A 144,179-nucleotide genomic window follows, 5' to 3' on the forward strand; every position below is an offset into this window, starting at 1 on the left:
CGTTGGGCCAGGCCCGAGCAGCTCAGGGATGATGCAGCCCGAGGGGCGCCCCCAACAAGGTAAGTAAAGAGCATAAGCAAAACAGATACATGCCGCATGGACGGACCCACGCGACCTGGGAATGATGCGGCCCTGTGGGCGCTCCCAGCTAAAAATGGAACTTAGAAAGATGTCACCTGGTGCGGTTGAAGATGAACTGATGTTGAAGAAGCGGGCGATGCGCGATGAAGACGTCGACCCTCACGAGCCCCCAGGCCCAGGAGCCTCGGGAGGCTCCGGGGGCACAGGTGGGTTTCCGAGGGCCATCTCCATCTCCGCCAGGACCACACAATGCCTGACCTCCTGAGCCTCCAGAATGCTCGTCGGCAGGTGCTGATGAGCGGCGACCCCGTTCGGCAGGCCGAAAGGCATGTGAACGTGGCTGTGAGGTGGAACCTCGCAACGCCCCACGCGTGAAGGCCAGAGGCGCTCCTGAGACGCGGCTCGGTTGAGCCCTGGCATGTCGATGCAGACACGCAGCCCACCATTCTCTCCTGGATGTGGGGCCACGGTGGGCAAGCGACGGCTGCCACGCATGACTCTCGACTCCTGTAGCTCCTGGGTGTTTCTTGCGATGAACTCCTAAGGGTTTGGTCTTCCTTGCCTCGTACCTTCCTGAGGGAAACTTGCCTGGAAGCACCCCTCCAAGTGGTGCCCGAGCGCCTCCCTCGCGACCTTGGCAAAGTCGGTGGCTCTCCAAGAAAGAGCCCCGAGCCCTGCCTGAGGAGGGCGCCGGGCGCGCCTTCCTATGCGAGAGAGGATGGCGCCCACTGATTGGGCGCAGATCCTGACGCAACACCTCCAGAGGCGCTTGCCTCCTTATGGCTTGGGCCAGGAAAAACCTTCTTCTTCTTAAGGGTCGCCTCGGGAAGTCTTCCGTTTCTGTGGTCCGGGTCTTCGATTGCTGCGGCTTGGAACATGCGCTCAAGTGAACACACTGCATCCCTTTCTTCACAAGGTACGGTGATGACTCCACTGCTTCCTGGCATCTTGAGGACATTGTATCCATGGTGAGTCACTGCCATGAACTTCGCCTGGGCTGGGTACCCGAGGATGGCGTTGTATGGCAGACGGATGTGGGCGACGTCAAAGTCGATGAGCTCGGTGCGGTAGTTGTTGCGCTGCCCGAAAGTGACTGGAAGGCGAACCTGCCCTATTGGAATAGTGGAACCATCAGTGACTCCAGAGAAGGGCTTGGTCGGCTGAAGCTGATCGTACGGCACTTGGAGATTGTCGAACGTCTCGACGGACAGGATGTTGAGTCCTGCTCTGTCGTCAATGAGGGTCCTGGTGACCTGCATGTTGCCGATGACTGGGGAGCAAAGCATCGGGAGGACTCCGGCCGTTGCCGCGCACTTGAGCTGATCCGCTGAGCTGAACGTGATAGCGCACACAGACCACCTGAGAGGGCGCGTGGCCTCAAGCTTGGGGAGGATTGCATTCACCTCGTGAGCAAACTGCTTGAAGATGCGCTGTGAGGCTGGGGCCTGCGTGCCACCCAAGATGCAAGCGATTGCGCGCGGCTCCTGGAAGCCCCCAGCCTCCTCGTCTTGATGCTGGCTTTCGTTCCTCCTTGGTAGCGGCAGCAGAGGAGGAAGGCCTGTGTTGCCGTGCGGGCGATCCTCACGAGGCTGATCTCTCCAGCCTCCCTCGTGAGGCTGGTCCTGCCAGCGATCCTCGCGAGGTCGGTCACGCCTTCCTTGGCGAGGGCCACGGTCTTCCCATCGTCCGCCACCTCTTCCTCCTCCTCGGCCATAGCCCCTGTCGTTGCGCTCGGGGCGTCGGCCGACACGTCCATCTCTCACGGCCCTGAGCTCTTGACATTCGTTGGTGTTGTGGGTGTGGAGGTCATGGTACATGCAGTACCGGCTGCCCTTGGATGACTCAGGTTGATCCCTGCCTCTCTTGGTGTCTGGTTCCGCTGCTAGCACGGCAGCCCCCTTGTGCTTCACGTCCTTGGCCTTGAGCTTCTTTTCTTCCGGGTCGGCAGCCGGGAGCTCGAGGAGGGAGAGACGCCCTTCCTCAGCCCTGGCGCACTTGGTCGCCAAGTTGAACAGCTCCAGGGATGTGCACAGGTCTTCATGGATTGCTAGATCTTCCTTCATCTTGACGTCGCGCATGCCATCGGAGAAGGCTGAGATGATAGCTTCTTCAGTTACCTTGGGGATCTTGAGGCAAGCGTAGTTGAAGCGCTGGATGTACTTCTGCAGGGTTTCTCCTGGCTGTTGCTTGATGCCGCGCAGGTCGCTCACGGCTGGGGGCAGGTCGCGAGTGCCTTGGAAGTTGGCGATGAAGCGGGTGCGCATCTCGCTCCAGGAGGAGATCGTGCCGGGAGCCAGGTTTAGGAGCCAGGTGCTGGCGCCGTCCTTGAGCGCCATGGGGAACCAATTCGCCATGACCTTTTCGTCTCCGTTGGCGGCTACGATGCCCAGCTCATAGAGCTATAGGAACTCCGCGGGGTCCGCTGTGCCATCGTAGCGGGGAGGGAGGTCAAGCTTGAACTTGCCTGGCCATGTGACGCCATGCAGCTCGGGGGTGAAGGCGAGGCAGCCCGCTGTGGTCACCAGCGCCCTTTGCTGGTGTTGGACTTGTTCTCACGGGTCACCACACGCTGCCACTGGGAGCAGCGCGGGGTCTTGTCGTGGAGGCGCCGGGCGCGATCTTGGCGCGCCGGCGCTGGGAGCACGCGAGCACCTTCCCGGGGACGTGGGATCTCTTGGCAGCTCCCTTCTTGCTGCCAAGGCGCCGGACGTGGAGGGTCCCGCCCTGGGGCTGTGCGCCTTGGAGCCAAGGCACCTTCTTGGGGAGGAGGCAGCGGAGGCGCCTCCTGATCCTCGCCCCCTGCACGGGACGGAGGGCGAGGCAGCGAGAGGGACCGCAAGGGGGAGCCCCTGGCGGCACTAACGAGCTCGATGATGCGGGCGAGCCAGTCCTCATAGAGGTCATCGACGGGGCGATAGTGCAGGAGCTCCCGCGCCAAGAGCAGTGAGGCGTGCACATCCATGGGTGCGCGACGGGCGTGGGACGACGAGCCAGCTGGAGTCAGCGATGGGGTGGCGGTGCGGCCATCCCGCCGCCCCGAAGGATGCTGGGACAAGGCCTGCTGCTCGTTCCCTGCCGGGCCGGTGGCGGCGTTGGCGGCGGGCAACAGGGAACGACGAGGGGGGCCGCTGACGGGGGCCGTCTGGGCGACACGAGTGGCGCGAGCAGTCCGGCGCTCGGCGCGAGCCCGACGAGCATCAGCCATGGACACGACGGAAGGTCACACGCGAACAACGGAAGAAAGGTTCCGGCGCACCCCTACCCAGCGTGCCAAATGTCGGATTTCAGGTTCCGGCAGACCCTTGAGGTTCGAACACTGGGGTGCGCGCGGAGATCTCCCCCCTACTGATCTGCGTCTAATCCTCTCATGTGAACTAAGATGAAAATAATGAACAACACAAGAGACACGGGGTTTATACTAGTTCGGGCACCGTTGTGGTGTAATACCCTACTCCAGTGTGTGGTGTGGTGGATTGCCACTGGGGGTGATGATGAACAGTACAAGGGAAGAACAGCCTCGCGAGGGGTGTTCTTGAGCTGGTGCGGTGTGTTCTACTTAGTCTCTACTGGGTTCTCTCCTCTCCCTTTTTTCTCTCCTTTGTGGAGACTAGCTCTATTTATAGAGGCCCTGGGCCTCTCCCCAAATAATGAGCGGGAAGGGCGCCAACACTTGGCCATGTTAAAGGGGAACATATGGTACAAGTTATCCTGACCAAAGGTGGTCTTCGGCTGCCAAAAGCACTGGTGATGACGCCATCTTGGGCTCCACGGTGACCTCCGTCTGGCCGTCCGGCTGGTCTTGGTCTCGTTGCACCGGAATGGCAACCTTTGCCTGATAACTTGGCCTATGCTTGCTCCCTTTGCACCAAAGGGGAAACAAGGACTCTGCACAGGCTGGCGCCCGCCTGGTCTCGATCGTCATGGCTTGCGTCAAGGGATCCTCGCGAGGTACCCCTGCATTGATCTCTCTGCCTCCTCACGAGCCTGCCTGATGAGGCTGCCTCTGAGGAAGCTTCCTGTCGTCCGCCCCGCGAGGCTTGGCCCCTCGTGAGGGTCTTGAGCTTGGGCTGATGAAGATGGGCCGCGCTGGGCCCCTGCCTGAGCCACGCCGCAGGCCACAGGCAGGCAAGTCTGGGGACCCCTGTTCCCAGAATGCCAACAGAGGTGGAGAGATCAAGGCAGGGGTACCTCGCGAGGAGCCCATGACGCAAGCCATGACGATCGAGGCCAGGCGAGCGCCAGGCGGGCGCCGGCCTGCATAGTGTCCTTGTTTCCCGTTTGGTGCAAAGAGGGAAAGCACATGCCAAGGCATCGGGCAAAGGTTGCCATTCCATTGCAACAAGACCAAGACCAGCAGAGCGGCAGGACGGAGGTCACCGTGGAGACCAAGACGGCATCATCACCAATACTTTTGGCAACCGAAGACCACCTTTCGTCAGGATAACTTGTACTAGATGTTCCCCTTCAAAATGGCCAATTGTTGGCGCCCTTCCCGCTCATTATTTGGAGAGAGGCCCAGGGCCTCTATAAATAGAGCTAGCCACCACAGAGGAAGGGAGACACCCAAGAGCGGAGACATCGAGACGGAGGGAGATCGACACACCTAGACATCTAGAGATCTGATAGAGCCCTAGCAGAGAGAGAGAGAGCGGCGACTGAACTCACCCAAGAAGTTCATCGCACCAGCTCAAGAACACCTCTCGCGAGGCTGTTCTTCCCTTGTACTATTCATCATCAGCCCCCGAGGCAATCCACCACACCACACACTGGAGTAGGGTATTACACCACAACGATGGCCCGAACCAGTATAAACCTCGTGTCCCTTGTGTTGTTCGTTGTTTCCAGCTTAGATCACGCGAGGGGATTGGACGTAGATCAGTAGGGGAGAGATCTCCGCGCGCACCCCAGTGTTCGAACCTCAAGGGTCTGCCGGAACCCGAAATCTGACAGAAGTGTAGATCGGGGCCTTCTCAACCACACCCGAGAAAATCAACAAGTTTGATTGGCTAGGGAGTGAGATCGGGCGAAAATGGAGTTTGGAGCAACAATGGAGCTTAAGGTTAGAAGAGGTAGTCAACTAGAGGAAGAAGACACCCATTTTATAGCTTAGGACAAAAATCCAACCATTATCCACCTACCAGCCCGCGACCAGCAGTACTACCGCCCAAGACCAGTGGTACTACCGCTGGGCCACGTGGTACTTCCGCTTGCTGACAAGCGGTACTACCGCAAGGCCACGCGGTACTACCATGCGGACCCGCGGTACTACAAGGGCTGAGGGCGGTACTGCCGCGGGCGCGGTACTACTGCTCCCCCTTGCGGTACTACCGCAAGGCAGGAAACTCCTAGCCTGGGAAAAGCGCGGATAAAGAAACATCCGTGCCTACTTCCGCTGGTAAACAGAAGAAGCAAAAATCTGACACAGTACTACCGCAGAGGAGCGGTACTACCGCTAGGCAACTGAGCTAGGCCGCGCACGGTACTACCGCGCAAGGGATGCGGTACTACCGCAGTGGCGCGGATGTAAAAAATTACATCCGCCCCTACTACGGCGAAGGAGCGGTACTTGACCTGGGGGCCCACATTACTGCGGCTCCAGAGGAGCGGTACTACCGTGGGCACCTGCGATACTACCGCGCCGAGGTGCGGTACTACCGCGGGTGCCTGCGGTACTACCGCTCGACGAGGAGCACTACTACCGCAAGTCCACCAACAGCAGCCAGGACAAGGAAAAGAGGATCAACGGAGGATGCTCCAAAGTGCAGGGGAAAGGAGGGGACAAGGAAGAAAACGTGTACGTGATGATTCCACCCAAACCTTTCTGACGCGGACCCCCTCTTGATAGTACGGCTTTCCTATGACTCAAATCCAGCAAAAAGAAACATAGAAAAGACGCCGTCTTCAACAATCTTCGAGGGGCACCAAAACGTCTTGTGCCTAGCGATGAAACGTGTGGGAAACTCAAGGCACACGATTAGTCCGCAAGAGCATTGTCATCAATCACCAAAACATCTTAGGGATAAATATGCCCTTACACTCTTGTAAACACCTTTCTCTATAATTCCCTTCAATAAGCTATTTTCTTGCTCAAGTCTAACTTGGCTAAGAGAATCATTAGTGGAATCAAGAGAACTACTAGAAGCAACAACATTGGATTTAGCATGATTGTTGTTACTACTAGAGGAAGAATCTTTCTTGTTCTTGTTGCTAGATTTAACTTGTGGCATGTAAGTAGACAAGAGTAAACGCTTGGCAATGTAAGAAGAACTTTTCTTGCGAAGATCATCATTGATTGCTTTTAAGAACTCATGCTGTTGCTCAAGGTTGAGCTTTTCAAAGCGTAGCTTCTCATGAGTGTTTAAAAGTTCTCGATGATCTTCCAAGGTAGTTTCATGAGCTAACTTAAGAGTGTTTAGTTCTTTAGTTAGACGCCCAATCTCCTTCTTATCATCGTCATTCATTTTATATTGATTATCATGATTAATAGCAAGTTCATCATAGTTTTCATAACTAGAGTTGTCAGCAAGTAAATCATCATCTCCTAGCAAATCATCTTCATCACAATTAAAATCAACATACTCGGGGTGTGTTACCTTTGGACCTTTAGCCATGAAGCATCTTCCAATTCCTTCTTTTGGTGAGTCAAATATGTCGTAGGAGTTGGTTGACACAAGTGCTAGATCGGCAACACCTTCATCTTGAGTATATTTGGAGTCGGAGTGATAACTTCTTTCGGAGTGATTGTCGGAGTCGGAGCCGGATACCCATTCACAAACATGAGCTTGATGTCTTCTTTTTGTGTAGCTCTTTGATGACTTGTCCTTCCTTTTCGAATCCTTGCTTCTCCGTGATGTTCTTCGTCCATAATGGTCATCTCTACTCCTTCTCTCTCTTGGTGGTGATTCTTCTCTTCTACTTCTTATTTTGGGAGAATCTTCTCTTCTCTTGTAGGGAGTCATACACTCATTGAAATAGTGTCCGGGTCTTCCACAATTGTAGCAACTGCGCTCACGACTAGAAGTTCTTTTGTCATTGCAGGACCTTGACTTGGAACTTCTTTCCTTGCTTCTACTCTTGTAAAACTTGTTGAAGTTCTTCACCATTAGGCTCAATTCTTCGTTGAAGGTTTGTTTCTCACTTGATGATGCGGGAGCATCACATGAGGCTATGTAAGAACCACTTGACTTGTTGTGAAGCTCTTCCTTATCCTTGAGTGACATCTCACGAGCAACAATTCTTCCAATGACTTCCGTTGGCTTGAGATCTTTGTAATTGGGCATCATTTGGATCAATGTGCACACAGTATCATATTTTCCATCCAAGGCTCTTAGGATCTTCTTGATGATGAATCTATCGGTCATCTCTTCACTTCCTAAGCTGGCAATCTCATTTGTGACGAGAGCAATCCTAGAGTACATTTTAGCGACACCTTCACCATCCTTCATTTTGAACTTGTCAAGTTGACTTTGAAGCATATCCAATTTGGATTCCTTGACGGAGTCGATACCTTCGTGCATATCAATCAAAGTATCCCAAATTTCCTTTGCATTCTCAAGACGGCTGATTTTGTTGAATTCTTCGGGGCACAATCCGTTGAAGTGAAAATCACAAGCTTGAGCATTGTATTGCAGCATCTTCAACTCTTCCGCGGTAGCTTCACGGTTCCGTTCTCTCCCATCAAAGAATTCACCTTGCAAGCCAATACACATAATAGCCCAAACGGCGGGGTTATGTCCAAGAATATGCATTTTCATCTTATGCTTCCAACTAGCAAAATTAGTACCATCAAAGAAAGGACCTCTACGGAGGTAAGTTCCCTCACTAGACGCATACTCTCCTAGGTTGTGAAACCAAGGCTATGATCACCAAAAGCTATGGAAATCAAAGCAAATGGAGACCAAAGCTCTGATACCACTTGTAGGATCGAAAGTATGTCTAGAGGGGGGTGATTAGACTACTTGACCAAATAAAAATCTAGCCTTTTCCCAATTTTAAGTCTTGGCAGATTTTAGCAACCTAGCACAATTCAAGTAATCAACCTACACATGCAATTCTAAGAGTATAGCAGCGGAATGTAAAACAATTGCATATGAAGGTAAAGGGAGGAGTTTGGAGGGAGCAAACGCAATGTAGAAACGGAGATTTTTGCCGTGGTTCCGATAGGTGGTGCTATCATACATCCACGTTGATAGAGACTTCAACCCACGAAGGGTAACAGTTGCGCGAGTCCACAGAGGGCTCCACCCATGAAGAGTCCACGAAGAAGCAATCTTGTCTATCCCACCATGGCCATCGCCCATGAAGGACTTGCCTCTCTAGGGTAGATCTTCATGAAGTAGGCGATCTCCTTGCCCGTACAAACTCCTTGGTTCAACTCCACAATCTTGACGGAGGCTCCCAAGTGACACCTAGCCAATCTAGGAGACACCACTCTTCAAAAGGTAATAGATGGTGTGTTGATGATGAACTCCTTGCCCTTGTGCTTCAAATGATAGTCTCCCCAACACTCAACTCTCTCTCATAGGATTGGATTTGGTAGAAAGATGATTTGAGTGGAAAGCAACTTTGGGAAGGCTAGAGATCAAGATTTATGTGGTTGGAATGGAATATCTTGACCTCAACACAAGTGTAGGTGGTTCTCTCTCAGAAAATGTATGTTGGAAGTGTAGGCATGTTCTGATGGCTCTCTCCACAAATGAAGAATGGGTGGAGGGGTATATATAGCCTCCACACAAAATCTAACTGTTACACACAAATCGCCAAACTCGGTGGGACCGAATTATAAAACTCGGTCAGACCGATTTAGTTCAAAATGTGAATGTTAGGATTTTTGGTGGGACCGACATGTCAACTCAGTGGGACCGATTCCATTAGGGTTAGGGCATAACATAATCTTGGTGAGACCGATTACACAAACTCGGTGGGACCGATTTTGGTAATAGACAAATAGAGAGTTGGTCAGGCAAACTCGGTGGGACCGATTTGCTCATCTTGGTTAGGCCGAAACGTTACGAAGGGGAAACAAAGAGTTTGCATTGCAATCTCGGTGGGACCAATCGCTCATCTCGGTTGGACTGAAACGTTACGAAGGGAAATAGAGAGGTTGCAATCCCATCTTGGTGAGACCGAGATCCCTATCGGTGAAACCAAAGTGACTAGGGTTTGTGGCAGTGTCTATGTCAAGTGAACTCGATGGCGTCGGATAGAAGATTTCGATGGGGCCGAGTTTGACTTTTGGTTTGGGACATATGTGGATATGAGAAAGTAGTTGAGGGTTTTTGGAGCATATCACTAAGCATTTTAAGCAAGTAACTCATTAAGCAACACCTCACCCCCTTTTAATAGTATTGGCTTTTCCTATGGACTCAATGTGATCTTGGATCACTAAAAGTAAAATGTAGAATCTTGTGCTTTGAGCTTGAGCCAATCTTTTGTCCTTAGCACTTTGAGGGGTCCACTTTCTAATCCATGCCATGCCAATCATTGAGCTTTCCTAAAATATTTATCTTAAAATAGCATTAGCTCAATGAGCTATATGTTGTTAGGAATTACCAAAACCACCCAGGGATAGTTGCACTTTCACATGTACATGATAGTTACATTGGTTGTTTGAAGAAACATCACTGTAAATTTGGCATGCACAATTGAAAATTTTTATTTAGATAGAAAAAATGTGATATGTGAGTGTCCAATCTTTATAGCATTGAATCGATATTGTACCTTTGGCCACGATACGAAGTAGATATTGATTTATGTTCAAGCGATGCATGTCCACGATCGCTAGATAGTGATACGTGAATGAATTGTATAATCTCTCTCACACGCATACATATCTCATTTCCCCGTGGGCATCGGAATCACACACGCGCACTTTGTGTATTTCTCTCCCTCCGTCAATGTTATAATTCATCTTTCTACCCTGTCCTACAAGTCTCTCACACAGAAACACACACGCTCTCTCTATCGAACAAGCCCACCCCTTTAATTCCGCCCACCCACAGCCACTAATGTCTCAAAGGATAATTATGTCTCTCACACATATGCCTAAGGTTAACTCGAGTTCTGGAACCATATGAATACATACAATGGGATTCCAGCTGAGCACCTTTTGTTTTGACATTTCTCTCTCTCTCTCTCTCACACACACACGCGCGCGCGCGTAGACATTGTTTATCGCTTCATTTTTTCTGGCACTCGCACACATCCTATCTACCTATCCCTTAATATAGATATGTGTCACACAAACTCCTTCTCCCTACTAGCAAGATGCCAAGCATTGCACAGAACATCAAGATGCATTTGTATGAGTAGTTTATCTTGTGGGAGAAAAGGATGAACGAGGGAATGCCTTATTTGCAAATGTGGAGAGGGGTGTGGGTATATTTTTGCAAAATTGCCATAGTTTCCTTCCTATCCGTCAGATATAAATCGGATGGCCTATATTGCAGGATGGCAGGAACACCATCATCACCAACTCTGTTTTTTTTATAAGAGTAGAGATATGTAAGTGTCACTGCCCCCCCCACGCCGCCCACCCACACACACACTTCCCGACACCAAATGAGTAGGGTGACACCTCGATCTTGATGCTAATCCATCGACTGGCTTCTCTCTCAAACACACACACACACACTACCCGACACCGAAGGAGTAGGGTGGCACCTCGATCTTGATAGTAATCTATCTACTCCTCTTTCAAACACACATAGACACACACACACTCGCTAGTTGTGCCTCTGTGCATACCACGCACACTCTCGATACGTCTTTCTCTCCCTTCCCCTCTCCCTCCCCACCCCAACCCCAACAATGACAGCAGAAGGGTGACAACTCGATCTGATCTTAATTTGTCAATTGGTTTCTCTCTCAAACATTGTGTCTCTATGCCTCGCTCAGACACACTCGATATGTCTTTTTCTCCGTAACGCCCTTGATATGTAGACTTCCCACGCACGCACAGCTGTAGTGACGATGACGTTGTACCCAATGTGCTTTGTTTTTAACGGCCTCATGTGATAGTTTTCACCCTGTTTTCTGTTAATTAACAAGACAACCTTTTCTTTGTTACTACTAGTGAATCTGAAATCATTCAGGGAAGACATAAAATATATCACTTCAACCCAATTATCACAGTAACTATTTTAAAAGAAACTAGCTAGATGCTCGTGCGTTGCACGGAACATCAAGATGCATTTGCATGAGTAGTTTATCTTGTGAGAGGCTAGCAAGATGCCCATGCATTGCACGGAACATCAAGATGCATTTATATGAGTAGTTTATCTTGTGAGAGAAAAGGATGAATGAGGGAAGGCCTTATTTGCAAATGTGGAGAGGGGAGTGGGTATCTTTTTGCAAAATTGCCATAGTTTCCTTCCTATCCGTCAAATATAAATTGGACGGCCTATATTGCAGGATGGCAGGCACACCATCATCACCAACTCTGTTTTTTATCTCTACTCCTATAAAAGACTTAGTTGGTGATGATGGTGTGTCTACCATCCGTCATTTCTGACCATCAGATTTGCATCTAACGACTATGATGTAAGTCGTGGCTTTTTGCATCAAGACCCCACTTCCCTGCTCCAATTTGCAGAAACCCCTTAGTATATTGAAACCAACCACATCCCTCCCCCACCTCATCAAAACAGCCACAAGGAATATATTTTGAGTGAAACCTAATACGAGTATATTTTTAGTGATATATACACCAAAGTAGAGTGTTTTTCTTTCAAGTTTGTGAACATGTATTATTATATTTTGGATCTGTTGCAACGCACGGGCACATTGCTAGTAAGAGTAGATAAAAGGATGAACGAGGGAAGGCCTTATTTGCAAATGTGGAGAGGGGTGTGTGTATCTTTTTGCAAAATTGCCATAGTTTCCTTCCTATTCGTTAGATATAAATCCGACGACCAATATTACAGGATGGCAGGCACACTATCATCACCAAATCTGTTTTCTACTCCCTCTGTTCCTAAATATTTGTCTTTTTAGAGATTTCAACCAGTGACTATGTACAGAGCAAAATGAGTGAATCTACACTCTAAAATATGTATACATAGACATCCGTATGTGGTAGTCCATTTGAAATCTGAAAAACACAAATATTTAGGAATGGATGGAGTATAAGAGTACACATGGACATATATCTCCAGCATGGTCTACAACAAAAATGTGCCGGACTGGTTAGCACCGGATGCTCGCAACGTGATGACCTGAGTTTGAATTTTGTCTTTAACTTTAGATTTTTTATATTATATATATATTACTTATTTAATATATATACTCCTTTCGCTACTGTACTGACAGAGGAACCCACTGAGTACTTAGAATACAAGATTTAGGATGGACTTTATCTTTTTAACTTTCTGTACGAAGCTGTAGCCACCCTGCAAGTCACGTGTACACTATACATGCAATTAACTTTTTATAGAGGGAGAATCATACACGCAATTAACTCAAATGAATTGGATGTGACTCTATTATTTCCAGCATAAGAGACTTGTTTCTTTTTAACTTTCTGTACGAAGTTGTAGCCACCCTGCAAGTCACGTGTACACTGTACATGCAATTAACTTTTTATAGAGGGATAATCATACACGCAATTAACTCAAATGGATTGGATGTGACTCTATTCTTTCCAGCTTAAGAGCATCTCCAACGTCAGCCGGCAAATTTCCTCCCGCTTCCTTCTGGAGGACGACATCAAACGCCAGCGGCATACATTTTCACAACTCTAACCACCTAGATGAAATTCGTGCAAACACAGACTGTTTTCATATAAGCATGCAAGATTTCGTATAAAAAGCCGGATCTTCATATAAACATGATGGATTTCATTACATTTACATGAACTAGGTAGTGCTAATCCGGCTCTCTTGGTATAAATAATAGTCCCTCCGTCCGGAAATACTTTTCCTAAAAATGGATGTATCTAGACTTATTTTAGTTATCGATACATCCAATTTATCTATTCTTAGAACAAATATTTCCCGCCAGTCAAAGAGGGAGTACCTAATCTAAATGGCCGCCCGCGGATCCCTTTGTCTTCCTCATGTCCGGCAAACACTTGCGGGGTCGACGAAGGTCCTCGGAAGATACGAAGCCGCAAAGAAACCACCTGAATGCACAGTCATCGCCTCGGCAGTAGCCTTCATGGGACCCAAGTGGCGGCGGCCTCCCGTGTTCTACTTCTCCTCGATGATGGCGGCAGACACGGAGAAGCTGGCCACCGACTTGTCACTCTCCATGCACCCGGCTTCTATCTCTGCCTGCATGGCGTTGCTGCACGCACAGGAGGCGCGCCCACAGACACGGGAGGCACAACCACCGTAGATATTGGTGGCGCGGTACGACACGGCAGCCACGACGCCCGTACCGGGGTGCTTGCCGCGATACCAGCGTGGAGCAACTCGCCACTCCTCATCGAGCTGAACTGGAGCGGCAAGTTGCTGAAACACGCGTCGGATTGGGGCGACAACTGGCTCCATCAGGCCAAGCGAGGTTGATGAAGCACCGAGCGACCTCGCTCGTATCCGGATGGATCGGCGGGCCACCCAGCCGGGTAATATGCTGGAGAATGGCTCCTCGGAAGCCATCGGAAGAGTTGAGAAAATGGTGAAGGAGGAGAAGGGGGAGCGGCGGAGGGGTGCGATTCTTGCCCGCTGTCTATCTGACCTCGTTTAAATAGAGGGCGGACGGTAGGAGCTTGGCCGGCGCCTGGCCTCGTTTAAACTGAGGGCAGATGGGAGGAGCTCGGCCGTTATTGCGTTTAATTCCGGCCCGCTCATGAACGGACGTGTGGCCGGAGTAGGTTTCTCGGTTTGCATGCGGGTTTAACGGAGGGGTTTGATGGAGGCGAGGAGGCGTGTTCAGCCGGGCGGCACAGTACTATTCGATTTGACAGCGGGCGGCACAGTTCCTGATATGGCTTTAATGCAGACGAGGGAGGGTTATCGGTTCCCGAAATGTTGAACGGCCAATGATGCATCCTCCTTCAATTAGCATCGTGCATGCATGAGGGAAGTAATGGGAGGAGGACCGGCAAAAGAGGCTGCACGATGTGAATTCAACGCAGTTTGTACTCATATAAAGGCGCCTCTCCATTCCAATGCATCTACCACATGGTACGCACCTAAGCATTTGCCTAAGCACCTACACTAAGCGCAAAAGTGCTTAGTCCAAACCCATGGCTGCGATGCGCGTGAGCGGGAAGTGGTTGTGCCAGATGGTCCATGACGCCGGCCTGCGGCATGGCGCTGAGGATTGTCCCCAGATGGTGTTCGCGACCGGCTGGTGGATGGCCACCGTCGACGCCAACTACGACTCTCAGTTGGACTAGATGATCATTGCCACCACCAACAAGTTCACCATCCTCAAGAAGCTCGGGGACGACATCGCCGTACTCCTCCAGCCCATGCGCCTGGGCTCCTCATTGTCTGCCACCCTAATCGGCCTCCATGGCCGAAACCTCTTTCAAGCACTGGTGGCCCTGCGACTGCCTGCCGACGCCACGAAGAATGTCCACCTGGAGGTCGCGCTCGCCGCGAGGCGCCTCACCCTGTAAGAATTCGTCGACCTACACATCCACATGTATGAGAAAATCGTGTACATGGGTATCTACAAGGCCATTGAGGATGCTACGACATTGGCCTTCCTCAACCGGCTAGAAGCCTTGGATGCCTTTGCTGAGAAGCACCTTGACCTCGCCACAAAAGCCGCCGCTCCTTAGCCGCCGGTCAGTGGCCCGGCGCACTAAGTTGAGGAGGAGGAGGTCGTACGTTGATGGATGCATCTTTCTTCTTGCCTCCTGTAACCACCACTGCGATCGCATCATGGTGGCCTTAATTTTTATTGTGCTATTACATTCTCATTCCAGTCAATACCGACATGTGTGATCCCTTTGCTTAATTTTATGCATCACTATAACTACTACTCCATCCTACAATTTATAAGTTGTGCATACCTTTTCCATCAACTTACTGCGATGCACGGGCATCTTGCTAGAAACACTAGAACATGTCAGACGACATGTGACCAAACCGACGATGCGCCAACCTAGCTACTACTTAGGACCCGTCGCAATGCACGAGCACATTGCCAGTAAAAGGAAAAGGACTGCCACGTTCGCGTCACACCCCATACACCCAGGAATCGGGAGTACTCCACGGCCCGTCCGACATGCCACATAGCTAGGGAAGGCGTGTTGCCTGGCATTTTCACTTTCATGTGGGACCGCCGTTGAGCAAACCGACTATTGGCAAACCGCACCCCACCCGTTGCCGGGTTGGAAAATAGAAACGAGGGGAAGATCTAGCTGTAGCACGGAAGCCAAGAAATTTGGTGTTTGATGGGGCTCGTTGATAGAGTGTTACGTATTTATTCATAACTAGCAAGATGCCCATGTGTTGCACGGAAAATCAAGATGCATTTGTATGGGTATTTTATGTTGTGGGAGAAAAGGATGAACAAGAGAAGGCCTTATTTGCAAATATGGAGAGGGGTGTGGGTATCTTTTTGCAAAATTGCCATAGTTTCCATCCTATCTGTCAGATATAAATTGGATGGCCTATATTGTAGGATGGCAGGCACACCATCATCACCAACTCTATTTTTTATAAGAGTAGTATAAGAGTATATATATATATTTATAGAGAGAGAGAGAGATAGTAGAGATTTGGGTGCAATGCACGTGTACCTTACTAGTTGGTTACCAAATCTCATCCGGGTTTGGCACGAGCTAGTACTGTGGGAGCACCACAAGGCCTGCCGTAGGAGTTACATTTCCCTTTCGGGGCCCACGGGAGCGAGCTTTAGTGGCTTAGTGCATACCGTATGAGTCAATGACATGCGGACCTTAAATGTGGCTGGCCTACCTGTCATTCTCATGGTGGTGGCGTGGTTCGCGACTCACTCGTTCGAGATGAACCGGCCGGTGGTGGCATGGCCATGGATGGCCACACCAGCGGGTACTACCTGTATTACAGAAGTAGTACTCTACCTGAGGATTGATGCCCGAGACGAAATGTGTCACAGCCGCTGGATGAAAATTCGATGGTGCGGGAGTACGGATCAGAGCACAGGTGTAGAGCAGGCAAACCGCGTCCACTCGGGTGTGGCTGTGGTAGAAACTTGATGCTCGCCGCATTTCAGTTGGCCCACATGTCATGCACACAAAGGCAGAGGGGCCGTGCGACCGAGAGGGGTGAGGCGCACGTCGGGGGACGTCGTGCCGTGGGTTCACTACAAAAAAAAGACACATCCGTGACATTTTGGGCCGAACGAATTTTTTTATCATACATATGACACTTCTATGACGATAATTGTGACAAAACCCGGTATCATCATAGATGTCGTGGGCTCCTACTTCTATGACAAAAAATCATGACAGAAAATGGGCTTTTTGTCCTGGGTGGGCCGGAGACGCAGCTGCATGACATTCTTTGGGCCGTCCATGATGGAAAAAACCATGGTAGAAGCGAGGGGGAGGAAAATTTCGGGGAGTTCCCGGTTACGGTGGGAGGTCGGGGGCCGAGCGATGCGTGTTTCTCTCGTACACGTACGCGCGTGTGTGCGAGGCATTGGCTCGAACTGAACCCGAGCGAGGCGTTGGGCTCTAACTGAACCCGAGCGATTGCACTACAGGCTACGCGTTACTGAACCCGAGCGATTGATTGATGGCTGTTAATTGAACCCGATCGAGCGATTCCTTCGCTACTGCTGCTAACTAAAGCCGATCGATATGATGAACAGTGAGCGTTGCAGGGGGGGTTGGATGGACAGTGAGCGGTGGCGTTGCCTCTGGATGAACAGGACCCCGTGGAGGGATGGTGGAGGGCTGGATGAACAGTAGACGGTGGAGGGGTGCCCGTGGAGGGGTGGTTGAACAGGACCCCGTGGTGTGGAGGGCTGGATGAACAGTAGACGGTGGAGGGGTGCCCGTGGAGGGGTGGTTGAACAGTAGCCGTTGGAGTAGCGCGCGGTGGAGGCTGGATGAACAGGAGCCCGTGGAGGCTGGAGGAGGTCGACGGTAGCCCGTGGAGGCTGGAGGAGGTCGACGGTGGAGATGAACAGTATCCCGTGGAGTCCCGTTTTGCGGTACGCCACACCCCTCCCGATGAACAGGACCCCCATTTCAACCGTAGGAGGTCCGTTTCGTCTGTTTTGTGATATGGCACACCCGTCCCGATCAACAGGACCCCTGTTTCGATCATAGGAGGTCCGTTTCATCCGTTTTGCGGTACGCCACACCCCTCCCGATCAAGAGGACCCCTGTTTCGACCGTAGGAGGTCCGTTTCCTCCGTTTTGCGGTATGCCAGACCCCTCCCGATCAACATGACCCCGTTCAGGCCTCGTTTCCATCGCCTGTTCCGTCCAAGCCTTCCCGATGAACACGACCACGACCATGCATTCTGTTCCGACCCAGCCGGTTGGCTCCCACGCGTTCTGTTGCCTCCCGATGAACACGACGCATTCCATTGCCTCCCCATGAACACAACGCATTCCGTTGCCTCCCCATGAACACGACGACGACGTTGTTTCTCCGTTCCGACCCAGCCATGTACACGAGCCCTGGCCGTACGTATGCGCGAGTAGGCGTTCGAGACCCCGCCTGTATGTACACATACGTGGCCGTAGTTTCTTGCTTGCACCCTGGCCGCTGTACGTACGTGTACATGCTACGTGCGCGCCTCTACTACGACACGTACGCGCCTCTACTACAACACATGCGCGCCTCTACATCCACCAGTATATATGTACGTACACGTTCGCGACTAGAATGACAACGCTACGTATGCTTCGACCAGGTGGGTCCCGACTGCCAGGCACTTCCTTGCCTACGAAGATGTAGCTGGTGGGTCCCAGCAGTCAGGGGGCGAATCATTTTTTTTGCCTGGACGCACTTCCTTGCGTGCGAAGATGTAGCTGGTGGGTCCCAGCAGTCAGGGGCAAATGTTTTTTTCACGAAATATGGTGGCCCGTCCGGTGGGTCCCCATTGTCAGGTGGAGGAATAATTATTTTGTACATAATAAGGAGGCACTTCCTTCTTGCGGCCGTGGACCCAGCTGTCAGCCTCTCCACGTACAGTCCACATCCAATGGAAGCCGTTCCTTGACCATGTTGACCACGTCGCGCCGAGAGCACCAGGGCGGTGGACGACGGCAAGGCCTAGGAAGGGGACGACACGGAGTCGGGGAAGACGCGGTAGTGGATGCCCACGCATAGAGGAGTACGAGGGTTCACTGGTTCGCTGCGGTGTGAGGATGCCGTCGCCGCAGAATAACAGGGGGTGTGGGTGAGTAGAGGGATGGCCTGGCCAGCGGTGGGAGTAGTAGGGGGTGGTGAGGCCTCCGCCGCATCGCAGCCGGCCACGGGAGGCAGGAGCACGAGGCACGACCGGCGCTGGTTTGGGCGGCTGGAGCAAGAAGACCAGAGGTTGAAGAAGCACTATGGCCATTGGATGGACATCGTACGGTCACTGGAGCTAGAATCGTGCATATTGACTAAGTTGACAAAGCCCTCCGTCCCCGTCAACTTAGTAGGCCCACAAGTCAGCCTGCCACTATACTGGGTCCCAGCTAACAGGGGGAGTATTCATTTTTTTGTGCGTAATAAGGAGGCACTTCCTTGCGTGCGAAGATATAGCTGGTGGGTCCGAGCTGTCAGCGGCGGTAACGTTTTTTTCATGAAATACAGAGGCCCTTTCGGTGGGTCCCTGATGTCAGGTGGAGGAATCATTATTTTGCGCGTAATAAGGAGGCATTTCCTTGCATGCGGCCGTGGACCCAGCTGTTGGCCTCTCCACGTACCGTCCTTTTCAGATGCATGTCGGTCGTTGACCACGTTGACCAAGCCACGCCGAGAGCACCATGGCGGTGGACTACGGCAAGGCCTAGGAAGGGAATGACACGGAGGCAGGGAAGACTCGGCAGTTGTTTCCCCCGCGGAGGGGAGTACGACTGTATGAGGGTTTACTGGTTCGTCTGCCATCGTCGGAGAATAACGGTAGGTGTGGGTGAGTAGAGGGATGGCTAGGCCAGCGATGGGAGTACGGTGGGGCGGTGAGGCCTGCGCGGCAGCACAGCCGGCCGCGGGGAGGATGGAGCAGGCATTCCCATCGGCGCTTGTTTGAGCGGCTGGAGCAGGAAGAGCAGAGATTGAAGAAGCACGACGGCCGTTGGATGGTCATCCAACAGCCACTGCTTGTGCGTCAACCTTTTTTTTGGAAAGCCTCAAATCTGTGGAAAACAACATACAGCCCATCTGCCATTATTTCTAATAATTTATAGCCCATTTGCTAATTATTAAGGTTTTTTTGGAGCCCATATTCTTTTTGTTAGCATTACAGCCCATATTGTGGCCATGGTTAAAAAATTATACAAATTTTTGCATATTTCGGTGTGGTCCTAACTGTTTTTAATCCCGAAATTTCGACTCACATTCAAACTGATTTTAAAAATAAATGTATATCAATATAAAATCCAACAAATTCTCCACGCATAAAAATTAATGTAATTTAAAATCTCGAAATGAAAAAAAGATATTTGAAACTAATTGCCGGTTTGATGTGTTTTAAAAATGTACATCCCATTTCTCATTACTGATAGGCCATTTTCTCGGCCACCCGAATGAAGCTCTCCTCGTCTTGAAAGATTTGCAGCCCAATAGGCCTGACAAAGCGACTTAATTGGCAAATCACAAAAAAACTGGGCTGTGGCCATGGACCCAGCTGTTAGTCCATTTGTTTTTAGTCCATTTGGTGGGCTGGGTGAAACAATGATGTAGCATCTATGCAGCCTGTTTAAATCCCATTTGCATTTTTCTCGAAATCCGTGGACTTGCTGGGCTGGGTGAAAATGTCATGTTGGGCTAGATGGAGAAATGTTATAGAAACATAAACACATGATTGCACGTCAGTAAAATCTTTCAAGCTTATGTACGCAATCACTAGGAGTTAACTTGCCAAGTTATATATAAACAATTATTATTATTATTTTGTAAGAACTTTCAACTTAGGAAATAAAATATCATTTTAATTTGATGAGTTAATAGTACATGGGGTATTATTATTTTTTAGGCTAGACGTGGGACAGTTGAGTTGGTTCTAGGGGAAAGTACTGGGAGAAAACTCAGTTTACATCGAAAAAGAAAGTGGGAAAAAATTCAGAGACCTGCTGGGTCCACCTGAGGAGGGGAATATGTTGGGAGGAAGGAGATTCAAAGCACGGCAGCCGAGTGAACTAGTTTTTTTTACGGACAAGCGAACGAGTTTACATACACAAGCAAATAGCCACTAAAAAAGCAATCAGGTTAATTGGTTCCGAAATTTTCAGACAAAACAGATAATTACGACACATATGCTAATACATGAAACACTCAGATGATAAAGGTGCTTATAAACAGATAAAGTACAACATCTAGACCTTCCTGGCACGCTTGATCATGACACAGCGGCTGTTCGTGTACTCGTCGGTTACGGAAAGCAAACACGCCCTCATGTCCAAGATCTGCTTGTACATGTCGTAGCATGTGTATGCGTCCTTGGCCGCATAGGTTATGTAGGCTAGATTCAGAGGTACCTCCCACGTGTTCAGGTCGTCTTCTTTCATGTTGGTGTATCAGGGGTCGATGATGGTCTCAACGAGGTCAACCACGGAGCCCTTCTCCTTCCTGTTGCTGATTATCTTGTATTGCTTCTGGATGTCGACAAGCTTGTTGCACCAGATGGCCGAATCATTGCGTTCTTCCTTCTCTCCACCGTAGCTGTCGGTGTTCTGGGAACGGGGATCCCCAGACTTGCCTGCCTGCGGCCTGCGGCGTGGCTCAAAGGGGGGCCCAACACGGCCCATCTTCACCAACACAAACTCAAGACCCTCGTGAGGGGCCAAGCCTCGCGGGGCCGACGACACAGAGCCTCCTCAGGCACGGCCTCGTCAGGCTGGCTCACGAGGGGGCGGAGATATCAAGGCAGGGTACCTCACGAGGTGCCATGACGCAAGCCATGACGACTCAGGGCGCCAGGCGGGTGCCAGCCCGCGCAGCGTCCTCCTTTCCTCTTTGGTGCAAAGGGGGCAAGCGCAGCCGCGGAGTACCGAGGCATCAGGCAAAGGTTGCCATTTCGGTGCAACGAGACCAAGACTAGGAGGACTACGAGACGGAGGTCACCGTGGAGCCCAAGACGGCGTCATCACCAAGCTTTGGGCAGACGAAGACTACTTTTGTCAGGATAGCTGATACTTGCTGTCCCCCTTCAAATTAGCCCGCCATTGTTGGCTCCCTTCCCGCTCGATATTTGGGAAGAGGACCAGGGCCTCTATAAATAGGACCAGCCACCCACATGGCAAGGGGTCGGCCGGTTGGAAGCAGAGAGAGAGAGAGAAAGGTGGCTGAACTCCTCCCAGCAGTTCATCGCCCCAGCCAAGAACAGACCCTCGCGAGGCTATTCTTCCTTGTATTGTTCATCATCATCAGCCCAACAGGCAATCCACACACCACACACTGGAGTAGGGTATTACACCACAATGGTGGCCCGAACCAGTATAAACCCTGTGTCTCTTGTGTTGTTCTTTCGATTGTTTTGATCCTAGCACGGCAGAGGGGTGCAGGTAGGTAGGAGGCAAAATCTCCGTGCGCACCCCAGTGTTCGGACCTCAAGGGTCTGCCGGAACCCGAAATCCGACAGTAGCGAAGGTGCAGTCGGCGCTGCCGATGAGATGGGCGAATGCTCCAGAACCTGGTGCAGCCATAGGACTGAGGCGAGGCAGAGCTTCACCTAGTCCATATCGTTGGTGTACATCACATTCAACTTGGTGCAGCCATAGGACTGAACGGCGAACTAAAAGGTGAACTCCTTGCTGAAGTCCATATCCAGCTGGCTCACCCCTCGAATCGCCATTGGAGTCTCTTCGAGTGAACGAGTGTGTAGGCGGCGGCAGCAGTTCGTTTTTCAGCTCTTGGGGAACTGGATTCAACAGTAAGCTGAGTGTGTACAGGCGACAATAGTTACTACCCCTCCCTCGTCCGCTGCACGCCCGGCAGAAGATGCACCCTCGGCCACACGTCGGTTCATGAGCGGGTATATATTGGTACTGTAATAACAGGAGTTAGTGGTCACTTTACTTAAATTTAATTAGCTTTAATAGAAATTTGTACTTAAAACAAGCAATGCATTCGCTCATTCTATCAGTGCCGCAGGATGAACATGCACAACAATTAGAATTATTATTCTCAGGACGCATACGATCAGCACATTTGTCGCACTTTCACAAAGATAATACTACCAAGTTTGAACTGTTTGTTATGGTTGTTGTCCTCTACATCATCATGTCATGTCTCCCAGCTTGCAAGATTTAGAACCAACAAATAAGATCCAAATAATAAGTACAACAAAGATGCCTACACATCTCATTGATTCCCAGCTTGCAAGATTCAGAACCAACCCATTAGAGCCTTTTGATAAAGTGAATATCAGGATTCAATCCATCTTGGCTAGCCATGTCATACAATCGAAGAACTTGGTGAATGCTCTTGACCGTCACAACATCTGTAGTTGAGTATTCCTGTTTGCACAGCATGTTTGCATAGCACAAACAAGGAGACAGGAGAGCATGATTTCGCTTTAATAGCGGCCTCCTTGAACTCAACCTCCAGCTCTACTTGGATGAGGTCTGCCTGGAGTTCCATGATTCAATTCATGCGCCTTTTTCTGTAGTTCACCTGAAATGAAGCAAAGATTTCATCATTCAGCTAGCAAGAAGTACTTGCTCTTGTGAGCTGGCAGGTTCTTCTTTTGTAGTTGCACTAAAATTGAGGAACATTAAGGTTGGCTGTCTGGCTCATGTAAGGTGCAACTATAATTTTCTTATCCTTTTGTGCAGTTCCACTAAAATAAAGTGCCATTGTGGTGACAGTGGCGGCTCCATCTTGCAAAGGCTAATAAAATGTTGCACGAGATTACCAGCAGAACTTGACGGAGATTTAGGAAACTCCAATCACCATTTTGTGCAGCTCCACCAAAATTGAGAGATGTTGCCCATGTGACATTTTAGTTGAACTGCACAAGACACTCATTCCAAAAAAAAGTGTTTTGTGCAATTCACCAAAAGGTCACAATAGTAACAAGGTGAAATGGATATCCCTATCTGCACAAAAAGATAGAAAGTAAACAGTTGCTGGTCAATAAGAATATACGAAACATATACAAAATGAAAAGAAGCATCTTAATTTTGTTCATGGCAATCACACAAGGATAGTAGAAATTTTAAAACATCGGCAATGCTTCATGTTACCAGAAGCATTACGATCAATAAGGAGATTCCTCAAATATGGGATTACTTTAATGGTGGCATTGCTTGTTTACCAGACATAGTAAATCAACAACAGCTACAGAGTTGGTTTAAGGGCATGGGACCGTGGGGACATGTCGGAGTAATGGGCCACGGGTAGGCCAACCCAAGTCCCATAACCTTTCAAGACATTGAGGCAGGCTGCGCCCCTCAAGACCCTGGGGCGAAGAGCCGCCTCCTGAGGAGTCAACGGCAGGGCGGCCGACTGCCCGCTCACGGCCGAGTCCCAGGGACGACTTCCAGAGAAGCCGGCTTTGGGGAGTCGGCCGATGACTCCAACAAACCATGACCTCATCGGAGGGGACGGGGCAGGGGCGTGGCTACAGTGAAGCCCACTCCTCGCCCCTTACGAAGGGCAGGCATGACCACAGCACGCCATACCCGGGAAGATCTCCGGGCGGCGTGGCACTGTTGCCCGGCCGGCCCTGACATCAGCACCACAGTACCAAGTCCTGCGCCCACGACGGCTTGTCTGTACGGCCTGGAGGCAGCGGGGCCCACCAGTCAGCGAGACCTCAGGAGACGGCGGGAGGACCGCCAGTCGGACCCGTCGGGAGTCGGCCCAGGGGAGTCGGCCGAGCCCTCCCCCGGGGCCCATGCTCCATGACCAAGCCTGCATCATCAAAAGCACGGCTACAGTAATCAGCGGCCGGCAAGACCCGCCCGCGGCGGACGCGGCCTGTCGGCTCCATACCAGACCAGTCGGCGGGCCCCACCAGCCGGCGGAGAAGCCGGAGGTCGGAGGCACTGACGGCAGGGCCCGCGCCCAGTCGAGTTACCATTGTACCCCTGGGGGGTAGGCCTATATAAACCCCCCAGGGCACCCATGCAAGGGGTTGGATCCCAGTAGTTCTAGACCATACCAGATAGAAGGAGAGAGCTAGCCTTGCCCTCTTCTACCACCAGAAACAGCTCAAGGAGCAACCGTGTAAACACTTGGCCATAGTGATCATGCGGAGACCCCGTAGAGCAGCAGTAGGGGTATTATCTCCCCGGAGAGCCCCGAAGCTGGGTAAGATTCGCCGGCGTGCATGTCTTCGCCTCATCCCTTTTCCAGGCACCGGCAACGTTCTACTCGCCCCCACCATGATAAGCCATCCGTTGGCACATGTCGCACCTAACCCCCGACAGGACACCAGGACACTCAGCAGTGTAAAGGAGCAACTTACTTATCATACTGGGGAAAACAGCAGGAGTGCCATAGTACTATGTGAGGGCAGCAAATCTAATCCTGGAGACCTTTTACTATGTGAGGGCAACAAATCTAATCCTGGAGACCTTTTACTATGTGAGGGCAGCAAATCTAATCCTGGAGACCTTTTACTATGTGAGGGCAGCAAATCTAATCCTGAGACCTTTTACTATGTGAGGGCAGCAAATCTAATCCTGGAGACCTTTTACTATGTGATGGCAGCAAATCTAATCCTGGACATACTCTATTGACTTGTCCACCAGCCGCCACTTTCTATCCTTTTTTCAACCAATAATAGATTTGTTCCTTATCTAGTTTGTACTGCGTATTCCCATTATTTCCCTTTTCAACCAAGAGACCGGTTGGGTATCCGGTCTCTACTACTTTCGCCATATTATTTCCTCTTTGAATCAAGTCCTAGATTCATGCTACAACTTTTCCCCCTTTCTTCGTTGTTTGAACAAAGCCCTAGATTCGAATGCATGAAGTAGCTTTACCACTAATAATACTAAAAATTTAGGTGGCTTTGGAAGAGCTGATGGGAGTAGAAAAAGATGCACATGCAAACACGTGGGGAGCTGGGGCAGTAGAGCAAGGCCGCTTTCGAAGAACTTATACCTGAAGGTCGCCGGGATGTCGGCGGCGGCAGGTCGGATCTACGGACAATACGACAGGGAGGAAGAAGGGTCGGAGGACCTCCCGAGCCGGCCATGTGTCGGAGAGAACGACACGGGCAAAGGATCGGGCCCCTCCGGCAGCTGTGGGTTTCCTCCCTCGGTGGCGATGACCACGTGAACGATGCACCTTTTAGTCCTCTGCACACACCGGCCGAAGGGATCTGGTCGGATCTGTGACCAGCGGTGAGCAGAGAGAAAATGTCGCTACCGCTATCTTGTTTATATCTGGAGAGGATGAGAGAATGAAGAGAGCAATCCTAGTAAAGCAAGTGCTCAGGCCCCTGCGTCCATATATAGTGGAGTGATTATCTTTTTTCTCTCAACAACAAGTGTTTCAATTTGTGTACGTGGCATTAAAGAAAAGAAACTCTCTATTTAAGGTGACTACTGTACAACTCCTACTTACTACTAGTAGTACTACAGTATTGTTCACTTGTGCTCCCCACCCCTCCATTCATTGAACAACCCCACGGGTGAATAAACATATAGTAAGTACTGTATTTATATAGAATGAACAAGCTCGAACTATTTTCGCGTAGTTAAAAGTTGAGGGCGGGGCTTTTCCCGGGTAGTACGCGCGCCAGTTTTCGGGTAGGGCCAGAAGACTATTTCAATTTTTTAAAAAACTTCGAGACGGCCACATAGCATGGAGCCGACCCCAACGATTTTAAGCTTAGAGGCATGGTACACGCTATCCTAGACTACTATACACATGAAACTGCCACACGAGCGTCCGGGCTGCGCTTGGCTCTTCGCCTCTTCGGGAACTCAAACAATGATGGAATACTACTACACTGGAAGAGTACTATAGTACGCTTCTGGCCATCCCACACCGATTGAACTACTGCATGTCCAACGCGCGCAGGAGGGAGAGCGTGTAGCGAAAGCTTCTCCTAGTCTTGCCAGCCACCACGCTCATGGGCGAGGGAGGGATGCTCCTGCCTTTGCGTGTATGATAGGTGGGCCCTATAGGTGTGTGGCCAACCTGTCATACAGCCAAAGGCAGGTGCAGTAAAGTCCACGAGGGAGAGGATAATCAAACTTCTCGTTGATGTACGAGTTGACGCGACACATCAAAGCACTGCACTCGATATATTTCAATAATTTGTGTGTGTGACTCCCAGATGCAGAGGCCGGGGGTCATCATCCTCCTTTTCGATAAAAAACAGACGTGTGTGTGAGAGGACAAGTGCGTGCGTGCACCTCTTCTCTTCCTGTATAACGTACTACTAAACTCAGAGTACAAGTTTTTGTGGGTGGCACGATGGTGCGTGCGAGAAGTCCCGAGAGATAGGTTTAATGCATTAATTGCAATGCATGCATGCATAAAGTACATGCATTGGTCAATTTTCTCTAAATACTTGCATGCAATGATTTAATGCACCTTGGAATCTAAACATGTGTTGGGGAACAACCAAATTGAGCCTTATAAAATGGAAAAACTAGAATTTTGAGATAAGCCCTATAAAACCGGAAAGGAGGGAGTAGAAAAAGAAGTACTCCATCCGGGAATAGTGCCGCACTTCGAAACTAGAACCGTCAATAAATTTTGAGCTTGCGTATCGTCACATTCCAAATTACTCCATGCTATATTGAATTGCAAACCTGTTCACACTGATCACAACCTCAACGGTTTCCCACTTAGGAGCGTATTAGTACTCGGTTATAAATACTAGTATGCCAAGATGACTGCACATTCCTCCTCAACTCCTCATCCACAAAAACAAACAAGTCATTCAGCATCCTTCCCTTGTGTCTGCCATGGCCAGCGTGAGTTCTGGGTCAAGAGATTGCCACCTGGGAGAGGCGAGCATGGAAGCAGAAGCACAAGAGATGTCCCGCCTCGCTGCGAGAGTAGCCGACATGTCCCGCCGCGCGGAAGTAGCAGCACAAAGGTCCCGTCGCGCCGCTGAAGCAGCACGGAAGTCCTGCCGCGCCATCGATGCAGCAGACTAGTTCGGCCCCACCCCGGAAGCAGCAAAGATGTCCCGCCACGCCACGAATGCAGCAGAGATGTCCCACCGCGCTGTGGCGACCTGGGAAAATTTCTCGCGGGCAGGCGACAACTGTTACAGGCGCATGCATGCGATCGTCCATAGCCAGATGGATCAGATCTCTGGCTCGGCGAGGTTGCAGGATGACATGATATCCTCGTTTGAACAGGCTACCGGCGTCATCCGGTAACTAAGGGAGGGCAATGAGAGGCTCTGGGCCGAGAGCGACCTGCTGAGGGAGAAGATCATCCGAAGTGCAGACCTGCAGGAGGAGACCAGTGCCTTGTTGAAGAAACTTATGGACGAGAATGACATGCTCCGCAACAAGCGCCAAAGGCTGGTGGAGGAATCCGTGGATGTTCTCAAGCAGCGTCTTGAGGACACGAAAGAGCTCATCGCTGATCGCCGTGGAGACTAGTTTCCTGGTTTCTTTTGATGTAATAATCGGTTTAGGATGTGGATTGTGTCGTCGGATGTGAAATGTTGGGTTCTAGCATGGATGTTTGGCCTTTATTGGCCTCTTGGGATGTTGTGATTTCAATCTGGTAGCTTTTAGTCCTTCGTGTTAGGCTGGAGTTGTGCTGAACTTCTTGTGAATTGTGGTGGTTTTGAGTAATGAAAATCGGAAGGGGCAAGCCCTTATTTGATCAAAATAATTTAATCGTCCTTATATATTCATCAGTCTTGCTATAAGTCGCAGTAGATGCTATATAGGTCCGTCGGATCTTACATCAAGATCCGTGCTTTCAGATTTTCTTTTTTCTCTCTTAAATCTCAGTCGAGTGAGACATAGCCACACTATTAAACACATGCTCGGGCGCCATTAATGGAGACCTTGGGAGAGAGGTGGACGGCGGGTGGAGGTCAAAGGGCTCTCCTCCCGATAAGCACGCGCAGGGGTCTGATCGCACGCCTCTCGTACTCAAATAGCTACCCTGCACGGCGCCTCCTAGCTAATAAAAAATGGGGACGCGTGGCGGCACGTAAATGGTACTAGTAAGTAGAACACCCACGGTTTCAATAATACTTGTGTTTCCGATTGTAACGTGACAGCACTTGTTCCAAAATGACTTTTTTGATTGTTAATGTGTGCGCCTTCGCAAATCGGACTGCAAATTTACCACAACATGTTGGTGCCATGTCATGGCACCAAGCCAACTTTCATTATTTTCATGCATGTTTTGGATTTACAGGAATTAAAAAACTAAGTTTCTCAATGTTTCCAACCCAGCCACGACGCCCAGAATTTTGAATTTCATTCCCATTTCTTGCATGGAACCTAGAAATTTACCCGAGGACACACATGTAATTTTTCAACCAACTTTCGTGCACGGGAGCATGTGCTTGTAGTTAAAATTTGAATTATGCACAATAAATGACCAAAAACTCAATTAATGTGTAAATAAGGCGAAACAAAGTCGGAATAATTCCAAAATTTAATAGGGCACTCATGTAGTTCTATGTTGCCTTTGTAAATAAACTCAAGGGGGACAATGTATATCGTTTCGCACTCAAAGGTGGCACGTTCCCTCTCAGAACCACGAGCCTTCTTGAGAGAAGCTTCGGTTTGCAAAAGCTTATACGAAAATCTGTTCCTATTCGGCCAATTTTTACCACAACATGGTAGTACCATGACATGACATCCATGCCAAGTTTCATGATTTTCAGACGTGTTTTGGATTTACAAGAATTTTAAAACCAAGTTTCTCAATGTTCTCGGCCGAGCCACGATGCCCAGATGTTTTAATTTTATTCTCATTTCTTGCATGGGACCTAGAAATTCACCCGAGCACACAAATATGATTTTCAACCAACTTTGGTGCACAAGAGCATGTGCTTGTAGTTCAAATTTGACTTATGCACATTAAATGACCAGAAACTCAATTAATGTATAAAAACGACAAATGAACCCGGAATAATTCCAAAATTTAACAGGGCACTAATGTAGTTCTATGTTGGCTTTGTTAAGAAACTCAAGGGGGGTAGCGTATATCGTTTCACACTCAAAGGTGGCACGTTTCCTCTTAGAACCACGAGCTTCCAAATCGGCCCAATTTTTTACCACAACATGTTAGTGCCATGACATGACACCATGCCAAGTTTCATGATTTCCAGGCGAGTTTTGGATTTACATGAATTTAAAATCAAAGTTTCTCAATGTTCTCGGCCGAGTCATGACGCCCAGATGTTTGAATTTCATTCTCATTTCTTCCATGGGACCTAGAAATTCAACCAAGGACACACATGTGATTTTTCAACCCACTTTGGTGCACCGGAGCATGTGCATGCAATTCATATTTAGATTATGCACATTAAAAGTCTAGAAACTCAATTAATGTATAAAAAGGCCAAATGAACCCGAAATAATTCCAAAATTTAACAGGGCACTCATATAGTTCTATGTTGCCTCTGTAAATAAAATCAGGGGGGAGGCAGCATATATCGTTTCGCACACAAAGGTGACACGTTCCCTCTCGGAACCACGAGGCTTGTTGAGAGAATCTCCGGTTTTGCAAGAGGCTTATACCAAAACTTGTCCCAATTCAGCCAAAAATTATACGTATGAAACAGGGTTTAGATTATCCCAAACATCTCGCTACCTAGACCAATAATGTACTATGATTTGAATTCAACATAAAATGGATACAAATATTTGAATTGGAGAGCGTATGGTACATGTAGTTCATAGTGAAATATGATTACTGCTATATGTATGTTTTTGTTATGAAGATAATATTTAAATTATTGTATAACTTGACAACAATCGTATTCAAATAAGGAAAATTGATTCAAATTTAGTCCATATGGTATACGACAATATATATGTTCACATGGTGGAGTAAAATGTTCATATATGATGGAAGATCAAAATGTATGACTACATCAATTATAAACTGCAAGGTCACCTAACGATATATTCGAATTCAACATAACATGGATTCAAAAATTGAAATTCGAGATCATGGCATCTGTAATCATATAAAAAGGGACATTACTCTTTCTTTGGTGGGAATTGATTTGTTTTTTGTTGTTGTTGAGGGAAGTGCGAATCGATTTGGTACTGTGCAGGGTGATATTGTTCTCCCGATTTTTTTTACATTTTTCTTGTAGTTTTTTCAATGGCATCTATAGCAATATAGTAAAAGGGGACATGACTCTCTTGTGTCTTGTATGAATTGTTTTTTACACGTTAAGTTTGTTCTGCCGAACAAGGAATCTGCACCTTGTTATCCTGAAATTTTCAAGCTCGAGTATCTTTTGTCTCACCTGCTTTGCAACTCCTGCTTCTTCAACCCGCACCGCGCCTTGTTATCCCGAAATTTGGACGCGCGCGAGAACTCCCTCCTCATCCAATATCGCTCCTGCAGCCCAGACATGTGAAATCCCCCTTCTACCCCTCAGCCGGAAATGAAGCTCCACGTCGCGGTGTCAAAACCGGTGGGGGTATGCTGGTAACATACCCTACATATTGGACAAGCGCGTCCCTAAGCTTGGCTCCCCTCCCCCTTCGCCCCCCCATTCGTACGTCGAGGCCGCCAAAACCCGCGAAACCCCACGTTCCTCCGTCGGCCTTCCGACCGCCGCCCAGCCGGAGACTCTTCCCCGACTACGCCGTCCACCGCAACAGCTCGCCGTCCCTCATCCACCGCACCAGATGAGGATCCGTTGTTGATCTCGTCATCCCACCGGATCAGCCGCCCCGTCCTCCACCTCCAAGGAGCTTCCCTGACGTTCGCCCCGTTTATCGCGCCACCTCAATCCCCACAGCGCTGTCTTGACCTGCCCCACCGAAACCGCAGCACCCTCACCAATTCCTCCGATGAAGCTGAGGCCAACTCGGCGCCACCAAGGAGGTTCTGCAGTCACCACTGCATTTTATCTTTTATTCGATCTCATGGGGCTGCCGGTGCTCGATACCGAGCAGACATGGCGTGTCTCCATCGACGGCACCGTCGCCGGCCACATCATCCACGGCGTCTCTCCCCCATGTCGTTGCTTCCTCGGCGGCGACTTCCACAACGGCACTAGCTGCAGCTGCTCCGGCTCTCGCTCGCGTTGCGGCTCTGTTCTTGCTGTCGGCCGCGCTGCTGCACTGCTCCTGCTTTCGTTCGTCCTGCTGCTCTGCTCTTGCTCTCGCTTGCGCTACTGCTGCTGCTGCTGCTGCTGCCACACAACCTCCGGTAGCTACAGGAGTTGCTGCTTTAGCACTCGCTCACGGTGCTACTGCATGACTTGCTCTCTACTAGTGCGTTCCCTGCTCGAGCGTCTGCTGATTTAGATCACTGCTTCTCTGCTACTAGTGCTCGAACGCCCTAAACATCTATTGCAATGCTCTGTTACTAGTTCAATTAGTTTCGACAGTAAAATTCAGTTTCAACTGTGAAGTTCATTTTCTTCAGTTAAGTTCAGAGTGAACAGTACTTACAGCATCTGTCGGAGCGGCCGTGGCGTGGCTGATGTGTTTTACATCTAGCACTTTTTGGTGATGTATTTTACATCATCTATTGCAGATGATATTAGGGTCCCACTTCAGATTAATGTTGTCTGTCTTGTCATGCTTCAGCCTCATCGCCGTACACCTTAGCGGAGCTGCTCCAACAATGGAACCGTCCATCACAGCGGAGCAGTACCCTCGGCGCCATTTCCAGAGGCCTCGGATCTTCTTCCCCACCTCCGACAGTCACACCAGCATCATCACCATCCTCCACGTCCAACCCAATGATGCTGAGGTCCACAAGGCTATGCCAAAGAGGTTGTACACTCGTCGCATCACTTTGTTTCTCCATTACTCTGTTTTTCCAATTCATGTGAGCCAAACACCCAGGTTGACTAAAATCCTATGTTTCCAAATGCTCTGTTTTGCATGTGCATTCCTATCCTATTCCTGTGTTTTTCCTGTCCCTGCGTTTATAGAATCCTCCAATTCTAAGGAGCCCTTACAGATTTACTTCATTTTTAGATAGGCGTCAAAGAAAACTCTGTGTGTTATGTCCTGCTCCTGTCGTGCCGTCATCCACCCCACCTGAGGTGCACCATCGACAGAAGCGTTCACTGCAGCAGAGATCCCCCTGCAGACTTCCTTTCGCCGCCTTAGATCATCTTCCCCGTTGCCGGCAGCCACGCCAACTGCATTACCATCATCGACTGAGCAGATGAACCTGAGGACTACACAGTTCCGGAAGAGAGGTCGAAGTCTTTCGTGTTTGCTTACGTTATACATCGGTTATTATTACCTGCTACTTTATCGTTCAATCTTGAGTTTTGAATTGCTCATGGGTCTCATATCGAGCCAGCAACGAATAGTATCTGTCTACTATCTGGTTCATCTAGGGTCTTCTATGTGGTTCATGTTGGGTGGGCAACAAACAATAGATGATCCATTGTCTATCTTTTTAAACTGAAGCTATAATCTACCTGCTATCATTAGTTTTGGATCCATCCACTCGTTTGCTACCATCAGTCTTGATTTTTGCATGCACCCCTAACTATTTTTTTATTATGCATGTCAGATATTGTACACAATCGTACTGAACATGTAGAGAAAAAGAGAAGACCGTTGCGTGCGAACATAATGTCATGCAGACGCCGCTCCATGGTGGGCGAATTGCCCCCCCCTCCTGCATTTCCAGATTGTATTCCAGAGGAAGATAACTGTTCAGATGGAGATTCAGAAGGAGCCGACCATGCTTGTTTACCACCTAAGGTGTTTGCTCTAACCTGGCATGCTGATGTTGGTCATATCATGCATATGGCGCCTTGCATTGCTTACATTATACATCTTATATGTCATCAGCTTAGTTTAGATTTGCTTTGTGTGAATGCCACCTGTTTGGTTTCTATATCATACTCCCACCATTCCTAAATATTTGTCTTTTTAGAGATTTCAACAAGTGACTACATACGGAACAAAATGAGTGAATCTACACTCAAAAATGTGTCTATATACATCCGTATGTGGTAGTCCATTTGAAATCTCTAAAAAGAAAAATATTTAGGAACGGAGGGAGTATATGGGAATTATGCAATGCCATCTTCTTTAGACAGGCATCATATACGTGAATCATGCAATGCCATCCTGTTTAGCCAGTCATCGTATATGTGAATTGTATCGTGCCATATTTTTCCATAATGTATTCCATTTGTCAACAATGTTTATACATTCATCTACTCTTCCTGTGCATCAGCCATTTGAGTCGGTCATGGGAAAATCTGGAGTGAAAACAAGGTCTTCTGAGTAGTCAGTGCTACCTGTTGATGCAGATTTCTTGCTGGTTACAGATAGCTCCTCATAGGAGGATTCAGAGAGAGATGACCAGTCGTATCCCCCCCCCCCGAGGTGCATGCTCTAACTTGGCTGGGTTATATTGCTCATATCATGCATATGGTGTCTTGCACTGCCATGCCATCTGCTTAGATTAGACATGCTTTGTGTGAATGCCTCCTATTTGCTTTCTATATCAGATATGTGAATTATGCAATGCCATGTTTTTCAGCCAGTTATCATATATGTGAATTATGCACCGCCATGGAGCCAGGCATCATATATCTGAATTATCTCATGCCATCTTTTTTTCATTACATATTCCATTTGTCGACAATCTGTGTATATTGAACTATTCTTCATGTATATCAGCCATTTGAGCCGGTTATGGAAAAATCTCGAGTGAAAACAAGGTCTTCAGAGCAGGCAATGGTACATGTTGAAGCATATATCTCGATGGTTACAGGGAGCTCCTCAGAGGAGGATTTAGAGACAGATGACCAGTCCTATATCCCACCTGAGGTGTATGCTCTAAGTTGCAATGTTTATATTTCTCATATGATGCATATGGTATCTTGCATTGCTTAGTTTAGACATCATATGCACAATATTGATTTCTATCTGCTTAGTTTAGAGATCATACATGCGAGTGCCAGCTGCTTAGTATATGCATCAATTATGTCAATTATATCATGCCATCCTGTATACTTAGACAACATGTATGTGAATTATTTCATCCCAACCTATTTTAGAAAGACATCATATAGTTTTGTCATGTCATCCTGTTTAGGTACTCATCATATGTTGAATTATGCCATTATATCTTGTTAAGTTATCCATCATATATCTGAAACTGTGTCATGCTATCCTGTTTAGTTAGGCATCATATATGTGAAACTGTGTCATGATGTCATGTTTGGTTAGACAACATATATGTGAATTACCACATGTGTCTATCATACGATGTCTGTAGGTTCAATTTCTTTTCTTGTTTATCAGCCATTTGAATTGGAGGGGATGATGGCAGTATCTAAGGGAGCAAAAACCCGTTCTTCACAAAAGACAGTGCTACCCATCGATGCAGATAGAACCATGGTTGTACTGGCCCACAAACAAGCCCCATCACACATAATCGAGACTCTTCCAGATTGCACACTTACACCGTTGGGCAGAGAACCAGCTACAACCCATCTAACCGCAACCCCAGCGGATAGTAACCCACTTATAGTTGACAAAGCACCATGTCCACCACAGAGTACCCCCACACGAACAGTTTGTAAAGCTACTGCAGTGCGCAAAGCACGAAAACCACCACATCTAACCCAAACTCCATGTTTAAAGCAGAAGAGAAACTGTTCTCAGGTCAGATTCCATAGCTATGGTCCATACTCCTTTGCTGTTGCATCACTGTATTTACTCATACCAACTACTTTCGAATTTGAAGGATCCAATTGAAACTCCAATGGCGCAACAGGTATGTTTTAAACCTATTTATTTAACTGGATTGCTGTTCTAACTTCTTGTTCTATGTTGATTTCAGTTTAAGTTGTATAAACAGTTATGTTCTCATGTGATGCACATTACAAGTGTTGCCAATGCTGTGTAGTTTCTCACACTTATATTCTGTCTATGCTGCTGTGTCTTAAAAATATATGAGTTGAACTGTGTCTCTATCTTGATTAGGGAACATAAACTAGAATGATATGGACAATACAGTGACCATAGTACATAGATATATGTTTGTTTCATGTTGTTATCCTGTCCACCTTACTACTGAACCGGTTTACCAAAATGAGTTTCGTATACCACAAGCTAAACATGTGATGTGTCTGCTTGTTTCTCTTGTAGTATGCAAACAGAATTTTGGAGAAGAGCACCCCACTATGCAATGGTAGAGAAACTAATGCAGATAAGGTTCAAGATAGTGAGACAACCCTGTTGGTCTCCAAGAAAGGTGATAAAAACGATCTTGTAGACAGTGAGAAAACCCCACAGTTCTGCGTTGATGTAGTGTTCGAGTTACTGGCCAGTACCGCTGGCACAAGCTCTTCGAACTCGCTGCCTAAATCACTTCGGCTTCTTCAGTCTCAGCTACAAGCTGAAAGGCATCAGTCAGCTGTGCTGCGGCAAGAAGCCGAAGGACTAAGGAAGTCCCTGCAGAATTCAGATGTGTACTTTCTTGTGCAATAGCAAGCGCTGGAGGATTTAAGCGCCAGACAAGAGAAAGTTAATAAGCTTGCTAAGCATCTTGCCAGCATTATGGGAACCCAGGATATTGTTTCTTGAACTCTTCTGAAGTGGTTTCAGTTCTGGACTTGTTTTGCTGCGGCGTTTATATGCTGCTTTGTTCCCTATATTTGCACTGGTGGCGAACTTTGATGCCCAGTGGATGTAATATGTGTAATAGCCGTGATAGCCTAGCATAAGTTGCTTGCTTATTTATTTCCTTGTTGTCTTGTTTATTTTTTTGCTTGTAGTCAGTGCAGTTCTTTTTCCGTGATTTGCTAGTGGCTGCAATAACCTATTTTTTAAAACTTGGCCACAATAACCATGGGCTAATATTTACTGTAGTGACACTGGGCCTCCTACGGGCCGTAGAAACAGTGGGCCTTCTACGGGCCGTAGAAACAGTAGGCCTTCTACGGGCCATAGAAACAATGGGCTTTCTACGGGCCGTAGAAACAATGGGCCTTCTATGGGCCGTATCATCAATGGGCCTTATACGGGCCGTATGATCGATTGGCCAAACATGGGCCAATAACAGGCCACATTATGGCCGTAAACGGGCTAGAGTTGGAATCGTCCGTTCATGGGCCAACCATAACGGGCCATCATTAATAGTCCGTATTTGTGGACGCTATGAAAATGGCCCAACGTATTAACGGACCACAAACGGGCCGACTGTAACCACGGGCTGAATTTGGCCCACAAGCAGAAAATGATAGTAACGAGCTGTAAGTAAACGAATGCTGGAAATGAGCCCAAGAATAAATGAGCTCTGAGAAGGCCGAAAGATAACATGGGCTGGAAACGGCCCAACGGAATAACGGGCCGTTAATGGATATAAAGTGATACACTATTCATTACGGGCCAGTTTCACCATGGGCCGTTAATGGGTGTAAAGTGATACACTATTCATTACGGGCCAGTTTCACCACGGGACATTAATAGGCCAAGAGTTACATAGGGCCTCATATGGGCCGAAAGACGTCATGGGCCATACATGGCCCAGAAGTGAAAACGGGCTGGAATCTTATTGGATGGCCCAGATGATGCTACTGGGCCTAATTCAGATAGGGCATAACGGGCCTTGGGTTAGCGGGCTGTAAATGGGCTATATGCGAACAAGTCGTTAACAGGCTTTCCATGGGCCAGCCCGCCACCTTTTGACCAAGTCAAATGGGCCGGCCTTTTCACAGGAATGGGCCTCTATTGGGCCGTGCCATGTGTTGACGTATCATAGGCGCCTTCTGTCCAATGAGTGGATGACATCTGTCTCGATGATGAGCCGACACGTGTTTCCTCCAGCCAATGATGATTTTACACATGGAAAATCCCCATTGGTCGGGGCTGTTAACGGGTTATCGGATCCAAAACCCGACCCGATAGCTTAAGGGCGTTCCGTTACGGTGGATGCCATGTGTTGGTCACCCTTGACGAAAGCACTTCTGTGATGCACGATTTATCGTCATGGAAGTGCACACTTCCGTGATGATAATTTTGGTAATTTCAATGAACACTTCTATGACAGCACAAGTATGACTATCTTGATTCGGTCATAAAATCGTCATGGATGTACATGCATGACAAAAAACGCGACCTAATGTGACAAACACGTATCATCATGGAAGTGTATTTTTTTTGTAGTGGTTGGAGCGGCGTTGTGGGAATCGCGAGTGGCAGCGGATGAAACGTGATGGTCGCCGTAGTTGAACTTCCATGGACAAGCTTTCATGTCTACGGACACATGCATTGCATACCGATCACTGGAAGGAGTAGTAGAGAAAGCTAGGCGGATAAATAGTTCCTTATAGTCAAGTGGACCCACGCTACTACTTGTTCCAAAGACATGCACACCATCGAAATAGTCCATCTATATCAATATACATAGAGAGGGAATAATTTTTTTACAACAAAGGAAGTAGTTCATCCATCCATAATGCTCTGTTGCTAGTGCAACATCTTCTTCTTGTTGTTGTTCTCATTTTCTATGGGAGATGGCTTCGCAACAAGCTCTCTGGACCTTGTAGCTATCTCGAAACTCACACGGGCATCGAGGGCAGCATATTTTATCCGCTCGTACGTCAAGGGATAATCTCCCATCCAGACGACCTTAATGCCAGCGTCTCATCACCGTTCTGAAGATTTGTTCCGAGCACAAAATTTGCTGCATCGAATAGGGATGGTGTCGATTTATCACAATCTTCTACAGGAATTTTTATTTTGGTTTGTACGTCAGCGATGCTTTTCAAATCAAGTTTGTATGGCTCCAACTTCTGTTTGTCCCCTGTGATGGCTGCCCCACAGAAGTATATGTCCTCCCGAGACAAGAAATCATGAAGCTCACTTGGTATGGAGGGCGCGTGTATGATGTGGTACACCAAAACATCATCTTCGAGGCACAGCTAAAAGACGGCGGCGCGTTGGATCTTCCCAGTGGCACGCTTCGTGTACTCTGCATCGAGACCGATGACCTTCATTTCCACCTTTTGGAGGGAGTTCAATACATTTTTGATCCACTTCCGAACAACCCTTGGGTGGTCGGTGACTGTGGCAACTATGCTCAACGAGCCTTCGACGAGGACATGTTGGACGCTAAAAACCTGCATCTCGATCTCTTTCGCCATTTGGAACCGATGGACCAGAGGGCTATGGTTTGGAGAATTAGGATTAGATGTGTAGTCGAACTAAAGAAGACGATTATTTATAGGGGCTTAGGAATTACTCCAGGAGGATGTGAAGAGGTTAAAACAATGTGAATGCAGTGTGGTTTGGATGCAAATGAAGAGGAAGGAGTAGTGAAGAAGTCTAGGAAAATCAGTTCCCGATGGAGAAGTAAATGGGAGAAGTGGCCTGCAGGCAGTTGATTAGACGGCTAGGTAGACTAGACGAAAAGGCTACGCGGGTAGACTGAGGATTGGGGCTTGTCCCTGTACGTGCCCATCCTTCTAGAGCTACATGTGCCACTGGCTAGTTGAGGTCACTCTTTCGTATCACCGTGGTGGGACATTTTATGATTCCCTTTTATTTCTGCACCCCTCCTGACAGGTGGGACCTATGCAAGAGGATAAAAGTCCTTCTTCGCGCTTCCGCATGCACGAGAATTTGTTCTGCTCGCAATATGGATGATACCTGGAGGATGAAGTGAACCCAGAGGCATGCTAGCATGGGAGTACTCCCTCCTTTTTGGTTTATAAGGCTTATCTCAACTTTTCTGTTTTTCCAATTTAAAGGGCTCATCTCCATCTCATTTTTAGTTTCCAATGCGCATTAAATCTTTGCCTGTGAGAATTAAAAAGGAACACACCAATGCATGCAATCTTCCTACTCATCTAGTGGCCAAGCATGCATGCACTGTAATTAATCAAAATTAATGCATAAGTTTAATTGGGGTAGTTTTGTAAAGTATGAGATACATTCCTCCACTCACAAAATTCCTTGGTTGATGAGATTTGAGATTTGAGCCCTATAAACCGGAAGGGAGGGAATACTACTCATGTTCCTACTACTCCTACTACTAGTAGTAGTACAACTATGGTACACTTGATGGTTGAAATACTACTGTATTATTCATCCGGTCCTCACAGTGAAGTGACAAGACCCTGCGCCCGAGGTGACACCAGTCCACGCGGCGTGTCCGGGTTACCAAAGTCAGCCTCACCTTGTGCACTGTGCAGTCACTGTAACCGCCGCTGTATAGCATGCCTCGCCTCGTCTCCCTCTCCCCTAGCACCACTCCATCTCCATCTCCGTCTTGCCGAAGATCCTGAGGTCACTCTTCATTTTCAGACAAAAAAAGAGGTCACTCTTCATCATCTCATTGTGCCCCCGCGTACCCTCGCATTGCTTGCCTCCCCTAGTACCACTATTCCCTCGCTAGCCGCTCCAGCACTGAGAGCCTTCTCCTCCGTAAATCAAGCCCCCCAAAACCCCACTTTCCAAACTCCACCATGTCCGAACACGAATCGCGCATCATCCATATGAGCCATGATTGGAGCAATCTCCCCAGTGACATCCTCGACCTCTATTGTTCGTGTATAGATATGTTGAGTGCCCTACGGCTGGCTGCATGCTCGAGGGGCATGCACACGGCCATCGTCGAAGAGGCCTAAGCTTTTCAAGACGCCCTGCTTGCTGCTATCTGGTCTTGCAAGATTTGCTCACCATGATACGGAGGCGTACATGATGCCCCTTGACTTCAATCCGACCCCCATTAGCCGAAACTTCTTTGCAGGTATGTAGTGGGTCGCCGTACATCATTTCTCTCGACTTCAATTCGATCACCATCGCCCAAAACTTCTTGCAGGTATGTACTGGGTCGGCATGAACTCCCACTAGATGGCTGCCGCTAGAGAAGACGGGAAAAAGTTGGTGCTCGTGAACTTCTAGACCTCCCATGAGATTATCCTTCCTTCGTTGGATGATATAGTGTTTTACCGCCGCGGTCCAAGTCATCTAGATTACGTCGTCAGTTGGACGCACCTTGTTTTGCAGAAGATTGTAATCTGCCAAGTGCCCACACGACATGCGGATTACGCAGACTTCAAGCTAATTACCTTGTTCGACAAGGGACTCGACTATCTTTACGCCGGTGAGGGAGTCCTGGACTAAGGGGTCGTCGGGCTTCCGGCCTGTTATCCATGGGCCGGACTGATGGGCTGTGAAGGCATGAAGGCCGAAGAATGCACCATGTCCGGATTGGACTCTACTTGGCGTGGAAGGCAAGTTTGGCTACCAAAGATTCCTTCTTATGTAACTGACTCCATGTAAACCCTAGATCCCCTCGGTGTCTATATAAACCGAAGGGAGTAGTTCGGAAAGAACAACACATATACTCATTACCATACCCACATAGGCTAGACTTCTAGGGTTTAGCCATTACGATCTCGTGGTAGATCAACTCTTGTAACACTCATATTCATCAATATCAATCAGGCAGGATGTAGGGTATTACCTCCATAGAGAGGGCCCGAACCTGGGTAAACATCGTGTCCCCCGTCTCCTGTTACCATCGATTCTAGACGCAGATTTCGGGACCCCCTACCCGAGATCCGCTGGTTTTGACACCGACATTGGTGCTTTCATTGAGAGTTCCCCTATGTCGTCAGCAAAAGGCTCGATGGCCCCTTCGATCATCAGTAATGACGTTGTCCAGGGAGAAACCTTCCTCCCCAGACAGATCTTCGTATTCGGCGGCTTCGTACTGCGGGCCAACTCGCTCGGCCATCTGGAGCAGATCGACAGCTATGCCCCTGGCCATCAGGTCAGATTCGGGAGCTTGAATTACGTTGTGGACATCCGTGGAGACTTGATCTTCGACAGATTCAAGACCGCGGCAACTACTCCCCATCACCCCGGTGAACATGGCGTAAACCTGTCAGGAGGCCGCATCCAGGAGATAGCTCCTGTAGCAGCTCCGGCCTCAAATATGGAGCAGTTCAAGTCGTCTGAAGATGGGAAGCTCAACCCCATCACGGGGACTACAGATTCCGCGGCGCTGGAGCCACACGTAGATTCCACTTCGTACAGTATCTGGATCAACGGAACCCCAGACTCGCCTCTGATGTCGAGCTCTGAACCCTGCGTACACCGAACTCGATCGGTTATCGATCTTCAAGTTTAGCGCCGCAGATGTCTTCCAATACTCGCCCATGGGCGAATACTAAAATCGCTAAAAAACATATCCCTGGCGGGCGACCTGTCTCCGAACTATGTTCTGTTCGAACTTGCGGCGGAAAACGGAGAATTTTGCTTCCCACCCGCCACCCACTTCATAGCCACTATTAAAGATGTAACCAACACACCCGATCCGCGCTCCGAAGACATCGACGGTGTGGACGACGATGAGGGGCAAGGCCAGAGCTTACTACCCGCTAGACACGGGATAGGCACTTCCTGGTATGACATGTGTACGATAGACACACCTTACGGCGCTCTCGACGATGAGAAGGAGAATCCGATCGAGGATAAACTGCCTGGTACACAGCCCGGACATCGGCGCTCTGGGCCTCATCGCCCAAGAGAAGCCACTGCCAGCACCAGAGAAGACGATACTCCAGACAACGAAGACCCTGTTGAGGTAGAAACCGAGCAGGAGGAACAGGAAGGCGGGCAAGACAGCCCCGACGAACAGGCCACATGTGGGGACTCGGAGGACAACAACTATCTCCCCTCTCCGAGGAGGAGGAGATCCTCGGCAACGAGGATTTTACCGCGCCAAAGGAACCTCTCGAGCAGGAGCGCTTTAAACGCCGGCTTACAGCCATTGCAAGGAGCTTAAGAAAGAAGCAGCTGCAACTTCAAGCAAGCCAAGACTCGCTCAATGATAGATGGACCAAGGTCTTGGCCGCCGAAGAATACGGCCTTAGCAGCCCGGACAAAAGCCACCCCAAGAGTAGGTGGCTCCCTCAATATGATGGCAGGGCGATGGAGCCCATACCACCATCAAACAATGCGACGGGTCAATCACAGTTCGGTCCAGACAAAGCAGCAGCCCAAGCAGAGCACCATACCAACCCATCTGGCATGGAGGGTAGAGCAGGACGCGCAAGATCGATGTACAGATCACGAAGATATACCCTGACCAACGATGATGGTCACCTATTCGGACACTACATAGCTGACCACGCCCGGTCCGAGCACCATAAACGGAGCCCGCCAGAGGTGCTTCATAGCGTGGCCCAACATAGAGGAGCCGCACACCCCCTCTGCTTCATGGACGAAGTAATGGAACACGAATTTCCAGAGGGGTTTAAACCCATTAACATCGAATCATATGATGGGACAATAGACCTCGCGGCATGGATCGAGGATTACCTCCACCATATTCACATGGCCCGCGGAGACGACCTCCACGCCGTTAAATACCTACCTCTCAAGCTTAAAGGGCCAGCTCGGTACTGGCTAAACAGTTTGCCAGAAAATTCTATCGGCAACTGGGAAGTTTTGGAAGACGCCTTTCGAGACAACTTCCAGGGAACACATGTCCGGCCATTATGTGCTGATGACTTAAGTCACATTTTCCAGGAGCCCGGCGAGTCAGCTAGGGAGCTCTGGACTAGGTTCTTAGTCAAAAAGAACCAAATTGTCGACTGTACGGACGCAGAAGCCCTCGCGGCCTTCAAACATAGCGTCCGTGATGAATGGCTCGCGCGTCACCTCGGCCAGGAAGGACCCAAATCCATGACAGCCCTTACCGCTCTAATGAACCACTTCTGCGCGGGAGAAGACAACTGGCTTGCTCGTAAAAGCAATGACGCCAACGGCCCGGGCACTTCCGAAATCCAATATGGCAGCGGCATGTCACATCCCTACTTCTGGTCTGCTCTGGGTTAGCTCGTCTTGTGTTGCATCATGTTTAAATTTCTCTTAAACCTGAAATGGGGATCAATAAACCCCACCACCCCCCTGAAAATACCAGGTTCAACTGAAAAACATTTCAATAACTGACTTGGGCTTGTGCCATGTTAAGCTAGTCAGGCTTCTTAGCCTTTTTCATTTATAGATGTCTCTACTCAGACATGTTAAGCTTCCGCATGTGCTTTGATTTGTATGCTATGATTGTTGGATCATGATACCCATGTTTGTAATTTCTCACTCCTCGGAGCCTAATGAATAAATACTTGAGTCGTAGAGTTATGTTGTGATGCCATGTTGTATTTACACATATCGAGCCTATTGTGTGTATGATTGAAATGCTTGGTATGTGTGGGATCCGACAATCTAGTTGTTTATCCTTGGCAGCCTCTCTTATGGGGAAATGTAGTCTAGTGCTTCCATGAGCCATAGTAGTCTGCTACAGACCGGTTCACCGGAGTCCTGCTAGCCCAGCACTACTGCTCAGGACACTTGACTGGCTGGCATGTGTTTCACTTCGTTCATGTGTCTGTCCCTTCGGGGAAATGTCATGCGGTGACATCCGAAGTCCTGCCTAGCCTGCTATAGCCCGGGTTCCCGGAGTCCTGTTAGCCCAGTGCTATAGCCCGGATTCACACGCTGCTGACCGACATGCTCGATGTGATTCATGTATGCCTGTCCCCATAGGTTGGTGCCGCTTTGGGTTCATGACTAGCCATGTCGGCCCGGGTTCTCTGTCATATGGATGCTAGCGACATTATCATATACGTGAGTCAAAAGGCGCAAACGGTCTCGGGCCAGGTAAGGTGGCACCTGTGGGAATACCGTGCATGAGGCCGCAAAGTGATATGAAGTGTTACATGCTAGATCGGTGTGACTTAGGATCGGGGTCCTGACACGGCAAGCCACGACTAACCGAACACACCATTCGCAGTAATATACGCGACACAGTGGTGAATGCCGGATTTCACAAGCCGAAGCCCGTTCAATGGAAGAAGCCACTAAAGGCAAACCAGGATGGACCATCCACCCTTGGCAGGATATTAGACCGACCTTGTCAGATTCATGGTCACCCTGATAGGCCAGCTAATCATACCAACCTTAACTGTTGGGTCTTCAAGCAGGCAGGCAAGCTTAATGCTGATCACAAGGGGAGGAGGCCACTGGGCGACAAAGATGACGGATCGGCACGCCAGTAGAACACCAGGAGCCAGAAAACTTTCCCTCCGACATTCGACCACTCCCGGAACGCAAATAGCAGTTCGGCTTCCGCCACCCACCTACTATACTGGCGAAATTTGCACCACGCGCACATCACTACACACTCAAGATACCATGGGCATCGATGGAAGCACAATACGGACAACCCTACAAGCATTCCCGTAACATTTTTATATGTTTTTCTCATTTTTTCTGTATCATCCTTAAAAAACAGGTGACCAACTGGACAGCATCTACAGCGGACTCTATCGGAGTTCGGATCCATACACTCACCTAAGGGGTTACTACCGTTAAGGATCCCCCTCCCCGATGATGGGCGACGCGGACGTGCGACAGGAGGTCCAAAATTACTTTTTGTAGACCACACTCTTTATTCTAAGCCTGTACTATGCCCTTTTTCCTCTGATCCCGACCACGAGCATGTCAAATAGCTGGGTCCGTGGTTTCTCTCTATATATATATATATATATACATAAATTTATCATTGGCACATTGCTCCATTCTCAGTAAGTCTCATTCGAACCGATCTTTCATACTCTTTCAACAATAAGTACAGCCTTAACGGCTGCTCTGCAGATGCACCTCGGCATACCCTGCCAGGGGCTCGGCATGGGAATGAATGAGCTGCCAGTAAAAGTCCGAACAGCTCTATAGCGTACTTCGGCGTCGCAAGTTTGGCCTTGTATGCATCAGCTCCGAATCATTGTCTTGGGTCAATAGTTGGGTTGCCCGGCTCCTGTGTTTGCTACCCTACGTTCCGCTCTATCGACTAGGGTAGTAAAGGGAGAACTACTGCGATTGTGCCCTGGCCTAAACCGGATGAGCACCTCAGTAGAGAAAGCCGAAAACTGACTGTCATGATGCGGCGAGAGCTGGTCAACCACTTGATGACTTATTGGAATCTTTAGCAATTCTCCATGTAACACAAGGGATCTTTTTCAGATCATATATGCAAGGCAATATACGCCGCATACACACCAGGGGCTATGTCGTAGCCCCACCATAGACCTCCTATGGTTAAGTGAAAGTGTTAACGCCTTATAGTCCGATTGCATGGTTCGCCGCATTATCACCTCCTTCATGGACCAAGAGGTTGGATAAAGAGTGATTAAATGCTTTTCCGAACACCCCCGTACTTCCTATGAGGGGGCTGAAGCCGACGACTGGAAAACTTTCAGATTATATTAAAACAACCGCACAGGAGGAATTCAAGCTTTTCAAGCAAAACATAAACAGATTAACTATAAAATTGTCTTTTACAATCATCATACACATCACTCGAACATTATGTTTTTCGAGCACTGACCCTCTATCAAGCGGACGGCCTCTAGGACGTCTTCAAAATAACGCTCCAGTTTCAGATGGTCCTTGCCTTCTGGCGGACCCTTCGTTGCAACGTCGATGGCCTTCATCTTTCCCCAGAATGTCTTGACTCGGGCAAGGGCCATCCGTGCACCTTCAATGCACGCCGATCGCTTCGCAGCATCGATTCGCGGCACCACATCCACAAGCTTCTGCACCAAGCCGAAAATAGCTACTCGGCGCAGGCTCGGTTGGCCACAGCCGGATTATAACATCCTTCATGGCAGCGCCAGATACCCTATGAAGTTCGGCCCATTGGGACATCTGTTCATTGAGCAGCAGCGGGCGCTTCGATGCACCGAACTGTGACCAAAAAAGCTTCTCCGTTGCATATCCATCTCGCGCTTGGTAATATCGTGCTGCATCAGAAGAACTCTTCAGCAAATCCAAATACTCGTCCGGAGAACTCCACACTTGGTTCAGCTGAGCATAGTCGGGGTCGCCGAACTTAGTCTGCAGCAGAAAAGGCTTTCCAGCCACTATTTCTTTCAGCTGCCAAACCTCCTCACAGAGTGCTCTGGACTCTGACCGCGCTTCTCTTGCCTCCTGTCGGGCCTTGTCCAGTTTAGCCGTTAAGGCTTTAGTCTCCTCCTCAAGAAATTCTCAGTGGCTAGTAGCATTTTCCAAAGCGAGTGTCATCGTGGATACCTTCTCCTCGCTCTGGCATCGCGCAGCTTGTTCGGCCTTCAGTTCAATAGGTGCTCATTCAGCAGCAGCATCACTAAACCGGGCCAGCTCCTTGGCCCGGATTAGCTCTGCCCGAAGAGCCTCCATGGCGGCAGCACCATTTGCATTTCATGCACATTTCATATAAAGCTCTTCCCCGCGTCAAGCACACCGGTGTAAAGAATGCTCGAAATACATACCTTGCGAGTCGTCAAGACGCCTGTTGATCAATGCAACGTCATCCTCCGCAATATCCATCTTTCGCTGCAGTTCGTCCACTTCCGTATGTCGGGCAGCCACAGGAGGAGAGACAGCCTGTATTTCAAATTACATCAAGGTTAATACCTGACCATATCTCTTTGATCCTCCGATCGCTTCCTTCGGAAGGCAATCCGAGTCTCAGGGGCTACTGCATATACAACAGGTGCATTCTGTCAATAAAATTCAGTTGACAAAACTACATCACAAACCTCAAAACCTCTTAGAAGGCTCATGAAGGCCTCGTTCAATCCACTCTTCGCGGATAGAACCCTTTCGACCACCGTAACCATCAAGGAACGGTGCTCTTATGAAATGGACGCTCGTCGTAGCATGTCCATCAGCATTTCCAGCGCTCTTGGCTCTTTGGAAATCGCCGCCAGAGTACGGCATTCGTGTGAAGGAACCCGCTTAATTGCCTCCGGAATCGTCTCTGGCTGTAAACCGGACGGTTCAAGGACGCCAGTCTTGATCCCGGAACCCCGAGCGACTAAGGCACCGCCTTCTGGTAACACCTTCTTCGCTTCCTGTACTACTTGGTGTTTAGGAGAAGCCCTTCGGGATGATAGCTTAGTATCATCTCTCCTATTGGGTGATGTGGCCGGAGAAGGCATGTCACTCTCCATCATCTCCGGAAGTGTCGGCGTTCTGGGAACGGGGGTCCCCAGACTTGCCTGCCTGCGGCCCGCGGCGTGGCTGAGCCAGCAGGCCGTACGGCCCATCTTCACCAACAAATCATCCAAGACCCTCGCGAGGGTCCAAGCCTCGCGAGGCGGACGATGCAAGGCCTCCTCTGGAGTAGCCTAGCTAGGCAGGCTCACGAGGAGCGGAGATATCAAGGCGAGGCAAACCTCATGAGGCCCTCGTGACGTGAGCCATGACGCACGACACTAGGCGAGCGCCAGCGTGCGCAGCGTCCTTGTTTCCTCTTTTGTGCTAAGGAGGTCAGCGCAGGCGAGGAGTACCGATGCATCAGGCAAAGGTTGCTATATTGGTGCAACGACACCAAGACCAGGAGGACGGCAAGACGGAGGTCATCATGGAGCCCAAGACGGCGTCACCACCAGAGCTTTTCGCATGCGAAGACCACTTTTGTCAAGATAGCTTGTACTAGTTGTCCCCCTTCAAATTTGCCCGCCGTTGTTGGCTCCCTTCCCGCTCAATATTTCAGAAGAGGACCAGGGCCTATATAAGTAGAGCTAGCTACCATAGTAGGGGGGGATGAGATCTCATCTCACCTTAGCTTGATCCAACCCGACCGAGAGCCTACTCACAAGAACACCTCAACCTTCGGAGGCTGTTCTTCCCTTGTACTGTTCATCATCAGCCCTAGAGGCAATCCACCACCACCACACTGGAGTAGGGTATTACACCACAACGGTGGCCTGAACCAGTATAAACCTCGTGTCTTTCTGTGCTGCTAGTTCGTCGAGTTCATCCGCAAGATCTTAGCGAGCTAGGGCGTAGATTGGTAGGAAGGAAAGGCTACGCGCGCACCCCAGTGTTCGAACCTTAAGGGTTTGCCGGAACCCCACATCCGACATTTGGCGCGCCAGGTAGGGGTGCGCCATAGCCTCCCTTCCATCAGTTCGTTGCTCTGTCGCTCCGTCGTCTCCATGGCGGACGCTCGCCGTGCTTGAGCTGAGCGTCGGGCTGCCCTCACCGCCCGCGTCGCTCAGATGGCTCCCGTCGGCGGGCCACATCGCTGTTCTCCATCTCCCACTGCCAACGCTGCCACCGTCCCGGCGGGGAACGAGCAGCAGGCGTCCTTGCTGCATCCATCGGTGCGGCAGGACGGCCGCACCGCCACTCCATCGCTGACCCCTGCCGGTTCTTCGTCTCACGCGCACCTCGCCCCCATGGAGGCACGGGCCGTGCTCCTCGCGGCGAACGAGCTCCTGCACTACCGCCCCATCGACGACCTCTACGAGGAGTGGCTTGAACGTGTCGCTGAGCTCGTTCGCGCCGTGGGGGGATCTTCGGCGCCGTCCCACTCTCTGCCTCCCCCTCAACCAGCCGCGGGCGACGGGGCTCATGGCGTGTCTCCACCACCTCAGCCCCAAGACGTCGCCTTGGCACCAAGGCGCGTGGCTCCGCAACGTGATCCGCCGCGCCCGGCGCTTGCGTGCAAAGAGAGAAGCTATCAAGAAATTCCGCGGTCGCGAGAAGCTGCACCTGCGCTCCCCGGGCCACCTCATCAAGACCGCGCACCGCCCGCAGCGGCGCAGCGCGGACCTCGTCAAGACCAAGCTCCACCTCCGAAGTGGGCCCCGGCAACCACGGCTGGCTGCCGCGCCTTCACCCACAAGCTGCGTAGCGTCACCTGGCCGGGCAAGTTCAAGCCAGATCTTCCTCCTCGCTACGACGGCACCGCCGACCCCGCGGAGTTCCTGCAGCTCTATGAGCTGAGCATCGAAGTGGCCAACGGCGATGAAAAAGTCATGGCGAATTGGTTTCCCATGGCTCTCAAGGATGGAGCTCGCTCCTGGCTCCTGAACCTGTAGCACGGCTTGATCTCCTCCTGGGACGAGATGCGCGACCGCTTCGTCGCCAACTTCCAGGGCACTCGTGACCGCCCATCGGCCGCTGGTGATCCACGCGGCATCAGGCAGCAACCAGGAGAGACCCTCCAGAAGTACATCCAGCGCTTCAACAACACCCGCCTCAAGATCCCCAAGGTCACGTACGAGGCCATCATCTCCGCGTTTTCCGACGGCGTCCGCGACGTCAAGATGAGGGAAGAGCTCGCCATCCACGAGGAGCTCAGCACATCTCAGGAGCTGTTCAACCTGGCGACCAAGTGCGCAAGAGCTGAGGAGGGGCGCCTCTCTCTCCTTGAGCTGCCAGCCGTGGGCGCGGAGGAGAAGAAGGCCAAGGCCAAGGGCGTGAAGCGCAAGGAGGTAGCTGTGCTCGCAGCGGAGCCCGACATCAAGGAGGGCAGAGATCGGCCCAAGTCATCCAAGAACGGTCGATCGTTCTGCGCCTTCCACAACTTGAACACCCACAACACCAGCAATTGTCAAGAGCTTAGAGCCCTACGAGAAGGATGCTACGGTCGGCGCCCCGAGCGCAAAGACCGGGGCTCCGGCCGTGGAGGAGGACGTGGAGGCGGACGCTGGGACGACCGTGGCCCGCACTAGGACTGGCGCGACCGGCCTCGTGAGGACCGCTAGCAGGACCAACCTCACGAGGGCGCCTGGAGGGACCCGCCGCGTGAGGTTCGCCCCCGGGGCAACGTCGGTCTTCCCTCGCTGCCACCACCAAGAAGGAACGACGGCCACCACCAGGATGAGGGGGCTGGGGGCTTCCAAGAGCCGCATGCGATCGCCTGCATCTTGGGTGGCGCCCAGGCCCCAGCCTCTCAGCGCATCTTCAAGCAGTTCGCTCGCGAGGTGAACGCGGCGCTCCCCAAACTCGAGGCCACGCGCCCGCTCAGGTGGTCCCAATGCGCCATCACTTTCAACTCGGTGGATCAGCTCAAGTGCGCATCCACCACTGGCACCCTCCCTATGCTGTGTTCCCTAGTCATCAGCAATGTGAAGGTCACCAAGACCCTTATCGACGGCGGCGCAGGGCTCAACGTCATGTCCGTCGACACGTTCGACAACCTCCAAGTGCCATATGAGCAGCTCCAGCCCACCAAGCCTTTCTCAAGAGTGACCGACGGCTCCACCACACCGATAGGGCAGGTCCGCCTGCCTGTCACCTTCGGGGAGCGCAAGAACTACCGCACCGAGCTCATCGACTTCGACGTCGCGCACATCCGCCTGCCGTACAATGCCATCCTCGGGTATCCAGCCCTGGCCAAGTTCATGGCAGTCACTCATCACGGCTACAACGTTCTCGAGATGCCAGGAAGCGGAGGAATCATCACGGGCCCGTGTGAAGAGAGGAATGCGGTGTGCTCCCTCAAGTGCGCCTTTCAAGCCGCAGCAATCGACGACCCCGACAGTAGAAATGAAGGCCCTCTGGAGGCCATCCCCAAGAAGAAGAAGCCGCGCCTTGTAGGACCTAAGGAGGATGGCGTCACGGCAGGAGCCACGTCAGGACCAGCGCCCGCTCCAGGGGCGCCTCCCTCCATCGCATAGGAAGGAGGACCCAGCGCCCTCCTCAGGCAGGGCTCGGGGGCTCTCTTCTAGAGGGCCTCAGACCTTGCCAAACTCACGAGGGAGGCACTGGGCACCACTTGGAGGCGTGCTTCGCGGCACGTGACCCTCAGGAGAGCATGGGGCAAGGAGTGCCCACCACTCAGGAGTTCATCACCAAGACCACCCAGGAACTTCAAGAAGCAAGAGCCATGTGCGGCGACAGCCGCCCACAGGGCGCAGCTCCGCATCCTGGCGAGGATGCTGGGCTGCGCATCTGCATCGACGTCCCAGGGCTCAACAGGGCCGCGTCTCAGGAGCGTTTCTGGCCTTCGCGTGTGGGCCGCTGCGAGGGCCCACCGCACAGCTACGTTCGTATGCCCTTTGGCTTGCCGAGCATGGCGTCGGCCTATCAGCGCAACATGCGACGTGTCCTGGCGGCTCAGGAAGCCAGGCACCATGCTATTCTGGAGGAGATGGAGACGGTCTTCAGGGAACCTCTCGAGCCCCCAGAGCCTCCCGAGACTCAGGGTTCTGATGGCTCATGAGGAGTCATTTCTTCAACGCACGCCTTCAGCCTGCACCAACTCTACTTCGTCTACAGAACCAGGTGACATCTTCCAAGCTCGTTTAGCTAGGAGCGCCCCTCGGGCTGCATTATTCCCAGGCCGCATGGGTCCGTTCCTGCGGCATAAATCCCTTTTGCTCTCCATGCTTAACCTGCCAACTGCTATCACCTTCTCAATCATCGCCTCCCCCGGGGCCTCCATACAGGCATGGCGCTGGTGCATGGGTCCGTCCCTGCCACGCCGACAAATCTGAGCGGTCGAGCTCTGGCTCGCGGTGCGCCCCGCGCACGTCGCCTCACCAGGCCCTCAGTGCCTTCACCTCATCCAGAGCAACCAGCAGCAGGCTGACGGCTGTAACAGCAAACCGTGTTTCTTCTTGTGCCTGTTCATAGGGATCTCGTGGGAAGGATAGCAGGCGGCACCGCGAGTCTCCTTTTCTCTCGTGCAATTCGCTTGCGTGTTAAAAGGGGGGCTCCTGAGCATCACGACTCAGGAGCTCTTACTGGCTCTCCAGCCCTCACCCCCTAGCCTTGACCACGGCATCGCGACCTGGCATACCAGCGGCGGCTGAGCTCGCTCGAGGGCTAGGACCTGAGTACGTAGAGCACTAAGGAGAGCATGAGGGGAGGGAAACTCGTATGGGCCAGCCAAGCTATGCCGCACGAGTAGGCGCGCAGCCTTAGCGCAACGTCAGGAATCACCACGAGATCAACAAGATAAGTTCCGCACTCGGATCAGCTAAATGTTTGGGCCTAATGGTCACTCACGCCTTGCCGCAACCCCGTTGCGGCCACATCAACTCCCTTTCTCGCCTTACCATGGTCGCTTGAGCGCTAAGGGGGACCTCCTGAGCATCGCGCCTCAGGGGCTCTTACTGGACCTCGGGCCGCACACCTCCTGGCCTTGACCACGGCACGCGACCTGGCATACCAGTGACGGCTGTAGCCTGCCTGGGGACCGGGACCTGTCATCGTAGAGCAACAAGCTATCGCGAGGAAAGTAAGGGGGACCGAGCCTTAACGGGACATGCGTTCACCAAGTTTTCATAACAGGGAAGATAAGCACAAAAGACATTACGGACCCTTACATGCCCCCACGGGGTAATTCATGATTCATCACAGGAAACAAAAGTTGATACTAAGGGGAATCCTATCTACATCCTTCCGTGGTGGACACCATCATCAACAGCGGGCCACGGGAGGCCGACCCCAACCCCATCCAGATTAGCGGCGGCGACGGCCGGACACCGCAGCCCTACTCCGAGCGCGGCAGGAGCTCGGGGTCACGTAGCTGTCATCGCTCGTCTCCAGAGTCTCATAGAGCTCAGGAGAGCTGCTGGACTCCCAAGGGCTGTTGCTGCTGGAGTGGCCGCGAGCGGGATGCGCGTCAGCCTCACGCTCCTCTCCGGAGCAGCACTCCAGGTGGCGGCCCTCGGCGTTGAAGACCTTGAAGAAGAGCGTGGAGACACCGTCGAACTCAAAGTGGATCGCGAGGGTGCCCCTCGCAAGGAAGACCCGCGCGATCTCGCCCCAGCCGCGCGTCATGAAGATCTTGCCGGTGGGGACCGCTTCGGTCTCCGCTCCGGTCGCTGGAGCGCTGCAGTTGGTGTGCTGCAGCCAGAGCTCGAGAGGCCCCCTCGGCGGCATCATGTCGGAGAAGAACCGCGGGAAGCGGATCCAGGAGCTTGGAGGCATCGGCGCCCACAGCACCAACTCGCACGAGGAGTCCGCGATGTGAACCCCAAGGGCGACGGCACGTGTAGCCATGGCGCGGTAACCCTGAAAGTGCAACTATCCCTGGGTGGTTTTGGTAATTCCTAACAACATATAGCTCATTGAGCTAGCATTATTCCAAGATTAATATTTCAGGAAAAGCTCAATGAATGGCATGGCATGATTGAGGAAAGTGGATCCCTCAAAATTCTAAGGACAAAAAGTTTGGCTCAAGCTTGAAGCTCAAGACTCTACATTTTTATATTTTAGTGATCCAAGATCACATTGAGTCTATAGGAAAAGCCAATACTATCAAGGAGGGATGAGGTGTTGCTTAATGGCTTGGTTGCTCAAAATGCATAGTGATATGCTCCAAAATCCTCAACTACCTTCCCACATCCACATATGACCTAAACCAAAAGTCAAACTCGGCCCCACCGATTTTTTCTATCCGGCGCCATCGAGTTTCAAATGTCATAGCCACTGCCACAAACCCTAGGCAAATTGGTCTCACCGATAGGGATCTTGGTCTCACCAAGATGGGATTGTAATCTCTCTGTTTCCCTTCATAACGTTTCGGTCTTACCGAGATGAGCGATCGGTCCCATCGAGATTGCAATGTAAACTCTTTGTTTCCCTTTTGTAACACTTCGGTCTCACTGAGATGAGCGAATCGGTCCCACTGAGTTTACCTGACCAACTCTCTGGTTAGCTTATTACCAAAATCGGTCCCACCAAGTTTGTGTAATCGGTCACACCGAGATTACGTTATGCCCTAACCCTAACCATATCGGTCCTACCGAGTTGCATCTCAGTCCCACCGAAAATCCTAATGGTCACTAGGTTTGCTGAATCGGTCCGGCCGAGTTTAACCATTCGGTCCCACTGAGTTTGGAAAATTGTGTGTAACGGTTAGATTTTGTGTGGAGGCTATATATATACCCCTCCACCCACTCTTCATTCGTGGAGAGAGCCATCAGAACATACCTACACTTCCAATACACATTTTCTGAGAGAGAACCACCTACACCTGTGTTGAGGTCAAGATATTCCATTCCAACCATATGAATCTTGATCTCTAGCCTTCCCCAAGTTGCTTTCCACTCAAATCTTCTTTCCACCAAATCCAAATCCTGTGAGAGAGAGTTGAGTGTTGGGGAGACTATCATTTGAAGCACAAGAGCAAGGAGTTCATCATCAACACACCATTTGTTACTTCTTGGAGAGTGGTGTCTCCTAGATTGGCTAGGTGTCACTTGGGAGCCTCCGACAAGATTGTGGAGTTGAACCAAGGAGTTTGTAAGGGCAAGGAGATCGCCTACTTCGTGAAGATCTACCGCTAGTGAGGCAAGTCCTTCGTGGGCGACGGCCGTGATGGAATAGACAAGCTTGCTTCTTCGTGGACCCTTCGTGGGTGGAGCCCTCCGTGGACTCGTACAATCGTTACCCTCCGTGGGTTGAAGTATCCATCAACGTGGATGTACGATAGCACCACCTATCGGAACCATGAGAAAAACATCCGTGTCTCCAATTGCGTTTGAATCCTCCAAACCCTTCCCTTTACATTTTTGCAAGTTGCATGCTTTACTTTCCGCTGCTCATATACTCTTTTGCATGCTTGCTTGAATTGTGTGGAGATTGGTTGACTTGTGCTAAGATAGCTAAAATCTGCCAAGAACTAAAATTGGGAAAAGGCTAGATTTTTATTTGGTCAAGTAGTCTAATCACCCCCCCTCTAGACATACTTTCGATCCTACAAGTGGTATCAGAGCTTTGGTCTCCATTTGCTTTGATTTCCATAGCTTTTGGCAGTCATAGCCTTGGTTTCACAACCTAGGAGAGTATGGCGTCTAGCGAGAGAAATCATCACCATAGAGGTCCTTACTTTGATGGCACTAATTTTGCTAGTTGGAAGCATGAGATGAAAAATGCATATTCTTGGACATAACCCCGCTGTTTGGGCTATTGTGTGTATTGGCTTGGAAGGTGAATTCTTTGACGGGAAAGTACCGAACCATGAAGCCACCGCGGAAGAGTTGAAAATGCTGCAATACAATGCTCAAGCTTGTGATATCCTCTTCAACGGATTGTGCCCCGAAGAATTCAACAAAATCAGCCATCTTGAGAATGCAAAGGAAATTTGGATACTTTGATTGATATGCACGAAGGTACCGACTCCGTCAAGGAATCCAAATTGGATGTGCTTCAAATTCAACTTGACAAGTTCAAAATGAAGGATGGTGAAGGTGTTGCTAAAATGTACTCTAGGCTTGCTCTTATCACAAATAAGATTGCCGGCTTAGGGAGTGAAGAGATGACCGATAGATTCATCATCAAGAAGATCCTAAGAGCCTTGGATGGAAAATTTGATACCGTGTGCACATTGATCCAAATGATGCCAAATTACAAAGATCTCAAGCCAACGGAAGTCATCGGAAGAATTGTTGCTCATGAGATGTCACTCAAGGATAAAGAGGAACTTCACAACAAATCAAGTGGTGCTTACAAAGCCTCATGTGAAGCCCCCACATCATCGAGTGAGAAACAAACCTTCAATGAAGAATTGAACTTAATGGTGAAGAACTTCAACAAGTTCTACAAGAGTAGAAGCAAAGAGAGAAGCTCCAAGTCAAGGTCCTACAATGACAAAAGATCTTCTAGTCGAGAGCAAAACTGCTACAATTATGGAAGGCCCGGACACTATTCCAATGAGTGTACATCCCCCTACAAGAGAAGAGAAGATTCTCCCAAGAGAAGAAGTAGAAGAGAAGAATCACCATCTAGAGAAAGAAGGAGTAGAGATAATCGTTATGAATGAAGACCCTCACGGAGAAGCAAGGATTCGGAAAGAAAGGACAAGTCATCAAGGAGCTACACAAAACGAAGACATCAAGCTCATGTTGGTGAATGGGTATCCGGCTCCGACTCCGACAACCACTCCGAGAGAAGCTATCACTCCGACTCCGAATATACTCAAGATGAAGGTGTTGCCGGTCTAGCACTTGTGAAAACCAACTCCTATGACATATTTGACTCACCAAATGAAGGAGTTGGGACATGCTTCATGGCTAAAGGCCCAAAGGTATCACACCCCGAGTATGTTGATTTCAATAGTGATGAAGATGACTTGTCAGGTGATGATGATTTACTTGTTGACAACTCTAGTGATGAATATTGTGATGAAACGTCAATTAATCATGCTAATCAAGATAAAACGAATGACAATGATAAGTAGAAGATTGAGTCTCTAACTAAAGAACTAAACACTCTTAAGTTAGCTCATGAAACTATCTTAGGAGATCATCGAGAACTTTTAAGGACTCATGAGAAATTACACATTGAAAAGCTCAACCTTGAGCAAGAGCATGAGTTCTTAAAAGCAATCAATGATGATCTTCGTAAGAGAAGTTCTTCTTACATTCCCAAGTGTTTACTCTTATCCACTTACATGCCTCAAGTCAAGTCTAGTAACAAGAACAAGAAAGACTCTTCCTCTAGTAGTAACAATAATCATGCTAAATCCAATATTGTTGCTTCTAGTAGTTCTCTTGATTCCACTAATGATTCTCTTAGCCAAGTTACACTTGAGCAAGAAAATAGCTTATTGAAGGGAATTATAGATAAAGGTGTTTACAAGAGCCTTGCCAGAAGTAAGCAATTCGAGGAAATTGTACGCAAGCAAGGAGGGCACCGGAAGAATCAAGGTGTTGGTTTTGAACAAAAGTTCAATGCCAATGGAGTTGAGTGGGAAGAAGATCAATACCCCAAGACGAAGTTTGTTCCTCAACAAGAGAAGTATGATCCTACTTCTTTCAAAGGGACACAAGCTCAAGATGATCTTCCACCACAAGACCACAAGCAAAAAGGCAAGGACAAGCTTCAAGAGGAAATTGATGCATTTGAAGAAGCTCATAAGGCCTTGGTCAAGTGGATTCCCAAGACTACTTCAAGTTCCACTTCATCAAGTACAACTACAACACCGAGGATTCCCATCAAGATGGTGTGGATCCCGAAGAAGAAGAACTAGAGAGTTCTTGAGGGTGACTCCGCCAACATACTTCACTCTTATCATCTTGGCAAGAACAAGTGCAATCAACTTCCACATCTTGCACTAGTTCAAGGAGTCACAAACCCTCTTGTTGGTAATACAAGGGACAAGGTAACCTAAAATCTTTCATAGACATCATCTTGTGTGTGCATCACTTTATGTCTATGGATATCCTTGTTTGTTCCTTGTGGGACTAACCCGTGTTGGTATTGAAAGTGCAACTCACTCCAATGGATAGCTTCAAATGATATACATCAACATTGAGCATCCACATCTTCAACATCTACATGAAGTCATCATCGACAAAACCCAAGGTTAGTTCATCCCTCTTAGGGGGGATCTCACATCTAGGGGAGCTTTACTCTAAGAATTGAGCTAAAGCAACTCTAATGGTGTGAACACAACAATGCTTTATGTAAAAGTGGTAACCCCATTTGTGCTTAAACGATGAGTATGACCTATGATCAAATGTTCTCATTTGACTCCTAAGTCAGTATACTCATATATAGATGACCTAGTCATCACAAATTGTTTGATAGATGCTAGAATTGGTTGTGCATGCTTTGCCACATATTTCAATTGCCATTTTATTGTGTGAGCATGTTGATTGCATACTTTAATCATTCGAGGACATCCACTTGTTGTTTTGATTTATTGGTTTTCTTTTATTTTGCCAAGTGGATGGACAAGAATGCCTAAGAAGCCTCTCTAGCTATCTATGCTTTTCTCGTCTCAAACTCTATTCATGCTACATCACAAAATTTGATCAAGTCAGATTCGAACCACTCTGTGTGAGGAGCACTCGGAGTCCCTGATTCGTCATAGACTTAAACTTCCAAAACTTCTTTGTGTGTTTCGGTCTGACCGATTCATCCATTTCGGTCATACCGAGATCACTAAGTCGATCTAGGTTTTCAATCTCGGTGCAACCGATTTGAACCTTTCGGTCACACCGAGTTTCAGTAACTGCTTGCAGTTATGAATCTCGGTGCCACCGAGTTGTTCCACTCGGTCACACCGACAGGGTCGAGCTATATATATCCACGGGCAAAAATTTTGGAAATTTCTCCGAAGTCTTTTCGCCCGCGCTTAGCCCGCTCTGCCTCCAGGGTCTCCGGATCGTCCTCCTCGTCGCTAGTTGCCTCCTGCCGCTGGTCTCCGCCACCGTCAATGGAAATCATTCCCACCGTTGCCGCCGTAGCAAGTTCATCGCCGAACTAGGGTATGAACTTGATCACTGTGCTATCCTCAATCCGATTCCTAGAACATTGTGTTTGCCATGAATCTTGCCACAATTGAAACGATCTTATCCAGTCAAAACACTCCGTAGATTAGAGTTGAATTAAAAATTTAGGGTTAGGTTTCCGCCGAAACCATCTCGGACCCACCGAGTTGTGGAACTCGGTACCACCGATTCGGCTCAGGCCATTGCACATGTAATTTTCGGTCTGACCGAGAATTGCAAATTGGTGTGACCGAGTTCAGGACTTTGTGAAACCCTAGCAGTCTCGGTGCCACCGAACTGTGACTCGGTCTGACCGAGTTCACTAGTTTAGGTTCCAACAGCTGCTTCGGTATCACCGAGTTTACAAATCGGTTGATCCGAAATGCTTTCTTTGGAAAACTAAAACTAAGTTTTGACTCATTCTTTTGCAAAAACCTCTGCATTTTGTGATGCTCATCCACTCTATCTCATCTATATCTATTCACAGGGTCTGCTATCAGTGTTTGCAATATGTCTGATCAGAGTGACAGCCAGAATAGGTCAGAGGAGCAGGTTCACCTGAGTGAGGGCACTAGTCCCTCTAGCAGTTCAGATGATGGTAGCAGGAGCACCCCAAGCAACTTACCCAAAGCTGCCACCAGGGCCAGAAAGAAGAAGACCTCTGAATCTAAGGATGAAGACTATGTGGCAGTTGATTATGAGGCCACTTCCAAGAAGAAAGTGGTTAAGAAGGAATATAGCACTGCTGCTGCCACCAAGCCAGGCATGAAGCAAAAGGTTTCTGCAAAGAGAATTCCAATGTCTAAGGCCAGAGCATCTACTCAAGTCCCTTTGGGATCTGAACCCAAAGAGGCTGCTGCAGAAGGGAAGAAGAGGAAGGAGAGGATCAAAAAGACCACTGCTAGAGTGCTTGGGAGATCCTCAATCATGAGAGATTCTGAAGAGGAAGAGGAAGAAGAGGTTGCTGCACCGGCACCCAAGGCATAAAAGCTGATGGGTGATGCTATAAAGTCAGGGGTTGCAACATCAAAGCCCAAAGAAGCAACCAAAGCAGCCTCCAAGCCCAAGAGTGCACCTAAGAGGAATACCAGGAGTATACCAGCTGCTGAGAAGAACAAGGCCCCAGTGCCTGAAGTTGCTGCTGATGAAGATGATGAAGGACAAGTCCTGAGGAAGCTCAAACCCAAAATCCCAGATCACAATGATGCTCATCCAGTAGCTGAGAACATGAAGATAAGAAAGGACTCAAGTCTGAGGCTATGGAGAGAGTCAGATCCACATGCCACCAGGAGAAGGACTGATGTTGATTATAGGTTCCACACAAAGGAACAACAGGATTTCTATGAGACAATCTTGTTGGACAAGAAGCCTATAGTGTGTGATATGAGGTGGGTCGACTGGACCTACATGAAGGAGAATGAAGAACACTATCCTGGAGTGTATGACAGCTTCAGTGCGTGTGGAGTTGTAGACTTTGTTGGGCAGAAGCTCACAAACTGGAATGATGAGCTCATTATGCAATTCTACTCCACAGCACATTTCTATCCAGATGGCAGAATAGTTTTGATGTCTGAAGGAACGAGATACCAATCAACTATTGAGGAATGGGCCAATCTGATCAATGCCCCAAAGGAAAGTGAAGATGACTTGGATGTTTATGCAAAGAAAAAGATGGATCACAATTCTATGTCACAGATGTACAAGGAGATCCTAGACAAAGCTCTTGAGACTTTCAAGTTTGGGTCAGTCCATTTTCTTCTGTCAGGACTGCCAACAATCAACTGGATCCTAACGCACACTCTTTTGCCCAAGTCAGGTGACCACAACATGATCAGAGGGCATGCAATTAATTTGCTACACATATTTGATGTGCCACAGAAATTCAAGGTCATGAGCCTCATGGTTGAGACTATCAAGAGGACAGCAGCAGACCAAATGAGAAGTTGTGGATATGCCCCACAAATTCAGGAGTTGATTAACTCAAAGATGGGCACAGGAAAATATCTGTTGGATAAGGAACACTTTGTTCTCTATCCTGACTTTGAGGACAACCAAGTGGTTATGGATGAAGATGAACCATCCTCAGTACAAGCACAAGCCAAGAGAGAGAAGGCAAAAACAGAAAAAGCTACAAAGATGCCAACCCAGGAGGAGGCATCTCAGTATCTTCTAAAAAGCAAGCAAGATCAGCTTGGCTACTTGATTGCATCCACTCTAAGGATAGAGAAAGGACTGGCCTCCCTGACTCGAAACCATGAGAGCTTGGAAAGAATCATGGAGCATAAGTTCTATGACATGGATGTGAAGGTAACTGAGATCCAGTCTGTTGTGGAGTAGCTACAGGATGACATGCAGGAGAGGAAGGGCAGAACAACCACTGATGCATTTGCCAGAGTGCCTCGAGCTCAGAGATCAACTGCAGTACCAGTACCAGACACTAGAGCCACTTCATCTGCACCAGCTACAGCTTCAGTGCCAGCAGCTCCAGCACCTACCCCAGCAGCTCCATCTACTTCGACTGAAGCCTTCGTTCTTGGAGTTATCCGGACACCACCAACTGAAGACCAATCTTGAGGGACGTTTTAGTTCTATGCATTTTATATGAACTTTTTGGTAACTTGTTACCAAAGGGGGAGAAACATGTATAGATCATAGGCTTCGAGAGAGAGCATTGCTTTTTATTCTCTCTTGCTTTGGTGGTTGAACTTTGTTTGTCTTTTGATTGCTTGAGATACTATGCTATTATTTGTGAGACATTGATGATCATGTGGTTGATCATAAGCTACACTTATGCTTGTTAGATGATATTATCTTACTTATCCTTACATGATCATTCACTTTGCTTGGTGATGAGTCCATGTATTCAATCTTTATTATTTTGAGCGCTCCACCAAGATGTATGTGACATGGAAGAGTAACCCATGATCCTAACTCATTGTGCATTTGCAGTCCAAAGCAAATCTGAAGATATGCACAAATTTAGGGGGAGCTCTTGCTTTTCGCATACTTCTCAAAGCGACAATATCTTTCACTCTTATTATCATTTGTCGAAGCTTTGACCTATATGTTGTCATCAATAACCAAAAAGGGGGAGATTGAAAGTGCAACTATCCCTGGGTGGTTTTGGTAATTCCAAACAACATATAGCTCATTGAGCTAACATTATTCCAAGATTAATATTTCAGGAAAAGCTCAATGAATGGCATGGCATGGATGAGGAAAGTGGATCCCTCAAAATTCTAAGGACAAAAAGTTTGGCTCAAGCTTGAAGCTCAAGACTCTACATTTTATATTTTAGTGATCTAAGATCACATTGAGTCTATAGGAAAAGCCAATACTATCAAGGAGGGATGAGGTGTTGCTTAATGGCTTGCTTCCTCAAAATGCTTAGTGATATGCTCCAAAATCCTCAACTACCTTCCCAAATCCACATATGACCTAAACCAAAAGTCAAACTCGGCCCCACCGATTTTTTCTATCCGACGCCATCGAGTTTCAAATGTCATAGCCACTGCCACAAACCCTAGGCAAATCGGTCTCACCGATAGGGATCTCGGTCTCACCGAGATGGGATTGTAATCTCTCTGTTTCCCTTCGTAACATTTCAGTCTTACCAAGATGAGCGATCGGTCCCATCGAGATTGCAATGTAAACTCTCTGTTTCCCTTTTGTAACACTTCGGTCTCACTGAGATGAGCGAATCGGTCCCACCGAGTTTACGTGACCAACACTCTGGTTAGCTTATTACCAAAATCGGTCCCACCGAGTTTGTGTAATTGGTCACACCGAGATTACGTTATGCCCTAACCCTAACCATATCGGTCCTACCGAGTTGCATCTCAGTCCCACCGAAAATCCTAACGGTCACTAGGTTTGCTGAATCGGTCCGGCCGAGTTTAACCATTTGGTCCCACCGAGTTTGGCAAATTGTGTGTAACGGTTAGATTTTGTGTGGAGGCTATATATATACCCCTCCACCCACTCTTCATTCGTGGAGAGAGCCATCAGAACATACCTACACTTCCAATACACATTTTCTGAGAGAGAACCACCTACACCTGTGTTGAGGTCAAGATATTCCATTCCAACCATATGAATCTTGATCTCTAGCCTTCCCCAAGTTGCTTTCCACTCAAATCTTCTTTCCACCAAATCCAAATCCTGTGAGAGAGAGTTGAGTGTTGGGGAGACTATCATTTGAAGCACAAGAGCAAGGAGTTCATCATCAACACACCATTTGTTACTTCTTGGAGAGTGGTGTCTCCTAGATTGGCTAGGTGTCACTTGGGAGCCTCCGACAAGATTGTGGAGTTGAACCAAGGTGTTTGTAAGGGCAAGGAGATCGCCTACTTCGTGAAGATCTACCGCTAGTGAGGCAAGTCCTTCGTGGGCGACGGCCGTGATGGAATAGACAAGGTTGCTTCTTCGTGGACCCTTCATGGGTGGAGCCCTCCGTGGACTCGCGCAACCGTTACCCTCCGTGGGTTGACGTCTCCATCAACGTGGATGTACGATAGCACCACCTATCGGATCCACGACAAAAACATCTGTGTCTCCAATTGCGTTTGAATCCTCCAAACCCTTCCCTTTACATTTTTGCAAGTTGCATGCTTTACTTTCCGCTGCTCATATACTCTTTTGCATGCTTGCTTGAATTGTGTGGAGATTGCTTGACTTGTGCTAAGATAGCTAAAATCTGCTAAGAACTAAAATTGGGAAAAGGCTAGATTTTTATTTGGTTAAGTAGTCTAATCACCCCCCCTCTAGACATACTTTCGATCCTATAGACCCTGGATGCAGCATGGGAGGCGCTGCTCGTCACTTCGTCCTCCTAAGCCTTCGGCTCGGGCGTACAAGGGCAGCGGGTACCCCGGAGGAGGCCGCTCGCACCAAGGTCTCGACACCACCTGCATCGCCGCTTCATCACGGCGATGGATCGACCTCTTCTTCGGCGGAAGAGGCCCCGGATCATCATGGGGAGCCTTTCCTTTCTCTGCAGTAGAAAACTTTCTGATGGGCGCCATTGTTGTCAGTAGTGGAGCAAGGAGGAAGAAGCAAGCAAGCGAGGAAGAGATAGGCGATGGGGGCTCTGCCCCCCTCCCCCATTTATAGCAAGGGAAGGCCAACCGACGTCTCCCACGATCGCAGGTAATGATGGTTTTTCCTTGCATGTTGCAGGGACTTATCAAGTCGAGCAGTTGCCGAGGCAACATGGGGAAGCGGAGACGCCCACGTCCAATCAACCACCACGTGTCAATCGAGGATGCAAGATTTTGGGGCCCGCGGCACTTTGTACTTGGCCCTTGGCTTCGCCGCGAAGCCAAGCCCGAGCGCACCTTGGGCCCGGGGGCTACTGTTGGCGTTCTAGGAACGGGGTCCCCAGACTTGCCTGCCTGCGGCCCGCGGCGTGGCTGAGCCAGCAGGCCGTACGGCCCATCTTCACCAACAAAGCATCCAAGACCCTCGCGAGGGTCCAAGCCTCGCGAGGCGGACGATGCAAGGCCTCCTCTAGAGTGGCCTAGCTAGGCAGGCTCACGAGGAGCGGAGATATCAAGGCGAGGCAAACCTCAGGAGGCCCTCGTGACGTGAGCCATGACGCACGACACCAGGCAGGCGCCAGCGCGCGCAGCATCCTTGTTTTTTCTTTTGTGCTAAGGAGGCCAGCGCAGGCGAAGAGTATCGATGCATCAGGCAAAGTTTGCTATATTGGTGCAATGAGACCAAGACCAGGAGGACGGCAAGACGGAGGTCATCGTGGAGCCCAAGACGGCATCACCACCAGAGCTTTTCGCAGGCGAAGACCACTTTTGTGAGGATAGCTTGTACTAGCTGTCCCCCTTCAAATTCGCCTACCATTGTTGGCTCCATTCCCGCTCGATATTTGGGAAGAGGACCAGGGCCTATACAAGTAGAACTAGCCACCATAGTAGGAGGGGATGAGATCTCATCTCACCTTAGCTCGATCCAACCCGACCGAGAGCCTACTCACAAGAACACCTCAACCTTCGGAGGCTGTTCTTCCCTTGTACTATTCATCATCAGCCCTAGAGGCAATACACCACCACCACACTGGAGTAGGGTATTGTCGGCGTTCTGGGAACGGGGGTCCCAAGACTTGCCTGCCTGCGGCCTGCGGCGTGGCTCAAAGGGGGCCCAGCACGGCCCATCTTCATCAACACATACCCAAGACCCTCGCGAGGGGCCAAGCCTCACGGGGCGGATGACACGGAGCTTCCTCAGGCACGGCCTCATCAGGCTGGCTCGCGAGGAGGTGGAGAGATCAAGGCGGGGTACCTCACGAGGTGCCCGTGACGGAAGCCATGACGACCAAGGGCGCCAGGCGGGCGCCAGCCCGCGCAGTGTCCTCCTTTCCTCTTTGGTGCAAAGGGAGCAAGCGCAGGCGAGAGCATCAAGCAAAGGCACCTGTTTTGGTGCAACGAGACCAAGACCAGTCCAACAGCAGGGAGGAAGTCATTGTGGAGCCCAAGCCAGCGTCACCACCAGAGCCTTTGGCAGGCGAGGACCAACTTTAGTCAGGATAAGTGTACCAGATGTTCCCCTTCAAAATGGCGCCCTTCCCGCTCAATATTTGGGAAGAGGCCCAGGGCCTTTGCCTATAAATAGGACTAGCCACCCCTAGGGTAGAGAGGGGAGATCGGAAGGGGGGAAATAGGAGAGAAAAGATGGAGATCGGATCGCAATCGAGAAGAGAGAGAGAGAGAAGGGTGACTGAACTCCTCCTAGCAGTTCGTCGCCCCAGCCAAGAACAGACCCTCGCGAGGCTGTTCTTCCTTGTATTGCTCATCATCATTAGCCCAAGAGGCAATCCACCACACCACACACTAGAGTAGGGTATTACACCACAACGGTGGCCCGAACCAGTATAAACCCTGTGTCTCTTGTACTGTTCTTTCCATAGCTTAGATCTTAGCGAGGCGGAGGGGTGCAGGTAGGTAGAAGGTGAAATCTCCGCGCGCACCCCAGTGTTCGAACCTCAAGGGTATGCCGGAACCCGAAATCCGACATTTGGCGCGCCAGGTAGGGGTGCGCCGGAATTCGTCTTCCACCACCCCGTTCTCCTCCGACCATCGCGTCCATGTTTGACGCTCATCGGGCCCGCGCCGAGCTTCGGTCCGCTCTCGCCTCCCGCGTCGCCCAGACGGCTCCTGTCGGCGGGCGTCCTCGCCGTTCCCTGTCACCTGCCGTCAACGCCGCCACCGGCCCGGCGGGGGACGAGCAGCAAGCGTCATCTCAGCATCCGCCCGTGCGGCAAGACGGCCGCACCGCTACTCCCTCGCTCACCCCAGCTGGTTCGTCATCCCGCGCGCTCCGCGCACCCATGGAGGCTCGAGCTGCGCTCATCGCGGCAAACGAGCTCCTGCGCTACCGTCCCATCGACGACATCTATGAAGAATGGCTCGACCGCGTCGCCGAGCTCGTCCGTGCCGCAGGGGGCTCTCCTGCGCCGTCTGTTCCGCTGCACCGCACCCCGCCCCGCGCGGGCGATGAAGCTCCGGCGGCGCCTCGGCCTCCTCCTCCTCAAGAAGGCTCCATGGCTCCAAGGCGCGTGGCCCCTGGGCGTAACCCGCTCCATCAGGTGCCAGCGCGGCAAGAGCAGAGCTGCCAAGAAGTCCCTCGCCCGCAAGAAGCTGCCCGGGCGCTCCCTACTCCAGCACGTCACGACCATGCTCCTGCTCCCGCACATCAAGACCCCGCGCTGCTCCCAGCTGCAGTGCGTGGGGACATGCAAGACCAAGCTCTCCATCACCCAAGGCCTCCCGTGGCCACAACTGGCTGTCGTGCCTTCACCACCGAGCTACGCAGCGTCGCGTGGCCTGGCAAGTTCAAGCCAGACCTGCCTCCTCGTTACGACGGCACGGCCGACCCTGCAGAGTTCCTCCAGCTCTATGAGCTGGGCATCGAAGCTGCCAACGGAGACGAGAAGGTCATGGCGAACTGGTTTCCCATGGCGCTCAAGGACGGGGCCCGCACCTGGCTCCTAAACCTGGCTCCAGGCATGATCTCCTCCTGGGACGAGATGCGCACCCGCTTCATCACCAACTTCCAAGGTACTCGCGACCGGCCACCCGCCGTGAGCGACATGCGCCGCATCAAGCAACAACCCGGAGAGACCCTGCAGAAGTACATCCAGCGCTTCAACAACGCACGCCTCAAGATTCCTAAGGTGACTGAGGAGGCCATCATCTCAGCCTTCTCCGACGGCGTGTGCGATGTCAAGATGAAGGAGGAGCTGGCGATGCATGAAGACCTGTGCACTTCCTTGGAGTTGTTCAACTTGGCAACCAAGTGCGCCAGGGCCGAGGAAGGACGTCTCTCCCTCCTCGAGCTGCCTGCCGCAGACCCAGAAGAGAAGAAGCCCAAGGCCAAGGATGTGAAGCGCAAGGGGGCTGTTGTGCTCGCGGCAGAACCAGACACCAAGCGGGGCAGAGATCAGCCCAAACCTTCCAAGGGCAGTCGGTACTGTGTGTACCACGAACTCCACACCCACAACACCAACGAATGCCAAGAGCTCCGAGCCGTGCGGGAAGGAAGGATCGGCCGTCGCCCCGACCGCGGTGACCGGGGCTACGGTCGAGGAGGAGGAAGGAATGCAGGACGCTTGGAAGACCGCTGCCCGCGCGAAGGGTGGCGCGATCAACCTCGCGAGGATCGCTGGCAAGACCCGCCTCGCGAGGGAGACTGGACGGATCAGCCTCGCGAGGATCGCCCGCAAGGCAATGCAGGCCTCCCTCCGCTGCCGCCGCAGCCAAGGAGAAACGAGGACCGCCATCAGGACGAGGGGGTTGGGGGCTTCCAGGAGCGGCGCGCGGTCGCCTGCATCCTGGGTGGGGCTCAGGCCCTAGCCTCTCAGCGCATCTTCAAGCAGTTCACCCGCGAAGTGAATGCAGCCCTCCCCAGGCTCGAAGCCACGCGCCCTCTTAGGTGGTCGGCATGTGCCATCACATTCAGCTCAGCAGATCAACTCAAGTGTGCGGCTACAGCCGGAGTCCTCCCGATGCTTTGTTCCCCAATCATCAGCAACGTGGTGGTCACCAGGACCCTCATCGATGGCAGGGCAGGGCTCAACGTCCTGTCCGTGGAAACATTCAACAATCTCCAAGTGCCCTACAACAGCTTCGGCCAACCAAGCCTTTCTCCGGAGTCACCGACGGCTCCACGGTCCTGATTGGGCAGGTCCGCCTCCCTGTCACCTTCGGGGCACGCGACAACTACCGCACCGAGCTCATCAACTTCGACATCGCCCACATTCGCCTGCCGTACAACGCCATCCTTGGGTACCCAGCGCTGGCCAAGTTCATGGCCGTAACTCACCACGGCTACAATGTCCTCAAGATGCCAGGAAGTGGCGGAGTCATCACGGTGCCCTGTGAAGAGAAGGACGCGGTGTGTTCCCTGGAACGAGCCTTTCAGGCCGCATCACTAGAAGACCCGGATCGCGGAAGCAGGAGGCTTCACGAGACCGCCCCCAAGAAGAAGAAGACATCATCCGGCCCGGCCCCTCAGGGCCCGCGCCTGCCTAGGGGGAACCTCCTTCCATCGCATAGGAAAGCGCGCCCGGCGCCCTCCTCAGGCAGGGCTCGGGGGCTCTCCCCTGGAGGGCCACCGACCTGGCTAAGGTCATGAGGGAGGCACTTGGGCGCCACATGGAGGCGTGTTTCGAAGCACGTTTCCCTCAAGGAGGAGTAAGGCAAGGAGAGCCAAACCCTCAGGAGTTCGTCAGCAAGGCCATTCAGGAGCTACAGGAGTCAAGAGTCATGAAAGGCGGCCGCCGCCTACCAGCTGTGGCTCCCTATCCAGGCGAGGATGGTGGGCTGCGCATCTGCATCGACATACCAGGGCTCAATCGAGTCGCCTCTCTGGAGCGCCTCTGGCCCTCGCGAGTGGGGCGCTGTGAAGGTCCACCCCACAGCTACGTTCGCATGCCTTACGGCTTGCCGAACGCGGCTGCCACGTACCAGCGCCTCATGAGGGGTATCATGGAGGCTGAAGAGGCCAGGCATTCCGCAGCCCTGGCGGAGATGGAGATGGTCCGCAAGGAGCCACCAGTGCCTCCGGAGCCTCCCGAGGCCCCTGGGCCTGGGGGCTCGTGAGGATCGGCTTCCACAGCCCACCGAGTCTGCTACACCAACACTCCTTCGTCCTCAACATCATCAGGTGACATCTTTCAAGTTTCATCTCCAGCTGGGAGCGCCCCCCAGGGCTGCATTATTCCCAGGCCGCGTGGGTCCTTCCCTGCGGCATGTATCCCTTTTATTTCATGTTGTTAGCTTACCTTGTTGGGGGCGCCCCGCGGGCTGCATCATCCCCAAGTCGCTCGGGCCAGACCCAGCGGCATGTATCCCTTTTGCGTTTATTTCTGGATATGCGTTCGACCCACCATGCTTGATTATTTGATGCCTGCCCACGACACCTCTTCTTCTCCATGCCGACCACTTGCACGTTAAAGGGGGTGTACCTGAGCATCGCGACTCAGGGCTCTTACTGGCTCTCCAGCCCTCACCCTCTGGCCTTGTCCACGGCATCGCGACCTGGCATACCAGTGATGGCTGAGACCAGCTCGAGGGCCGGGACCCGAGGACGTAGAGTGCCGGCATCTAACCAAGTTTGCAGGGACACATCACAAGATAAGGCCCAGTGCCAGGCGCAACCCGCCTAGAGGTAGGGCCCCGTGAGTCCCGCGCTGGCTCACGGTTGCCCAGATACACCTCGCCAGGCCCTACCGTGCCAGCCACGTGTCAGGGCGGGGCTGTACATGCCCCGGGGGCTCCTCCCGGAGGGGAGCCCCTCCCACGTACCAGTGGAAGCACCATGCTCCGTGCTGGCTGATGACACTGCCGAGGAGCGGCTATGCCCGTACACATACGGAAGCGCTATGCTCCGCGCTAGTGATAAACAACTGAGGGCGGCCCCCGGGCCGCATCAACCTCAAGGAGCCCAGAGCTCAGTGTCTAGCCTCATCGTAACGCCTCCCCTCGGGAGTGCCGCGCGAGGGGGATGGGCACGGGGGCTGCGCCTGGGTCACGCCCAGACGCACGCCACCCAGCCAGGCCCCCCAGGCCTGGTTCGTCGCGCGTCTCTCCCCGAGCGGAGCCAAGGTACGAAGGCCGTTTGAGCGTCAAGGGGGACTCCTGAGCATCCAGACTCAGGAGCCTAACTTGTCACGTAGCCCCTGACTCCTTGGTCCCATCCTGGTTTCTGGTCGGGGCTAACGGCGGCTGAGGTATGCGCGCGGCCGGGCCCTGCAGACGTAGAATGGTAGATCCACCCACATCACACCCCCCTACTTGCTGTTCGTGCGCCAAGGGGAACTCCTGAGCATCGCGACTCAGGAGCCTAACTTGTCACGTAGCCCTCACTCCTTGGTCCCATCCTGGTTTCCGGTCGGGGCTAACGGCGGCTGAGGTATGCGCGGGGCCGAGCTCTGCCGGCGTAGAACATAAGCAAGTAAGAAGGAAAAGCATAAATTTCAAGGAATTCAAAAGCAAATATTATAGTCCACACTGTTATCTCAATGCCAAACGCAAGTTTAAACGCCTCCCCGAGGCATGATACATGTGCAGGAATTAAAGGCAGGACAGGAGCCACAATGGAGTCACTTGTCGGCGGTGGAGCAGCACGGAGTGGGTTCGCCTCATGGAGCAGCGGGGTCGGCAGCGCCTTGCTTTGGCTTGGTGCTGAAGGCCCGGAACTTCCCCAGCAGAGCCTCCGCGCGACCCTTCACGGCCTCAGCAGAGGCAGCGGCACGCTCGCCGCTTACTGGCTCTAGCAGGCTGTCGAGGTCGACGCTGGGATCGCGAAGGTAGATGTGGGTGAGGACCCGCGTCAGCGCTGCAGAAGATAGGACACGCGCCTCGGCCTCGGCCGTGGGGCCAAGGCCAAGGGCGACATCTTCAAGAGCGCGAACTAGGGAGGGAAGCAGCTTGGCGGGGCCGTCCTCGGCGCCAGCCAGCGGGCTCTCCAGGCTGCTGTCGTAAAGCGTCCTCAGCGAGGAGCGAGCCTTCGCCTCCATTTCCGCAAAGGCCACACGGTCCTCGGCAAGAACCTGGGCCTTGTCGTCCAGCTTGACCTTCCTCGCCCCCAGCTCCTGCTCCAGCGCGCCTAGGCGGTCGCGGCGCTTCCTGAGCTTGGCCTCCCGGCCCTCGATGGCCGCCTCGCGAGCCTTCACACCTTCTTCCTGCTCTTGGCGAAGGCGGACCTCTTTCGTGAGCTGGTCCCGCAGGCCTTGCAGCTCGTCCTCCAGCGCCTTGCAGCGACCACGGACGTCGACCACCTCCCCCAGGGCTGCGTCACGAGCAGCCTTTGCCTCAAGGACGGCCTGCCTCTCCTCAACGCAAGCCGTCGAGGCCTGGACCAGCGCCGCCCAAATTGAAGCGTCGGAGCGAATCCATCCTGAAGCTAGCTCCAAGCGCCCGGCCACCAAGCGAGGGTCGGCACCAAGAAGATCCTGCCGCAGCCGGTCGAGCTCAGCAGCAGCACGATCCAGAACGGCAGGAGGAGTTGGAGAGACAACAGTCGGTGGAGTAGGAGGAGAAGGCGGCAGCGCGACCACAGCATCCTGAGGCGAAGCCTGCTGCGCCCCAACGGCTGTAGTGGCGGCAGCAGGCGAAGGCACCTCAGGAGTCACTTGGGCCATGGGGGCTGAGCTCGCCCCAGCCGGCTCAGCCAGGCCTCGCGAGGACGATCGGGCAGGAGAAGCCCGTGCGTCGCGGTCACCTTCCTTCGCGGGTAGAGGCGCTGCCACGGATGGAACCTCAGGAGCTCCCTTCGGCTTCTTTGCTGCAGGCGCCGGCCTATCCAAGAGATGCGGATGTCAAGCCTCAGAAGCAGAACAAGAAATAAAGACAAGAATCAAGCGCTTATGGGTCGTCGCTAGTAAGCTCAAGCGGCCTCCGGCCAAATTTGAAGCCTGAAAGCCGGCTGGAAGGGTCAACCTCGGGAAGCTTGGAAGCGGAAGGCGCGTCTGCGGTCCGCCTCGGGGCCGGGGCAGACCCGCGGGAGATCAGCCCAGTCCTGTCCTTCTTTGGGATCGGGGGCAAGCTCCCGCCGTCCTGCTCGTCATCATCCTCGTCGTCATCGCTCGGAGAGAGGCGGAGAATGCGGGACTTGCACCGGGGGAGGGGAGCCCTCGACTCTCCGTCAGTCGCCTCGGAGTCAGGCCCTTTTTCCCGCTCCCCTCCTTCCTCCTCTTCGGTGGAGTCATCGGAGGACACGTCCACCGATTCCCCAGGAGTCTCCATGGGCACGGGCCCGTCCCCGTTGAAGACGGGCATGGACTCCACTACCTGCTCCCAGTCGTCATGGAGGAACAAGGGCATAGGAGCGCCCTCCAACCTCGCCACATCGCCCCTGACCAGTGATTGGAGGACCGCAGCCAGATCTCCGTCGGCCAAGGCCGAGGTGCTCGGATGGGGCCTCCACATCGGAAGTGAGTACTGCTGAAGCAGAGCCAGCTGGTGCTCCAGGAATTCCCTCAGCAGCGACGCGCCGGTCAGCTTCGCCGCCGCCATGTTGGCCGGCCTCAGATCCGCATCCATCTTCTCCAACACCAGCTTCGCGCGGCGGTCCGCGAGCTCCGCTCGACCCCAATCGCTGGAGCTCGTGGGTTGCTCCGTGGGCAAGATCAGCCGAGGGTGGATGCGCCCAGCATCATCCAAGACCCACTTGCTCCTGAAGCCCTCAATCCTTTTCCCGGGATTTGAAATGGCAATGGCGCCACTGTACGTGATGAAGCTCGCGCACGCGGAGGCAGGACCGCGATAGGTCCGGAGGTAGAAGTAGTGGCGCAGCAAGGCCACCGAGGGCTGCACCCCTACGTGAGCCTCGCAGTAATAGGCGAAGATTGCCAGGAGAAGGACGGAGTTGGGGTGGAGATGCAGAGCCTGTAGCTTATAATGGCGGAGGACAGAGAAGAAGAACTCGGAGAAGGGAGGCACCAGGCCAGCAGCAATGGCGCTTACAAAGAACGGATAGAAGGTGCTCCCTTGGCCCTCAGGGGTGGCGGAGCCGGCCTTGAACACCTTCGCCCCGTCGATGCCCTGCGCCGCCGCCATCCGGTGCAACCGGGCGAGGCTCACCTCCGACACGTTCGGCGAGTCCAGGGCAGACGAGTACCAAGCTCTGGCCGGGGACTGACGAGACGCCATGGCTTCCTAGGTCACGCGGTCGGAGTAGATCTGGAAATTTTGGAGGAAGGAAAGAGAGGCGCAAGAAAGGGGATCTGAGCAGCAACCGGAGAAAGCAAAAAGCAAAGCCTAGGCAGACGCCGCTCCTTTATCAACTCGCGCGGTTGCTGAGGCTCAAGGCCGTAGGCTATTAGGGCCCGCGGTGCTTCGATCTTGCCCTTTCGCCTCCCTGCACGGCCAAGTCCGGGCGCGCCTTGGGCCCGGGGGCTACTGTCGGCGTTCTGGGAACGGGGGTCCCCAGACTTGCCTGCCTACGGCCTGGAGCGTGGCTCAAAGGGGGGCCCAGCACGGCCCATCTTCATCAACACAAACACAAGACCCTCGCGAGGGGCCAAGCCTCGCGGGGCGGACGACACGGAGCTTCCTCAGGCACGGCCTCATCAGGCTGGCTCGCGAGGAGGCGGAGAGATCAAGGCAGGGTACCTCACGAGGTGCCCGTGACGCAAGCCATGATGACCAAGGGCGCCAGGCAGGCGCCAGTCCGTGCAGTGTCCTCCTTTCCTCTTTGGTGCAAAGGGAGCAAGCGCAGGCGAGAGCATCAAGCAAAGGCACCCGTTTCGGTGCAACGAGACCAAGACCAGTCCAACGGCAGGGAGGAAGTCATTGTGGAGCCCAAGCCAGCGTCACCACCAGAGCCTTTGGTAGGCGAGGACCAACTTTAGTCAGGATAAGTGTACCAGATGTTCCGCTTCAAAATGGCCAATTGTTGGCGCCCTTCCCGCTCAATATTTGGGAAGAGGCCCAGGGCCTTTGCCTATAAATAGGACTAGCCACCCCTAGGGTAGAGAGGGGAGATTGGAAGGGGGAAAAATAGGAGAGAAAAGATGGAGATCGGATCGCAATCGAGAAGAGAGAGAGAGAGAAGGGTGACTGAACTCCTCCTAGCAGTTCGTCGCCCCAGCCAAGAACAGACCCTCGCAAGGCTGTTCTTCCTTGTATTGCTCATCATCATTAGCCCAAGAGGCAATCCACCACTCCACACACTGGAGTAGGGTATTACACCACAACGGTGGCCCAAACCAGTATAAACCATGTGTCTCTTGTGCTGTTCTTTCCATAGCTTAGATCTTAGCGAGGCGGAGGGGTGCAGGTAGGTAGAAGGCGAAATCTCCGCGCGCACCCCAGTGTTCGAACCTCAAGGGTCTGCCGGAACCCGAAATTCGACAGGTATTACACCACAACGGTGGCACAAACCAGTATAAACCTCGTGTCTTTCTGTGTTGCGAGTTCGTCGAGTTCGTCTGCAACATCTTAGCGAGCTAGGGCGTAGATTGGTAGGAACGAAAGGCTTCGCGCGCACCCTAGTGTTCGAACCTTAAGGGTTTGCCGAAACCCCACATCCGACAGGAAGAAGATCTCCCGAGGAGGAGGTCGATTGAGAAGCACCAGGCGTTAACCTGCGTGGATGAACATATGCCGGATAATTATTTTATTAATAGGAAAAGAATGAGGTGCATTTAAAGTACCCCGGCCTCTCTTACGGTCTGCCTCGAGGTTCCTCCTTGTCATCAAACTCTACGGCAGCCTCGCTCGCCCGGCCCAAGCCACTTGACAACGGCATTTTTCCTCTCTTGGAAGGCTTCCCCTCCTCATCTTCGGAGGCGACCCTCTTCTTGCCCTGAAGGGTTCCCTCTGGACTCTCGCCCTTGGGCAAAAGGACTTCGGTTTCACTGAATGCAGCCACCTGGTACGGTGTTGGAATCAGCATTCTCGTCAGCAGGTCGGTCGCAGGGCCTTCAGAAAGAGGCGCCAGACACCAGATTAACACCGCTTTCTTTATCCAGTCCTATACAGGGGCGGATTGTTCAGTATCTTGTTAAAACATGCTTGAATGGAAGGTGCTCGGATATCGAGTACTTACCGAAGTGTCCGGATGATTGCAGTCAAGGCCAATGTCTTTGGTGGTGTCCGGCAATTGCTGCCATTCCCCGGAATATAATTTCCACATTCCTTCTTGCGTAGTTCTGAAGAAGTGATGTAGAGTCCGCCGTCCTTCTGGGTTAAACTCCCACATACGAAGAGGCCGCCGCTGACATGGCAGGATCCAGCGGACTAGCATTACTTGAACAACGTTCACAAGATTGATGCCCTTCTTGATAAGCCTTCGGATGCGACTTTGCAGAGTCTGCACTTCATCAACGGATCCCCAGTCCAATCCCTTATTGACCCACGAAGCGAGCTGAGTTGGAGGGCCGGGTCGGAACACAGGTGTGGCCGCCCACTTGGGGTCCCGCGGCTCGTTGATATAAAACCACCCCTACTGCCATAGGCTGGAAGATTTGGCGAAAGATCCTTCGGGCCAAACCACGCCAGCCAGTTTGCCTATTATGATGCTGCCACACTCTGCCTGCTCTTCCTCTGCCACCTGCGGCCTCACATCGAAGGTCTTGAGCCACAAACCTAAGTGCGGAGGAGTCCGGAGTAAGGCCTCACATGTGACGATAAATGTCAAGATAAGGAGAATAGAGTCCGGGGCCAGATCATGAAAATCTAGTCCATAGTAGAACATGAGCCCCCGGTCGAAGGGGTTAAGCGCGAACCCTAGCCCATGAAGAAAGTGGGATACAAATACTACCCTCTCGCTAGATCTGGGGGTCGGTATGACTTTCCCTTATGCCGGAAGCTGATGAAAGATTTCTGAGGTCAGATACCTCGCTACGCGGAGCTTCGCAATATCCTCCTCTATGACAGAAGAAGCCACCCACCGGCCCTGATGGTTGGATCCGGACATGACTAGGGCTGGTGGTGATTGGAACCTGAGGGTTGGAACTTGGGGTGGCTGGGGTTGAGGAAGAAGCAAGCGCAAGGGAAGAAAACGAGACTGGGTCTCTATATAAAGGCCCCGAGTATTGGGCGTCTCCCCTGGGGTCTCTAAGCTTACCTATTACCAAGGAGTTGTTCCCAGGGGACGGTTGGGTTACCCACGCCTGCATTAATGAAAATCCCGTAAATAAAGGGACACAATCTCTGCCTTGATAAGACGCGCCAGTAAAACCGCACCCCGAGACGTGGGGCGGCTCGCTAGCCGACGGTTAGAAATAGCAACCGAGCAGGCATGATATGATGTCATGAACAGTTATCAACAAGTTGGGCTCGTGGGGTATTATATTCTCTGCCATTATATACACATGTCCGGATATACTTACTTCGTCCGAAGACTATTCTAGAGTTCGGAAGGAGGGAACCCTCCTTGCAATATCGAAGACAAATCTGCGCGCCGGACTCCTCGTCATTGAAGCCAGGTTCATGGGCTACTGAGGGAGTCCTGGACTAAGGGGTCCTCGGGCGTCCGGGCTGTTATCCATGGGCCGGACTGATGGGCTGCGAAGGCATGAAGGCCGAAGAATGCACCGTGTCCGTATTGGACTCTACTTGGCGTGAAAGGCAAGCTTGGCAACCGAAGATTCCTTCTTATGTAACCGACTCCATGTAAACCCTAGATCCCCTCGGTGTCTATATAAACCAAAGGGAGTAGTCGGGAAAGAACAACACATATACTCATTACCATACCCACATAGGCTAGACTTCTAGGGTTTAGCCATTACGATCTCGTGGTAGATCAAATCTTGTAACACTCATATTCATCAATATCAATCAGGCAGGATGTACGGTATTACCTCCATAGAGAAGGCCTGAACCTGGGTAAACATCGTGTCCCCCGTCTCTTGTTACCATGGATCCTAAACGCACAGTTCGGGACCCCCTACCCGAGATCCACCGGTTTTGACACCGACAACCGGTGCCTTCTTTAGCTGGAGATAGCTCAGCTCGCAGTGGATCTTCGTCAAAGCTGATACACACTTTTGTGATGCTATTGAACACAATGGCATCATCTATGCGATCGACAAAGCAGATGGCACAACGTATTGCTGGGACGGCACGTGTAAGTTGTTTCCGTCTGATGTTAATGTAGAAACATGCATCACACTGTAGGTTTCACCTAACCATACATTAGGGAAGTAAATGTGCATATGGAGAAAGTAGTGAAATCCTGTAATGCTTACCATGTGTACATACCTATGTTCGCCCTTCAGCAATCAATGGCTAGAATAATATGCTCACAATTTTGCCCACAGAACATGAGTATATAACAATGCATGGTCTGTTAGTTTCCTTGAAGAATTTGTTTGTGAGGACAGAACATGATTACATAACATGCATGACATGGTAGTTTCCTGTGAAGAATCGATTGTGAGATAACATGAGTATAACCATGCATGGCATTTCTATATTTTCGAACCCAGTATACATTTCCCTGTATTTTCCTCCCAGTTCCAACAGGGACATATCGATGTTGTTTCTTGGTTTTTCCTACTCATACTTTGAACAATGTTGATCTTACATTAACAATGCTTGTCCTTTTTGATATGATGTAGTGTCCCTACAGTTACTTCCCTTTGTAATCACACCACCTTTGCCAAAAACAGGGAAGCATAACTGGTTCCTTGCTCGATCAGATGACGACAAAAGACCGATGATGATCATTCGGGCACATGAGCTGGAAAAGTTATATTGCAAAAACCCCACTGTATGCAAGCACCGTGAAATACGTGAGTATCCGGATAGTGGTTGTTACGTCTATGAGCAGGATACCAGCTTGTTGGGGCCTTCAGGATTTTTGAGTTGGAGGCGGGTAAACAGCCTTGGTTCACACTCTCTGTTTCTCGGACTCAATTATCCGATTAACCAGGAGATCACCGTTGGCAAGGACCTTGATGGCAGAGAGGCTCTGTTTGCTATGGAAAACTGTGTCTACACGGCAAGCCCTAGGAGTTCGGGAGCAAACTCCCCTGATTGTCAATGATACAGCCTGTAGCCAAAAGAAGGTGAGAATGACAAAGGCATCTCGATTAACTTTGATCCTTGGATGTGTCGAGTCCGATAGGAAGTGATGTGGTTCAAGCCTTCAGGTTGATAGGTAATTGGGCTGTTGCGTCGAAAGGGTAGAGTACTGGTGTCTCTAGATCACTGTGGCTGAACCGGGGCTGCAAATTATGTGGTGTTGGATCATCCCTCTTCGAATGACTTGTTGTCTTCGCTGCTTGTTCTGGATGGGCAGTTCTCTCTTTTGTTATCATATTCCTTGTCATTTGGTCATCCTCGTCTATGTCACTCTTACTATGTAATAGTTGCCTCTATTTAGAATGTCATTCTCGTCTGGATCATGAGAGTCTGAGCGCTGCAGATGGGTCCATTTTGGTGGTGTAGCAAGACTTCTTATGAACTATCATGTCTTGCTGTTTATGTCAGTAGTAGTTACTAGTCAGTGTTTGAATGTTGTATATATTGTTGTTTCAAACTGTTTATTGTCTCGAACTACTGGTGGGCTAAATGAGGGCATCACCATTCTCTAGTGTTCAGAGTATATCTCTTTTCAAGTTATAATTTGAGCTTAGTGTATTTTCGATGATGTAAACTTGTTTGGGCCAGTGAGGTGTCGTTGAATATGGGCCGAGCAGTAACGCAATGCCAAATAGGTCAATTATGACTCTCAGGCCGGGCTCTCAAAAGATCCTAAAAAAGTTCGGGCTCTCAAAAAAAGAAAGAATAGGGACTCTTAGGCCGACATGTGGGCGCCACCGATGTTTTCGTGCACTTGCGTGCCGAGAGCATATTTGCGCGTGTTCGAAATTCATGCTACCTTTTCATCCCCAATATCCCGCCCCTCCGCCACCACTGGAATCTCGATTCCTACTCCAGTTCTCCCAAATCCCCCTCCTGTACTCCCTGTACTCAAGCGCACTATCATGTCGTCGGTCAATGCGGATCTCTGAGCCAGAGATCTTGAGGTCCGTCCTGCCTTCGGGCACTGCATGCTGTCGCTCAACAATGGCATGGCGACGCTTGACGACCATTTTGCCGGCAAAGTGCTGATGGTAACCATCAACGACGACCGGTCTCCTGTCTTGCCGGACGACCTTGTAAAAGCTCTTGGCATTGCGCACGGCATCCAAATAAGTGACTTGCTCATTGAAGTCTGTCTGCCATCGGCTGATTTCTTCGTCAGGTTCCGGACAACTTTTGACTGCGGCGTGTGTTCGAATCTTCTCGCTGTTTGTTCTGCGATGGCGCGCTGGTGAGCTTTGATCGGTGGCACCCAGGATGGGGCTCGGTGCCCTCTGAGCTTGAGTTTTTAACAAAGCTTACCTTCCACAAATGCCTCGACGTGCTTGGAACAGCGAGTCCATGAATGAGCTTATCAACGACCTTGGAGGTGAGCTCGTAAGTATGTTTGTTCCTCCAGACAGCTGGGCTCTGACGGTTATGGCATGGATGAAGAAGCCGTCCACCGTATCGAAGGTGATTGGTGTTGAGATACCGGTGCAGGAACCGGGGTTGTACTATTCGTCGCCACCAAGGCCACCGTGGACCATGTTAGGGATGTACCTGTATTGAGTGTCCGTGCATGTCGAAGAAGTGGTCAATCCATCAATTGAAGTCCTGCCGCCGCCGCTGGTGGCCAGGTCCGTCGATGACATCCATTACATGAGTCAACGTCAGACTTTCCCCGTGTTGCTCGGAACAATGGATGGCACAGGGCCTACTCATCGCGCGGCAGAGGCCACTGCTTCTTTGGGAGAAGAGGCAGGGTTGGCTGCCTGGATGTGCTCTAATTTGAGGTAACAACTGAATCTTGTCAGATATTGTACTAGTTAAATCCGAGCTATGGGTGTGAAGCACTGATGTGCCAATACATTTGATTGTGACATGTTCTATTTTTTTACCTGAACTTTTTTTAGAAAGGGCCGTACGTCAACTTAATGTTCTAGCAGAACTTATATATTGTGTTGGCTGTCTGTTTTCTTTGCACAGCATTCAAGATATTTCCCTATCATTGATAAAGACGATGAACAGTTATGTACGAGTTCGTTGGTTTCAAAATAGCTCTACCCGTAGCGATCCACTGCTTCCACCCTGATTGTGCCGCCCGCGTGAAATTTTTGTATGCAAGTTCAGTGTGCTATGATGTTCTATATGATTGTGTCAACTATATAAGTTTTTACTGAGCATCATCAATGCATATGGCTGAAAGATGTATTTACGAGCATCGACCGATGGGTCTCTCTCTCACACACACACAAACACACACATACACACACACATGCGCGCGCACAAGTGGACCCGTTGAATTATTTCTTTGCTCGTGACAGCTTTTAATCAGGTTCCTGTGTACTTTAACTTTTTTCTTAAGTTATTAATTGAGCTCAGTGACTTCAAAAAGTTGTACAGGAGCCTTTTTTGGGCCTTTCTGGCGTCGCTGAATGTGGGCTGAGTAGCCATGTAAGGTTGTACTATACTACATAAGCCTTTTTTTAACATCAGCAATGCAACTAGGCCGACAGTTGTACACAATCTGGGTGAACTTGTTATTCTCCGCCCCGCTGGGCTGCAAATCTTTCCTAGGAGGGATGCATTAGGCTTAACAAGAAAATGGGCTTTAAGAAATAATAAATGGGATGTAATTATAAAAACCGGGCAGTAACTATAAAAAATGCACCAAACACATAATTAATTTATAGAATATTACTTTTGGATTTTGAAAACTTTAATTTCATTAATTGTTGCATGCGCAATGTTTCTTTGGATTTTTACGTAATACAAATTTATATTTAAATTGTATTTAATCTGACTAGAAATTTCGGGATTAAAAATATTTAAGATCCCATCAAAATGTGGGAAATTTTATTGAATTCTGTTTTGAACGGTTGGTTGAAATTATTAATCGTTGTCCTAGCTAGAAAATGGGTTGTACTTTTAACAAATTGTAAATGGGCTGTAGTAAATTCCATTAGAATTCAAAAATGGGTTGTACATTCTTACAAATCGCAAATGGGCTATAAGTTCTCTGCCACACACTTATGAGCCTACTAAGTTGACGCGTCCCCTAAAAAAGTAAGTTGACGCGTATGCAAGGCCTTATCAACTTATAGTTAAAACACGGTTCTAGCAGCAGTGTCCGTTGGATGTCCATCCAACGGATGCCATGCTTCTTCTGTAATCTCGAATATTCGCTTCAACCGCCCAAAAAATGATTCCTCCCCCTGACATCTGGGGCGCACCATATCGAAGGCTGACCTGTGGGTCTACTAAGTTGACGCGTACAAAGGGCTTTGTCAACTTAGTCAATATAAATGATTCTAGCTGCAGTGACTGTACGATGTCCATCCAACGGCCGTCGTGATTCTTCAACCTCTGGTCTTCTTGCTCCAGCCGCCCAAAGCAGCACCGGTCGTGCCGCCTGCTCCTTCCTCCCGTGGCCGGCTGTGCTGCCGCGGAGGCCTCACCGCCCCCTACTACTCCCACCGCTAGCCAGGCCCTGCGGCAACGGCAGCCTCACACCGCAGCCGAACTAGTGAACCCTCGTACTCCTCTCAGCGTGGGCATCCACTATCTCGTCTTCCTCGGCTCCGCGTCATCCCCTTCCTAGGCCTCGCCGTCGTCCACCGCCTTGGTCCTCTCGGCGCGGCGTGGTCAATGTGGTCAACGAATGACTTCCATCGGAAGAGTATTGTACGTGGAGAGGCTAACAGCTGGGTCCACGGCCACAGCACGGAAGTGCCTCCTTATTACGCAGAAAATAATGATTCCTCCACCTAACAGCTGGGACCCACTGGAAGGGCCTCTGTATTTCGCGCAAAAAATGTTCCCCCCGCTGACAGGTCGGACCAACCAGCTATATCTTCGCACGCAAGGAAGTGCCTCCTTATTACGCACAAAAAAAATGAATACCCCCTACTAGCTGGGACCCACCATAGTGGGAGGCTAACTTGTGGGCCTACTAAGTTGACGGGGACAGAGGGCTTTGTCGTAGTGCTTCTTCAACCTATGGTCTTCTTGCTCCAGCCACCCAAAGCAGCGCTGGTCGTGTCGCCTGCTGCTGCCTCTTGTGGCCGGCTGTGCTGCCGCGGAGGCCTCATCGCCCCTACTACTCGCACCGCTGGTCAGGCCTTGCGGCGACGGCAGCCTCACACCACAGCCGAACCAATGAACCCTCGTACTCCTCTCCACGTGGGCACCCATTGCTGCGTCTTCCCCGGCTTCGCATTGTCCCCTTCCTAGGCCTTGCCGTCGTCCACCGCCTTGGTTCTCTCGGCGCGGCATGGTCAATGTGGTCAACGAACGACTTCCATCGGAAGAGTACTATACATGGAGAGGTTGATAGCTGGGTCCACGGCCGCAGCGAGGAAGTGCCTCCTTATTACGCAGAAAATAATTATTCCTCCACCTGACAGCAGGGACCCACCAGACGGGCCACCGTATTTCATGAAAAAAAATGTTTCCCCCTGACTGCTGGGACCCACCAACTACATCTTCGCACGCAAGGAAGTGCGTCCATATTACGGGCAAAAAAATGATTCACCCTGCTGACTGATGGGACCCACCAGGTACGTCTTCGCATGCAAGGAAGTGCCTAACAGTCAGGACCCACCTGCTCGAAGCGTACGTAGCATTATCATTCTGGTCGTGAACGTGTACGTACATACGATCGGTCTATCTTCATGGTGGAGCGATGAACCATGGCCGTGTAAGGAAGGGCACGTGTTGTAGTAGAGGCGCGCACGTAGCTTGTACATGTACGTACAACAGCCAGGGTGCAAGAGTGTAAATACGGCCACGTACGTACATACGGGCGGGGTCTCGAATGCCTACTCACGCATGCGTACGACCAGGGCTCCTGTACATGGCTGGGTCGGAACGAAGAAACTACGTCGTCGTCGTGTTCATGGGGAGGCAACGAAATGTGTTGTGTTCATCGGGAGGCAACAAAACGCGTGATTCATCGGGAGCCAACCGGCTTGGACAGAACAACCCATGGAAGCGAGGCCTGGCGTACTGCAGAATGAAGGAAACTGCCTTGTATTCGACCGGCCATGGTCGAAACGGGATCCTGTTCATCGGGAGGGGTCTGGCGTACCGCAAAACGGAGGAAACTGACCTCCTATGGTGGAAACGGGGTCCTGTTGATCGGGATGGGTGTGGCGTACCGCAAAACGGAGGAAACAGACTTGTGTTCGAGCGCTGTGGTCGAAACGGGGGTCCTGTTCATCGGGAGGGGTGTGGCGTACCGCAAAACGGGACTCCACGGGATATTGTTCATCTCCACCATCGACTGCCTACATGGGCTATTGTTCATCCACCGTCGACTGCCTCCACGGGCTCATGTTCATCCACCGTCGACCTCCTCCAGCCTCCACCTGCGACTGTTCATCCACGGGCTCCTGTTCATCGAGCCTCCATCGCGCGCTGCTCCTCCAGCTACTGTTCAACCAGCCCTCTCCACGGGGTCCTGTTCAACCACCCCTCCAAGGGCTACTATTCATCCAGCCCTCCACCGGCTACTATTCAACCAGCCCTCCACGGGGTCCTGTTCATCCACCCCTCCATGGGGTCCTGTTCATCCACCCCTCCATGGGGTCCTGTTCTTCCACCGGCTCGATCAATTGGGGTACTGTTCATCCAGCGACAACGGCCTCTACTACCACGGGTTCCTGTTCATCCAACCCCCACCGGGAACTGTTCATCCAAACCCCCCAACAACGCTCACTGTTCATCCAGAGGCAGCATCGATCGGCTTCAGTTAGCAGCAGTAGCGAAGGAATCACTTGGGTTCAGTTAACAGCAAGGGATCAATCGCTCAGGTTCAGTAACGTAGCTAGTGCAATCGCTCGAGTTTAGTTAGAGCCCAATGCCTCGCACCCGCACGCGTATGTGTACGAGAGAAACGTGCATCGCTCGGCCCCCGACCACCCACCATAACCGGAAACTCCCCTATATTTTCCTTGACCTCACTTCTACCACGGTTTTTTCTGTCATGGACGGCCCAAAGAATGTCATGCGGCTGCGTCTCCGGCCCGCCCAGGACGAAAAGCCCATTTTATGTCATGATTTTTTGTCATAGAAGTAGGACCCCACCACATCTATGATGATACTGGGTTTTGTCACAATTATTGTCATAGAAGTGTCATAAGTATGACCGAATTTTTTTCGTTCGGCCCAAAATGTCACGGATGTGTCTTTTTTTGTAGTGGGGTGGTTAACATATTTCCATGCTAGATGTGTTATTCTCAAGATGAGTGTTTATTCACTTGTCATAGCACGAGAGTACGGCAAAGGTATTAGGGATGCCCAGTCCCGAAATGAAAAATAAATTTACTTTATGTTGTCAAATAATAAATTCCTTGGAAAGTGTTGGTATGGAAGGCACCCGTGGATACGGTTAGCCATGGAAAGTGAAAGTATGGTGGAAAAGGGAATAAACTTAATTTCCTGTTTGGGAACCACCTATGATATATCTAGCATGGAAAGTATTGGGAACTACTCCATCATTTTCATTGACAGGAAAAGCATGCCTCCCAAAATGTTTTATCTCTATATTTTTCGCTTTGAGCTCTGGCAACTCTACAAATCCCTACTTCCCTCTGCGAAGGGCCTTTCTTTTACTTTATGCAATTTTTATTTTTAGTTGAGTCTCCATCTTCTCTTATAAAGCACCAACTAAGGGGCACTATGATCGTACTTGAGCATTGGGTGTAGCTAATATGCGAGTGTGTTTCATGAATGGGTCAATGATTGAGCATAATGGGCTAGGGATAACTTGCTTTAGTGTTGATATTTTGAAAGACATGGTTGCTTGTTGATATGCTTGAGTATTGAAGTCCTCATGTCAAAACTAGACTATTGCTTTGAACCATATAAAAGTCCAAATGTCCATGCTACAAAGAAAAGAATATATGATGAACATGTTAGGTAGCATTCCACATCAAAAATTCTGTTTTTATCATTTACCTACTCGAGGACGAGCAGGAATTAAAATTGGGGATCCTGATACGTCTCCAACGTATCTATAATTTTTGATTGTTCCATGCTGTTATATTATCATTCTTGGATGTTTTATAATCATTTTATATCATTTTTTGGTACTAACCTATTGACATAGTGCCCAATGCCAGTTTCTATTTTATCCTTTTTTTACATCGCGGGAAATCAACACCAAACGGAGTCCAAACGCAGCAAACTTTTTGTGGAATTTTTATGGACCAGAAGACACCCAATGGGCCGGAGAAGCACCTCGGGGATGCCCCGAGGGGGCACTCTAGGAAATATTCCCTAGAGGCAATAATAAAGTTGTTATTTATATTTCCTTATATCATGATAAATGTTTATTATTCATGCTAGAATTGTATTAACCGGAAACTTAGTACATGTGTGAATGTGAATACATAGACAAACAGAGTGTCACTAGTTTGCCTCTACTTCATTAGCTCGTTGAATCAATGATGGTTATCTTTCCTAACCATAGACATGAGTTGTCATTTGATTAACGGGATCACATCATTAGAGAATGATGTGATTGACTTGACCCATCCGTTAGCTTAGCATGATGATTGTTTAGTTTGTTGCTATTGCTTTCTCCATAACTATACATGTTCCTATGACTATGAGATCATGAAACTCCCGAATATCGGAGGAACACTTTGTGTGCTATCAAACGTCACAACGTAATTGGGTGATTATAACGGTGCTCTATAGGTGTCTCCGATGGTGTTTGTTGAGTTGGCATGGGTCAAGATTAGGATTTGTCACTCCGATTATCGCAGAGGTATCTCTGGGCCCTCTCGGTAATGCACATCACTATAAGCCTTGCAAGCAATGCAACTAATGAGTTAGTTGTGGGATAATGCATTACGAAAATGAGTAAAGAGACTTGCCGGTAACGAGATTGAACTAGGTATTGAGATACCAACGATCGAATCTCGGACAAGTAACATACCGATGACAAAGGGAACAACGTATATCGTTATGCGGTTTGACCGATAAAGATCTTCATAGAATATGTAGGAACCAATATGAGCATCCAGGTTCTGCTATTGGGTTATTGACCGGAGACATGTCTCGGTCATGTCTACATAGTTCTCGAACCCGTAGGGTCGCACGCTTAACATTCAGTGACGATCGGTATTACGAGTTTATGTGTTTTGATGTACCGAAGGTAGTTCGGAGTCCCCGATTTGATCACGGACATGATGAGGAGTCTCGAAATGGTCGAGACATAAAGATCGATATATTGGAAGCCTATGTTTGGACATCGGAATGGTTCCGGGTGAAATCGGGAGTATACCGGAGCACCGGGAGGTTACCGGAACCCCCCGGGAGGTATATGGGCCTTAATGCAAGAGAGGGAAAAGAAGCAATGGAGGGGGCGCGCCCTCCCCCAAGCCCAATCCGAATTGGGAGGGGGGCCGGCCCCCTTTCCTTCCTTCTTCCTCCTCCTTCCTTCTCTCCTAGAACCAACAAAGGGAAGGGGGAATCCTACTCCCGGTGGGAGTAGGACTCCCTTGGGGCGCGCCTAGAGAGGCCGGCCCCCTCCCCCTCCTCCACACCTTTATATACGGGGGAGGGGGCATCCCATGGACACACAAGTTGATCATTAATCTTTAGCCGTGTGCAGTGCCCCCTCCACCATAATCCACCTCGGTAATATCGTAGCGGTGCTTAGGCAAAGCCCTGTTCCGGTAGCAACATCATCACCGTCATCACGCCGTCGTGTTGACAAAGCTCTCCCTCGAAGGTCTACAGGATCGTGAGTTCGCGGGACGTCACCGAGCTGAACGTGTGTAGATCGCGGAGGTGTCGTATCTTCAGTACTAGATCAGTCGATCGTGAAGACGTACGACTACATCAACCGCGTTGTCATAATGCTTCCGCTTACGGTCTACGAGGGTACATAGACAATACTCTCCCCTCCTGTTGCTATGCATCACCATGACCTTGCGTGTGCGTAGGAATTTTTTTGAAATTACTACGTTCCCCAACAGTGGCATTAGAGCCAGGTTTATGTGTAGATGTTATATGCACGAGTAGAACACAAAGGAGTTGTGGGCGAGGGTATATACATATTTCTTGCCATCACTAGTTGATTCTTGATTCAGGGCATTGTTGGATGAAGCGGCCCAGACCGACTTCACGCATATGCTTACGCGAGACTGGCTCTACCGACGTGCTTCGCACACAGGTGGCTAGTGGGTGTCTGTTTCTCCAGCTTTAGTTGAATCGGATTCAATGAAGAGGATTCTTTCTAAAGATCAAAAAGCAATCACTATACCGCATTGTGGTTTCTGATGCGTAGGTAAGAACGGTTCTTGCTCAGCCCGTAGCAGCCACGTAAAACTTGCAACAACAAAGTAGAGGACGTCTAACTTGTTTTTACAGGGCATGTTGTGATGTGATATGGTCAAGACATGATGCTAAATTTTATTGTATGAGATGATCATATTTTGTAACACAGTTACTGGCAACTGGCAAGAGCCATATGGTTGTCGCTTTATTGTATGAAATGCAAACGCCACGTAATTGCTTTACTTTATCACTAAGCGGTAGCAATAGTCATAGAAGCAATAGTTGGTGAGACGACAACGATTCTTTGATGGAGATCAAGGTGTCAAGCCGGTGACGATGGTGATCATGACGGTGCTTTGGAGATGGAGATCAAAGGCACAAGATGATGATGGCCATATCATATCACTTATATTGATTGCATGTGATGTTTATCCTTTATGCATCTTATTTTGCTTAGTTTGGCGGTAGCATTATAAGATGATCTCTCACTAAATTTCAAGGTATAAGTGTTCTCCCTGAGTATGCACTGTTGCTATAGTTCGTCGTGCCGAGACACCACGTGATGATCGAGTGTGATAAGCTCTACGTTCAGATACAATGGGTGCAAGCCAGTTTTGCACACGCGGAATACTCAGGTTAAACTTGACGAGCCTAGCATATGCAAATATGGCCTCGGAACACTAGAGACCGAAAGGTCGAGCGTGAATCATATAGTAGATATGATCAACATAGTGATGTTCACCATTGAAAACTACTCCATCTCACGTAATGATCGGACATGGTTTAGTTGATATGGATCACGTGATCACTTTGGTGATTAGAGAGATGTCTATCTAAGTGGGAGTTCTTAAGTAATTTGATTAATTAAACTTTAATTTATCATGAAGTTAGTACTTGATAATATTTTGCATGTCTATGTTGTTGTAGATAGATGGCCAGTGTTGTTGTTTCATTGAATTTTAATGCGTTCCTAGAGAAAGCTAAGTTGAAAGATGATGGTAGCAACTAACGGACTGGGTCCATAACTTGAGGATTATCCTCATTGCTGCACAGAAGAATTACGTCCTGGAAGCACCACTAGGTGACAAACCCGCTGCAGGAGCAACACCAGATGTTATGAACACCTGGCAGAGCAAAGCTGATGACTACTCGATAGTTCAGTGTGCCATGCTTTACGGCATAGAACAGGGACTTCAATGACGTTTTGAACGTCATGGAGCATATGAGATGTTCCAGGAGTTGAAGTTAATATTTCAAGCAAATGCCCATATTGAGAGATATGAAGTCTCCAATAAGTTCTACAGCTGCAATATGGAGGAGAATAGTTCTGTTAGTGAACATATACTCAGAATGTTTGCGTACCACAACCACTTGACTCAACTGGGAGTTAATCTTCCTGATGATAGTGTCATTGACAGAGTTCTTCAATGACTGCCACCAAGCTACAAGAGCTTCGTGATGAACTATAATATGCAAGGGATGGATAAGACGATTCCTGAGCTCTTCGCATTGCTAAAGGCTGCGGAGGTAGAAATCAAGAAAGAGCATCAAGTGTTGATGGTCAACAAGACCACCAGTTTCAAGAAAAAAGGGTAAAGGGAAGAAGGGGAACTTCAAAAAGAACAGCAAGCCAGTTGCTGCTCAAGTGAAGAAACCCAAGTCTGGACCAAAGCCTGAGACTGAGTGCTTCTACTGGAAAGGAACTGGTCACTGGAAGCGGAACTGCCCCAAGCATTTGGCGGAGAAGAAGGATGGCAAAGTGAAAGGTACATTTGAGATACATGTTATTGATGTGCACCTTACTAATGCTCACAATAGTGCCTGGGTCTTTGATTCTGGTTCAGTTGCCAACTTTGCAACTCGAAATAGGGGCTACGGATTAAGCGAAGATTGCTAAGGACGAGGTGACGATGCACGTGGGAAATGGTTCCAAAGTCGATATGATCGCCGTCGGCACGCTCATCTACCTTCGGGATTAGTTTTAGACCTGAATAATTGTTATTTGCTGCCAGCGTTGAGCATGAACATTATATTTGGATCTTGTTTAATGCGAGACAGTTATTCATTTAAATTGGAGAATAATGGTTGTTCTATTTATATGAGTAATATCTTTTATGGTCATGCACTCTTGATGAGTGGTCTATTTTTACTAAATCTTGATAGTAGTGATACACATGTTCATAGTATTGAAGCAAAAAGATGCAGACTTGATAATGATAGTGCAACTTATTTGTGGCACTGCCGTTTAGGTCATATTGGTGTAAAACACATGAAGAAACTCCATTCTGATGGACTTCTGGAATCACTTGATTATGAATCACTTGGTACTTGCGAACCATGCCTTATGGGCAAGATGACTAAAACTTTGCTCTCCGGAACAATGGAGCGAGCAACGGAGTTATTGGAAATCATACATACTGATGTATGTGGTCCAATGAACATTGAAGCTCGTGGCGGATATCATTATTTTCTCACCTTCACAGATGATTTAAGCAGATATGGGTATATCTACTTGATGAAACATAAGTCTGAAACATTTGAAAAGTTCAAGGAATTTCAGAGTGAAGTGGAAAATCATCGTAACAAGAAAATAAAGTTTCTATGATCTGATCGTGGAGGAGAATATTTGAGTTACGAGTTTAGTCTTTGTTTGAAACAATGCAGAATAGTTTCACAACTCACGCCACCCGGAAAACCATAGCGTAATGGTGTGTCCGAACATCATAATCGTACTTTACTAGATATGGTGCGATCTATGATGTCTCTTACTGATTTACCGCCATCATTTTGGGGTTATCCTTTAGAGACGGCTGCATTCACATTAAATAGGGCACCATCTAAATCCGTTGAGATGACTCCTTATGAACTGTGGTTTGGCAACAAACCAAAGTTGTCATTTCTTAAAGTTTGGGGCTGTGACGCTTATGTGAAAAAGCTTCAACCCGATAAGCTCGAACCCAAATCGGAGAAATGTGTCTTCATAGGATACCCAAAAGAAACAGTTGGGTACACCTTCTATCACAGATCCGAAGGCAAGACTTTTGTTACTAAGAATGGATCCTTTCTAAAGAAGGAGTTACTCTCGAAAGAAGTGAGTGGGAGGAAAGTAGAACTTGATAAGGTAACTGTACCTGCTCCCTTATTGGAAAGTAGTTCATCATAGAAACCGGTTCCTATGACACCTACACCAATTAGTGAGGAAGCTAATGATGATGATCATGAAACTTCAGATCAAATTACTACCGAACCTCGTAGGTCAATCAGAGTAAGATCCACACCAGAGTGGTACGGTAATCCTATTATGGAAGTCATGTTACTTGACCATGACGAACCTATGAACTATGAGGAAGCGATGATGAGGCCAGATTCTACAAAATGGCTTGAGACCATGAAATCTGAGATGGGATCCATCTATGAGAACAAAGTATGGACTTTGGTTGACTTGCCCGATGATCGGCAGGCCATAGAGAATAAATGGATCTTCAAGAAGAAGACTGACGCTGACGGTAATGTTACTATCTACAAAGCTCGACTTGTTGCAAAAGGTTTTCGACAAGTTCAAGGAGTTGACTACGATGAGACCTTCTCACCCGTAGCGATGCTTAAGTCCGTCTGAATCATGTTAGCAATTGTCGTGTTTTATGATTATGAAATTTGGCAAATGGATGTCAAAACTGCATTCCTTAATGGATACCTTAAAGAAGAGTTGTATATAATGCAACCAGAAGGTTTTTTCGATCCAAAGGTGCTAACCAAGTGTGCAAGCTCTAGCGATCCATTTATGGACTGGTGCAAGCCTCTCAGAGTTGGAATATACGCTTTGATAGTGTGATCAAAGCATATGGTTTTGTACAGAATTTTGTAGAAGCCTGTATTTACAAGAAAGTGAGTGGGAGCTCCGTAGCATTTCTGATATTATATGTAGATGACATATTGTTGATCGGAAATGATACTGAATTTCTAAATAGCATAAAAGGATACTTGAATAAGAATTTTTCAATGAAAGACCTCGGTGAAGCTGCTTATATATTGGGCATCAAGATCTATAGAGATAGATCAAGATGCTTGATTGGACTTTCACAAAGCACATACCTTGATAACGTTTTGAAGAAGTTCAAAATGGATCAGGCAAAGAAAGGGTTCTTGCCTGTATTACAAGGTGTAAATTTGAGTCAGACTCAATGCCCAACCACTTCAGAAGATAGAGAGAAAATGAATGTCATTCCCTATGCCTCAGCCATAGGTTCTATCATGTATGCTATGCTGTGTACCAGACCTGATGTGTGCCTTGCTATTAGTTTAGTAGGGAGGTACCAAAGTAATCCGGGAGTGGATCACTGGACAACAGTCAAGAACATCCTGAAATATCTGAAAAGGACTAAGGATATTTTTCTCGTTTATGGAGGTGACAAAGAGCTCGTCGTAAATAGTTACGTCGATGTAAGCTTTGACACTGATCCGGATGACTATAAGTCACAAACCGGATACATATTTTTATTGAATGGTGGACCTGTCAGTTGGTGCAGTTCTAAACAGAGTGTCGTGGCGGGATCTACGTGTGAAACGGAGTACATAGTTGCTTCGGAAGCAGCAAATGAAGGAGTCTGGATGAAGGAGTTCATATCTGATCTAGGTGTAATACCTACTGCATCAGTTCCAATGAAAATATTTTGTGACGACACGGGTGCAATTACCTTGGCAAAGGAATCCAGATTTCAAAATAGAACCAAGCACATCAAGAGACACTTCAATTCCATCCACGATCAAGTCAAGGAGGGAGACATAGAGATTTGCAAGATACATACGGATCTGAATGTTGCAGACCCGTTGACTAAGCCTCTCTCACGAGCAAAACATGATCAGCACCAAGACTCCATGGGTGTTAGAATCATTACAATGTAATCTGGATTATTGACTCTAGTGCAAGTGGGGGGCTGAAGGAAATATGCCCTAGAGGCAATAATAAAGTTGTTATTTATATTTCCTTATATCATGATAAATGTTTATTATTCATGCTAGAATTGTATTAACCAAAAACATTGTACATGTGTGAATACATAGACAAACAGAGTGTCACTAGTTTGCCTCTACTTGATTAGCTCGTTGAATCAATGATGGTTATGTTTCCTAACCATGGACATGAGTTGTCATTTGATTAACGGGATCACATCATTAGAGAATGATGTGATTGACTTGACCCATCTGTTAGCTTAGCACGATGATCGTTTAGTTTGTTGCTATTGCTTTCTCCATAACTATACATGTTCCTATGACTATGAGATCATGCAACTCCTGAATACCGGAGGAACACTTTGTGTGCTATCAAACGTCACAACATAACTGGGTGATTATAAAGGTGCTCTACAGGTGTCTCTGATGGTGTTTGTTGAGTTGGCATGGATCAAGATTAGGATTTGTCTCTCCGATTGTCGCAGAGGTATCTCTGGGCCCTCTCGGTAATGTACATCACTATAAGCCTTGCAAGCAATGTAGCTAATGAGTTAGTTACGGGATGTAGCATTACGGAACGAGTAAAGAGACTTGCCGGTTACGAGATTGAACTAGGTATTTAGATACCGACGATCGAATCTTGGACAAGTAACATACCGTAGACAAAGGGAACAACGTATATCGTTATGCGGTTTGACCGATACAGATCTTCATAGAATATGTAGGAACCAATATGAGAATCCAGGTTCCGCTATTGGTTATTGACCGAAGACATGTCTCGGTCATGTCTACATAGTTCTCGAACCCGTAGGGTCCGCACGCTTAACATTCGGTGACGATCGATATTACGAGTTTATGTGTTTTGATGTACCGAAGGTAGTTCGGAGTCCCCGATTTGATCACGGACATGACGAGGAGTCTCGAAATGGTCGAGACATAAAGATCGATATATTGGAAGCCTATGTTTGGACATCGGAATGGTTCCGGATGAAATCGGGAGTATACCGGAGCACCGGGAGGTTATCGGAACCCCCCAGGAGGTATATGGGCCTTATTGGGCCTTAGTGGAAGAGAGGGAAAAGAAGCAAAGGAGGGGGCACGCCCTCCCCCAAGCCCAATCCGAATTGGGAGGGGGGTCGGCCCCCTTTCCTTCCTTCTTCCTCCTCCTTCCTTCTCTCCTAGAACCAACAAAGGGAAGGGGGGAATCCTACTCCCGGTGGGAGTAGGACTCCCTTCTGGTGTGCCTAGAGATGCCGGCCCCCTCTCCCACCTCCACTCCTTTATATATGGGGGAGGGCGCACCCCATGGACACACAAGTTGATCATTGAACTTTAGCCGTGTGCGGTGCCCCCCTCCACCATAATCCACCTCGGTAATATCATAGCGGTGCTTAGGTAAATCCCTGTTCCGGTGGCAACATCATCACTGTCATCACGTCTTCATGTTGACGAAGCTCTCCCTCGAAGCTCTACTGGATCGTGAGTTCGCGGGATGTCACCGAGCCGAATGTGTGCAGATCACGGAGGTGCCGTATCTTTGGTACTAGATCGGTCGATCATGAAGACGTACGACTACATCAACCGTGTTGTCATAACGCTTCCGCTTACGGTCTACGAGGGTACGTAGACGATACTCTACCCTATCATTGCTATGCATCACCATGATCTTGCGTGTGCGTAGGAATTTTTTGAAATTACTGCGTTCCCCAACAGGCACAACCCACCAGGGCGCGCCTGGGCCCCCAGGCGCGCCCAGGTGGGTTGTGCCCACCTCGGTGGCCTCTCGCACCACCTCTTTGCTCTATAAATACCCCAATACTCCAGAAACCCTGGGTGAGTCGACGAAAATCAATTCCAGCCACCGCAAGTTCCAGAAACCACAGATCCAATCAAGACACCATCACGGAGGCGTTCATCATCTTCATTGGTGCCTCTCCGGTGATGCGTGAGTAGTTCATTGTAGACCTACGGGTCCGTAGTTAGTAGCTAGATGGCTTCCTCTGTCTATTTTTATTCTCAATACAATGGTCTCTTGGAGATCTATATGATGTCACTCTTTTTGCGGTGTGTTTGTTGGGATCCGATGAACTTTGAGTTTATGGTCAGATCTATGTTTTTATCCACGAAAGTTATTTGAGTCTTCTTTGTTCTCTTATATGCATGATTGCTTATAGCCTCGTATTTCTTCTCCGATATTTGGGTTTTGTTTGGCCAACTTGATCTATTTATCTTGCAATGGGAAGAGGTGCTTTGTGATGGGTTCGATCTTGTGGTGCTTGATCCCAGTGACAGAAGGGGAACTGACACATATGTATCGTTGCTATTAAGGATAACAAGATGGGGTCTATTTCTACATAAATAGATCTTGTCTACATCATGTCATCATTCTTATTGCATTACTTTGTTTCTCCATGAACTTAATACACTAGATGCATGATGGATAGCGGGCGATGTGTGGAGTAATAGTAGTAGATGCAGGCAGGAGTCGGTCTACTAATCTTGGACATGATGCCTATATAATGATCATTGCCTGGATATTATCATGATTATTTGAAGTTCTATCAATTTACCAACAGTAGTTTGTTTACCCACCGTATGTTATTTTCTCAAGAGAAGTCACTAGTGAAATCTATGGCCCCGGGGTCTCTTCTTTATTATTGAAAGGATCGAGAAGAGGTGTCTAGATGGGGTGAGGGAGTCCTAGATTAGGGGGTATCCGAATAGCTGGATTATATCCTTTGGCCGGTGTCGGTGTCAAAACCGGCGGATCTCGGGTAGGGGGTCCCGAACTGTGCGTCTAAGGCGGATGGTAACAGGAGGCAGGGGACACAATGTTTTACCCAGGTTCGGGCCCTCTTGATGGAGGCAAAACCCTACGTCCTGCTTGATTAATATTGATGATATGGCTAGTACAAGAGTAGATCTACCACGAGATCGGAGAGGCTAAACCCTAGAAGCTAGCCTATGGTATGATTGTATGTTGTAGTTGTTGTGTCCTACGGACTAAAACCCTCCGGTTTATATAGACACCGGAGAGGGTTAGGGTTACACAAGGTCGGTTACAAAGGAGGAGATACACATATCCGTATTGCCTAGCTTGCCTTCCACGCCAAGTAGAGTCCCATCCGGACACGAGACGAAGTCTTCAATCTTGTATCTTCATAGTCTAACAGTCCGGCCAATGGAGATAGTTCGGCTGTCCGGAGACCCCCTTATCCAGGACTCCCACAGTAGCCCCTGAACCAGGCTTCAATGACGATGAGTCCGGCGCGCAGTATTGTCTTCGTCATTGCAAGGCGGGTTCCTCCTTCGAGTATACCACGGAAGAATCTGAATATAAGGATAGTGTCCGACCCTGCAAAATAAGTTCCACATACCACCATAGAGAGAATAATATTTTCACAAATCTAATTTGCTGACTTGTTTTGGCAACATGACATTAAGCCGTGGCCTGGTTATTATTCGAATCGTTTCCTTTAAGTAGCCCCGCACATAACGCGAGGCAGTTTTTTGACACGTCTCGTCGAAGCAGGGATCGTGTCCCCTTATTACGGGATTCTCATCAATACGGGCGTGGGTAACCCAACCATGTCTAGGACTCCTAGATTATAGACAAGTCCCAAACGGCTATGGAGAGGACGCTTGATATTCACCCTCTTTATAAAGGGACAAGGCTTTTACTTTTTTCCCTCCCGTGCTCAATCGAATCCTTCCCCCGCCTCGAGTTCTAACACCCAAAGCCCAGGTCAGGTGCTCTGGACCTTCAATCATGTCCGGATCTAGCCTTCAAGGCCGATGGATGCCCTCCTCCGTTACGGAAGAAGACATCAAGAAGTTGAGGGAGGCCAGATACCTGACCGCCGAGGTTTCGCATCGGCTGCCTGCCCGAGGGCAGGTCGTCCCTACTCCTGAACCCAACGAAGACATCGTGTTCATCTCCCACTTCCTCCGAGGACTAGGCCTCACTCTGGATCCCTTCGTTAGGGGGTTGATGTTTTATTACGGGCTCGATTTCCACGATCTAGCCCCGGACTCCTTTCTCCACATCTCGACATTCATTGCCGTGTGTGAGGCCTTCCTCCGCATTACCCCTCACTTCGGCCTGTGGCTCAAGACCTTTGACGTGAAGCTGAAGATGGTCGAGGGGTAGTATGCAGCGTGCGGAGGCGCATTAATAAGCAAGATAGCAGGAGCTCCGTGGCCCAAAGGTTCCTTTCCAGAGGTGTCCGGATTATGGCAACATGAGTGGTTTTACATCATAGCTCCCAGAAGTGCCAAGTGGGTGGCTGCCCCTGATTTCCGCTCAGGCCCTCCACCACAACTGATGTCATGGATTAGCAGAGGCCTGAGCTGGGGTCCTTCCAAGGACGTGCCTGTACTGCAAAGCCGCATCCAAAATCTCTTCGAAGGAGATTTCAGTTTGATTATGGTAATGCAAATCATGCTGGTTCGTCGAGTCCAGCCTTGCAAACGCCAGCCCCTCCGCATGTGGGAGTTCACCCCAGAAGGGCCGCGTACTATTCAGAATTTCCTCGGCCTGACGCACGAGGAGATGTACAAATCATTCTTCGGACCCCAAATAGAGTGTCCGGATACTACCGAGGACATGGGCCTGAGCAGCAACCGTACCGCCGACCAAGTAAGTAATCCTTTAGCCGAACACACCATCTTTTATTTACCACGACGTCATTCTAAGAAGTCGCTCTTTGACCAGGACTGGCTAACTAAGGTGAAGATGATTCGGTGTTCGGCCCCCCTTCCTGAGGGTTTAGAGAATCTGGTACTGGAAAATATGCTCGAGCTAGCACCCTGCCTGGAGCCCTCAAAGGAAGATAAAGGGGGGGATAATGAGGTCGAAAGCGGGCCCCCATCGCTACCAATTCCAGCCGAGGGAATGAGCACCTCCGTGAAGGAGGATAACCGAGGAGAAGAATCCGACCTTCTCTCGCTTCGGGGAAGGAAGAGGACTGCCTCTGAAGATCCGGAAAGCAAGGCTTCCAAACGGGAGAAGAAGTCTCCACTAGAGGGTCCTGCATTGGAGGGTGCTTTTCCCGCACAAATTTCACGCGAGGATCAGCCCTCCAACGAGTTGTAAGTAATCAGAAAGTACTTTAATAGTGGAGATATACTACCTTACCTCTGGGGAAAATAACTGAAGCATTTATCTTGCAGTTCGGATCTTAGCCCTTCTCAGCAGAGCTCGTCTTCAGGGGATCTTCTTCCGGAGATGATGGAGAGCGAAACGCCTCCCCCAGACTCCCCCGCTCAAGAAGCAGGCGACCTTGTAGTGTCGTTGAGGGAGTCCTGGATTAGGGGGTGTTCGGGTAGCCGGACTATACCTTCAGCCGAACTCCAGGACTATGAAGATACAAGATTGAAGACTCCGTCCCGTGTCCGGATGGGACTTTCCTTGGCATGGAAGGCAAGCTTGGCCATGCGGATATTCAAGATCTCCTACCATTGTAACCGACTTTGTGTAACCCTAACCCTCTCCGGTGTCTATATAAACCGGAGGGTTTTAGTCCGTAGGACAACTTCATCATACAACAATCATACCATAGGCTAGCTTTTAGGGTTTAGCCTCCTTGATCTCATGGTAGATCTACTCTTGTACTACCCATATCATCAATATTAATCAAGCAGGGCGTAGGGTTTTACCTCCATCAAGAGGGCCCGAACCTGGGTAAAACATTGTGTCCCTTGTCTCCTGTTACCATCTGGCCTAGACGCACAGTTCGGGAACCCCTACCCGAGATCCGCCGGTTTTGACACCGACATTGGTGCTTTCATTGAGAGTTCCGCTGTGTCGTCGCTTTCAGGCCCGATGGCTTCTTCGATCATCAACCACGATGCAGTCCAGGGTGAGACTTTTCTCCCCGGACAAATCTTCGTCTTCGGCGGCTTCGCACTGTGGGCCAACTCGCTTGGTCACCTTGAGCAGATCGAAAGTTACGCCTCTGGCCATCAGGTCAGGTTTGGAAGCCTAAACTACACGGCTGACATCCGCGGGGACTCGATCTTCGACGGATTCGAGCCACAGCCAAGCGTGCCGCACTGTCTCGATGGGCATGATATAGCTCTGCCGCCGAACAGCGCCTTGGAGGCCGCACACGCATCGGTTCCGACCATTGATTAGGAGCCCACTGCGCCAATCGAGGATCAGTGGTTGGACGCTGCCTCAGGGGATGCGATCTTAGAGGTGATCGAGCCGAACTCCAGCCCCGCACTCCGCATGGCCCGTGACTCCGAGGAGCCGGACTCCTCTCCGAACTCCAGCCCCGCACTCCGCATGGCCCGTGACTCCGAGGAGCCGGACTCCTCTCCGAACTCCGTGCCCCCCACGCCCCCGCCGATCGAATCCGATTGGGCGCCGATAATGGAGTTCACCGCCGCGGACATCTTTCAGCACTCGCCCTTCGGCGACATCCTGAATTCTCTAAAGTCTCTCTCTTTATTAGGAGAGCCCTGGCCGGACTACGGTTAGCAAGGTTGGGATACAGATGATGAAGAAATTCAAAACCCACCCGCCACCCACTTCGTAGCCACTTTCGATGACTTAACCGACATGCTCGACTTCGACTCCGAAGACATCGACGGTATGGACGACGATGCAGGAGACAACCAAGAACCAACGCCTATAGGGCATTGGACAGCCACCTCATCTCACGATGTGTACATGGTGGATACCCCTAAAGGAAGCAACAACGAGGAAAACGGGGAGGGGGATCAATCTCTCGAAAAACAATCAAAGCGTCGGCGTAAACGTCGACCTAAGCCCCGCCTCGACAAAGACCCAGCCATAGAGTAGGATGAGCCGGTAGACGACGAGCATGCCTTAGAGCAACCGTCCCAACAAGACAACCCGGATAGAGAAACCGAACATTCCTCCCCCGGCGAAAATGGCATTCCGGACGACCCTACGCCGGACAAGCCCATGAAGCAGAAGAACCTCCACAAACGGCTCGTTGCAACCACACGTAGCCTGAAAAAGCAGAAGCGGAAGCTAAAGACTGCGGAAGATGCACTCAGGATCAGATGGAGTAAAGTAATCAATACCGCAGACAAATACGGCGGCAGTCGCCGCACTAAAAGCTATCCGAGGAGAAAACTACTGCCTGAATTCGACGAGGAGGCCTTAGAGCCCACGCATTCAAAAAGTAAGAAAGCCACACGGTCGGATAGACGACCCCAGGGCCAGCTTAAAGCGGCATGCAGCGCCGCACTTAAGCCGGTATGCGACCCACTTAAGGATTCGCATCATGGCCCAGCCAGGTCCATTTACGGGCCAAGAAAGAAAGCTCTCGTAAGCAATGCAATAAAACCATTATCAGAATACGGCACACCCAAATACAGGGGTGCCGCACACCCCCTATGTTTCACCGATGAGGTCCTGGATTATGAATTTCCAGCGGGATTCAAACCCGTAAACATAGAGGCATATGATGGAATAACAGACCCTGGAGTCTGGATCGAGGATTATATCCTCCACATACATATGGCTCGAGGAGATGACCTCCACGCCATAAAATACTTACCCCTCAAGCTTAAAGGGCCAGCCCGGCATTGGCTTAAAAGCCTTCCTGAAAACACAATCGGAAGTTGGGAAGAGCTCGAGGATGCTTTCCGAGAAAATTTTCAAGGGACCTATGTCCGCCCTCTGGATGCAGACGATCTTAGTCACATAACTCAACAGCCCGGAGAGTCAGCTTGGCAATTCTGGAATAGATTTCTTACTAAAAAGAATCAGATAGTCGACTGTCCGGACGCTGAAGCCTTAGCGGCTTTCAGGCATAATGTCCAAGACGAATGGCTCGCCAGACACATCGGCCAAGAAAAGCCAAGAACAATGGCCGCACTAACAAGCATCATGACCCGCTTTTGCGTAGGAGAAGATAGCTGGTTGGCAAGATGCAGCACCAGCGACCCAAGTACATCCGAAACTAGGGATGGAAACGGAAAACCGCGACGCAATAAGGACAGTCGCCGGACTAAGGAAAAAAGTCCGAAGAGCACGGCAGTCAATGCCGGATTCAAAAGCTCACGACCAAATCAGAAAAAGCCGCCCCTCCGAGATAACAGGGACGACCTATCCAACCTAAACAAAATCCTGGATAGGATATGTCAAATACACAGTACTCCCGGAAAGCCTGCTAACCATACCCACAGAGACTGTTGGGTTTTCAAACAATCCGGCAGACTCAACGCCGAACACAAGGGGCTCGATACACCAAGCGAAGACGAGGACGAACCCCAAAAGCAGAGTACCGGGAAACAAAAGAATTTCCCACAAGAAGTAAAAACAGTAAACTTACTCCACATAACAAAACGGGCGGCGCCCATAAAGGTACGCGCCCCACGGTCTATCCCAAAAGAATCCCGCCACTGGTTGTCAAAACCAATCATCTTCGATCATCTGGATTATTCTAGAAGTATCAGGAACCCAGGCTGGACTGCCCTGGTACTCGATCCAATAATTGGCGGACTCCAGTTTTCAAATGTCCTTATGGACGGTGGCAGCGGACTCAACCTGATATATCAGGACTCAATCCGCCACATGGGGATCGACCCAAAAACAATTCACCACAGCAAAACCTCCTTTCAAGGAGTAACGCCAGGTCCGGACACCCATTGCATGGGCTTTCTCCGGCTCGAGGTTATTTTCGGCTCTGCCGATAACTTCCGTCGTGAAAAGCTGACTTTCCACATCGTCCCATTCTCAAGTCGCTATCAAGCACTGCTGGGACGCGAAGCTTTCGCCCACCTTAACGCAATACCCCATTATGCATCTCTTACGCTTAAGATGCCCGGTCCACGCAGCATCATCTCCTTAACGGGGAAGCAGTAAGGGCGCCTCCCCTAAGCGGAGGATTGTGCGGTCGCTTTAATAGCCCCACAATACAATGGCTTCACCAGCCAGAACATCAGAACAGGTCATTAAGACCACGGACACGGATAGACGAGTCCGGCACAAAAGTATCATTGATAAAGGCTTAGTGGCCATATACCCCTGCACTAGGGGCTTCACACGTATAAAATAAGAGACAATAAAGCTCAATTTTCCATATTTTACTTTACACTTTGTTTATTTCATATAACTTTTCGGCACGCCCCTTTTTCAACTTAGTTGCTCTCTTTTTTACAGATGAACGTCGTGCTGCGCCCGTCCAGGATACGGCACAACGGAGACACAGGCGCAGACGTGCAGTAGGGACCCGTTCCAAGGATTCTTTTCAGATTAAGACCCTGCGTAAACCTTTTTTACTGTCTCTTGTTGATACACATCCCCTGGTTCTATGACCAAGGAGGAGGCTGGCGTCTTGGCATGTGGCCACGTCAGAATTCTTGCGCGTACCTAGACACTAGGGGCTTATACCTTAGAGTGTTACTTAGCCCACTCTCATAAAGACCGAATACCTTAGGGAGTGTTCGGCGTCACGGGTTTGGCCTTATATGCATCAGCTCCGAGTCATGATTTTGGTCAAATGTTGGGTTGCCCGGCTCCTGTGTTCGGCCACCTTACGTTCCGCTCTATCGGCCAAGGCGGCACCAGGAGAACTACTGCGATTGTGCCCTGGTTCGGCCAGGCGAGCACCTCAGTAGAGAAAGCCAAAAACCGACTGTCATGATATGGCGTGAGACTGGTCAACCACTCGATGACTCTCCGGAATCTATAGGATTCCCCCGCATTAACGAAGGGCCGTTTCCCGGCCAGGCACATACACGCCCCGAATTCGGGCGAGCGCAGTCGCCACCAGGGGCTACCTAAATAGTCCCATTGTCAAGCTCCTATGGCTAAGTGAAAGTGTTAAAGCATTATAGTCCGGTTGCCTAGCTTGCTGCGCTATCACCTCCTTTGTAGGACCAAGACGTTGGATTAAGTGTGAAAATGCGCCTTCTGCGAGCACCCCCGCACTATGTGCGTGGGGGCTGAAGCCAACGACTGCCATCTTTCAGATTTTGTATGTATATCTTAAAACGGCCGCACAGGAGGTGTTCCACATACTTGCAGGCACAAGTATAAAAGGCTACTGCAATTCATAAAAATATTGCTTCATAATTACATATGCTATCAGAACATAGCATCCTTCGAGCACTGCGTCTCTATTACACGAGCGCCTTCAAGGACTTCCTGAAAATAGTGCTCGGAGGGTACTCGGCTTTGGTCCGAATCTCGGGATGCAACAACGGTGGCCTCCATCCCTGCCCAGTATGTCTTGACACGGGCAAGAGCCATCCGTGCGCCCTCTATGCATGCTGACCTCTTCATCGCATCGATACGTGGCACCGCACCAAGGAATTGCTGCACCAAGCCGAAATAACTCTTCGGCTCTGATCTCCCCGGCCACAGATGACCCACGACGTACTTCATGGCGAGTCCGGACAATCTATTCAGTTCGGCCCATTGAGCCAGACGATCGTCCACTGCCAGTGGACGCTCTGGATTGTGGAACTGCGACCAGAAAAGCCTTTCCACTTCGTGATCTTCTTGATCTCGAAAGTGTTCGGTCGCATCAGCAGCACTCGCTGCCAAATCCAGATAGGTGTCCTTTGCACTCCACATCCGGTCCAACGGAGCAAACTTCGGATCGCCAAACTTCCTCCGTAGCATAAAGGGCTTTCCAGCCGCAATCTGTCCAGCCTGACGCAGCTCCTCCTTCGCAGCTCTCATCGCAGAGCGAGCGTCCTTGGCATCAACAACGGCCTTCTCTAAGTCCGTTTGTCTCGCCCGGTCTTCTTCCTCAAGAGACTTGCAACGATCAGCAGCGCTTTTTAACTTCACGGCCATCTCCTTCTTGCTTCGGCAGTGAGCAGCCTGTTCGGCTCTCAGCTCTTCAAGTGCCTTCTCGGCAGCCGCATCACTTGTCCTGGCTTGTTCCTTCGCTCGGGCAAGTTCCGCCCGGAGACTCTCCACGGCGGCCGCACCATCTGCGTCAAGCACACACATTGTAAGATACTGGCATAAAAGCTCCTCTTACCAGATGCCGCCCGAGGAATTGCATATCTTGAGCATCATCAAGTCGCTCGTTGACGAGCGCGATGTCGGCATCTGCCACGTCAAGTTGCCGCTTTATCTCGGCAAAATCATAAGTTCGGCTCGATTCCGGACACTTCGCCACCTATATACAAAGGCGAAAATTAGACCTGGGATTATGATCCTCTGCGCGCCATCAATCTTGACAACGCATAGAGTCTCAGGGGCTACTATCTACACAGGGCGCATCTTGTTTATGCGCAACTGACAAAAAAGTATATTATCAAACGTACCTCAAAACCCGTCAGCAAACTTCTGACGGCCTCGTGCAATCCGCTTTTCGCGAACAAAATCCTTCCAATCACCGTACCCATCAATGCACTATGCTCCTCTGAGATAGAAGCTCGCCCCAGCAGAATCATCAGCTCCTCCGACCGCGCACCAGACGGTGCCGGACTCGTCCTATGACCTCCATCGAAGGCAGGACGCGGAGAACCTTTGGGGGCCATATGGCTACCTTCCACCCCTGACGAATTTGGAGAAACCCTCCGTGACGACACCTCAGGGTCGCCTGCCTCGCTAGGTGGTACGGTAGGGGGAGGCGTTCCACTCTCCATCATCTCCGGAAGAAGATCCTCCGAAGACGAGCTCTGCTGAGAAGGGCTGAGGTCCGAGCTACAAGGTAAAATTTCGGTTAATCTTCTCAGATAAAAAAGTAAGGATTTCTCTCATCCCTCTAAAGGAAAATCTTTCTCTACTTACGGCTCGCTGGAGGGCTGATCCCTTTGGGGGCGTAGTTCGGCCGAGGATCTCCCCAGCGCCGGACCCTCTGACGAGGACTTCTTCCTCCGCTTTGAGGCCATGGTCTCCGGGTCGTCAGAGGCGGCCCTCTTCTTCCCCCTAGGAGAGGAATTGTCGGTTCCTCCCTTCAGAACATCCTCCTTCGAGGAGGCCATAGTTTCCTTGTCCTCCCCCTCACTTCCCTCCAAAGGCACGATCTTCAACATCCTGACTAGCACGGGATCCGGCCTGGTCTCAAGAAGGGGAGCCGGACACCTGATCAGCTTCGCCTTCGCTACCCACTCCCGTTTAAAAGGACAACTCTTTTAGGGGCGAGTTTATGACAATTTTACGGATAGCGAGTCCGGGCACAAGGTTACTTACTTGAGTATCCAGGCGATTGCAGCTTAAACATGCGTCCTCGGTCAAATCCGGACACATTGCTTGTGATCCGAAGAACATTTTATACATCTCCACGGGCGTTGCGCCCATAAAATGCTGGAGAGCTCGTGGTCCCTCCGGATTAAACTCCCACAGACGAAGGGAGCGACGTTTGCCGGGCAATGTCCGCCGAATCAGCATGACCTGCGTCACCTTGACCAGGTTGAGGTCTCTTTCTAAGAGATCCCTAATGCGGCCCTGCAATAGGGGCACGTCTTTGGATAACCCCCAATCTAATCCTTTGTTGACCCATGACGCTAGCCGTGGTGGGGGACCCGAGCGAAAGGCAGGAGGCACCACCCACTTGGCGCTCCTGGGAGCGGTGATATAGAACCACTCTCGTTGCCACAAGCCGAGCTCCTCTTGAAAGGAGCCCTCGGGCCATGGAGCATCGGCATTCTTACTTATGATAGCACCTCCGCACTCTGCGTGCCGTCCCTCGATCATCTTCGGCTCCACTCCAAAAGTCTTGAGCCATAATCCAAAGTGAGGAGTAACACGGAGGAATGCTTCGCACACAACGATGAATGAGGAAATGTGGAGGATGGACTCCGGAGCTAGGTCGTGAAATTCCAGCCCATAATAGAACATCAGCCCCCTCACGAAGGGATCCATCAGGAAGCCTAAACCCCGAAGGAAGTGAGACATCAACACTACGCTCTCACCAGGCTAGGGACTGGGAATAGCCTGCCTTTGAGCAGGCAACCTATGCGAAATTTCGGCGGTCAAAAACTTAGCCTCCCTCAACCTTAGCACGTCCTCCTCCGTGATGGAGGAGGGCATCCATCGGCCTTGAAGGTCAGAACCGGACATTGTCGAAGGTCCGAAGCGCCTGGAATCTGGAGCCTAGGGTGTTGGAACTCGAGGCGACAGGCGAACTTGTTTTGAGATTGGAGAAAAGGAGTAAGGCCTTGGTCTCTTTATAAGAGGTTGAATACCAGGAGCCCTCCCCGTAACCGTCTGGGACTCGCCTTTAATCGAGAAAACATGCTAACGGGCACGATTGGGTTACCCACGTCTGTATTGATGAGAATCCCGTAAATAAAGGGGACACGATCTCTGCTTTGACAAGACGTGCCAAGGAAACCGCCTCGCAAAACACGCTGAGGTGGAAAAGCAAAAACGATTCAAATGAAGGCTTGGCCGTAGTGTGATGTCACACTACGAAATACTTCAGCAGATTAGATTTGTGTTAATATTATTCTCTCTATGGCAATACGTGGAAGCTTATTTTGCAGAGCCGGACACTACTCTTGGTGTTTACAAACTTTTATGAAGAATTTGGAGGAGGAACCTGCCTTGCAATGCCGAAGACAATCTACGCGCCGGACTCGTCGTCATTGAAGCCTGGTTCAGGGGCTACTGAGGGAGTCCTGGATTAGGGGGTGTTCGGGTAGCCGGACTATACCTTCAGCCGAACTCTAGGACTATGAAGATACAAGATTGAAGACTCCGTCCCGTGTCCGGATGGGACTTTCCTTGGCATGGAAGGCAAGCTTGGCGATGCGTATATTCAAGATCTCCTACCATTGTAACCAACTTTGTGTAACCCTAACCCTCTCCGGTGTCTATATAAACCAGAGGGTTTTAGTCCGTAGGACAACTTCATCATACAACAATCATACCATAGGCTAGCTTTTAGGGTTTAGCCTCCTTGATCTCGTGGTAGATCTACTCTTGTACTACCCATATCATCAATATTAATCAAGCAGGATGTAGGGTTTTACCTCCATCAAGAGGGCCCGAACCTGGGTAAAACATTGTGCCCCTTGTCTCCTGTTACCATCCGGCCTAGACGCACAGTTCGGGACCCCCTACCCGAGATCCGCCGGTTTTGACACCGACAGTCATCGTGGAGGGCCTCTCCGGATCCGGTGAGGCTAGAAGATAATCCTATAGTTACCCAAAGTCCTCAGCGTCCAGCTCTTGAAGAGAGCAAACAAAAGAGTTCGTCACCATCTGGTATTTTGTTGGACGTACTGAGGGGGCTGTTGGAGCGAGCAGCCATCTCAGAGGAACACCATACATTGATGGGTACGGTGATGGAAAGGATTTCATCCGCCGAAAGCGGGTTGCATGATGCCTTTGTGGGTCTACTGATGGGCTTTGAGGTACGTAAAATGATGTACATTTGTGATGGTACCGCACATTTTTAGGTGTGCCCTGTGTAGATAGTAGCCCCTGAGACTCTGGTTGTCGCCGAGGACGGCGGCAAACAGAGGATCGTAGTCCCAGGCAATAACCATACCGCTTTAATGTGCAGGTAGTGGGAGCTCCGGTGGCTAGCCGGACTCATGAGTTTGCCGAACTAAAGCGGCAACTAGATGCGGCAGACGCCGACATCGAGCTTGTTAACAAGCGGCTTGACGAGTCACAGGGTAAGTGATGTTTTTCTGGTGAATGTCACATAATAAGAGCAGCATGATGCCAGTATCTTTAATATGTTGTGACTGCAGACGGAGCTGCCATCGTGGAGACCCTTCGGGTGGAACTTGCCCGAGCCAAGGAACAAGCAAGAGTTAGTAATGTGGCTGCTTTGAAGGTAGCCGAAGAGTTAAGAGCCGAGAAGGCCGCGCATTGCGAAAGCAAAGAGAAGATGGCCAAGATGGTCGTAGAATTAAAAGACACTGCCGACCGTTGCCAGTTCCTTGAAAAAGAGAACCGATTGAAGGCAGCGGACCTCAAAAAGGCCACGATGGTGACCAAAGACACTCGCTCTGCTATGAGGGCGAAGAAGGAGGAGCTGCGCCAAGCCGGGGATATTGCGTCTGGGAAGCCCTTTCTGCTGCAGAGGAAGTTCGAGGATCCGCGGTATGCCCCTCTGGATCGGCTGTGGAGTTCGGCAGACGCATATATGGACTTGGCGGCAAGCGCTGTCGATGCGGTTGAATACTTCCGAGATCAGACAGATCGTGAAGTGGACAAGCTGTTTTGGTCGCAATTTAACATTCCAGAGCGTCCGCTTCCCTTCACTGATCAGCTAGCCGAATGGGCCGAACTTAATAGGTTGTCCAGGCTTGCCATGAGGTCCGTCGTAGATCACTTGTGGCCGGAGAAGCCGAAGCCGAAAAGCTATTTCAGCTTAGTGCAGTAGTTCCTTGGTGCGGTGTCGCGCATCAATGCGATGAAGAGGTCGGCGTGCATAGAAGGCTCGCGGATGGCCTTTGCCCGTGTCAAGGCATACTGAGCGGAGATGGATGCTACCACTATTGCGGCGCAAGGTTCGACCATAGGTCGAGTAGCTGCCGAGCATTATTTTGAAGAGGTTCTTGAGGGCGCTCGTTTGATAGAGGCCCAGTGCTCGAAGAATATTATGTTTGAGTGACATGTATTCCCATTGTAAACACAATGTTTTTATGAAATGTAGTAAGGTTGTATTTATACTTTTGCCGGAAAGTAATATGGTGCCTCCTGTGCGGCCGTTTATGTATATATGTATATAACCTGAAAGATTGCAGTCGTCGGCTTCAGCCCCCACGCATATAATGCGGAGGTGTTCGCAGAAGACGCGTGTTCACACTTAACCCAACGTCTTGGTCCTATTAAGGAGGTGATAGCGCAACGAACGAGGCAATCGGACTTTTATGCTTTAACACTTTCACTTAGCCATAGGAATTTGACGGTGGGGCTACTATATAGCCCATGTTGGCTCCGCATTCTCCCGAATTCGGGGTGCATACGTTCCTGGCCGGGAAATAGACCTTCGTTAAGGCGGAGGAATTCTAACATTCCGATAGGTCATCGAGTGGTTGACCAGTCTCACGCTATATCATGACAGTCAGTTTTTGGCTTTCTCTACTGAGGTGCTCGTCCGGATGACCCGGGGCACAATCGCAGTAGTTCTCCTAGTGCTACCATAGCCGATAGAGCGGAACGTAAGGTACCAAAACATAGGAGCCGGGCAAACCCAACATTTGACCAAAGACATGATTCGGAGCTGATGCATATAAGTCCAAACTCGCGACGCCGAACACTCCCTAAGGTATTCGGTCTTTATGGTATAAACCGGGCCTAAATAGTGCCCTTTGTAAGAAGCCCCTTGTGTCCAGGTACGGGCGTTTATTCTAACGTGGCCACATGCCAAGACGTCAGCATCCTTCTCAATTGTATTTGAGAATCCGAGGGATGTGTATCAACAAGAGACAATAAAAAAGGTTTACGCAGGGTCTTAATCTAAAAGAATCATTGGAGCGGGTCCCTGCTCCACGTATGCACATGTGTCTCCGTTGTGTCATATCCTATACGGGTGTAGCACGATGGTTATCTGTAAAAGAGAGAAACTTAGGTGAAAAGTTGTCGTGCAAAAAGGTAGGTTCGAAGAAACCATGTATAATTCAAGATGAGTAAAAATTTCCACTTGTCTGCGCGCGTTGAGCCCCTTGTATTTGTAATAGGGGTGTGGCTTATCAAACCTGTGTGAGTTACATATAGCTGCGCCGGACTCGTCTAACCATGTCCGTGGTCTTGACGACCTGTCAAATGCTTTAGCTGGTGAGGCTCTTTTTAGTGTGCGGCTGCCAAGGCAGTCGCACTCTCTTCGGCGCGCAGGGATCTCTTAATATTTCCATTCACTGTAATGATGCCACGTGGACCGGGCATCTTAAGCGTGAGGGAATCATAATGCGGTATTGCATTGAAGCGAGCAAAAGCTGCGCGTCCAAGTAGTGCTTGATAGCCACTTTGGAACGGAGCAATGTGGAATGTTAAATTTTTGCTACGGAAGTTATCGGGGAAGCCGAATATAACTTATAGTAGCAGGGAGCCCATGCAATGAGCCCCTGGGCCAGGCGTTACTCCTTTAATGGTAGTATTGCTGAGGCAAATTTTCGTTGGGTCTATCCCCATTTTGCGGATTGTGTCCTGATATATCAGGTTTAGACTGCTGCCACCGTCCATCAGGACTCGTGTGAAGTGGTATCCGTCAATTATTGGGTCTAATACCAAGGCAGCCCATACTACACGCCGGATACTTGCTGAGTAATCCCGATGGTCAAAAGTGATCGGTTGAAACGACCAGTGGCAGGACTCCGCAGTGATAGGCCCTTGGGCATATTTATCTGGGAGTGCCGCTTTGTTTCTCCCCTTTATCACGTGTAACACGTTTACTGTTTTGACTTCTGGTGGAAATTTCTTTTGTTCCCCAGTGTCTTGCTTGAGAGGCTCATCCTCGTCTTCGCTTGGTGTATCCTCCCCCTTGTGTACGGCGTTGAGCTTGCCGGACTGCTTGAAGACCCAACATTCTCTGTGGGTATGATTAGCAGGTTTACCAGGGGTGCTATGGATCTGACATACTTGGTCCAGAATTTTGTTTAGGCTGGACAGTTCGTCTCTGGCGCCTTTAGAGGGCGGCTTTTGCTGACTTGGCCGAGAGCTTTTGAATCCGGCGTTTACTGTCGTGCTCTTCGTGTTGTCTTCTTTATTCCGGCGTTTGTTATTGTTGTTGCGCTGTGATTTCCCATTTCCATCTCTAACTTCGGATGTACTGGGGTCGCTGGTGCTGCATCTGGCTAGCCAGCTATCCTCACCCGCGCAAAAGTGGGTCATGAGGCTTATTAATGCTGCCATTGTTCTCGGCTTTTCTTGGCTGAGGTGTCTGGCAAGCCATTCGTCACAGACGCTATGCTTAAAAGCTGCCAAGGCTTCGGCGTCCGGACAGTCGACTATTTGGTTATTTTTAGTAAGAAACCTGTTCCAAAGCTTTCGGGCTGACTCTCCGGGCTGTTGAGTTATATGACTCAAATCGTCCGCGTTCGGAGGTCGGACATAAGTCCCTTGAAAATTTTCCCGAAAAGTGTCTTCGAGCTCTTCCCAACTTCCAATGGAGCTTTCGGGGAGGCTTTTAAGCCAGTGCCAAGCTGGCCCTTTGAGTTTGAGGGGTAAATACTTAATGGCGTGGAGATCATCTCCTCGAGCCATATGGATATGCAGGGTATAATCCTCAATCCAGACCCCAGGGTCTGTTGTTCCGTTGTATGCCTCTATGTTTACGGGTTTGAATCCCTCTGGAAATTCATGGTCCAGTACCTCGTCGGTGAAACATAGGGGGTGTGTGGCACCCCTGTATCTGGGTGTACCGTAGTGTTCCGATGTTTGTTGTGTTGCATCGTATGCTAGAGTGCGCCTGCGTGGTCCATAGATGGATCTGGTTGCGTCATCCTTTTGATGCGAGCCCTCGCGTAGATCACGTATTGGCTTATGTGCGGCATTGCTTGCCGCTCTATGTTGGCCGTGAGGTCATCTATCTGGCCAGGTGGCCGTTTTAATTTTTGGTTGCGGGGGATCTAAGGCCTCCTCATCGAATTCAGGTAGCAACTTCCGCTTCAGGTAGCTCTTGGTGGGGCGATTACCGCCATACTTCGCTGCTGTGTTGAGTACTTTGCTCCATCTGATTTGGAGTGTGTCTTGTGCAGCCTTGAGCCTTTGCTTCTGCTTTTTTAGACTCCTCGCGGTGGCAACAAGCCTTTGATGGGCATTCTGTTGCTCCGGGTGTCTGTCCGGTGTTATGTCATCCGGACTATTATCTTTCACAGAATCGGGTTGTTCGGTTTGATTCTCCGTGTTGTCGTGGTCCGGCAATGCTTCACCCTGCTCTAACGCTGGGTCTGTATGATCGTTGTTTCTACCGAGGCAGGATTTGGGGCGGCGCTTAAGCCACCGCTTTGACTGCTTCTCGAGGGGACAACCCTTCATTGCATCCTTCTGTTCCTCGTTGTCGTTTTCTTTTGGTGTGTTTACCATGTATACGTCATGTGGTGAAGTGGGCGTCTAGTGCCATGTGGGAAGTGGTTCCTCTTCGTTTCCCGCATTGTCGTCCATACCGTCGATGTCTTCGGAGTCGAAGTTTAGCATGCCGGTTAAGTCATCGACAGTGGCTACTAAGTGGGTGGTGGGTGGGCCGCGAATTTCTTCGTCGTCCGCATCCCAGTCCTGCCGGACATAGTTCGGCCAGGATCCTCCTAACAAGGAGAGAGACCTTAATGAGTTCAGTATGTCGCCAAAGGGCGAGTGCTGAAAAATATCCGCGGAGGTAAACTCCATGATCGGCGCCCAATCGGATTCGATAGGAACGGGCGCAGGCGGCTCAGAGTCCGTGGCCGGAGAAGGATCCAGCAGTTCAACAACACGGCTCTCGTGCAAGGTAAGGTCGATGTTTGGCTCGATCGCCGCTGAGGGTAAGGCCTCCGTGGCGGGGTCCATCCACCCGTCCATGGACGGCGCAACTGGCTCCGAATTGAGGGTCGGAGCGGCTACCTGTGCAATCTCCTGAACACTGTCCGATGGTAGAGCTAAATCGTACTCATCGTGACTGCGTGACGCACAAGGCAGATGCTCGAATCCATCGAAGATCAAGTCTCCACGGATATCGGCCGTGTAGTTTAAGCTCCCAAACCTGACCTGGTGGCCAGGGGCAAAACTTTCAATCTGCTCCAGATGGCCAAGCGAATTGGCCCGCAGTGCAAAGCCGCCGAACACGAAGACCTGGACTGCGTCGCTATCGATGATAGTAGGAGCCATCAAGCCTAACGGCGACGACACAGAGGAACTCTCAATCAAAGCACCAATGTCGGTGTCAAAACCGGCGGATCTCGGGTAGGGGGTCCCGAACTGTGCGTCTAAGAAGGATGGTAACAGGAGGCAGGGGACACAATGTTTTACCCAGGTTCGGGCCCTCTTGATGGAGGTAAAACCCTACGTCCCGATTGATTAATATTGATGATATGGGTAGTACAAGAGTACATCTACCACGAGATCGGAGAGGCTAAACCCTAGAAGCTAGCCTATTGTAACACCCTCGATGCGACTATATCTCCCACGTGTCGAGGCACGACTTAGAGGCATAATCGCATTGAAGGCATATGTCGCAAGTTAGGCAATCTTCACAACATCCCATGTAATATAGATAATAAAAGGGGAGATAACATAGTTGGCTTACACTCGCCACGTCAATCAAGTACATAAATAACATTACATCATCCAAACACTCATGGCCCGACTACGGTGCCAAAATAAAAGATAACCCAACATGCGACACGGTCCCGATCACTCCCAACTGGGCACCACTACTGATCATCAGGAAAGGAAACATAGTATCGTTGAGAGTCCTCGTCGAACTCCCACTTGAGCTCGAGCGCGTCACCTGGAGCGGAATCGTCAGGCCCTGCATCTGGTGTAATAGTAATCTGTGAGCCACAGGGACTCAGCAATCTCGCACCCTCGCGATCAAGACTATTTAAGCTTAATAGGTATGGCAAGGTAAATATATGTGGAGTTGCAGCAAGCGACTAGCATATGTGGTGGCTATCCTGTTCGCAAAAGAGAGCGAGAAGAGGAGGAAAAGCACGAGCGAGAAACTAGAGATCAACCTGCGCAAGCATTACTCCAACACCGTGTTCACTTCCCGGACTCCGACGAGAAGAGACCATCACGGTAACTCACACTATTGATTCATTTTAATTAAGTTAAGGTTCAAGTTATCTACAACCGGACATTAACAAATTCCCATCTTCCCATAACCGCAAGCACGGCTTTCGAAAGTTCAAATCCCTGCAGGGGAGTCCCAACTTAGCCCATGACAAGCTCTCACGGTCAACGAAGGAATAGACCTCCTCCCAAGACGTTCCGATCAGAATCGGTATCTCGGTAACTCAAGACACTTCGACAGGTTAAAAACAAGACCAGCAACACCGCCCGAATGTGCCAACAAATCCCAATAGGAGCTGCACATATCTCGTTCTCAGGGCACACTCAAATAGGTCAAGCTATGAGTAAAACCAACCCTCAAGTTTCCCCGAGGTGGCCCCGCAGGCTGCCTGGTTCGGACCAACACTCAGAGGAGCACTGGCCCGGGGGGGTTTAAAATAAGATGACCCTCGGGCTCCAGAAACCCAAGGGAAAAAGAGGCTAGGTGGCAAATGGTAAAACCAAGGTTGGGCATTGCTGGAAAAGCTTTAATGAAGGCGAACTATCAAGGGGTTCCCATTATAACCCAACCGCGTAAGGAACGCAAAATCCGGGAACATAACACTGATATGACGGAAACTAGGGCGGCAAGAATGGAACAAAACACTAGGCGAGAGGCCGAGCCTTCCACCCTTTACCAAGTATATAGATGCATTAATATAACATGGCAATATAATGATATCCCAACAAGAAAATAATGTTCCAACAAGGAACGGTCTCCAATCTTCACCTGCAACTAGCAACGCTATAAGAGGGGCTGAGCAAAGCGGTAACATAGCCAATCAATGGTTTGCTAGGACATGGTGGGTTAGAGGTTTGGCATGGCAATTTGGGAGGCTTGAAAGCAAGTGGTAGGCATCGTAGCATTGGCATAGCACAAGAGCGAGCATCTAGCAAAGCAAAGATAGTAGTGATTTCGAGGGTATGATCATCTTGCCTGCAAAGTTGTCAGAGTTGACTGGATCCTCGAAAGCAAACTCAACGGGCTCCTCCTTAGCGAACTCGTCTCCCGGCTCTACCCAAACAAGACAAACAAGCAACAAGGACACAATCAACCACGTGCAAGGATCAAACAATATGATGCAAGGATGGTATGCTATGCGGGATGTGATGCGGGATGCATATGCAAGATTTGACAAGGGATGCATGAACCTGGCCTCAACTTGGAAATCCAAGTGTGCCACTGGAAAGATGAGATGAAATCTCTTGAAAACGATATAAAGAACGCCGGAATCGGAGTTACGGTTTGGAAATGGCAAGCAATTCAAATATGACACCGGTCTGCGATTTACAGCAAGTAGCCATCTAAATGCAATGAGATGAACAAGCTACAGCACCCAAACATGACAACAAAATACATGTCAGGGATGCATTAATGATTCTTAACAAAAGTCTAGCACTGAGCTACGGCCAATTCCTCCATTAACAGGTTCAAACAAGCATGGCAAAAATGCATATGGTAAACAGATCTCAGACTTAGTGAAATTAACACTTGTTTGGAATTTCAAATCAGATAGCACTCTTCGGAGCAACAACACTACATGCTACAGGACCTGAACATGGAAAAGTAAAGCATGGCATGGAGCTACTCAAAGAGCTTAACAAAAGTCCCTTAGTGACCTTGAGCCAAAAGGGATCAGAAAATACAATTGCAAGCATTTGAACATGGCAAAAACATAATCAGTTCTCAGACTTAGTGAAAACTGGAGCATGCTGAAAACAGATATCAAGTAGGCATGTTTACGAGCTCGATGCACTCACTACGGAGCAAGTCATGATAATCTAAGCATACACCCATCAAGAATACACAAAATTCAAGCTAGACATGGCAAGAACAATAACATAGCATGCACGGATCAACTACAACATCATCGGCAAAATCGCTAACAAGTAGACAATCTGCCCAGATTCACGAAGTAGCAAAAGTAGAGCTCGATTTACTCAAGCTAGGGTGCTCCATAATTGCAACCAAAGACATGGATGGATAAAGCACTACAAGATCAACAAAACATCCTTACTGATCATCCTCAAAAGAGGCACGGATCACTAGGAAACAACATGAACATATGGCAACATGAGATAAACAGATCAAGGACTTAGTGGAAATGCTAAGTCCCTGAAATCAGCATTACCAAGTGCCTCACTTTGCAAGCTCGTGCTAGTCACCACACACATTACAAAAATACATGGGTTGCACCTCTGGAAAGATTGCAAAACCCTTAACAAAACATATGTAGAGCTCATGGGCATATCATGCACACAATAATCATGGCAAAAATGACAAATATCTAAATGGAGCAGCAGATCTGGCAATTATCTCAAGTAGCCCTCTTCTAACAGCATTTCGGGCATCAAGATGAACTCAAATGAAAATGATGCAATGGAATGAAATGATGTGCTCTCTGATAAGAACATTTTGATATGCTATATGCCCAAAACGGAGTTAGGGATGCAAAGTTACGATGCGATGAACAGGAGCATATGAACTAGGGTTTCGGGAGAAAGTCAACCACGTCTGGATCTGGATCTGGGATCACTGTAGCATCACGCGAACCGAGGATCGCCGGAAATGGCGATGGGGCCACCGGAGTTGACGAGGAGGCGGCGGGGAGGCGCTCCCGGGCCGGATCTCGCCGGATCCGGCCGCCGGGGAGCGGGAGTGGCAGCGGGGCGGCGCTCCGCGGCGAGGTGAGGCGGCGAGGGGGCTTCGAACGGCGCGGGCGCGGCGCGGCTAAGGAGTGTCGGGCGGCGGCCGGCAATGGCGCCGCGGCGGCCGGGCGCGGCGAATGGCGCCGGACGCGGGGGCGGCGACGGTGGAAGGAGGCGGCGGAGGCCGGGCCGGGAGGGCCCCGCACGGGCCTCGCGGGCCCGCAGGGTCGGCGGCGAACTGGGGACCGGCCCAGGGACACGTGGCGCGGCGCGATTCGTCCGGCAGAGCCGGGCGGACACGTCCGACGCGCGGATTTTTGTCCGGCGGCGGCGGGACGAGTTTTTCTAGGGTTAGGGGGAGAGGAGACCCGGGATTTTCGAGACGGGATCTATATATAGGCATAGAGGGAGCTAGGAGAGTCCAAATGAGGTGCGGTTTTCGGCCACGCGATCGTGATCGAACGCTCTAGATGATGGAGAGGGTTTTGGTGGGTTTTGGGACAAATTGGAGGGGTGTTTGGCTGCAACACACACGAGGCCTTTTCGGTCCCTCGGTGAACCGTTAGAGTATCAAACGAAGTCCAAATGGTATGAAACTTGACAGGCGGTCTACCGGTAGTAAACCAAGGCCGCTTGGCAAGTCTCGGTCCAATCTGGAAATGTTTAATCCCCACACACGAAAGAAAGGTAGAAATGACCACCGGAGGAGAACGAAGCGCCTCCAGCAAGATTTAGAGCAGGAGGCACAGGAGATAATAGCACTCCGGACAGTGCCGAAGATGGCGACAATCCCCTCCAGCAAGATTTAGAGCAGGAGGATGGAGAAGCCAGCCCTCCCGAGAGAGCGGCAGATGGAGAGGAGGAGGATGATAATTACATGCCTCCCTCCAAAGACGAGGCAAGCCTCGACGATGACGAATTTGTCATGCCTGAGGATCCCATCGAGCAAGAGCGCTTCAAGCGTCGGCTTATAGCCACGGCAAATAGCCTTAAGAAAAAGCAATAGCAGCTTCGAGCTGATCAAGATTTGCTAGCTGACAGATGGACTGAAGTCCTTGCGGCCGAGGAATATGAACTCGAACGCCCCTCCAAGAGTTACCCAAAGCGCAGGTTGCTACCCCGAATGGAGGAGGAAGCATTAAAACCTACATCTACATCGTATGATGTGGCTGATCGGCCACCTTGTGGCCGTGACAGAGAGGCATTTCAGCCAAAAGCTTAGCCCGCACCCCGACGCCACTCAAATAAAAATGTCAAGGCACGGGGAAACACGCTAGACCTGCGAGACGTATTGGAGGACAAATCAAAACACGCAAGATCGATCTACAGATCACGAGGGCGCGCCACTATGCGAGACAATAACCGTCACGTCGGATATAGTAAAAGTAAAAGCGGCCGGGCCGAACACAGCGGACAAGACTCATTTGAGTTGCGTCGCGATATAGCCCAGTACAGAGGCGCCGCACACCCCCTATGCTTCACAGACGAAGTAATGGATCACCAAATCCCAGAGGGTTTCAAACCCGTAAGTATCGAATCATACGACCGTACAACAGATCCTGCGGTATGGATCGAGGACTTCCTCCTGCACATCCACATGGCCCGCGATGACGATCTACACGCCATCAAATACCTCCCACTCAAACTCAAAGGACTAGCTCGGCATTGGCTCGACAGCCTGCCAGCTGAATCCATTGGTTGTTGGGAAGATCTGGAAGCCGCATTCCTCAACAACTTCCAAGGCACTTATGTGCGACCACCAGATGCCGATGACTTGAGCCACATAATTTAGCAGCTAGAGGAATCGGCCAGGCAATTCTGGACACGGTTCCTGACAAAGAAAAATCAAATCGTCGACTGTCCGGATGCAGAGGCCCTAGCAGCTTTTAAGCACAACATCCGCGATGAGTGGCTCGCCCGGCACCTTGGCCAGGAAAAGCCGAAATCTATGGCAGCCCTCACGACACTCATGACCCGCTTTTGCGCGGGAGAGGACAGCTGGCTGGCTCGAAGCAATAACATATCAAAGAACCATGGTACTTCGGATACCAAGGATAGCAATTGCAGGTCACGTCGCAACAAACACAAGCGTCGCATCAACAGCGACAATACCAAGGATACGGCGGTCAATGCCGGATTCAGAGGCTCTAAACCCGGTCAGCGGAAAAAGCCATTCAAAAGAAGCACTCCGGGCCCATCCAGTTTGGACCGTATACTCGATCGCTCGTGTCAAATACACGACACCCCCGACAAGCCAGCCAATCACACCAACAGGGAATGTTGGGTGTTCAAGCAGGCCGGCAAGTTAAATGCCGAAAACAAATATAAGGGGTTACATAGCGATGACGAGGAGGAGCCCCGGCCGCCGAACACGGAGGACAGAAGAGGTTCCCCCCACAAGTGCAGACGATGAACATGATATACGCAACCCACATCCCCAAGAGGGAGCGGAAGCGTGCGCTAAGGGACGTATATGCTTTGGAGCCAGTCGCCCCAAAGTTCAACCCATGGTCCTCCTGTCCGATCACCTTCGATCGCAGGGACCACCCCACTAGTACCCGTCATGGTGGATTCACCGCACTGGTCCTAGACCCAATCATCGACGGATTTCACCTCACTCGAGTCCTTATGGACGGCGGCAGCAGCCTGAACTTGCTTTATTAGGACACAGTGTGCAAAACGGGTATAGACCCCTCAAGGATCAAACCCACAAAAATGACCTTCAAAGGCGTCATACCAGGTGTAGAGGCCCATTGCACAGGCTCGCTCACACTGGAAGTGGTCTTCGGATCCCCGGATAACTTCCGAAGCGAGGAGTTAATCTTTGATTTAGTCCCGTTCCGCAGTGCCTATCATGCACTGCTCGGGCGAACCGCATTTGCGAGATCCAATGTGGTACCGCATTATGCATACCTCAAGCTCAAGATGCCAGGACCTCGGGGGGTCATCACAGTCAATGGAAACACAGATCGCTCTCTCCGCACGGAGGATCACACTGCGGCCCTCGCAGCAGAAGCACAAAGCAGCCTCTTCAGGCAATTCACCAGTTTGGTGATTAAACACCCGGACACCGTCAAGTGCGCCCGGAGTAATCTGCAACAAGACCACCTGGCACGTTCCGAGCTCGCATAGCAATGCGGCCCCCACCCCAGTCCCAACCAAACGGCGAAATATGTGCCACGCGTACATAATTACGCATTGAAAATACCATGGGCATAGGTGGGGGCACGACTACGGCACGCCCCAAAACACGGCTCAACCGCACTAGGGGCTTCCCCTTTGTTATTTTTTCTCTCTTTCAGGACTTTACTCTCTGGAAACCCCATCCGGCAGTACGATTGCCGGACACACGATACAACAACCAAGGAGGCAGAAAGCTACGCCACACTATGGAACTCCCAAGTGGTCTCTGATAACGAGTGAAATACCTGCTTTAAATACCATTCCTCAGCTTGCCCTTGGAGGGGACATGTCGAATAGTCCTACTTTTTTCTTATCGCACTACTTGTATCATTCTGCTTTGACACACCTTTTTGAATAAACAATGCATAGCACTAGACTATTACCGCATTCTCTATTCTTTTTTATATATATGTTCATTCATGACATTCAGCACCCGTATACTCTGGTACGGCCAATACGCCAGGGGCTTAAGCGTACCCCATAATACGGCGTGAGAAGTCTGAACACTTTCGACAGTGTGGCACCCCGAACTTATAGCATTATATGCATCAGCTCCAAATCATGTCTTAGGTCAATAGTTGGGTTTGCCCGGCTCCCATGTTTTGGTACCTTACGTTCCGCTATATCGGCTAAGGTAGCACTAGGAGAACTACTGCGATTGTGCCCCATTTCATCTGGGAAACCACCTCAGTATAGAAAGCTAAAACTGACTCTCATGATAAGGCGAGAGCTAGTCGCTGTTCGAGAGGTCTCGAGTCCCTAAAGACTTATGCCGCTTAGGGTGAGGAGTCGGCTTTGTCCGGCTTAGGCATGTATAGCGCCCCGAATTCAGCCTTCCGAATACTAGGGGCTTCGCCAAAATTTAAAATTGTAGACTTCTATGGCTAAGTGAGAGTGATAAAGCATTATAGTCTGATTGCCTTGTTCATTGTGCTGAGCACCTCCCTCGAAGGACCCAACAATGGGAAAAAGAGTGCTCAGATTTATCCCGAACACCCCAGCACTCGTGGCATGGGGGCAGAAGCCGACGACTGGCCATCTCTCAGATTTGATAAACAGCCACATAGAAGGTAATATTTTAAATTCAAACAAGCGTTGCATAGCGCACATGAACAAGTTTTCATAATACAGGATCACACGAGCAAGTTCATTCAAAAATTACATCCTTCGCACACTCGTCCGCCACAAGATGGGCACCCTTCAGGACACCCTCATAATACATTTCAGGGTGGCGATGCTCCTTGCCCTGCGGCGGCCCCTCGTTCACCAGCTTCTCGGCGTCCATCTTGTCCCAGTGCACCTTCGCACGGGCAAAAGCCCGGCGTGCACCTTCGATGTAGACGGACCACTTTATGACTTCCAGCCATGGGCAGGCATCCACAAGCCGCCTCACCAGGCCGAAGTAGCTGTTGGGAAGGGAGTCGCCAGGCCACATCCGGACTATAAGGCCCCTCATGGCCTGTTTGGCTGCCTTGTGCAGCTCGACCAGTTGCTTCAGCTGGTCGCTCACAGGCATCGGGTGTTCGGTCCCAGTATACTGAGACCAGAACAACATCTCCATCGAGCTTCCCTCCTCGGCCTGGTAGTACTTTGCGGCATCCGACACGCTGCGGGGCAAATCTGCAAATGCTCCTGGAGAGCTCCGAACTCGGGTAAGTAACAAGTAATTTACTTTCACATGATTGATTTGCATAATGAATGCCTTACCCGCCACTATCTTCCTCATCGCCTCAATTTCCTGGAGGGCCTTTTGGGCTTCAGCCTTGGCATGCTTTGTGCTCTCGAGGGCCGCGGCAAGGTTGGACTCTCGCGTCTTTGAGTCAAGCTCCAAAGTCTCGTGCTTCTTCATGAGAGCCTGGAGCTCTTGCTACACCTCGCCCACCCGTGCCTCTTGTTTCGCCGCTCGATGCGCTCCTCGGCCGCTTTGTTTTCGGCCTCGGACAACGATCGCTTCAGGGTCGCCACTTCAGTCGTGGCCCCTGGCACATCCATGATGATCCTATCATTTTGCAACCACATCTTTATATATATATAGACAAGGTATTACTTACCTTTGTTCTCCTCGAGCTGCCTCTTGGCAAGGCCGAGTTCTTTCTTGGACCGCTCGAGGTTGTGCTTCAGTGCGGCGACCTCCGCAGTCAGTGCGGCAAAGGTCAGCAGCGAAGCCTGCATACGCATATAGACATACTTGTATTAGACTCCTGCAGATATTATTTGGTCCTCTATTTGGCTTTTCTTTGTGAACACCAAACAGAGCATCAGGGGCTACTGTCTATGTGGTAATATTTTTCTATATTTTAAATACTTACCTCAAAGCCTGTTAGAAGGCTGGCACAGGCTTCAGTCAGTCCACTCTTGGCAGACTGAACCTTCTTGATCACCGCACTCATAATAGTGCGGTGCTCTTCGTTGATGGAAGCGCCGCGAAGCACTCCCAGCAAGTTGTCCGGTGCCTCTGGATAGACAGAGGTCACCGGCACGGGCGGCTTGCCCCTCTTGGCAGGGGGCCGCCTGCCGGAGTCCGGAACCACTGGAGGTTCCGGCGCGGTGTTCGGCTGAGGGCCGAACTTGGAGCCCTTGGGAGTCTTGCTCCCTTTGCGCCTGGAGTCCGGAAGGTCGCCTTGAGGCACCTCCAGGACTACCTTCCCTCGGTTCGGTGCCCCTTGAGACAATACCTCAACATTGTCCGTAGGGCGAGGAGAGGAGGCGGTTGGAAGTGACTCGCTATTCATATCCGACGAGTCCAAGGAACCATCCGACGAGGATACGTCGATGCTGGCTCGGGGCGGACTACAGGATCATATTCGACATTAAGAGAAGCAGTGAAATAAAAGTATGTCATGAGTTACTCTGGTATCCGAATACTTACGACTTCGCTAGGGGCTTGGCCCTGAGTAACCACTCGTCTTCGCTGTCGGCGGTGGTGGTGGAACAGTCCGGAAGGAGAGTCCTTCCCTTCTTGGACCCTCCGGCCTCCCCGGTTGGGGCGACCTTCCTTTTGCTGTCTCCCCCAGCTGTAGGGGGAGAACCGTCATCTTCCTCCTCCTCATTTTCACGGGAGGAGTGCATCTCGGAGTTATCGGAGAATGAGTCCGATACCACCTGGTGCTGGGAACTCTTTCGGGTTCCCGTGGCCTTCTTCTTGATCTTCTTCTCCGGTACCTCATAAGGAGCCGGAGTCCGCATCTCCGTCAGGAGAGCGTCTGCAGGGTCTTCGGGCAGAGGGGCCGGACAGTCAATCTGCTCCGATGTCTCCACCCAGTCCTGTCAAAGGCATGGGAGCTCAGACCCCGCACATGGTTAAACTATGGAAAATAAATACCCTACAAGATGTACAGAACTTATCGGATTCGCAGGGCGCGTCGCGCTTAGCCCGCGGTCCTCGGTAAGGGGAGGGGGGACCTCGGCGCCCTTGAACAGCACCTTCCAAACGTCCTTATGCGTCGTGTCGAAGAGCTCACGTAGAGTCTGGTGTTGGGCCGGGTCGAACTCCCATAAGTTGAAAGCCCGTTGTTGACACGGGAGGATCCGTCGGAAGAGCATGACCTGGACTATGTTGAAAAGCTTGAGTTTCTTGCCTATCATGTTCCGGATACACTTCTGGAGTCCGTCCAGCTCCACCGATGAGCCCCAGTACAGGCCCTTCTCCTTCCAGGAAGTGAGCCGCGTGGGGATTCCGGATCGAAACTCGGGGGCCACCACCCAGTTGGTGTCGCGTGGCTCGGTGATGTAGAACCACCCCGATTGCCACCCCTTTATGGTCTCCACGTAGGAGCCCTTGAGCCATGTAACGTTGGGCATTTTGCCCACCATGGCTCCGCCGCATTCCGCTTGTTGGCCGCCTACTACCTTCGGTTTGACATTGAAGGTCTTCAGCCACAGACCGAAGTGGGGCCGGACGCGGAGGAAAGCCTCGCACACGACGATGAACGCCGAGATGTTGAGGATGAAATTCGGAGCTAGATCATGAAAGTCTAGCCCATAATAGAACATAAGGCCGCGGACGAATGGATGGAGGGGAAACCCCAGTCCGCGGACGAAGTGGGTGAGGAAAACCACCCTTTCGTAAAGTTCCGGGGTAGGGACGATCTGCCCCGCGGCTGGCAGCCGGTGCGCAATATCCATGGCTAAGTATCCGGCCCCGCGTAGCTTTTTGATGTCTCCCTCTGTAACGGAGGAGACCATCCACTTGCCTCTCGCTCCGGACATGTTTGGAGAGGGTTGAGGAGAAGTATGTGGACTTGGGCGCTGGAGCTCGAGTGCGCGAGAATGGATGAGCAAGGAGGAAGAAGGCGTGGGTAGAAAAAGGTGAACCCTTATCCCTTTATAAGGGCGGACGAAACTATGCGCCCCCACCAGCCTGGTAAAACTCACTTATCCCCCAAGCGCCGTAATTGATGGCGCGGTTGGGTTACCCATGTCCGTATTGATGGGAATCCCGTAATAAGGGGACACGATCTGCTTCGACAAGACGTGCCAAGGAAACCGCCTCGCGAAACACGCTGAGGTTGGTTGTGAAAAGCGATTCGAATGGTGAGCTGGCTGTGGTGTGATGTCACACTGCGGAATGCGTCGGCAGATTAGATTTGTGAAAATATTATTCTCTCTACGGTTGTATGTGGAACTTGTTTTGCAGAGTCGGACACGATCCTCGTGTTCAAAATCTTCTCTGAAGTATTAGGAGGAGGAACCCACCTTGCAATGCCGAAGACAATCTGCGCGCCGGACTCATCGTCATTGAAGCCTGGTTCAGGGGCTACTGAGGGAGTCCTGGATTAGTGGGTATCCGGATAGCCGGATTATATCCTTTGGCCGGACTGTTGGACTATGAAGATACAAGATTGAAGACTTCGTCCCGTGTCCGGATGGGACTCTCCTTGGCGTGGAAGGCAAGCTTGGCAATACGGATATATATAGATCTCCTTCCTTGTAACCGACTCGGTGTAACCCTAGCCCCCTCCGGTGTCTATATAAATTGGAGGGTTTAGTCCGTAGGACCAAGAACAACAATCATACCATAGGCTAGCTTCTAGGGTTTAGCCTCTTCGATCTCGTGGTAGATCAACTCTTGTACTACTCATATTATCAAGAACAATCAAGCAGGACGTAGGGTATTACCTCCATCAAGAGGGCCCAAACCTGGGTAAACATCGTGTCCCCCGCCTCCTGTTACCATCCACCTAGACGCACAGTTCGGGACCCCCTACCCAAGATCCGTCGGTTTTGACACCGACAGGGGGCGAATAGATTCTTAACAAAGAAAAGTAGCAATTTTTATTTTCTTCAAGTTAAGGTAGAGATTTAGCACAAGTTTAAACATTCACAATACATTTCAAGCAAGCATGACAAGAGTATATGAGCAGCGGAAAGTAAAGCATGCAAGTTGCAAGAAAGTAAAGGGATGGGATTGGAGTGTGCAAACGCAATTGGGGACATGGAGATTTTTGGCGTGGTTCTGATAGGTGGTGCTATCGTACATCCACGTTGATGGAGACTTCAACCCACGCAGGGTAACGGTTGCGCGAGTCCACGGAGGGCTTCACCCACGAAGGGTCCACGAAGAAGCAACCTTGTCTATCCCACCATGGCCATCGCCCATGAAGGACTTGCCTCACTAGCGTAGATCTTTATGAAGTAGGCAATCTCCTTGCCCGTACAAACTCCTTGGTTCAACTCCACAATCTTGACGAAGGCTCCCAAGTGATACCTAACCAATCTAGGAGACACCACTCTCCAAAAGGTAATAGATGGTGTGTTGATGATGAACTCCTTGATCTTGTGCTTCAAATGATAGTCTCCCCAACACTCAACTCTCTCTCACGGGTTTGGATTTGGTGGAAAGATGATTTGAGTGGAAAGCAACTTGGGGAAGGCTAGAGATCAAGATTCATATGGTTGGAATGGAATATCTTGGTGTCAACACATGAGTAGGTGGTTCTCTCTTAGAAAATGTATGTTGGAAGTGTAGGCACGTTCTGATGGCTCTCTCTATGAATGAAGAGTGGGTGGAGGGGTATTTATAGCCTCCACACAAAATCTAACCGTTACACACAATTTACCAAACTCAGTGGGACCGAATCAGAAAACTCGGTCAGGACGATTCAGTTCATAATGTGACCGTTAGGCATTTCGGTGGGACCGATGTGCTAGGGTTAGGGTAAAACCTCATCTCGGTTTGACCGATTACACAAACTCGGTGGGACCGATTTTGGTAATAAGCAAAACAGAGAGTTGGTCAGACAAACTTGGTGGGACCGATTGCTTATCTCGGTGGGACCGAAATAAATGCAACGGGCAACAAAGAGTTTGCAAGCCCATCTCTGTGAGACCGGGATCCCATCAGTGAGATCGAATTGATTAGGGTTTCTGGCAGTGGCTATGTCAAATGAACTCGGTGGCGCTGGATAGATCAAATCGGTAGGGCCGAGTTTGACTTTTGGTTTGGGACATATGTGGATATGAGAAAGTGGTTCAAGGCTTTGGAGCATATCACTAAGCACTTTGAGCAAGCAATCCATTAAGCAACACCTCATCCCCTTTTAATAGTATTGGCTTTTCCTATGGACTCAATGTGATCTTGGATCACTAAAATGAAAAATGTAGAGTCTTGAGCTTTTGAGCTTTTGCCAATCCTTTGTTCTTCGCATCTTGCAGGGGTTCCACATCCTCTTGTCCACGCCACTCCATTTGTTGAACTTATCTAAAAAATACTAGATAAAACATTAGTCCAACAAGAGATATGTTGACATTAATTACCAAAACCACCCAGGGAGCACTTGTGCTTTCAATTATATTTGCCTTTGCGATCTATTTTTATTTGCTTCTATTTTCAGATCTATTAATCCAAAAATACAAAAATACCTTGCTGTAATTTTAATTTATTTATTTATTTATTTTATCTCGCGATCTCGCAAGATCTATTTATTCAATCTACTACAATTTTACCTATCTTTTACATCTAGAAATACCTATCGTTGTTGTGCTGCACCATCCCTTCCTCTTTGGGGAAATACCTACGTAGTTCAAGCAAACATCATCTATTAAAAGGAGGCCTTAATATCCCTTAGTTTCCAATAGGACCCCGCTGCCACGGGAGGGTAGGACAAAAGATGCCATGCAAGTTCTTTCCATAAGCACGTATGACTATTTACGGAATACATGCCTACATTATATTTATACTGGAGTGATAAGTACATTTTGCATCATGTTTTCCTACTATTATTTATGATGTTTTTACCCATAATAATGCTTTTTTGAGTAATTATAATGCCTTTTCTCTCATAATATGCAAGGTATACACAAAGAGGGAGAATTCCGACAACTGGAAATCTGGACCTGGAAAAGCTACGTCAGGCCACCTATTCTGCACAACTCCAAACAAGCTGAAACTTCACAGAGATTTTATCAAATATATGATGAATATTGGAGCAAATAACTAACAGAGGGGGCCGACCAGGTGGGCACAACACACTTGGGCATGCCAAGGAGCCCAGGCGCGCCCTAGTGGGTTGTGCTCACCCAGGCCCACCTCCGGTGCCCATCTTCTGGTATATAAGTCATTTTGACCTAGAAAAGAAAGGAGAGGACTTCCGAGATGGAGTGTCGCCGTCTCGAGGCGGAACTTGGGCAGGAGCACTTTTGCCCTCCGTCTCGTGGTGGAACTTGGGCAGGAGCACTTTTGCCTCCGGCGGTGCGATTCCGCCGGGGGAACTTCCCTCCCAAAGGAGGACCAACAACTCTCCCATCTTGGGGAGGGAAATCTCCATCAACATCTTCAACAGCACCATCTCATCTCAAACCCTAGTTCATCTCTTGTGTTCAATCTTGTTACCGGAACTATAGATTGGTGCTTGTGGGTGACTAGTAGTGTTGATTACATCTTGTAGTTAATTACTATATGGTTTATTTGGTGGAAGATGATATGTTCAGATCTAATATGCTATTTAATACCCCTCTGATCTTGAGCATGATTATCATTTGTGAGTAGTTACTTTTGTTCTTGAGGTCACGGGAGAAATCATGTTGCAAGTAATCATGTGAACTTGATATGTGTTCAATATTTTGATAGTATGTATGTTGTGATTCCCTTAGTGGTGTCATGTGAACGTCGACTACATGACACTTCACCATATTTGGGCCTAAGGGAATGCATTGTGGAGTAGAAATTACATGATGGGTTGCGAGAGTGACAGAAGCTTAAACCCTAGTTTATGCGCTATTCCGTAAGGAACCAATTGGATCCAAAAGTTTAATGCTATGGTTAGAATTTATTCTTAATACTTTTCTAGTAGTTGCAGATGCTTGCAGGAGGGTTAATCATAAGTAGGAGGTTTGTTCAAGTAATAACATCACCTAAGCACCGGTCCACCCACATATCAAATTATCAAAGTACTAGACACGAATTAAACCAACATGATGAAAGTGACTAGATGAAAATCCCGTGTACCCTCAAGAACGCTTTGCTTATCATAAGAGACTGTTTTGGCATGTCCTTTGCCTCAAAAGGATTGGGCTATCTTGCTGCACTTTTGTTACTACTATCGTTACTTGCCCGTTACATATTATCTTGCTATCAAACTACTCAATTACTTACAATTTTAGCACTTGCAGGCATTACCTTACTGAAAAATACTTGTCATTTCCATCTGCTCCTCGTTGGGTTCGACACTCTTAATTATCGAAAAGGGCTACAATTGATCCCCTATACTTGTGGGTCATCAAGGCTATTTTCTGGCGCCATTGCCGGGGAGTGAAGTGCCTTTGGTAAGTGGAATTTGGTAAGGAAACATTTATATAGTGTGCTGAAGTTTATCGTCATTTATTACTATGGAAAACAATCCTTTGAGGGGTTTGTTCGGGGTATCTTCACCTCGACCGGAACCACAATTAGCTACCCCTCAACCTACTGCACCTACTGAAAATATTGAATATGAAATTCCTTTGGGTATGATAGAGCAACTGCTAGCTAATCCTTATGCAGGAGATGGAACCGAACATCCTAATATGCACTTGATATATGTAGAACAAATTTGTGGATTGTTCAAGCTTGCAGGTCTACCCAGGGATGAAGTTATGAAAAAGGTTTTCCCTTTATCTTTGAAGGGAAAAGCATTGTCATGGTATAGGCTATGCGATGATATTGGATCTTGGAATTGGAATTGTTTGAAATTGGAGTTCCACCAAAAAAATTATCCTATGCATCTAGTTCATCATGATCGAAATTATATATATATTTTTTGGCCTCGTAAAGGAGAAAGTATCGCTCTAGCTTGGGGGAGGGGCCCACCTCGGTGGCCTCCAGGTGGGTTGTGCCCACCTCCGTGGCCTCCCTCACCCCCTCTTTACCCTATAAATTCACAAATATTCCAAAAACCCTCGGGGGTTAACCTAGATCAGAAGTTCCGCTGCCGCAAGGCTCTGCAGCCACCGAAAACCAATCTAGACCCTTTCCGGCACCCTGCTGGAGGGGGAAATCATCACCAGTGGCCATCTTCATCATCCCGGCGGCCACCACGATGAGGAGTGAGTAGTCCACCCTCGGGGTTGAGGGTTTGTACCAGTAGTTATGTGTTTAATCTCTCTCTCTCGTGTTCTTGATATTGCACGATCTTGATGTATTGCGGGCTTTGTTAATATAGTTGGATCATATGGTGTTTTCCCCTCTCTATGTTGTTTGTGATGAATTGAGTTTTTTCCTTTGAGATTTCGTTGTTATCGAATTGAATACTTTTATGGATTTGAGAACACTTGATATATGTCTTGCAATTGAATACTCGTCATGACAATGGGGTATCGTATTGATTCACTTGATATATGTTTTGGCACTCAACTCATGGATTCCCGAGGTGACATTGGGGTAATCTATGCATAGGGGTTGATGCACGTTCTTGTCTTTGTTTCTCCGGTAGAAATCTTGGGGCACTCTTTGAAGTTCTTTGTGTTGGATTGAGTATTATGAATATGAATTTGCTTTGGTGTTATTTTAGTATGAACTCTCGGATAGATCGAACGGAAAGAATAGCTTTGTGTTATTTTAGTACAAACTCTTGAATAGATCAAACAGAAAAAATAGCTTTGAGGTGGTTTCATACCCTACAAACAATTTATTCTTATGTTCTCCGCTAGATAGGAACTTTGGAGTGATTCTTCATCGCACTTGGAGGGGTGGTTATATGATCCAATTATATTAGCATTGTTAAGATATTGCACTAGTGAAAGTACGGACCCTAGGCCTCATTTTCAAGCAATGCAATACCTTTTTGTGCCCGTTTACTATTTTCTACCTTGCTGTTCTTATTTATTCAGATTATTAAAATATATTCCTACCATCAATATTACACTTTATCACCATCTCTTCGCTGAACTAGTGCACCTATACAATTTGCCATTGTATTGGGTGTGTTGGGGACACAAGAGATTTCTTGTATTTGGTTGCAGGGTTGTTTGAGAGAGACCATCTTCATCCTACACCTCCCACGGATTCATAAACCTTAGGTCATCCACTTGAGGGGAAATTGCTACTGTCCTACAAAACTCTACGCTTGGAGGCCCAACACGAGTCTACAAGCATAAAGTTGCGTAGTAGACATCAATGGTTATTCTGGTTTTTCACAAATACCTGTCTCTCAACCTGATAAAGAAAAGACCACTTTTACTTGTCCCTTTGGAACCTATGCTTATAGACGTATGCCTTTTGGTTTATGTAATGCACCTGCTACCTTTCAAAGATGTATGACTGCTATATTCTTTGACTTTTGTGAAAAGATTGTTGAGGTTTTCATGGACGACTTCTCTATTTATGGGAAGTCTTTTAACGATTGTTTAAGCAATCTTGATCGAGTTTTGTAGAGATGTGAACAAACAAATCTTGTCTAGAATTGGGAGAAGTGCCACTTTATGATTAATGAAGACATTGTCTTGGGTCATAAATTTTTTGAAAGAGGTATTGAAGTGGACAAAGCTAAGGTTGATGCAATTGAGAAAATGCCATGTCCTAAAGATGTAAAAGGTATCCGTAGTTTCTTAGGTCATGCTGGTTTCTATAGGAGATTTATCAAAGACTTTTCTAAAATTTCTAGGCCTCTTACGAATCTTTTGCAAAAGAATATTCCTTTTGTTTTTGATGATTATTGTTTAGAAGCCTTTGAAACACTCAAGAAAGCCTTAATTTTTGTACCTATTGTTCAACCACCTGATTGGAACTTGCCTTCTGAAATTATGTGTGATGCTAGTGATTATGCTGTTGGGGTTGTTCTAGGACAAAGAGTTGATAAGAAACTGAATGTTATTCATTAGGCTAGTAAAACCCTAGACAATGCTCAAAGAAACTATGCAACTACTGAAAAAGAATTCTTAGTAGTGGTGTTTGCTTTTGACAAATCTAGACCTTATATTGTTGATTCCAAAGTAATTGTTCACACCGATCATGCTGCTATTAAATATCTTATGGAAAAGAAAGATGCTAAACCTAGACTTATTCGATGGGTTCTCTTGTTACAAGAATTTTATTTACATATCATTGATAGAAAAGGAGCCGAGAACCCCGTAGCTGATAATTTATCTAGGCTTGAAAATGTGCCTCATGACCCGCTACCTATTGATGATAGTTTTCCTGATGAGAAGTTAGCTGCAATAAATGTTGCTCATAGTACTCCTTGGTATGCTGACTATGCTAATTACATTGTTGCTAAATATTTACCACCTAGTTTTACATACCAACAAAAGAAAAAAAATCTTCTATGATTTAAGACATTACTTTTGGGATGACACACATCTTTGTAAAGAAGGAGTAGATGGTATTATTAGACATTGTGTACCTGGGCATGAACTGTTGGGGAACGTAGTAATTTCAAAAAAAATCCTACGCACACATAGGATCATGGTGGTGCATAGCAACAAGAGGGGAGAGTGTGTCCACATACCCTCGTAGACCGAAAGCGGAAGCGTTAGCACAACGCGGTTGATGTAGTCCTACATCTTCACGATCCGACCGATCCAAGTACCGAACGCATGGCACCTCTGAGTTCAGCACACGTTTAGCTCGATGATGTCCCACGAACTCTGATCCAACAAAGCTTCATGGGAGAGTTTCATCAGCACGATGGCGTGATGACGGTGATGATGATGCTACCGACGCAGGGCTTCGCCTAAGCACTGCTACGATATGATCGAGGTGGATTATGGTGGAGGGGGCACCGCACACGGCTGGGAGAGATCAACAGATCAACTTGTGTGTCTAGAGGTGCCGCTAGCCCTCGTATATAAAGGAGAAAGGGGGGAGGCCGGCCGGCCCCTGTAGGCGCGCCAGGAGGAGTCCTCCTCCTAGTAGGAGTAGGACTCCACTCTTTCCTACTCCTACTAGGAGGGGAAAAGGAAGGGGGAGAGGGAGAAGGAAAGGGGGGCGCCGCCCCCACTCCCCTAGTCCAATTCGGACCAGAGGGGGAGGGGCGCGCGGCCTGCCCTAGGACAGCCCTCTCTCTCTCCACTAAAGCCCATAAGGCCCACTATTTCTCCCGGGGGGTTCTGGTAACCCTCCGGCACTCAGGTTTTCTCCGAAACTACCCGGAACAGTTCCGGTGTCCGAATATAGTCGTCCAATATATTGATCTTTACGTCTCGACCATTTCGAGACTCCTCATCATGTCCGTGATCATATCCGGGACTCCGAACTACCTTCGGTACATCAAAACACAAAAACTCATAATACCGATCGTCACCGAACTTTAAGCGTGCGGACTCTATGAGTTCGAGAACAATGTAGACATGACCGAGACACGTCTCCGGTCAATAACCAATAGCGGAACCTGGATGCTCATATTGGCTCCCACATATTCTACAAAGATATTTATCGGTCAAACCGCATAACAATATACGTTGTTGCCTTTGTCATCGGTATGTTACTTGTCCGAGATTCGATCGTCGGTATCTCAATACCTAGTTCAATCTTGTTACTGGCAAGTCTCTTTACTCGTTCCGTAATACATCATCCCGCAACTAACTCATTTTTTACAATGCTTGCAAGGCTTATAGTGATGTGCATTACCGAGTGGGCCCAGAGATACCTCTCTGACAATCGAAGTGACAAATCCTAATCTTGATTTATGCCAACTCAACAAGTACCATCGGAGACACCTGTAGAGCACCTTTATAATCACCCATTTACGTTGTGACGTTTGGTAGCACACAAAGTGTTCCTCCGGTAATCGGGAGTTGCATAACCTCATAGTCATAGGAACATGTATAAGTCATGAAGAAAGCAATAGCAGCAAACTAAACGATCAAGTACTAAGCTAACGGAATGGGTCAAGTTAATCACATCATTCTCCTAATGATGTGATCCCGTTAATCAAATGACAACTCATGTCTATGGTTAGGAAACTTAACCACCTTTGATTAATGAGCTAGTCAAGTAGAGGCATACTAGTGACACTCTATTTGTCTATGTATTCACACATGTACTAAGTTTCCGGTTAATGCAATTCTAGCATGAATAATAAACATTTATCATGATATGAGGAAATAAATAATAACTTTATTATTGCCTCTAGGGCATATTTCCTTCAGTCTCCCACTTGCACTAGAGTCAATAATCTAGATTACACAGTAATGATTCTAACACCCATGGAGCTTTGGTGTTGATCATGTTTTGCTCGTGATAGAGGCTTAGTCAATGGGTCTGCTGTTGGGGAACGTAGTAATTTCAAAAAAATTCTACGCACACGCAAGATCATGGTGATGCATAGCAACGAGAGGGGAGAGTGTGATCTACGTACCCTTGTAGACCGACAGCGGAAGCGTTGTGACAACGCGGTTGATGTAGTCGTATGTCTTCACGATCCGACCGATCCAAGCACCGTTACTCCGGCACCTCCGAGTTCTTGGCACACGTTCAGCTCGATGAAGATCCCCGGGCTCCGATCCAGCAAAGCGTCGGGGAGGAGTTCCGTCAGCACGACGGCGTGGTGACGATCTTGATGTTCTACCGTCGCAGGGCTTCGCCTAAGCACCGCTACAATATGACCGAGGTGGAATATGGTGGAGGGGGGCACCACACACGGCTAAGGAACGATCACGAAGATCAACTTGTGTGTCTAGAGGTGCCCCCCTGCCCCTGTATATAAAGGAGCAAGGGGGAGGGGGCGGCCGGCCTAGGAGGGGGCACGCCAAGGGGAGTCCTACTCCCACCGGGAGTAGGACTCCTTCCTTCCTTGTTGGAGTAGGAGAAGGGGAAAGAGGGGGAGAGGAAGAAGGAAAAGGGGGCTGCGCCCCTTGTCCAATTCGGACCAGAGGGGGGGCGCAGGCCTCCTTCCTTTTGGCCTCTCTCCTCTATTCCCGTATGGCCCACTAAGGCCCATATACTCCCCGGCGAATTCCCGTAACTCTCCGGTACTCCGAAAAATACCCGAATCACTCCGAACCTTTTCGATGTCCGAATATAGTCGTCCAATATATCGATCTTTACGTCTCGACCATTTCGAGACTCCTCGTCATGTCCCCGATCTCATCCGGGACTCCGAACTCCTTCGGTACATCAAAACTCATAAACTCATAATATAACTGTCATCGAAACCTTAAGCGTGATCCTCTAAGTGATCACGTGATCCAAATCAACTAAACCATGTCTCTAAGAACTCCCACTTAGATAGACATCCCTCTAATCCTCTAAGTGATCACGTGATCCAAATCAACTAAACCATGTCTGATCATCACGTGAGATGGAGTAGTTTCAATGGTGAACATCACTATGTTGATCATATCTACTATATAATTCACGCTCGACCTTTTGGTCTCCGTGTTCCGAGGCCATATCTGTATATGCTTGGCTCGTCAAGTATAACCTGAGTATTCCGCGTGTGCAACTGTTTTGCACCCGTTGTATTTGAACGTAGAGCCTATCACACCCGATCATCACGTGGTGTCTCAGCACGAAGAACTTTCGCAACGGTGCATACTCAGGGAGAACACTTCTTGATAATTAGTGAGAGATCATCTTAAAATGCTACCGTCAATCAAAGCAAGATAAGATGCATAAAAGATAAACATCACATGCAATCAATATAAGTGATATGATATGGCCATCATCATCTTGTGCTTGTGATCTCCATCTTCGAAGCACCGTCATGATCACCATCGTCACCGGCGCGACACCTTGATCTCCATCGTAGCATCGTTGTCGTCTCGCCAATCTTATGCTTCCACGACTATCGCTACCGCTTAGTGATAAAGTAAAGCATTACAGCGTGATTGCATTGCATACAATAAAGCGACAACCATATGGCTCCTGCCAGTTGCCGATAACTCGGTTACAAAACATGATCATTTCATACAATAAAATTTAGTATCATGTTTTGACCATATCACATCACAACATGCCCTGCAAAAACAAGTTAGACGTCCTCTACTTTGTTGTTGCAAGTTTTACGTGGCTGCTACGGGCTTAAGAAAGAACCAATCTTACCTACGCATCAAAACCACAACGATAGTTTGTCAAGTTGGTGTTGTTTTAACCTTCGCAAGGACCGGGCGTAGCCACACTCGGTTCAACTAAAGTTGGAGAAACTGTCACCCACTAGCCACCTTTGTGCAAAGCACGTCGGGAGAACCGGTCTCGCGTAAGCGTACGCGTAATGTTGGTCCGGGCCGCTTCATCCAACAATACCGCCGAACCAAAGTATGACATGCTGGTAAGCAGTATGACTTATATCGCCCACAACTCACTTGTGTTCTACCCGTGCATATAACATCAACACATAAAACCTAGGCTCTGATGCCACTGTTGGGGAACGTAGTAATTTCAAAAAAAAATCCTACGCACACGCAAGATCATGGTGATGCATAGCAACGAGAGGGGAGAGTGTGATCTACGTACCCTTGTAGACCGACAGCGGAAGCGTTGTGACAACGCGGTTGATGTAGTCGTACGTCTTCATGATCCGACCGATCCAAGCACCGTTACTCCGGCACCTCCGAGTTCTTGGCACATGTTCAGCTCGATGACGATCCCCGGGCTCCGATCCAGCAAAGCGTCGGGGAGGAGTTCCGTCAGCACGATGGCGTGGTGACGATCTTGATGTTCTACCGTCGCAGGGCTTCGCCTAAGCACAGCTACAATATGATCGAGGTGGAATATGGTGGAGCGGGGCACCGCACACGGCTAAGGAACGATCACGAAGATCAACTTGTGTGTCTAGAGGTGCCCCCCTGCCCCCGTATATAAAGGAGCAAGGGGGAGGGGGCGGCCGGCCTAGGAGGGGGCACGCCAAGGGGAGTCCTACTCCCACCGGGAGTAGGACTCCTTCCTTCCTTGTTGGAGTAGGAGAAGGGGAAAGAGGGGGAGAGGAAGAAGGAAAAGGGGGCTGCGCCCCTTGTCCAATTCGGACCAGAGGGGGGGGGCGCAGGCCTCCTTCCTTTTGGCCTCTCTCCTCTATTCCCGTATGGCCCAATAAGGCCCATATACTCCCCGGCAAATTCCCGTAACTCTCCGGTACTCCGAAAAATACCCGAATCACTCGGAACCTTTCCGATGTCCGAATATAGTCGTCCAATATATCGATCTTTACGTCTCGACCATTTCGAGACTCCTCATCATGTCCCCGATCTCATCCGGGACTCCGAACTCCTTCGGTACATCAAAACTCATAAACTCATAATATAACTGTCATCGAAACCTTAAGCGTGCGGACCCTACGGTTCGAGAACAATGTAGACATGATCGAGACACGTCTCCGGTCAATAACCAATAGCAGGAACTGGATGCCCATATTGGCTCCTACATATTCTACGAAGATCTTTATCGGTCAGACCGCATAACAACATACGTTGTTCCCTTTGTCATCGGTATGTTACTTGCCCGAGATTCGATCATCGGTATCTTAATACCTAGTTCAATCTCGTTACCGGCAAGTCTCTTTACTCGTTCCGTAATACATCATCTCACAACTAACTCATTAGTTGCAATGCTTGCAAGGCTTATGTGATGTGCATTACCGAGAGGGCCCAGAGATACCTCTCCGACAATCGGAGTGACAAATCCTAATCTCAAAATACGCCAACCCAACATGCACCTTTGGAGACACCTGTAGAGCTCCTTTATAATCACCCAGTTACGTTGTGACGTTTGGTAGCACACAAAGTGTTCCTCCGGCAAACGGGAGTTGCATAATCTCATAGTCATAGGAACATGTATAAGTCATGAAGAAAGCAATAGCAACATACTAAACGATCGGGTGCTAAGCTAATGGAATGGGTCATGTCAATCACATCATTCTCCTAATGATGTGATCCCGTTAATCAAATAATAACTCTTTTGTTTATGGTTAGGAAACATAACCATCTTCGATTAACGAGCTAGTCAAGTAGAGGCATACTAGTGACACTCTCTTTGTCTATGTATTCACACATGTATTATGTTTTCGGTTAATACAATTCTAGCATGAATAATAAACATTTATCATGATATAAGGAAATAAATAATAACTTTATTATTGCCTCTAGGGCATATTTCCTTCATCTGTAACATTCAGATCCGCATGTATCTTGCAAATCTCTATGTCTCCCACCTGGACTTGATCGCGGATGGAATTGAAGCGTCTCTTGATGTGCTTGGTTCTCTTGTGAAATCTGGATTCCTTTGCCAAGGCAATTGCACCAATATTGTCACAAAAGATTTTCATTGGACCCGATGCACTAGGTATGACATCTAGATCGGATATGAACTCCTTCATCCAGACTCCTTCATTCGCTGCTTTCGAAGTAGCAATGTACTTTGCTTCACACGTAGATCCCGCCATGATGCTTTGTTTAGAACTGCTCCAACTGACAGGTCCACCGTTCAATATAAACATGTATCCGGTTTGCGATTTGCGAGTTAGAATCGTCTGGATCAATGTCAAAGCTTGCATCAACGTAACCATTTACGATGAGCTCTTTGTCACCTCCATAAACGAGAAACACATCCTTAGTCCTTTTCAGGTATTTCAGGATATTCTTAACCGTTGTCCAGTGATCCACTCCTGGATTACTTTGGTACCTCCCTGCTAAACTAATAGCAAGGCACACATCAGGTCTGGTACACAGCATTGCATACATGATAGAGCCTATGGCTGAAGCATAGGGAACACCTTTCATTTTCTCTCTATCTTCTGCAGTGGTCGGGCATTGAGTCTTACTCAACTTCACACCTTGTAACACAGGCAAGAACCCTTTCTTTGCCTGATCCATTTTGAACTTCGTCAAAACTTTGTCAAGGTATGTGCTTTGTGAAAGTCCAATTAAGCGTCTTGATCTATCTCTATAGATCTTGATGCCGAATATGTAAGCAGCTTCACCGAGGTCTTTCATTGAAAAACTTTTATTCAAATATCCTTTTATGCTCTCCAGAAATTCCATATCATTTCCAATCAACAATATGTCATCCACATATAATATTAGAAATGCTACAGAGCTCCCACTCACTTTCTTATAAATACAGGCTTCTCCAAAAGTCTGTATAAAACCATATGCTTTGATCACACTATCAAAACGTTTATTCCAACTCCGAGAGGCTTGCACCAGTCCATAAATGGATCACTGGAGATTGCACACTTTGTTAGCACCCTTTGGATTAATAAAACCTTCAAGTTGCATCATATACAACTCTTCTTCCAGAAATCCACTCAGGAATGCAGTCTTTACATCCATTTGCCAAAATTCATAATCATAAAATGCGGCAATAGCTAACATGATCCGGACGGACTTAAGCATCGCTATGGGTGAGAAGGTCTCATCGTAGTCAACTCCTTGAATTTGTCGAAAACCTTTCGCAATAAGTCGAGCTTTGTAGACAGTAATGATAACCCACAAGTATAGGGGATCGCAACAGCTTTCGAGGGTAGAGTATTCAACCCAAATTTATTGATTCGACACATGGGGAGCCAAAGAATATTCTCAAGTATTAGCAGCTGAGTTGTCAATTCAACCACACCTGGAAACTTAGTATCTGCAGCTAAGTGTTTAGTAGCAAAGTAATATGATAGTGATGGTAGCGGCAACAAAAGTAAAGATAGCAAAAGTAATGTTTTTGGTATTTTGTAGTGATTGTAACAGTAGCAGCGGGAAAGTAAATAAGCGAGAACCAGTATATGGAAAACTCGTAGGCACCGGATCAGTGATGGATAATTATGTCCGATGCGGTTCATCATGTAACAGCCATAACATAGGGTGACACAGAACTAGCTCCAATTCATCAATGTAATGTAGGCATGTATTCCGTATATAGTCATACATGCTTATGGAAAAGAACTTGCATGACATCTTTTGTCCTACCCTCCCGTGGCAGCGGGGTCCTATTGGAAACTAAGGGATATTAAGGCCTCCTTTTAATAGAGAACCGGAACAAAGCATTAGCACATAGTGAATACATGAACTCCTCAAACTATGGTCATCACCGGGAGTGGTCCCGATTATTGTCACTTCGGGGTTGCCCGATCATAACACATAGTAGGTGACTATAGACTTGCAAGATAGGATCAAGAACTCACATATATTCATGAAAACATAATAGGTTCAGATCTGAAATCATGGCACTCAGGCCCTAGTGACAAGCATTAAGCATAGCAAAGTCATAGCAACATCAATCTCAGAACATAATGGATACTAGGGATCAAACCCTAACAAAACTAACTCGATTACATGATAAATCTCATCCAACCCATCACCGTCCAGCAAGCCTACGATGGAATTACTCACGCATGGCGGTGAGCATCATGAAATTGGTGATGGAAGATGGTTGATGATGACGACGGCGACGAATCCCCCTCTCCGGAGCCCCAAACGGACTCCAGATCAGCCCTCCCGAGAGGTTTTAGGGCTTGGCGGCGGCTCCGTATCGTAAAACGCGATGATTTCTTCTCTCTGATTTTTTTCTCTCCGAAAGCAAATATATAGAGTTGGAGTTGGCGTCGGAGGGCATCCAGGGGGCTCACGAGGTAAGGGCGCGCCCTAGGGGGGGCGCCCCCCACCCTCGTGAGAAGGGTGTGTGCCCCCTGGTCTTCATCTTTGGCGAGGATTTTTTATTATTTTTTCTAAGATGTTCCGTGGAGTTTCAGGTCATTCCGAGAATATTTGTTTTCTACACATAAAACAACACCATGGCAATTCTGCTGAAAACAGCGTCAGTCTGGGTTAGTTCCATTCAAATCATACAAGTTAGAGTCCAAAACAAGGGCAAAAGTATTTGGAAAAGTAGATACGACGGAGACGTATCAACTCCCCCAAGCTTAAACCTTTGCTTGTCCTCAAGAAATTCAGTTGACAAACTGAAAGAAAGAAAGAAAACTTTTACAAACTCTGTTTGCTCTTGTTATTGTAACTATGTCAAGACAGCATTCAAGTTTTCAGCATAGATCATAACTAACCACATTTGCAATAATTCTCGGGTCTCATAATTAATCATATCAATAGCATAATCAACTAGCAAGTCATAATAATAAATCTCGGATGACAACACTTTCTCAAAACAATCATAATATGATATAACAAGATGGTATCTCGCTAGCCCTTTCTGAGACCGCAAAACATAAATGCAGAGCACCTTTAAAGATCAAGGACTGACTAGACATTGTAATTCATGGTAAAAGAGATCCAATCATAGTCACAGCCAACATAGATTAATAGTGATGAATGCAAATGACAGCTGTGCTCTCCAGCTAGTGCTTTTTAATAAGAGGGTGATGACTCAACATAAAAGTAAATGGATAGGCCCTTCGCAGAGGGAAGCGGGGATTTGTAAAGGTGCCAGAGCTCAGTTTTGAAATAGATATAAATTGTATTTTGAGCGGTATACTTTCATTGTCAACGTAACAACTAAGAGATGGCGATATCTTCCATGCTAAACACATTATAGGCGGCTCCCAAACAGAATGGTAAAGTTTATACTCCCCCTCCACCAACAAGCATCAATCCATGGCTTGCTCGAAACAACGAGTGCCTCCAACATACATCAGGTCCTAGGGGGAGTTTTGTTTGCAATTAATTTGATTTAGTCTGCATAAAGCATGGGACTGGGCATCCCAGTGACCAGCCATTTTCTCGTGAGTGAGGAGCGGAGTCCACTCCTCTTGAGAATAACCTGCCTAACACGGAAGATAAGGACAGCCTTGGTTGATACATGAGCTATTCGAGCATACAAAATAGAATGATTATTTGAAGGTTTAGAGTTTGGCACATACAAATTTACTTGGAACGGCAGGTAGATACCGCATATAGGAAGGTATGGTGGACTCATCTGGAATAACTTTGGGGTTTAAGGGATTGGATGCACAAGCAGTATTCCCGCTTAGTACAAGTGAAGGCTAGCAAAAGATTGGGAAGCGACCAACTAGAGAGCGACAACAGCCATGTACATGCATTAAAATTAATAAACATTGGATGCAAGCATGAGTAGGATATAATCCACCATGAACATAAATATCGTGAAGGCTATGTTGATTTTGTTTCAACTACATGTGTGAACATGTGCCAAGTCAAGTCACTTAAATCATTCAAAGGAGGATACCACCCCATCATACCACATCATAATCATCTCAATAGCATGTTGGCACACGAGGTAAATCATTATAACTCATAGCTAATCAAGCATGGCACAAGCAACTACGATCTCTAATTGTCATTGCAAACATGTTTATTCATAATAAGCTGAATCAAGAATGAGGGACTCAACATATTTACAAAAACAAAAGAGGTCGAGTTCATACCAGCTTTTCTCATCTCAGTCAGCCCATCATATATCATCATAATTGCCTTTCACTTGCACGACCGAACGGTGTGAATAATAATAAGGGTGCACGTGCATTGGACTAAGCTGGAATCTACAAGCATTCAATAAACAGGAGAAGACAAGGCAATATGGGCTCTTGGTTAAATCAACAATAATGCATATAAGAGCCACTTCAACAATTTAATTATGGTCTTCTCCTACTGACCCCCAAAGAAAAGAAAAGAAATAATACTATTTACACGGGAAAGCTCCCAACAAGCAAAAGAAGAACAGGAAATATTTTTGGGTTTTCTTTTTAATTATTACTACTATAGCAGAAAAATAAAGTACTACTATTTTTTTTGTTTTTCTTAAGGTTTAACAAACACACAAGAAGAAAGCAGGAAAAAGAAAATAAACTAGCATGGATATTACAGTGAAAAAGTATGAGCACCGACATCTAGCAATGAGTGTGTGTGAACATAAATGTAATGTCGGTGAGAAATACGTACTCCCCCAAGCTTAGGCTTTTGTCCTAAGTTGGTCTATGGCCACGGCTGGCCTGGCGGATATCCATAATAATAGTTGTTGGGGTCGTAGTGTGATGAGGAAGAATAGTTGGGATCATACTGATGTGCAGCGGTTATCGCCTGCTGAGCTGCAGCGTGGAGTCGAGCTGCCTCCGCTCTCCTCTCGTACTCTTCTGCTTCCTCTCTGGTAATAACATATCTTCTTTTTGTCTGTGAATCAAAGAAGGTAGGAGCAGGGAGAGTAATACGGAAAACACGTTGTTTATCAAAAATTAAACGATATAAGAGAGGTGATTCAGGCCTCTCGACAAACTGGTGCGAAGCCATAGAGTCATAATCTAAATATGCAGGAGGCAACTCCGTATCACCCTCACGAATGTCTATCTCAAGAAAATGAGCTAAGCGGGTTGCATAAATTCCTCCAAAGAAATCTCCATTATGTCTATTATGATGCAGCCTGCGAGCTACAATGGCTCCCATATGATAAGATTGGTCTCCTAACATAGCACTCCTAAGAATGCTAAGATCAGGGACACACATGTGACATGCTTCATCCTTAGCATTTATGCATCTACCGATGAAGAGAGCAAAATAATGTATAGCAGGAAAGTGAATGCTCCCTATGGTAGCCTGCGTTATATCTCTAGATTCCCCCACAGTTATACTAGCAAGAAAGTTTCTAAATTCAGATTTAGGGGGATCCCTAACACTACCCCATGATGGAAGCTTGCAAGCAGAAGTGAAATCCTCTAAGTCCATGGTATAAGATTTGTCATAGAGATCAAACATGACTGAAGGAGAATTACGCGAAGATGAATACTCAAACCTCCTCACAAATGAACTTCTGAGATCATGATACTGGGGGCATTTGTTAGCCTCAAAATCCTCAAGACCGGCATTGCACAAATATGCTTTGAATTCTTCTTTAATTCCTGCACAGTCCATAAAATTTTCCGACGGCCATTCGCAAGGTCGTACTGGAGCGTCTCTTGGTGGATCCTCATCAGCATCGCGCATAGCAATCCTGGGTCATTGCTTCTTAGAGGAACCACCTTGGAACATCTTCCTAAGCATATTGTTTTTCTCTGAAAGATTCTGAAATTTTTAGTAACTTCAAACAAAAGTGAACCAACTTCAATAAAACTGATAGCAACTACTCCTACAAGTGCCTAGAGCCTAAATCAAGCATTAGAACTACTTGGAACCTTATAAATTTGACATGCAAGCTCAAGAACATGGTCACCTATGCAGCACAATTTTGCAAAGAATAAAGCACTAGAACAAAAACTAATTGGACCAATGGAGGAGTCACATACCAAGGAACAATCTCCCCAAGCAGTTTTGCGAGAGGTGCTTTGAGCAAGGAGATCGAAAATCATAGCAAAAGTGGCTGGTACTCATGCTTGAGTTGGTTTTTCGGGTTTGTGTGAGACAGAGGAAGAAGATGGGTGCTGGGATAAGTGGAGGAGGGCCACCATGGGCCCACGAGGCAGGGGGCGCGCCCTAGGGGGGCGCACCCACCACCCTCGTGGCCAGGTGGCAGCTCCTCCCGCGGTAATTTTTGCACAGTAAATCCTCAAATATTCCCGAAAAAATCATATTAAATTGGCATGTCATTCTGAGGACTTTTATTTTCGGGATATTTTTATATTGCACGGATAAGTCAGGAAACAGACAGAAAAATACTATTTTTACTTTATTTAATATAAATAACAGAAAGTAAAAGTGGGGTACAGAAGGTTGTGCTTCTAGTTTCATCCATCTCATGCTCATCAAAAAGAATCCACTAACAAGGTTGATCAAGTCTTGTTAACAAACTCATTCTGATAATCATGAAACCGGAGAAATTTAGAATAACACTAAGTTACCTCAACGGGGATATGCACATCCCCAATAATAAGAATATCATATTTCTTCTTGACAGTAGGAAGAGGAAATTCAAAACCTCCAAATATAATCGATAGAATTTTTCCAATAGAGTTGATACTATGAACTTGAGGTTGTTTCCTCGGAAAGTGTACCGTATGCTCATTACCATTAACATGAAAAGTGACATTGCCTTTGTTGCAATCAATAACAGCCCCTGCAGTATTAAGAAAAGGTCTTCCAAGAATAATAGACATACTATCATCCTCGGGAATATCAAGTATAACAAAGTCCGTTAAAATAGTAATGTTTGCAACCACAACAGGCACATCCTCACAAATACCGACAGGTATAGCAGTTGATTTATCAGCCATCCATTTGCAAAGATATTTCGGTAGGTGTCAGCTTATTCAAGTCAAGTCTACGATATAAAGAGAGAGGCATAACACTAACACCGGCTCCAAGATCACATAAAGCAGTTTTAATATAATTTCTTTTAATGGAGCAAGGTATAGTAGGTACTCCAGGGTCTCCAAGTTTCTTTGGTATTCCACCCTTAAAAGTATAATTAGCAAGCATGGTGGAAATCTCAGCTTTCGGTATCTTTCTTTTATTATTAATGATATTCTTCATATATTTAGCATAAGGATTTGCTTTGAGCACATCAGTTAATCGCATACGCAAAAAGATAGGCCTAATCATTTTAGCAAAGCGCTCAAAATCCTCATCATCCTTTTTCTTGGATGGTTTCGGAGGAAAAGGCATGGGTTTCTAAACCCAAGGTTCCCTTTCTTTACCATGTTTCCTAGCAACAAAGTCTCTTTTATCATAACGTTGATTCTTTGATTGTGGGTTATCAATATCAACAGCAGGTTCAACTTCTACATCATTGTCATTACTAGGTTGAGCATCATCATTAATATTTTCATTAGGTTCATGTTCATTACCAGATTGTGTTTCAGCATCAGACATAGAGATATCATTTGGATTATCAGGTGGTTCAGCAATAGGTTCACTAGAAGTTTGCACAGTTCTATCATTTTTCTTCTTCTTCTTTTTAGAAGAACTAGGAACATCAATATTATTTCTTTGAGAATATTGCTCGATTCTCTTAGTGTGGCCTTCAGGATACAAAGGTTCCTGAGTCATTCTACCAGTTCTAGTAGCCACTCTAACAGCATAATCATTTTTCTTACTATTCATTTCATCAAGCACTTCTTTTTGAGCCTTAAGTACTTGTTCTACTTGAGTGGTAACCATAGAAGCATGTTTGCTAACAAGTTTAAGTTCACCTTTAATATTAGCCATAATCACCCAAGCGTCTAATCATATAAGCATTTTCTTTTAATTGTCTACCAAAATAAGCATTGAAGTCGTCTTGCTTAAACATAAAGTTATCAAACTCATCCAAGCACTGACTAGCAATTTTAGTAGGAGGGACTTCAGCTTTATCATATCTATAGAGAGAATTTACCTTTACTACCTGTGTCGGGATATCGGGATCAGGAGGTTCTTCAATAAATAAAGAATTGAGTTCATATGTTTCTTCAACAGGCGGTATATCAAGACCATGTATTTCTTCAATAGGAGGTAAATTCTTAACATCTTCAGCTTTAATACCTTTTTCTTTCATAGATTTCTTTGCCTCTTGCATATCTTCGGGACTGAGAAATAGAACACCTCTCTTCTTCGGAGTTGGTTTAAGAATAGGCTCAGTAATTGGACCAGGAGTTGGCTCAGGAGCTACCCAATTATTTTCATTTGTCAACATATTATTCAATAGAATTTCAGCTTCATCGGGTGTTCTTTCCCTAAAAAGAGAACCAGCACAACTATCCAGGTAATCTCTGGAAGCATCGGTTAGTCCATTATAAAAGATATCAAGTATTTCAGGTTTCTTAAGAGGATGATCAGGCAAAGCATTAAATAACTTGAGAAGCCTCCCCCAAGATTGTGGGAGACTCTCTTCTTTAATTTGCACGAAGTTGTATATTTCCCTCAAAGCAGCTTGTTTCTTA

This window comes from Triticum urartu, chromosome 2, assembly GCF_003073215.2.
Source record: "Triticum urartu cultivar G1812 chromosome 2, Tu2.1, whole genome shotgun sequence".
NCBI classification, from domain to species: Eukaryota; Viridiplantae; Streptophyta; class Magnoliopsida; order Poales; family Poaceae; genus Triticum; species Triticum urartu.